The sequence below is a fragment of the Thunnus albacares genome, chromosome 7, assembly GCF_914725855.1.
Source record: "Thunnus albacares chromosome 7, fThuAlb1.1, whole genome shotgun sequence".
NCBI lineage: Eukaryota > Metazoa > Chordata > Actinopteri > Scombriformes > Scombridae > Thunnus > Thunnus albacares.
Window position 1 is genome coordinate 4292077 of NC_058112.1, and position 126761 is coordinate 4418837.

The following is a 126761-nucleotide window of genomic DNA, read 5'->3' on the forward strand; positions in this document are numbered from 1 at the left end:
CTTAATCTAGAACACTTCTTTCAAAGGCAGACTAAGTTTTTTTACACAAACTGAGCACTGAAAATGTCTTTTGGAGTCACTACAGCTACCACCTAGTGTTGCTGCCACACCCATTTCAACTGGTCTTTTTGTTTTTATTTCCAAAAAAATGTCTCAGAGTTAATTGTTAGACTGGGGACTTGTTAGTCCAGCAGCTCTGTGAGGCTGTACTGCTTTGAGCTAACGTCAGCATGCTGACATGCCAACTCTGACAGTGCTAACATGCTGATGTTCAGCAGGTATAATGTTTACCATCATTGTTTAGCATGTGTTTCTTTCTTTCTTTTTTTAAAGATTTTTTTTGGGGGGCACTTTTTGCCTTTATTGGACAGTTACTGGCAAAGTGGCCGACAGGAAACAAGGGGAGAGAGAGATGGGTATGACATGAAACAAAGGTCCCATGCTAGACTCGATCCAGGGCACCAACCATGTGCAGTAATTCTTCAGGTGCTGGAGCGCTTCCATTTGCCATGTTAACATTCAAAAATTAGCACTAAACACAAAGTACAGCTCAGGTTGATGGGGATATTAGTTTTGCAGGCAATCGATCATAAACCAAAGCATAGGAAAAACTGACATTTTGAGCTAATGGAGGCACTATGTGAAAAGTTATCAGCAAAGTGATTACAATGCATCCGAGTAGGACATAAATGTGTGAAACAGATTTCATGGCAATCCATTTAATAGTTGCTGAGACACAAAAACAAAAACTGCAAATCTCAATCTCATGTTGGCGCTGGAGGAATTTGCCAGAGTCAAAGGACACATTTTCTAGGAACCATGAATGTCTACTAAAATTTTATGGCAATTCTTTCAACAGACAGACCGTCTGACTTCTCCATCCGTAGAGTCACGCCACCAGCCTGGATAAAAACCTGCCTGGTTGTCTGCCAGCTCATACTGCTGCCTGACTGTTGCACTGTTGATGATTGGTAGCTGAGACTAGTGTTATTGTCGCCTCACCCTACTGCCAGGAATGATGCTAGTTTTAATGTAGGGGAGAACCAGGTCAAAAGTAACACAGCAATTTTCTCAGAGCCCCTACAAGTCTGACATACCTAACTGTGTCAGCACATACAACACACAACACTTAACAGAACTGCAAAAATAGCTTGAATATGTGATACTTTCACAGAGTTTTACCTGAAAAGCTGTTTTTGATCACAGTAAGTAAATTCACTCAAGAATGACAAGTTGTTTATTGTTTAATGAGTCAGAGTCATGATCATTTGACAGATTATTTAGTATTTTAACACATCCTGAACTTTGCCATGTCAGAGTTTTTCAGTATAGAAGCAAGTGAGGTTTAACACACACGTGACTTATTGATCACAACAAAAATTGGTTTCTGTCTGCAATGTTATCTTTTAAAATGATGTTTATCTGAAAAGTGTTACTTTGGTCCTGGTTCTCCCCCACACAGTCACCATGACTGTACATCAATCTGTTCAGTTAAACCTCCCGGTCTCATTGAGTCCCATTTTATTCCATGTGACTTTTGTCAAATAATCAATCATTGTAAAGGAAAATGTGATATTTACACTTTGAAAAGTAAATCAAAAAGTAAAACAATGGGCTGTATTGCCTATGATCAAGTGTCTGGAGATTAAATAGTGGACGCTGCAAAGTTACTTGGGTCATCCTGCTATATTTCAGAAACTCCACTGGGGTCCTGTCTCCTGAGGTAATTAATTTTCTCCCTCTGTGACTGCAGAAGGATCAGGTTGCCTGCTGCTGGACGCCCAGCTGTAAACAGCGAGAGCTTATTAAAATGCAATTACAAATGATCATCACCGTCTCATAAGGTGACAGCATGTACCAACAATAATCCTGAAGCTTGTTTTGTTTCAGCCATGATACCGACCTCATTTCCAATTGTTGAGAGGGTTTCTTGCTGGCAACTCGGGTGTTATTGAAATTTCGGTGCTGGCTTGCTGTCAAACGATTTCACCAGGTGTCCTCATTAAATATAGAATTTGTGACACCGTTATCAACTCAGAAAAGTCACGTTTTAGAGAACTTATCTGTTTCATTTCCTGGTTTCAACCTCAACAGCGTCTAAATGAAGAATCATTTACGATCATACTGTATTTCTCAAGAATATCTGCTCTGAAATGTTCCGAACATTCAACCTGACTGAAACCGACAGGGAGGAGTTTCCTTGAATCTGAAAGGGAAAGGAAAGCAACAGACACACGGTGATACTGAAAGACTCGGACACAAGAAAAGGTTGCTTTTTTTTTGTAGTCATGAAAACAGTGGCTTTTTAATGTAAACACTACATTCGATTGGTTTTTCCAGCACGGACATCCCACATGAAATAACAACCATTCACTAAAGAGGAGTAGAGGGGGAGAGAGAGAGAGAGAGAGAAAAAAAGCTGCACAGAAAAAAGCATTCACTGGGTAAAGAACAGAACATAGAGGAGGTAAAAAAAAGAATAATGAAGGTAACGGGAACAGAATGCCAAAAAACAGGTATATCATGTCATTATACACAGTTGTTTTCTCTTTTAAAAACTAGAAATCAAGAAGGCGAGAAAGAGAGGTCTAGATAGATAGATGATAGATAGATCAATGAGGGGTAACATAGATTAGGTATGAATAGATAACAAATTTCCAAATCTACTTATTGTGTGTGTGTGTGTGTGTGTGTGTGTGTGTGTGAGTGCGAGCAAGTGTGTGTGTGTGTGTGTGACGTGAGAACTGTGCTTTTCATTGTAGACCTGGAAGGTGTGTGTCAAACTGAAAAGAGACAGAGTAGAAGAAGAAGAAGAAGAAGAAGAAAGGAGCTTGACTTTTTACAGCGTTGATGTGTGAACATGCGGCGTCCCTAACTAGCGGACGCAGCGAGAAACGTGCTCTCCCCAAAAAAAGTGGTTTGTTTTTTTTTTCTTTCCTGAAATAATAAAAAATAGATATTGTTATAATATTATATTTAATCGTTCTGAGTCAGGCTAAAGTGAGGACACGGTTCTAATGCAGGGAAACAGGCAAAACGGTAAAAGGAGAGGGGGTGGGGGGGGGGTGGGGGGGGGGGGCGGGGCACAGTTCAGAGCATTACAACAACACGGGTCGGTCTGAGATCGTCGCGGCTCCAAATCGGCTTGCTGTCAAACTGGAACCCTTTGCAAAACATCTTTTTTTTTATTTAAAAAAGAGAGATAAAGAGAGAAAAAAAAAAAAGTTCTGTAGCTACAAAGCACAAGAAAGATTATCTTTTGAGAATATTACAGGATCGTCGTAGTTGATCATGGTTGTTGTCAATATTGTAGTAATACCCATGTTCATTTCATTGGCTTTATTATTGTAGGAACAGGTGTAGATTATTTTTTTTTGTATCCTTTTGTTTGAATTCTACATGTCACTGCGAGAATCCCGAAATCTACACTTTGTCTTTCCAAACAGCACATGACCTTTCGACCTTCAAAACTGATTCTCACGCTTCTTTAAATATGACTCCGCTCCATCCCGTTGAGGAACCAATCATCTCTCTCCTTCAAGTTGCTGTCCTCTGTCTTCCTAGCTGTTGGCTCTTTCTTTTCTTTGTTGTATTTTTTTTCCCTTTCTTTTTATTCATCTTTTTGCAATTTTTATTCAAAGTATTTTTAAATTATTATCTGAACAGTATCTATGTGAAGCTTTTTTTTTTTCAGTTTTATGAATTAACTGGTCTCTTTATACAAAGGCTTGAATATCTCATGCTATCTGTGTCTGGGCTTTAGGAGAAAGAGGAGAAGAGGGAGGGAGGGAGAGAAGGGTTGGCAAGAAAGGAGGGGCCCTTTGACCCTCTACGACAACTTCTGAACCCCCCCCATCCCCCGCCTAACTCAAGACGCCACAGCGCCATGCAAAAAGAAGGCAAAAAAAAAAGAAAAATGAGAAATGGATGGAGGTGAAAGAAGTAAAGGCATGGTGGTGGTGTGTAAATGAAGAGAGAGAAAGAGAGAGACAGGTAGGTATGCGTAGGACAGGCGATCAATCAATAAATAAATTAATAAATTAATCAACCATTATCAAACCAGGAGTGAATTTCCTTACATGGAGAACGTTAGTAGAGGTTATAAACAGTGAGGAAGGTAGAGTTATAATGTTGTGTACTTGCTTCTAAAAGCGTAGCTATCTACAGTACAGTACCTCTCTTACATGGTACTGATAGGACATTTAGCACATTTCCTATTGGCTCTCACGCTCGGCCATGACCGACGGCTGGCTAACGGCTAAGGCCAGGTTTGGGAACAGGAAGCCTGACTTCCTGTCGATGAAAAGCGGGTCTCGGTTGTAGGGACAAGTTAATTGAAAAAAAAAAAAAAAAAAAAGAAAGAAAAAAAAGAAATTGACAACAAACATCTTCAAAATGTCTTGGCTAATGTAAACAAAAGACTAATGTTAAAATCTGTGTTGTCAGTTTCAGCAGGTCTGGAGAGTTTTTTAAGGTTTTGGCCGACCTGTCTGGTGTTTTTTTAAATTTTTTTTTTTTAGTGCTATCGACATTTTCACATATTTCTGCAAAAATTGTTATTACATAAACACTACTATAGCAAAAAAAAAAAAAAAAAACCTAACAAAATAATACACAAATAAAAGGTGTCAGGTGAGGCAAAATGTGAATAAAAATCAGTGTACAGACTGATACTCATGTAATAAATATACACACAATCAACAAAAATAAAACAGAAGTCATATTCATAGTAATAACAACAACAAAAAAAACGCAAAAAAAAAAAAAGTACAGGTTTTGTTTTTGTTAACAACAGAAGACACGGCTGAGAAAGAAAAAGAGGAGATCGGGGGAATGGAAGCTTTCATCGACTTTGTTCAAGAAGTTTTCAAGGCTGCAGGGTTTTTCGTGTTTCGTACTAAAACAAATTTGTTTACTTGGCGACAGGCCAAACAGCATCGGGGTTGGGGGGGGACGTTGGAGCGAGAGGAGAAGAGACAATAACTAAAAACATTATATATATATATTTATATATACGTATGCCTATTATTTTTTAAATTATCCTCATTATTAATATGTACCTAGTTGCATTTTTCTTTTTTTCTTTAAATAATCAGCAGAATCATCATCATCGTCATCATCACCATCGTCATTTCCACAGCAGTGTCAGAGGAATAGGAAGGAGGAAGAGGGGGGTGGGGGGTTGAGGGAGGGGGGTGGGGGGTCAGGACGGGAGAGGAAGGGAACAAGGGAGAGGACATTAAGGGGCATGCTCAGTACAAGCCACACCCTCGGAGGTTGTTGGCGATGATGATGTCGGTCACGGCGTCGAACACCACCTGGATGTTTCCTGTATCTGTGGCGCAGGTCATGTGACAGTAGATTTCCTTATTTGGAGAGCGGTTCTTGCTCTCGAATTGTGCTTGGATGTAAGCTGCTGCGTCCTCGTAGGTGTTGGGTCCTAGAGAGAGGAGACACATGATGAGATGTTCATACAGCCGCTGCTCTGATTTGACACCAGCTTTCATTGATTCGACACCAGCTTTCAGGTGTCTCGTGTCTCGGTCTCACGCTGTCCAAACAGTTCATGTCACGACCACATAAGAGGAAGCGACGAGGACGCTCCTTGGTGAAAAATACAGCTGTACATGCTAAGTAATTTAAGCTACTTCCCCACACAGGACAACATCTGGACATCAGCAGAGATATTAGTCATTTCATTGACATTTTGACAAGTCATACCAGGAACAGCACAGGTGTTATTGATAACATGAGTCATGGCTGCATTTCAGTTATGTGTGCAGGTTTCGGGGCCCTTGTATTACGCATGCTGGCTCACTGACTTTGCTCACTGGGACACCTAAATGAACCAGAGCCATCCTCAATGGTATTAGCAGCACCTGTGCTTTTCCTGCTATGATGAGGCCAGAATCACAGCCGTTAGCCTCATTTTTTAAATTTTATCCGCTATTGCCAACGACCGTCTGTACAAAGATGTTCTAGTGTTAGCTGACTGCACACCTCGTTGTTCTAGATAGACAGCAGTTGAGTACCGATCTGACAGTTAACGTCATAATTCACAGAGCATCACATCAATATTTTAAGTCATCATTTTAGCGAGACCTCAGAGCGGAGCAGCAGCTTGTCCTGTCAGTCTGTGAAACTATAACGTTTGCTAACTTTATCTCAGCAACTGAAGAGACTGAGAGCTGTCAACAGGATCAATTCTATGTCCATAATCCTGGCTCCAACACTGTGTGGGTTCATATTCAGCCTGTGAAATCAGTTGTATAATGTCATCTGTGGATCTGGTGGAGAAAAGTGGGGGTGTAGAGTTTGAAGAGTTTATAGAGTTTTTCATTTACAAAAAAATCTGTAGCTCACAATTACACTAACTTTATAGAAGTGCAATAGTAAATTCCCGGAGTAGCTCTTTAGAATCCACTCCGAACTACACGTTCTTCAGTTCGTTCTGACTCATTATCTTCAATACTGCATGTTCTTTCCCTACAGTGAACGGTTTACTTCTGTGGCAAAGGAGCGTGGGTTTGAAAACATTCTGAGAGGCTTCTCACGGGAAGGTAAGAGAGGATGTGACGAGGGAAGCGGGGAGGGGAGGGGGGGGGGGGGGGGGGGGGGGGGGGGGGGGGGGATGTGGAACATGTCAGATAGACTTACTGTGATTATCAAGGCAGTTAGAGGAAAGTAAGTAAAGCATGAGAGACAGAAAAGAGCAGGATGGGCTCAGAGAGCTGCGTGTGCGTGGAGAGGGCAGGAGACAGCTCTCGCTTGCCGTCTCCTCTCTTCCCTCCTCATGGCTGACCAAGCGTGACTTTCTCCTGCTCTCTCTGACTCTCAATCCCTTCCTTTTCGCTGCCACGGCCACATCTGACTCTCACCTCCACACTCCCCCCCCCCCCCTCCCCCCCCCTCCCCTCTCTCTGTTTATCAGTATCTCCTCTCACTTCCTCTCTGCAATCCTCACAGCACGCTCAAGTAAATCTTCATGTATATAGTTCTTTTCAAACTGAGGTTACACAGTTCTTCACGTTGGACATTTGGTTATTTTGTTTCAGCTATCTCTCCTGCTAACAATGGATAATTCAAACTGACTCCACGCTGTAAACAAGGGCTGCATTTCTCAGGATGGTTTACGACTCTGTGACAGTAACATGTCACGTTAGGTCTTTGCAGCTCCAAAAGGCACGATTCAGTTCGAACCAACTAATCTACAGCATCAGGCAACGGTTAAACAGCATCCAGAAACATGGGAGCCATCGCACATCTGGGAATCACACTAAGATTAGACAGCTGGTAGTCATTCATACCTTTATTTCATCTCATTTAAGCTGGCGTTCCTCCACCTACTCCTGCGTCACACACTATCACCTCAGTATCTGCATCTTTATTTTGGCTTTCAGGTTTCAAGGTTCAGAACTTGTTTCAAGATCTTAAAAAGGACTTTTATGTATCAATTGTTCTTTTTTGCACCAGTTTGAAGATGAAGAGTCCTGTAAAACTCTTTCCTCAGTAATGTGTGTGAAGCTAAATAACAACACAGCTGTGTTTTTGTCATATTTTTCTCATTTGGTACCCTATCCAATGTGAGTCTACTTGATCAGTCAATTCATGGTATTTCAGGCTCTGTTTCCATCCTCTGTAATTGGATTTAGTTTCACCAGTTCACAGCCCCCCCCCCCTTTTTTTTCCTCAAAGAAATTGATTTTGCACACCTGTCAAGTTTTGTTGCCGCTTACATGTTTTGTGATCTCAGGAAAATCGACTATTCCTTTTTTTTTTTTTTTTTTTTTTTACCTGTGTACTCGGGGAAACAGATGCTGAGTGCAGACTTCTTGATCTTCTCTGCAAACAGATCCTTCTTGTTGAGGAAGAGGATGATAGAGGTGTCTATGAAGAACTTGTTGTTGCAGATCGAATCGAACAGCATCAGAGACTCGTGCATGCGATTCTGCGGAGGAAGGAGGAGGAAGAAGAGGGGGAGAGAGAAAGAAGAAAGGGATTGCAGAGAGTTTTACTACACTGTGAGAGAGAGTGACAGAGAGAAAGAGAATGACACGCCTCTCTCTCTCTAAACATGTTTCCTATTACAACTTTGGTAGGAGAGTGAGGAGAAGATTAAATGTATTTTGCATAATTATTGGCTGTGCACCTTTTAATTAAATTAAGTGAAGCATTCTTCATGCATATTATGCTATAACAAATACTGAGAGGAATATTTTCTCGGTCTCACACATATACCAATAAACAGCATTAGTTTAACATGTGGGCAAAATTTCCAATAAATAATATTATTTCAGGAAAACACTGAGAGAAAAAAATAGGAAGAGAGAAAGAAGGGTGAAGAAAAGTTAAGGCAGACAAAATAATAAGACCAGAGGAAATAATCACACATATGAAGTTACTCATGTGGTGCTTTATTATCATTTCTTTTATGTATAAATACAACTTTCAATAAATTATCACAGCAGTGAGGGAGATACAGCAGATACATTTTACTTACAGTGCTCAGTAAAATACAGCACTCGCACACACACGCACGCACACACACGCACACACACACACACATGAACGCGCAAATACATACACAGGTTTGTAGATTTTGCTGGTTGGTATTGACACAGGCATCTGTTTGAACAGAGTAGATAAATGATGTGGATGCTGAGGGTCTGAAGGCTAAAAAAAAAGTTGCAGCGGTAAGCAGGAAGGATAGAATGTATGATGAGCGCGAGGACGTTTACAAGTTTACACTCTGCCTCCTTCATTCTTACACAAGTTCGTTACAGTCGTGCCCTGCGGCTCTCTCAATCCTCTCCCGGTCCGGCGGTGGAGCGGGGGTTTCTCTGACTCTGCAGAGGCTTAAGTGCTAATATTCACCTGTCGGTAAGGTCGAGTAAACGAGTAAAAAAAAAAAAACTGAGCAGAATACAAGACAATCCAAAAGCAAATACAAACAACACCCTACTTCTAAATTTGAAGCATGAATAAGTCAGCAGAAAGACACAACCAGAGCTCATTTCAATCTAACATGAGACAAATGGCACTAAACATGGGGATCGAAATTCATAGTTTATCATTTGGCTGCTGCTGTGATATTTCAACAACTGTTGGCACAAGGTGCTAACATTTCTATTGTACCACCACCTGCTGCCTGTGTGAACTAAGACCTTTGTTACCTGAATGCACCACTGATTGTATTATCCACACCAGAACCAGCCACACAAAAAGTTACCCATAAGCCTCCTCTAGCGTGGCCTCAGACTATATCACCCACAAATCTCTCCTTCGCAGGAGCTTACGGGAATCCTTTATTTATGACTAGGACTGAGTCTGGACATAAACTACTTTACCCATGATCCTCTCTGCCTCGCCTGCTGATGTCATTTCCTTGCTGGTTGTTTGGGGTTTATTAGTAATTCATCAGGAGTTGGGATAGGTTTTTGAAAAGTGAGCATGCGGGCACACACACACACACACACACACACACACACACACACACACACACACACACACACACACACACACAGATCTCATCTGACCATACTTCTTCTCTGCGGAAGCATCAATCCCCTCCTCACCTTATAAACCACTAATAGCTTTAGAGCTTTAGTGATGCAGAGAGAGGCTGACAGAGATGTACACACACACACACACACACACACACACACTGAGAGAGAGAGAGAGTGAGAGAAAGAGAAGAAGTTAAGGTGTCAATAACAGAGATCCTACGTGATGTGAGACATTTTTTGGCTCGTGAAGGAGTATACCGTTCTCGTTTTATGTGTCTGTCAATGAAATGATGAAACCCAGTTCAATCCACCGAGTACGTAATACAAGTTGTGTGCTTTATCAAACTGCTCCCCTTTATTGTGTTCCAATTTGTATTTATAGGTTTTATATCACTGCAGAGTCTAACCCCTACGTTAAAGAAAAGTTTCACAGTTACTTTTAATTGCACGGCGGGCTTGTTTTGGTCAATTTATTGCACATCACATATACGACAGCAGTAAAAAGTTTGGACAGACTTTCCCTTCCCTTGAATGAGAAAGTGTGTCCAAACTTAAGACTGGTATTGTGCTTTACATTACAGTTTGTCAGAGTGTGCTGTTGTGTTTTACATTTTTAAAGGTCTGGTCACACCAGCATTTCAATTTTGCAGCTAAAATAATTTCATTTCAGTCGTTTAGCTTGCAAAGTTTAATCAATCTGCACAAATGTGTGGTGCAGAGATCAACTTCAGAGAGCTTTGATACACAAATTTGAGCTGTTGACTGATAGAGAGTAGCAGGACTGACCTTTGAGGGAATGGAGAGTCCAAAACAGAGGAAGTTATTGTAGCTTATCACTTTCATTTAACCTCCTCTGACAGTGTTCACAAACAGGAGTCAATGGTAACACGATAAACTTTCCCTTTAACTAAGCTAACTAGCTCACTAACAAATATTTAACAAGCCTGTTCGCTCGGGGAGCTTTTTTTCCCACCATGTACTTTTTTTAATACTTTTTTTTTTGTCTTAACAAAACAGAAACTGTTCATTGTATTAAATGATCCTGAGAATAAAATGCCACATGGGGACTGAACAGCACAGTAAAGAAAAAAACAGAAAGAAACTTGGAGAACTTGACTAAGTAGCATTAGCATGGTTGGCTAGCATGGTAGCTATGCTGCTACAGTAGTTTACCAAGCGGCCCTATGATTAGGCCCAATGTCACCACGCTTCTACAGCCACATATTTATTTATGCAAAGATATGAGGATGAATTTTGCTGGAGTGACCTGACCTTTAATCTTTTTTTTCCAGGCTTCCACTTGTTTTCATTCAACTGGATTTCCACACAACCGTAAACAGATGATGTTAACATGCTGGATTAGTTTCAAGTTTTCACAAGTTTATTTTAAATTCTATAAAAATGAATTGAAACCAAAGGCTGATTGAAAGGAAAGAAAAACAAAATGTAGATTGTTTTAAGTGCTGTATATGTGATTTGTGGTAAATTGATTCAAATATGCAAAAACACAGTTGGTCTTCTAAATTCAGTGAGTCTTCTCTTGTAACATAGTGGTGGGCTATAGTGAAGTGTGATGTTCCAGATAAATTCAGGGAGAGTTATTCAGCATGCCGCTGAAGAATCTGTATAGCAGAAACACGGATACATCCCGCTCTGTGCGCTGCCTGAGGTTAACACAGGCATGAAAGAAGTTGGAAGACTACAAAGCTACAACAGTATGCTGCCATGGCCACCCTCAGGGCAAATACAAATGTAGGCATTTCCTTTCATCTGAATGTGAATTAGAGCCTGCTAACTTACTGTGGATGGAAATTTTTTTACCAGCCTATTGTTCCACAGCTCATGTCTACCGCTGGCTGCTCTCGAGGCTCTCAGGCATTCAAACAGGGACGTATCAAAAATTATTTAGGCGAGAAATTTCTTTGTTTAATTATAACAGCAAAGTCTAAATGGGCGTCTCACTCCGCATGAAGCGAGCATGACGCTAAACAAAATTATTCATACAACAAATACTGAAGCAAACACGTGCAAGTGCGCTTTGACAGAGCAGAGCATACAGGCGGACAGAAAATCCTGCACGAGAGCATGATTTTAGTGCAAAAGTGAAACTATTTTGCGCAAAAAAAACAAAAAAAATCAGCCTGTTGTTGTTGTTTTCAGAATGTAAATGTAAAATATTCATTTGGCTTCTATCCGAATTACAAACAAAAGCGGACACACACATACTTTGATATGTTCTTAGTAAAGGAGGGAAATGAGAAGTGAGGTAAAGAAGTGAATTAATAGAAACAACAAAACTGCTTTCAACTTTTATGTGGACATGTTTTTTACAATGTTTAAGGACACACCTCTGATGTTAAGCGTATATCTCTAGTCACATCTCAAAAGGCGATGCATTTCCTGACAACAAGCTTACAACTAGGGCAGCAAGATACTTTCACATCATGTTAGAAATTTAATTAGTCGGAAGAGATGATTATAAACTAAAAGCCTTCAGCAGCAGGCTTCATGTTTGGCAAAAGAACCAAAAAAAAAAAACATGAGGTTCTTTGGTTGGATACGGTGGTATTATTTGGCACCGGCAAGCACGGTGTTGTGACATTTTGAAGTCCCATGGGTGTGTTTGTGTCCTCAGTGCATGTGTGTGTGTGTGTGTGTGTGTGACTGAGTGTCGAGGGCCTGTGTGTGTGGAAAGGGTAGAAAGGTGCCTTGTGGGTAATTAATCCACAGATACTGACTCCACTACAACACCCATGGGCTGACGTTGGCTCTCACACAACACATACACACGCTCATAAACACGTACGTATGCGCACACTGACCTTTCCTGTACTATCAACAGACACACATGTAGGTAAGTATATACAATCTGCAAACACACATACACACACACACACAAGATACACAGACAGAAACACACACACACACACACACACACACAAAACAGGCTGATCAACAACCTAAGGCAGCTCTCTGTCTCTAATTAGGAAAAGTTGGCACAGATGTGGTAGCTGAAGACGTCATCTACCTGTTAAAAAAAAAAAAAAAAAAAAAAAAGCTTTGAGCAGAGGGTGGAGAAACGCCTGTCCTGTTTGAGTTTGGAGGGAAGAGTGGAATAAAGCAGATGCCCTGCTCATAAATAAATAAAGAAGCTGTCTACCTCTGGGAGAGCTCATACCAGTAGAGCTGTAAACACACTCAGCTCCAGCAATTCAACTGAAGTCCCAGAGAAACAAAGCTCAGTTTGTAAGTGATGCTGTAAACTGTTCCTTATAAAGCTAATAATACAGTATTTTTCCTAGCAATAAACTCTGAACGTTAAGGCTGAAGTTTGAACTGGTCCCACGAATTTCACACATCACTTTTCATTTCAGCTAAACTGTGCAGTACATTGAAACTCAATCCTACGGCAGCTCTGGGACGTCTACCAAAAAAAACCAGGAAGTGGTACTCACTCAGCAGAAAGGAAAAACATCAGGGCTAAAACAATAGCCACAAGGTTGACATTTTAATCCCAGAGGACCGTATGTTCTCACCACCATACAATCTTTCAAAGCTCACCTCTGCCTTGTGAAGGCAGAACGGTGGACAATTGAGATATTACAATGGATGCGGCTCCAGGGCCCCATAAAAAATCAATGTTTCCATTGAAGCATTATCTGGGAATTGTCTGGTTGAGTCAGCACACTAACTCTTGTAGCTTTTTCGTGTAAAGTGATTTTATAGTGAACCCATGCGTGCTGCAACATGAGAGCCTGGAAAATCAATCCAAAAATAAGACTAGAGGTGACTTCTGCAGGGATGAAAGACGATGGCAGCGCCCTTCTAGCATTAAGAGCAAACTCCACGCTAACTATACATTTAAATTCCATCCAAAGTACAATTTCAATTACATTTTTCTATTAGAACAAAAATAACCAACGCTTCCCCGAGGCTAAAAGGTTAGGCTAACATGAATATGCACTGAGGCTTTGCAATAATGACACAAATGAAACTATTTCTATGCAACATGGAAACAAGCATATCTTAGTTCTGCTGTATGAAGGCCTGCTGGGTAGTTTCCAGAGAAACCATGAAAGGAACCATTGCGCAAACCGAGACTGATGCTGTACAGTATTAAACTAAATGACTGAACTGCTAATGACCACAACTACACTTAATGGTGTTAAATGACATCAAACATTTCTACTAATTACTTTTCCATATAAATGTATCATCTTCTTAAGTACATATCTATGGAACTATGGGTAATTAAAGCATCTTTCAATTCATTCTGAGGGCATATTTGATGAAAAATGAAACAATCCTGGTGAAAATAGACGTAACCTACGTGTTGCCTTGAGTCAATTTATTCATAGCGGCTGGTTGCTACAGCAGCTCGGTTTCCATCCAATTTAGCACAAATACTATCTGAATTTCCAGAGTATCTGCAAGAGAAATTTCCAATTAATACATTTCCATCAACTACTTATGCAAATATTTGGAGTTGGTTCATCAAAATACACAGCTGGTGGCCATTAAACCATTTCATCATCATCAGGAGAAGAGGGCGCAACAAGATGACATTATGGAAATTACGGAATTATGGAAAACATGATGGAAATATGAAATATTTGTTTGATGTATTAATTCGGGGAGCATTACAGTCTCCTTATTGCTTCACACAGATTTGATGTTTGCGTCTTTTCAGTGGAGCGGAAATGTAAGTGGAAATTTAAGTCACCCGCTTCAAGTACGTCATGATTTATTCGCTAAATCTGTTTCCATCGCACTTTTTATCGCATTTTGCTGCTTTTATTGATTCGACATCTTTTCCACTTCAACCAAGTGTAAAAACTTTTTTTGTGATATTTTGAGATTTTTTTCAGGGAGGTTATTTTTTTTTTAATGCACAAATTGAAAAAACAAAACAGGTGGATGGAAACACAGCTAGTGATACTATAACTAGGAGAGCAAAAATAATGTTCTACTCCTACACAGAGGAGCTTTAAGTTGGACTTACTGCAGATTTTAAATCTGAATTCATACAATCAAAATTCAGTAAAATGTTCAGTGAAATGTGAAACTGAAGAATATGGGACAACAGTCATGTTTCATAATTGGGATTACCAGGTTTTAAATGAGCGAGGCTTTGCTGTATTGAAGCTGACACGAGGCTGTTTTTTGTTTCTCTAACTAGTTTATTAACTGGTCCTTTTTATTAACTAGTTGTTGAATCATTATGTTTAGCAAGGCATCATGCTGTTTAACATGGGCCTCAAACCACCGATATTAAATGAATAAAGACATTATGAACTAAACAATCATGTGAATAAATACTGAAAAAATACACAAACTGATAAAATGTCAAATTACTTAAAATTACATTATGATTCTCTGCCCTCATTCATCAGCCAATCACATGATGCCCGCCTCTTAGCAAACTCACCAGCTGCTACCGTATGAATATTAACTCCCTAACTAATTCTGTTACTGAGAAAATAATACGCATTTCAAAAATAATGAGTTTATTGAATCATTTCAAAATTATTCTATTTTTTCTGTATTTATTTATGATGATTTAGTTCATAATGTCTTATCGATGAATGTATTTAATATTAGTGATTTGGAAGCCACACAGTTAAAAGGTCATGGGTAAGTGCAACAGTCACTGTGCATACATCAGAGCAGGACAGTCATCAGAAAACAAAACAAAATCAATAACAAAACATATACAAAGTAATGAAGGATGTGTGTGCAAAAGCTATTTCGCTGAAACATGGGTAGAGAGAGAGAGAAGGGTGGAGGTGGTGGGGGAGGAGGGGGATGCAATAAAGGTACTTGGCCCAAATTAAATTGGGGACGTTGCAGTTATATGGTTTGCTCATTAACTACTAGACTGCCCCATTACATGTCCTATTTAAATCACAGAAATGCTGTTCTTTTGCTTATGATTTCACATTTTCTTTCAAATTCTTCTTGGTAGTACAAGACATAATCTTGTCAACATGTTCAATGTCTCAAACATAATAAGATAATTAAATCTGAAGAAAACATCTGTTTGACCTAAACGGAGTGAATTCAACTTGACCCTGATTCAACTATTTTTAGTTATTTTTACATCAGCACTTCATGTGACTGAGGCATTCATCTACTGTAAGGCGTAAAAAGAGTGACGACTAAAATTAAATTAAAAAAAAAAAAAAAAATTAGAAACACTACCAGGTAGAAGAGTGAGTCTCCACTAGTTCTATGAATAAGGCACTACTGTATGTACATTTAAATCTTATATAGGAACCTTATATCCCTGAAGAGTTGACTTTTCAGGAGGAGAATAAAGGCAACATTGTAGATACTGTGCATAATTTCTGCAGCAACAGATTGAAGTTCAGGCACACACAAAGTACAGTGTTACCCCGACGTGCTGCTGATTCTTCTTTAGACAGGAGGAAGTGAAAAAGACAAAAAGGATTCAAAGAAGTCTCAACCAACCAACCAATCAACCAATGAATTCATTAATTACGAGTCAAGTTGGACTAACAGCCAGCCTGTATGATGACATTGCAAGTGCGGAGCCCACATTCGACTGGCTATCGTATGATGACATCACAGACATGGGCCATACCATGTCGGTAAATAAACACCTTTCATCTATTGGCTAACATTTAACAGCATTATCAGTACAGGCCACACCCCCGCAGGTTATTTGCTATGATGACATCAGTGACAGCATCGAACACAAACTGGATGTTGTTGGTGTCTGTGGCGCAGGTCGAATGGGAGTAGACTTCTTTGTTGGGGGACTTGTTCTTGCTCTCGTACTGAGACTTAATGTAGGCTATTCCCTCCAAGTAAGTGTTTGGGCCTGCGGAAAGAGACAGAGAGATGACATTAATTTGGTGTTGAGTGAAGGCTTGAAAGTGGGATGAACTTACTTTTTTTTTTGTTGTCATTGGAACCTTTTTTTTTTTTTTCTTTTATCAGTGAGCTGTCCTACATTCTGTATCAGCACTATTTTCTCATATTTTCTGAAAACATGACCTTTGACTCTCTTGCTCAGCACGCATTCTGCTGAGGTGTACTCTACTACGCTTACTGCTAGCCAAGCTGTAATAAATGTGATACATGGGCAATTTTTTTTTTTTTCAGACAAAATGAAAAGGTGATTTCAGACTGACAAATGAGATGTGATGGAAAATGTATGTCTTGTTATTGTTGGCAAAGTCTTCCTGTTTCTGAATATTGCCAATGCATCATCAGTCTTTAAACAGCAACAGTTCAAGACTTTGACAGGTAAGAGGTGTTTGAGCCAAAAGAATGGAACCATTATTCATACTGTATATTGATTAATTTTTACAAAAGTGCCAAATCTACTCTACGCCCTTTTGGTTCAAGTCCATTATTATCTGTGAGAGTTAGTTCTGCTTGTAATAAAGAGTTTGTCATGCAGTGGATTTAATCAAGAGCTTTGATTTGTTATAATGCCTTTTGGAAAGCAGATCTCGGTGATTGGAGTCACTTTTGGGCTAAGTGTCACTAACATCTCTCTGGCTCTCAGCCATTAGGAACACTGTGGTTTGTCTGTCTGCTTCAGCTGCAACTTCATCAGAACAGGCACGGAGTCCTGCCATGTAAAAAGGATGAAGAGGAGGAGGGGGGGAGAGGGGGGAGGAGAAGAGGAGAGGAAACAGGTTTGGAATTCTAATTCTCTCTTTCTCACAGTCTCGCTGTTTTGGTCTCTCTTCATCTTGCTTTCCCACAGTCTTGCTTTGATTTTTTTTTTTCTTTCTCATTTTCTCACACTTTCACACATGCTGTCTGTCTCACGTTCTGTTGTTTTCCCCCTACGTTGTCTCGTCTCTCATTTCCTCTTGTCTCGCTCTTGTTTGGACTCCCAGTGGCACTCGGGATTTTATTCACTGCTTCACCCCTTTTTTTATTTATTTGACTCTCATATTTGTTTTGTTCTGGAGTCTGAGTTGATCGTCTCTTCTCTGTTGCATACAATCATCTCTGCCCATTCTGTTCATTTGTCCCCCCCTCTCTCCGTTCATTGTATTCTTCACATTGTTTACCCCTTGTTTTTCTCCTGGGGTTTCCTCATAAGAATAAGGCATTACTGTAGCCTTGTTCACAATTAAGGAGTTTAAAAGGTGTTTATGACTAGAATTTGAAAGGGACAGCAAATTGAAACTGACATCTAGCTGGGACATGATGCATCTCAAGCAGCTGTGTTGGGAGAATTTGACAAACGCTGCTTTCAAATTTTGATGGTGCAGTTATTTAAACGTGCATTGCATCTTTAACACAAACTGCACCAGGCTGTTCAGGTTTCTATTTGGGTAAAATGTAGAACTGTTAAGACTATGTGAGTTTGAGAGAGGGCATGTAAAATTATATGTGGCGTGTAATCACAGATCACAATGAGCACAAAGACCCTATTTCATCTGAAGCAACATACAATCAGTTCTACAGTGACTGCTTGTGTCCACATAAATAAACAGAATATATTATGAACTTGTACTCTCAAGTACATGGATATGTACCGGTATATTCAGGGAAGCAGATGGACAGTGGCGACTTGCTGATCTTGCTTTCAAAGAGGTCCATCTTGTTGAGGAAGAGGATGATGGAGGTGTCCTTAAACCACTTGTTGTTACAGATGGAGTCAAAGAGCTTCAGTGACTCGTGCATGCGGTTCTGCGGAGGAGACATGAGCGCAGGTTAAAAGGGCTTCAACACTCACACTCATGATTCAAGCATACAAATATATATACAATCAAAATAATCATCCAGATAAGCATTAACGCAAGTGTGTTCAGGAAACACTTGCACACTCACTAGTGGCGCTGTTGAGTAATGTTTTGTCTGTGCGTTGACTGTGTTTTATGTTCTGGAGGACATACCTGCTGACTCTGAGCAGGGATTTATGTAATATACATTTCTGCCAGCTGCAGAGGGCAGCGACAGTTTGTGAAGGCAGTGAATTATGAATGTAGTAAAACACCAACAAAGGAGGAGAAGAAGAAACTCACATTCAAATTAAAAGCTTTGTTAATACTTTCTGAGGTAGGAAATTGAGCTAGCTTTAATCTTTAGGCTGGATACACACAATACATTTTGGTGGCAGATGTTAAATGTACTAATATATATAGTATATTAAAGAATACGTGCAATGAAAAACACTATATAATACAAAGATGTAAATTAGCAGCTAAAATGGTAACAAAAGCATGAAAACTTCAGTTGATCACTGAAAACTATGATTAACACATTAAAGATTTTAGTATTTGATCATTTTCTTCATTAGGCACCTTTGTATGTTAGTAGATCATTGGATTGTTCCCCAGTAATCATTTACTCTAGAGTGAGCTATTAGCACCAGTAGACTGCTTTGTTAGCACAAGTGTTTTATAAATGAGTCTACACTGACTAACAATCAACAGAATCCACTCTTCTGTTTGAAAATGAAATCTGTAGACGGTGAAGGGCAAACTATCTTTTGCCATTACTTTGTAATAATCGTGCAAAAAGTTTTTGTAATTCATATAATTAATCCATTACCACGTAAAGCACTCTCTAAAAAAACATTCTAAACCTAAAGCATTGTTTCAAACCTAAAACCTGAGGCTAAGACGGGCTAAGAGCGCTGACAAAAAGACAACTAAAGAAAAAAAAGCATCTCATAATGCTTTCCGCCTTCCTCATGATGCATTTCATTGGTCACATGTCTTGGAAAACGATAGCATTGTCTAAAACTCTCTTACGTCGCATTTGGCTCTAAAGGGAGAAGCATGCAAACGTCGAACCTGGTCTTAATGTGTTAAAGAAACCTGTCCACACTGAATAGAAAGTGCCTAGTGAAGAAAACAGTTTCCCTTTAAGAATAAGTTGAAAGCAGTTTCTCTCTGGTTGTGGATGATTCTTTGTTGCATAGTTCAGGACAGGGGAGGGAAGAACAGGAGATTGATGGAGTCCATCACCCAATCAGAGGAAAATACAACTGTAATATACTATTGAAGATTTAGACAAAACGGATGAGATGGAGGTCAAAATAGTTCATATTCAAGATGAATAATAAAAAAAAGACACATACACACACACACACACACACACACAGATAGATAGATGGATAGATAGATGATAGATAGATAGATATGCAATAAAACATTTGATGAACTAGACTGAAAACAAAGTTGTGAAAACACACAAACATGCAACCAAATATAAAACTTGTCAGTAAAATTCCTCGGTTCACAATCAAAAAGAGGCACTGCTTTCAACTCTTGGTGAGTCTATCAGCCTATCGGGAGGTTTCATACCTGTCTGTGGGTGGAGCATCTGTAGAAGATCTGACTGCTGATTGGTTAGAGAGGACAGTCGATGGCGAGAGTGACAGGAGGAGTGGAAGGAGCCAGAGATGCTGCAGGGCGGAGCTTAGAGCAGGAACAGAAAATGCAAGGGATACACCCTCCCACTTCCCCTCCCTCACCCCCCACCCCCTCAACACACTTAACACACATACACACCTCTCGTGCTGAAAAGAAAGTCTTTAGACAGTTTTCACACAGAGCAGCTGTTAAACCAGAGAATAGCAAGAAAGTGTGTGTGTGTGTGTGTTTGTATTTTCATGGAAACAAGAAAGAGAGGCAGAGAAAAACACAATGCAAGCGGTTCTTGAATAGCAAGAAGGGAATTACGAAGGGAAAGTAGTGTGTATTGTTCTGTATGTGCGTGTAGGGGGACTATTTCAATCGCATGACAACAATAGACCAACAAACAGAGAGAGAGCTTCTCCAGGTAATCATATCGCTGTCTGGATGGAGCAGAGTGGCATGATGTGAACGCTCAGCATCAATAATCTGTAGCCAGAGGCAGACAATGTGCTCTTTTGTTAAGTTGGTACAATGACGATAGAAACCAAAAATAAAAAATAGTACAGGGAAGCTGTTTAATCCAACACTTTTTCAATCATAATTCTACTGTATCTCACATCATAAATGGTTACATCATATACTGTATTTAGACCGTAATGCATTTCTAGAACAAACATGAAATGCCACTTCTGAAAAATACTCTTCTTCTCTGTGAAAAATGATTTGAATACCAAGTTAGAACTTCATCTGATGTATGTAGAGGAGTGAGGGTTTATTTTATAGCAGCTTGATGTCATTTGCACCTGATTTAATGACAGTACCAGTCAAGAAGGTGTGTCTAAACTTTTGATACTGTACCTATGTCCAGCAGCAGGGATTGAATGAACTGCAGGAGGTTTTCACACAGTATAAAGCAGCTGTGGATAACATATGTTGAAAAGTGTTTATTTAAATAGGTTTATTTACATTTTAAGCAGAATTCCATTACTGCTGTAGATTTCCCTCAAATATACGGTTTTGCTCTTGTTGACAAAAATAACCAGATGCACCAGACACTCAAGTTTATTTGTCTGATGTAATCATATAAGGTGCAATCACAGTGAAATGTAACCCTGCCAGTTCCTTCAATTTGTGCATTAAAAAGAGTTTACATAGAATAAGAATAGTAATAAATATATGTGTATGGTTGGAGGGGGGGTTGTCTCAAGCAGTGAGCTCATTTAGGTCAGAAAGGTGCATCCACCTGCTGGCTGCTGATGGCCTCAAAGCGAGCATAAAAGATGTTTAGCTCACTTGATAGACATGCATCAACACTTGATGGAGGGTTTAATGTGTCATAGTTCTTAAGACATTGCCACATGCTTCTGGAATTGTAGTTCCACTTTCTTCCTGTTGTCCCTTTTTGCCTCCTTTATTGCTCCTCTTACATTGTAGGCTGCTGCTTTATAATTGTCCGTGTTTCCAGACTGCAGGCCTAAGTTGAAGGCTCCAGTGTGTGTGTGTGTGTGTTTATGGCATCTCGGATGGTTCTGGTAATCCATGGTTTCTGGTTCTGGAGTGATTTAACTGTAGTTTGGGTACAGTTGCTTCTGTTGTTTCACAAATTAAATCCACCACAGACTCAGTGAATCCATTGATGTCATTAGTGACGTCTTCGGTGGTGTCCTGAGACGTGCTCCAGACTGCGTCATGTAGTGCAGATTGTAGAGTGGCTTCTGATTGACCTGACCATTTTCCGACTGATTCTGGCATCACTGGGGGCATGCTTCATAGTTTGTTTACATACTTTGACCTCAGCAAGATGGCCGTATGGTCGCTATTCCCAATCATGGGTAACGATTTTGCTCTGTAGCCGTTTTTGAACGGCGTGTAGCAGTGACCCAGAGTTCTCCTTGTGGCGCAGTCAATAAGTTGATGGAAGTCAGGCATAACTTTCTGATAATGATTTAAATTCCCTTGGTAGACAGTGCGGTCTGCATTTGATTGACTGTCACATCAATCCTTGTTCATCATCAACCACACTCCTCCGTCTTTTTTCTTGCCAGAGTCCTCTGTTCTGTCTGATTGGTATACAGAAAAAGTCACCTGGTTGAATGGCGCTGTCTGGTATTCCAGGAAGTTTTTGGTGAAACAACGGACATTACAGTTCCTGATATAGTGTTGGAAACTGATGCAGACACGGAGGTCGTCCAGTTTATTATCCAACACCTGTACATTGGCTAGCAGGATGCTTGTCAGAGAAGATCCATGTGGCCGGGATCACAGCCAGCGTTTAATCTCTCCACCTTTACCTCTGTGTTTCCTCTGATGTTGAGATGGATGGAGAGATGGTCTTGTCTATGTGGTCGGGACTGTAATTGGTGTTTATCCCCTTCACCTTTTTCCTCAATGTTTTATCTGATGTTTACATCTGAAAACCTTGTCTGGCCAGGTAGCAGAGTCAGCAGGAGGAGAGTTTACAATGCGGTGAGTTGACCATTTCCCTGTCCTGATGAGTGCCTTGTAGTCATATGTTATTATTGTCCAATATAATTCACAAAAAGTACACATACACACAAACACATTGCCACAGACATGGTTGATGTGTAGCTGTTTGGGGCAAATAAACACAAATGGTCGTACAAGTGATGTGCTGTCTGAACTCACCATAAGACACAGTTTGCACCCAAGTACCAAAATCTGGCTTTGTGTTGCCCCATTTGAATGAACCTCCCATATGTTTGCGCCTCTCCTCCCACCTGTGCGGCACCAAAATACCACACAGAAAGGCAAGGTGAATTGCGCTTACAATTATTACAATAATTACAAGTAGAACAATATAAACAATATAATATGAATTGTATATGCTTTATTTTAATGTGGAAGAGAATAATTGACTCAGCATCTAAACTACAATAGAAACAATCCACCTCTAGATTCTCTTAGGCCAGACAGGATTAGTATTATGGGATTATGTTGCCATTCTAATTAAATTTATGGTGTATCAATGATTTTAATGAACTACCCATAAGGGATATATGCATTACTATATCACTCCCATTACTGAGGGGCTGTTATGTTTGTTGGATTGTGGAATATTTTTACAATGCAAAGTACTTGTCATTTCTGAATCACATGCTATTGACGTGTACCGTAGTAGAACAGACAAATGATGTAGGAGCATGACACACACACACACACACACACACAAAACATTTGGTTATTTGCCTGGTAATTATAACTCCCACACCAGTGTTTGCTCTTTAATAATAATTACACATAATGTCTCTGAGATTTAAACAAAATAATAGCAGAGCTGCTTCTAATGCTGTCTGAACAGATCTAAATCTGTGATGTTAGATGCATTTTGCATCATGCTTTTAATCTCTTAATTTTATTTTGGTGTGCCCCTTTTTGCCACATCTTGCCCACTGCATTTCTACATCAGTTAGTAAAACATCAAACAACGGGCCTGAACTTGTATTTTACCTGTAGGCTGTGTTAGTGGTGAGGTAATAGTGGCCACAATCTCATAGTCTGATCTTTTGAGGTTTTGTCAGTGGAAAAACGTGTATATTTTACAATAGATTTCTCCCTGTGTGATTGTTTAACATCACTGGCAACGGTGAGTCTAGAGATAACGCCTTGCTCTTTGATGCTTGCAGATGGAAATTCTGTTTATAGTGAGCGTGATATGAAACATTTTCTGCTATCAAACACTATAGCTGTAATGACCTCACATCCGTCTACATTTGGACAGATATCTGCGAGAACAAAAAAACCCCCACTATGCACCGATTATATTAACTTAGATATGTAACACATAACTAGAGCCTGTTTTATGGATATTTCCTCTCTTCATCTGACGTTCTTCTGGTGCTCCCAGCTCAGAGGGAGGCTTGATGACATCTGCATAAACAGAGCAGCAACCGAACACAATTTTCCAGCCTGGAATTCTCGGAGGATATACTTCAGGCTTATAAATAGCAGTGAGTGCCGTGCATTCAAATCAGCTTATTTGTTTTAGGTTGCATGGCATCATCTTTACAGATACACGGCATGTTGCACGCAAACAATGAGATACTGCCGTCATAATGGTGTTTTACCAAAACCTTGTTTTCAATATCCATTAGATCCACATAATTCTTTACTTGCTTTTACCACTCCAAAGTTCCTAAAATACTCCTGATACTTGTTGTCGACTGCGTTTTAGAAAAAGAGCAGATTTTTTTTTTTTTTTTTAGTAAAGATTATACTGTGAATTTCCTTTTAAAAATGAGTAAGAGTAAAAAAACACTTCATGGATGCTTTCTACACCTCTTGTATATCTCAGAATCTACAGTCAGCATAATTTGCCTTTGGAGCAACCTGATATACAAAAGTTGAAGTACATGTCCTTCCCTATTATTTAAAACAGGCTACCTGCTTTGGCCAGAATGCTACTCAGTTTGCAGTGTCAGTGCAGGGGAAATTGATTTGCATAGAGAAAAATAACCTGCAAATACAGTGACCCCTTGTATTTTTGCATAGAAACCATCCAGCGGTGTGCTCACCAGAGATGGAAGATCTGCTCTGTTACGTGTTTTGTTAAACAAAAAAGTCCAACAAGTATTTTGAATGTGGCCTTTACGTGCATTCTGTTCATTTGTTAACATGGCTTGTTATGTTATGAATTGGCACTTTTTTTTTTAAAGCAGGACTGTACACTGAAAGGAGATTTAGAGGAAACACCATCCTTTTTTTTTTTTTTTTTTTTTCAGATGTGGGAAAGTATGAACGCAAACCTGTACTGATGCTTTGGTATTATAAAAACAACAACAGATAATGACATAGATGCAAAACAAGAAAGAAGAAAGCAGATGAGTCTGTGAATCTGCCATTCATAAAACATCCTTCATCCAGCCATCCATCCATTTTCTTTACTGCTTATCTTCTAGAGCAGGTTTTCAAAGTCTGAGACTGTGGGCCTCCCCTCAGACAAATCTTGGAAAAGGCGCCTCCTCATCCCCCCTTAGTTTACTTGCTTAGTTTTGCTCAATTGCTGGGTGCCTATGGGTTTATGTTATTTGATCCCATAGACACTCAACAATTGAGCCAAGATAGTGTGACAGGCAACCATTCACACCTACAGGCAATTTAGAGTTACAAATTAACCTGCATGTTTTTGGTCTGTTGGGGGGAAGCCAGAGTACAATCCAAACGCTCTTGCTGTGAGGCTACAGTGCTAACAACTACACCACCGTGCCGTCCAGTCCCTCCCTGTCTCAAGCTTTTACACACACCATATGTTTCATGTCAGCTTACATGTCCTTTCTACACACTGAACAAGCATATAGTCTATCTATATCATAGCTGTTGCAGAGTGTGTGTCAGAATGCATTAACGGACTATGTATACTACACACGTCTCACATCTTGATTGTCTAAAAGCACCCTGGATGCATTGCAGCACAACTCTGATGCTACTTGGTATACGGTTGGTATCTTTTAAAGGTGTGCTCCAATATTTATAAATGGGTCACAAGGCCGCACGGCGACAGAGAAAAAGCATCAGTGAGAAAGGGAGGCGGAGACAAGGGTGAGAGTGAGAATACGCTTGTGAACATCCGTCCTTACCGTGGTCTCGTCCTCGTGCAGCACCTGGTCATATCCGCTGAGCGCCACGCAGAAAATGATGGCTGTGACATCCTCGAAACAGTGGATCCACTTCTTCCTCTCCGACCTCTGACCTCCCACATCAAACAGCCTGACGGACAGAGAGACAGATGTGAATAAACACAAGTGCACGCACACATCACACACACAAACATTTTTTATTTTTTTCATCTTATTCTTATATTACTTCACTTTTTAATCAGTGAAGTTACATTTGAACTCAAAAAACATACTTAATCTCAGTTTATAAACTTTTTTAACCAGATTGGCATGACAGTGAGTCCCGAAGCGTTATCAGTTGTGGGATCGTTGCATTTATAAACCATCCAGTAAAGGCACATTACTTTCAAATGTGACAACTCTGGCCCGCCTCCCAGTCTATAAAGTAGTTCTCTCCCTGGCAATGATCTGATATAGCAGTGTTTCCCCTGTAATTGTACAAGCCTGGCAGGCCTCCAGCCCAACAAGAATGCCTGCCAGGCCAAAAAAAATTTTTTTTAATGCCAAATATTTATTTATTCAAAAATCATTTGCATTTGGGAACCTCTGTTCAGCACTTTCAAAATGTAAATAAACCTCTGTGTTGTTGCCTGGGAAACTCTTGGCAGCGTAGCTCGTTTTAAGGAAAAGGGCAGTGCGTAATGTGTGTGCGTAGCGAGTGAGTGGTTGAGCGAGTGTGAGTGGCAGAAAAGTGACAGTGAATGTGAGCGGAGCAGAGGAAAAGGTTAGCAGTAAGTTGTCAGTCTGGCAGTAAATGTACAGTACAGACTACAGTGTGTCAGTTAATAAATGCTGCAGCTTGTCAAGAGAAAGAAAAGTCACGTCTGTTGTTTCCCCATCTGCTGGAAAAGTGAAGGGGTTAGCTCCAAAGTTAGCAACAATGGGTCAGCCTAACCTGAGAATGCTAAACAGAGAAATGGAGAAATGTGTGGCTGCTCAGTCCCCCCCTAGGGATAACTCTGTATAGTTACCTTGAACGTTATTGATCAACCCAAGTGTGTGATCCTTTTCACTGTTTTATTTTGTCTTTTTTGTGTTTGAGAGGTATGGGATCAGTTTTCATCTCATTGTACATTTTATCTTTTGGATGTACAATCAATTGACACGCTTGATGTGCAGCATCACTGGGGTTTATGAGATGTTTTGTCATGACCATGTTGTGTCCATTTTTTTTTTTTTTTTTTTTTTTTTTAAATCATTTTCCCCTCCTTAGCTATTTTATACTGAATCTGACACTGTAATTTTTTACAGGTCTATTTCAGACATTTCAGACTCCTGTCATCAGACAATGTGACATTTTTTAGGATATAGGATGTTTGGTACTGGTCTCTGTGTGCTGTTTTCCAACAGATATTTAGTTTTATACTCCACAGAGAGGGAACGGAGTCCGCTCTCTCATGTATTTTTGTGGAGTTTAGAATAAAGTGAAAAATCCCCGACCAGAAAGCACTGAATCCAGTAAATGAACCCAGTTGTACATGTGATGGGTATAATGGTAGGTAGGTTGATGGGTTACACCCAATACAGGAACACTGAAGCCTCCCACGCAGTGCCTGACTGCCAGTAATAGCGATTGAACTGACAATATTTAGGCTTTTCAACAAAACACACCCAGAACACCGCCTACTCAACTGTAAGAAAAACAGTGGAAAGTATCATTCAGCTGAACTAACATTTCTCTGCATGTTTAAATTGACTGGATGTGTGTGTTTGTGTGTTTGTGTGTGTGTGTGTGTGTGTGTGTGTGTATATGAGAAAGATTTCAACAGAAAGCAAAAGAAAAAGTGAGATAAACATCAGTTGCCAAGTGTGATGGTGCATCCATCCAGAAAAATAATTGGTGTCTACAGTTTATTAACCTCTCCGCTCCGTGTGCCTATTAATACGTTAATGCGTGTGTATGAACACGCACACAACAGGGGCAGAAATACGGTAATTAAATTTGAGGTCAGAGCAAGACTCCTCCCATCTTTTCTCTCTTAGTTCCCTTTCCCGCTACCATCTCGACACGCCCCTCCTCCGCTATCATTCCCACAAGTCCTTGCTCTAACTGAATAAGATGTCAGATAATCATAAACATATACACTTGTGTAAATCTTTTAATTCTATTCATTATAGACTAGAGTTCCTGTTGGATGCATGGAAAGGCTTAAGTTACAAATCTCAAAATTTTATGCAGTCTCTGCATCTACTTGTTTGTGCGCTCCTCATGGTGAGTCACTGACCTGAAGTGGAGGTTTTTGAAGGTGAAGTGTGTCTCGACGATACCCGTGGTCTTCACTCGGGTCCTCAGGATGTCCTGCTCTGTCGGCTGGTAGTCTGCCGCACCAATCCGATCTAGGCTGTCTAGGTAGCTGCACACGGACACAGATAACAAAGAGCCCGACTGTAAATTAGCAGCAACTTACAAGTGTAAAATCATGCAAAACAAAACTGACATTTGACCATTTGCTATATCCCACCCCCCCTAATACTAATGAGACTTTGGATTTCTCCACATGCTGATTTGGTGTGCGTGGGGCTGCAACAAGAGCCAATCTTTCCAAAACCAAAAACACAAGAGGTAAAAGTGTAGGGAATGGATTAAGCAGTGTTTCTCTGCTCTAACATGAGCTGCAATCATTAGCATGTCTGGCTAACTAGCTTACTACCTACAGTAAATTACTTGAGGAACAAGAGTTTGAGTTTCTGTTGGGTCACATTAAAAAGTCCCTGTAACAATAACTGTGTAGTATTGTCCCATTGTTTAGCCAAATAGGGTTACAAAATAAGAGTATGATATGACTTATAATGACTTATAATACTAGGACTTACTAGTTCTACATGATGACTTTTCTGACAAATGTTACAGTTGACAGAGTAGGAGTACTATCATTTAAAATGTCTGCATTTGTGCTGCTGTACTCCACTCTGTGTTACAGTATAAACCCGCTGATGTACAGTATGTCACGGCTCAGGAGGGTGAAACAGTAAACATTACATAACGAGCAGAAAGTGACACCCACTCACTGGATTATGGTCATTAACGTGTAAATGTGCAACGCTATTGACTTCAGCGAGGTCATTTTCTTTCCTCGACCGCGCTCCCTCTACAGGGGGGGTCAGAGGTCAGGGTCAGCTGCAAAACAACTACTAGAACAAGTAGGGAATCTGTAAAAAAATAACACTAACTATACTGGTCAATTACCTTTTCACCTTTTAACATTTTGTATCATATCATACTCCAATGTGACAATTTGTTTGTTCTTTTACAGTATTTTATAGTAGTAGTATTCAAGTTGTCTGAAGCAGTGTACACATTGATGACAAGAAGTGAAAAGGGGCAGTGGTTAGGTGTTGTAATGGAATATCACAGGAAGTGGACCTTTATCTTTTAATGTAAAAGTATAAATCAAAAAACAATCGACAGAACAGCGTTTAAAAATGACAACAGTACAACTTCTGGTGTCAAAAGGATACGCCAGCAGATTAGATGGATGCCGTCGGTGCTGTAGTTGAGGAATGGTCACTCTACCTAGAAGTCTTTTAACATACAATATAACCAGACTCCTCTGATGCATGTGTTGGCTAGCTGGTTTTTTTCCCTAACTGACAGAAAGCTTCAGTTCTTAAACCAAATGCAGACTGAGTTCTCAGCATAGCATGCAAATTATTTTTCCTCACAACAACGATTGAGAAATTATTGGTATTCTGAGCCAACAGAAACAAGCTGACAGATAGTCGGGCAGAAAAACAGAAGAGCAGAGAGGACGAGCAGAATATATAACCGCATGCATCCATCTAGCGTAATGGATGTAAAGCTTTTTATTTATAGACCGATGAAAGTGTTGTTTCAGAGCTTTTAAACGTATGCCGAGTTACTTCCGAGAGAGTGAGAGGAAAAGATAAAGGATGGAGAGGGAGATGCTGGACTGATGGCAACAAGAAGTGGTTGGCACACATACCCACAAGCGCACTCGCACAGCTTCAGTGATAAGAACTATTGATTATACAGAAGCAGATAGGAAGAGCTGAAAGGGAGGAGACAAAGAGAGGGTGAGAGGGAGGAAGAAAGTGGGATCACATTGCAACAAAGCAATGTGATCTGCTCAACATTTTTTTTAAAAAAAGGAAAATTGTTACAAACATGGGCCGTATCATGTGTAAAGCACCATCTGTCCACTTATAGAGCATCAGCAGTCTCTGATTTGGATAATGTTACCAGTCTATTGCTGAAAAATGATAGTGATCTGGTGATTCTATTGTTATGATGTAGTATTATGCTTAAAAACTGAAAAAGAGGAAAAATGGGAATGGCTGCACAATCCTAAAAATCCTATTGTAACTGTGAGTTTCACACAGCTAGACGATATGTAGAATAAGAAACATTCTACAGTCATATGGCAATCAAGCCATGGATAACATCAATCAACCGGTAAAGATGTTTTTTTTTTAAAGTTCATCACCAATCAGTCTGTGTGGAAACAGAGAACGTTCGTCGTCTTCTGTTATTATTTCCAGCAGCGATAATCATGCAGGTGTTGTAGCTCTATCCTGTCCTGTTTAAACAAAATCAACAGGGCTTTAACAGACATATAAATCCAGCTGGAAAGGCCTGAGAAGCACTCTACGTGACGGAGGGAAGGTTTAAACAGCTCTGAATCTGAGTCTGTATCACCTTCTACCAGATGCACATGTTTGTTGTCTGCCAGATGTTAAATATGTCTTATTGTGTTTCAGTGTGGAGACTGGTAACTTTTTGGAAGCAAGTTACAGTTACAGATTTGTCTGCCTCAATGAGGACGTGGTCTAATGTTTAAATATCATTGTATCATGGTATTGGTCAGCACACAACAGAATATGACATTTATAAGCTGTACTGTATGCTAGAAGTCATTGAATGATATACTTATGTTTGACAATAGAGTGTCTCTGCACTAACAACACCACCAGGCTGCACTTAGATATTTGACTACCGAGTAAGAAAGGTCTCTCAAACTTATTGTTGAGGCTTATAGATTTGACTTTCATGACCTTGACCACCACAGGAGGTTGAACCGTCTCTGAATAGAAGCTGGATATAAGCTCATCCTGCTCACTGTGTCTGCCCTGCAGTCATTTTTCACTGAAACATTTCTGACCTGACCGACCACTAACACAAACGCTAACATTATTTTATGTAAAGTACTGCTGTCCCCCGAAGGTGTTTTATTAAATCATGCCTCTGCAGGCTTTTAACTACGCCCGTGTAGCCTGGTTTTTAGACAGTGTTCAGAATGTGGACCACCGCTGCATTAGTCTTTTTTTTTTTCTTCATCCTGATATTACTCTTCATGGTGCACTAAGTCGATTAACACCAGTGGCCCGGTCTAGGCTTGTCTCATTTCCCTGGTGATGTACAGTATTATAGATTATCACTGAAAGAGTATGAGGGACAAAAGAGAGACAACTGGAGAGAATGTTGTCTGTGAGGTGATAATGATGTGTGTGTTTTCAGCACAGAAAACCACGGAGTTCTCCGGACAAGTTGTGATATTCAGCCTCTCGACGTTCTGTTAAGAAACACGCTCCACTCCTCCCTCAGTCACAGACTCTTCTGTTTTCAGCAGCCTGCAGTGTTGTTAATGTGCAAAAAGAGTGACTGGTAACACTGCGGCTCGATGCTGATGCAGGACTGGAGGTCTTTATGTATTTTGGGGGGGAAACTGGAGAATGTGTGCAAGGACTGGAGAGCAGGATGAGACGGGAACATGTAACCGGCTACAGAGATGCAGACAAGTGGGTAAACTCAGGTGCAATGACCCTACATTTGCCACTTACACTGGCATATGGTTCACTACAGAAATAAAACCCATCAAACAAGAGCAACACATTATAATAGAGTAGCTGGCTCAGGCTGCATTCACAACACTGTTTAAAAAAAAAAAAAAAAGCATTTCATATTCTTCTCAAAATGTTGTCAAAAGCCCAAATTTTGCAGGATTATTAGTGATAATTGTTAAAAATAAAAGCTGCTATTGAGGCTGATAGATATTAAGGCAGAATTTGTATTGAAATACATCCAAACATGTCTATGTGTGTGTTTTTTTTTAACAGAATCAGCCAGCCAGCCAAGGAAGGTCAGCTCCACTGTCCTGCTTCATAGCTGTTGCTAGGTAACCTGCTTTTAGATGGTTAGAGACGTCTCCCCTACTGTTATGTTCTGACACATATTTACAACTGGCATTTGTCACTTCTGCAGGAGCCGCTGCAACATGATACAACCTGGGTACACCACATAAAAGCTCCCTGAATCGATCAGAGGAAAAGCTCTGTTATTATTTAGCACAGAGAAGAAGATAAAGCAGGAAATTTCACACTAGCGGTGAAGACACTTTCCGAGGCATGCTTTAAATCAACACTGACCCCATCATGACATCTATTTAGTATTTTAGGCTTTTGTGAAAAGAAGCATGCTGACCTTTAAGCAATGGGTTACTTCTGTTGTCAACAGAATATAAGATGAACAATTTTCTAAAGGCTGCGACATTCAACACCTAACAGCTCCTCGCTACCAGGATGGACGATAGCCGCTTTCACATAAGAAAAACAGACATTTTCCGGAGTTGCCCTTTCACACATATAGCACACAACAGATGACTGTCCATGTCAGATGCGCTCTCACCTACAGGAAATACTCCGTTTGGTTTAGGTGAGGAGTGTCGCCTGGGTGGAGCGTGCATGAGGCAGGACATGACGCAAAAAGTACACTGCGGTTGTAATTCGGCGTTTTTAAGCTTTTCACCTTTACAAGATAACACAGGAAGTCCTCTCTCCCATTAGCACTAGCTTCACAACGGAGTATTCAGGCCCAGTCAAAACAATGCAGCTTAGCTGGCTTGCTGCGTTCATCCAGCGCTAGCCGCTTGCTCGCTGTGGATTCTCCAGGAAATGACCTGCTTTATTCACACACGGACTCACTAGGACATTACCTGAACTTTGTGCTAAGGAGCTGGCAGGGTAAAGTCCGTTTAATGTCCGATCTGACTGATTCGGACATTTGCGTTCACACATACAGCTCCTCCGGATAATGTCCGGAAAGGTTCGGTGTTACAGTGCATGTGTGAAAGGAGCTTAAGTTTACCTATTAAAATCAATATGGCTGAAGCAGCTTTACATTATGACCTGGAAAGATGATAAATGATGTCAAATAATCAAAGATGCAAGATGCTAAAACAATATCTGCAGTAAATTATACTGACATTTCAGTTCTGTACAAGCTATTTGAGCTCTTTGCACTTGATCTATAGAAAACTGCACTTTTTTTCAATGTAATAATGAACCAAAGCATCAAAGCCATTAGCCAGCTACCTATTCCACATGGCATTTCTATGTCAGTGCATACATGTGTACAGAGGGCAGTGATTGTGTTTGTTTTTTTAATGAAGTGTGTACATGCATAGCACTGTGTGCCACAAAGGCAGGGGATGTAAATCATAGACAGAGTGTATATGTATTGTGGTAAATAGGTCAGTACATGCAGGACATTTGCACAGAGATAGAGAGGCAGAGGTGGCTTCAGGCGGTACTTGCTACTCTCAGAATAGAGCTTTCTGCTTTCTATGGAATGAAAACACACATTACATGCATGTGCGATCACACACACACACAGTACAGTATAGAGCAGGGGAGATGCTTGGATATGTGTGTGTGTGTGTGTTTATTCCTGGTCCTAACTGTCTTCAATAAACTTTAACTGAGCCTAAAATTAACAGCTGATGACAGAGAATCTTCTTGAAAACAAAGTCGTAAAATATCTTAACTTTGGGGAAATGTCATCAACTTTCTGCCGTTACAGATTTTTAAGAAGCGCGCGCACACACACACACACACACACACACACACACACACACACACACACACACACACACACACACACACACACACACACGGGGTCTGATCATGTGATATCTGTCCTATCGCTTCATTGGCTGCTCGGTCTGTTCTGCTCCACAGGCCACAACATAATAGGAAGTACGCATCAATCTTTAATGTGACATTTACGACGCGCGCACCGGCACACGCTCACAAACAGATTGGATGTTACTTGAGTCAACTGACCACATGTAAATGTTGATAGTTTAGCTGCCAAGATGTCTGTCGCAATGAGAGATTACAAAGTGCTGAACCTCGCTCCCATCTCTCTCTCTATCTGTAGTTGCTCTCTCATCATTTTTGACTTTCCTTCCTTTTTTGGTCCCTTTTGTCTTGCAGTGTGTATCGTTCAATCATTTTGATATGTTTTCTACGTCTGAGCCTCTGTTTTTAATTCCTCAGCTTTAACTTTTCCCTTTCCTTATCTCTCTAGATGTTTCCTGTCCTTTCTCTCCTCTCTTCACTCTTCTCTATCTGCTACTTATTCTGTTTTATGTTGCATTAACTTTGCTTCTAGACGCTTATTCTAGGTAAGCAATACCACCAACAAGATATCTTTACACAATAAATAATGACTGATAATGCACGAGCTGGAGGTGAAGCTTTTCTCTGCAAGGTTGATTATTTTCCTCAGGAGACCTTGGAGTGCATTACCCTGCTTCTACCACTGTGCAGCCACTTAACCAAAGAAAAACACAGCCTGTTTGTTCCTTTGTAGTCAGTTTAACCTCTGGTTAGGTTTGTTGCACCAGAAATAACGTAATAGGAAGCAGAAGTAATGTTGCTATGGTTACTCAATCTTTCAGAACGGTGGTTTAACTGCTGATGTGAATTTTTGTTTGATGTGCCCCAGTTTACAGTTCAAATGGATTCCTGTCAGCCAATCAGAAACCATTAACTTTCTTGATTGTGGTATGAATACAATTTGACATTTGTTGAGGATTTCTGACACATCCTGCCGCCTCTTATGTCAGCAAAACTGTAAGACTAAGTCACACAAGCTAGTTAAGTAAAGCCAGTAATGTTGCAGCAGAAAAAAAAAGGCAGGCAAACTTTTGAGTGACATTTTCTGGATGAATATTATGACTCACTGACATAAACATAATTAAAGGGTATTTCAAAATAAGAGTTATGTTTGTGCTTTTTCCTACGAAAGGCCCTGTTGTCATATCTTTACTTTTATAATCAGTGCATGTAAAAAAAAAAGTATATCAGCTGAAGCTACATAAGCTACATCCACTACATCCATGCTCGGAGCCTGTATAGTAGTAGTGGTGCATGATGTGTGTGTCGCTCACGGCAACATAAATGAAATGCCTCCCTCCTTCGCTCTCCTTCCATTTTTCTTCATGTCACTGTGTGTAATTTCACTGGATGTATGGTGCACAATTAAACAAGAGCTACATGCACAAACATAGCACTTGAAGGAAATGACTCCCCCTCCCCCCCCTCCTCTCTCACTCCCTCCCGCTCCCCCTCCCCCACCTCTCTCTCTCTCTCTCCCTTGCTGTCTCTCTCTCTCTCTCTCTCTCTCTCTCTCTCCCTCTTCACCCACACACAGGCACTCAGCATAAATCAGGCCTGGTACTTATAATGGTGATCGACTGCGTGTTGTAATAGCTGGTGTATGATCGCATTTAGAAGATTATAAATAAATAGCGGTGTATGTTTGTGTGGTTTTTTTGATGTGTAGGTAGAGGATTGGGTCGACTAAAGACTGATTTAGTGATCTGGACATAGAAAATCAGCTGGGCAGGTGGAATATATATATATATATATATATATATATTATATACGCACACACACACACACACAAACACACACACACTCACTGCTGTGCTGAGTCAGTGAGCTGCAGGTGCTTATGGGGGAACACACACCACTGTCATACTCTACCTCTACTATCAGTTTTCATTTCATCATCAAAACTTTGGTGAAAAGTATTAGTCACTGACCTTTTTTCACTACAAAACAAGAACTGTGATGAAATGTTTTACATTTTTCATCAACAGATAAAAAAAGAGACAATAATGTTAAATGTGAACAAATGCACAAGTTAACTATTTACTGTTTTAATGCCAGGTCTTACTCAGCGACATGCATGCATCTATAGAATCATACAGTGCAGCTGCTGTTTAGTAAAACAGTATCCTCTACCTTCTCTTCAGGAGCTGATTTAGCTGCCTGGCCTGTTGCATGAATAAGCAGCATCTTGCATTCAGTAATGTTACCTGACGTTACCACTACTTGGATGAAATAGATTTATGGGCTGAATTCATCTACAAAATAGAGAATTAGGCAAGCAGATGCAACAAAACATCTGGGACAAACTACAAAAACAAAGAGGTCAGCCTGCAGACATCTCTGAAACGCTAATGTAACATTATCAAGTTACACAGACAGTTACAGCTGCCTCAACGATCTTAGAAGACATAAAAATTCATGACATAAATGAGACTAAAGGTTCACTGACAACAATAAGACTAACACAACTGCAGTTTTTGTTGAATAAAACTAAAAAAATGAAATTACTTGACAAAATACACACCTACACATGTAAACAACCTGCGAAAACACGATAAATGAGCAGAAACTCAGTTTACTCAGCTTTTAAACTGCAGGCAAAATCAATCATTTTCTGAAAATGTAACAGATTATCCCCAGTAGGAGGTCACATCATACCTTTCATTTGTTTGTTTTTTAACTGTACTCAACAACTTGTACACACACACACACACATAAAGGACGGCCTGTACGTACTACTGCGCTGAGTCGTTGAGCTGGTACTCTCGGGCACGACTGAAGCACTCCTGGATGCCTGAGTCGGACCACAGACGCATCATGGCGGACAGCAGCTCGGCGGAGTAAGGCTCCGTGTCCTCCATGCGACTGACCACGTCACACACCATCTTGGCGTCCGCCTAAAGGAAGACAGAAGCAGGTTAAGGTCATGATAAAAGGTCTGATGTAACGCTTACATTATTAAAACATCATCACACTAATTATGAGACATTAGTACGATTATGGTAAACAAACGAGATCACAGCGAGAGCGTCACCCTGTCTGATGCGTTTTAAATTTGAAATAAAGATTGTTACGACTGTATGATGAGTACTGTGTGCAGTTTGACAGTGTGTGTGTGTGTGTGAGATATATTAAAATGTAGAACTATTACACAAAGCACAAAAGCAAGAAAATGAAAGTTATAACCTGGAACAACATGGATGAAGGATGACAAGCAGAGAGGTTAGAGGTGCAGCAACAACAATCACACAAAGCGATTACAGGGGATGACAGAAGAAAAGAACAAGATTGGCAGGAGAGGGAAAAGAATGAGAGTGTTTTTAGCTCTCTTTGAAAGCCTTCATAAAAGTGTAATTTTAAATCCACGTGTCACTCCGGACCCTGAGTCAGTAAAGAAGCAGCAACAATACCAGAGCGGTTTATGAAGAGGCCCAGAGTTCAAATTCCTTTTAAATGTTGGTCAAATTGCAATGTGGGCAAACCTTTGAGAAGACTACAGTAGCTGAGTTTTTTTTTTTAAAAAACCACAAATGCTAGCTCACGTAAAATCAAGAGGGATGGAAATAGAGTAGAAAATCTATATGAAAATTGTGCCAGCTGGACTCGTAAAAGCTTTTTTTTTTTTTTTTTTCTTCTCTCTCCCCCTTCTGTTCTCTAGCTGCGGAGAAGGAGCCACAGAGGAGGCTGTTGTCATGCAGCAGCGGCGGTCTGGCTCTGGTTCCTCTCCGCTGGCAGAGAGCTCTGGTCTGCACTGAGCTCCTGAGGAGGAGTCACTGTCTCAAATCTCAAAACTGTTTAGGTCATACAATTACAACAGTCCAGTCAATAAGCTGCCAGCTCTGCTTCACATAAGGCTTTTTCAATACTTCATAGAAGCAAATTATTAACCGTATGCTTCCTGTTGTTTTGGTGGAATTTAATCATCTACCCGAGTCTTTTCCTTCACTCGCATACGGGAGATGATTTTTAAAACTTTTCTTTTGTTTAATTTATATGTGACGTGCCACTCTGTGTTTATGGAAAATCTTTCTAGCTAAGTGTAAAGCAGTGCAGAGATCTCGCTGCCATTACCAGCATCTAGTCTGAATCAGTTCCTAGCAGTTGACCCCCCTCTCCCCTCCCCCTCCTCTCTCTCTCCTTTGCTCTTTGTTGTTATTGATTCTTTTCCCTAGCACTTACCGCCTACATGATCGTTCTTGCTCACAGTGATACTGCCAGGACACTAAGGCCCTGACCTTTGAACTCTTTACGTTTGGTGACTTTATATGGTGATTAAATGAAAATCAAAGAATTCTATTTAACAGCAAAAATCTTCTTTCAGCAGCTAAATATGTACTAACAATAACATGCAAGTTTATATAAAGTGAGTAATAATACAATAATGATAACGATCAGCTAATAACTTACAATAACTTACAACTTACAAATGTTAATCAAATAAACAAGTAAAAAGAAAATAAAAAAATATGTTTTGTTTGTGGTTAGTCTTCTATCAAAAAGACATTTATTTGTATTATGGGAAAATTTGTGACATTTAGTTGTAATTTCTATCATGTATTTGCTTTGGAAATAAAGTCCTGTGTATCTGACCAAAGCTTACTTGATGAGAGGCGTCATTAATCATAAATGTCTAATTTGTTTTATAAAATATGCATTAATCATCAATATCAGCACATTTTGAAATGATCTAAAGTAAATAGATATCATGCAAAATCTTCAAAGATAAATGATAAACATTACTTGCACCAATCTGTTATCCAAGTGTGAATAAGTGTGAGATTTGGTAGGATTTTATAATCTTATGATGTTTCTAAAGTCATTTTCTTAAATGCATGTTTGTGCATTTTGGATCTGTTGTTTTTATACCACAGACTAATAACCTCAATGACACTTCATTAACTCAGTTATACCTGTAGGAGTGACCTTAGTTACTTCAAAAGAAATGATTTGTATTTTACTGGGAAGGTTTCAGCTCTAAAAAAAACCTTTATATTCAAAAAAATATATGTATGTGGTGAAAAATTATGGTCATAACACAATTTCCAAGATCATTAAAATGTAATAGTTTTATTGGCTATTGGCAAAATACTCAAATTGCATACTGTTGGAAACTTTAAATCAAGTCATCTTTTGAATATATTATGTGGTTTATAATTTCAGAATAATCCTGGAGAGTCCAAACATTTTTAATCATATAAATCTTAAAAGCTTCAATACAGATGAATAAAATCCAAAAAAATTAAAATCCTACAAAAAAAACCCCAGGTTGCATCATTAACAAAAAGTGACGATGTAGGATAAACAAAGCTTGACGAGCCTTAAAATGCGAAACGGAGCAGCTCGACACAGCTGCATCAAACTCACTGTGGCTCAATAATCGCTGAGTCAGCGAGACTGAAATACGACTCCATGTTACATCTGCTGTAACGCGGAGGAGCTGACATACTAACAGCGGAGCGATGGACCGAAATATACTTAACTAACATATCCAGTTACATTTCTATAAATGTGATACAGTGTGTGCATCACTGTGAGAAAACAGTTTAGCATCTATACAACTGACTAACACTGATATCAAATCATCTGTGCAACACTTTACCTGGAACAATACATCATCACTTTTCTGTGTCACGAAAAAAATCAAATCATTTTTAACCTAGGAAACAGTATAATATGAGGATGATTGTTGGTATTCCTTTACTGTAATATTAGCCAGACGTTATAATTAGATTGCACAGCACTCACGATGAAAGTACAATAACTGAAATCAGGATCTGTTTGAGTTTCCACATATTCCCCAAAAATTAACAGCGTGCAAAACAATCGGGACGAGATAATAACAGATTACATGAGTTTGGAGATTTGACAGAGTACTGGTGTGCTCCTCCAGCAGCAGCAGCAGCAACCTGATTAAAATCACATGGTATCACACGTTCACACCTGGGAGGCACAGTGCAGCTGGTGCAGCCTCAGTAACGGCTCCTTTCACCAAGATGCTGCACATAAACCCACATCCTTTTAGAAAGTTTGATAAACGATCGATGTCAACAGAAACTTCTTCAGCAGATAGATGATTTCACAATCATTACTGATAAAATCTCCTTTTTGTTATGGGATGTCACAACATAATAACTGGAGGCGTATAAAGGTTGTTCCAACTTTACATTCTGGCTGTTGTTGTCCCTTAGACTTTAACTTATATTCCTTAACCCCTTGACCTTGGGCCTCTTGCTCCTTCCTGTACATCATTCTACATCTAAGCATACCAAACTCCACCTACCTCACTCATTCTGTCAGCCATTAGCCATCCCTCCATCATCCTCATCATCGTCTCTGTCAGTGTCTTTCCACCTGACCTCTATCTCCACAGTGTTCTTTTACATCCGTCCTTCATCTCTCCTTACATTAGTACTCATGTTTTCTTCTTCCCTATTTGTCCGCTCTTTGCGTCGCATTTTTGTTCTCTTATTCTTCTCACCGTCTCGATTTTGGTCTTCCTCCCCGTCTCGACCTCCCTCCCTAATCTTCCTCTCCTCTCTTTTCAATCGGTTATCTCCTGTCAGCACTCTGCATCCTCTCCCCCTCTCGCTGCCCTGCTCCTCTGCTCACCTTCTCATCTCTGTGACAGTGACACCAGCTTCACTGTCCTCTGGTGTGTTGAACCATTTTTAACTCTGTCACCAGGGTGTGTGTGTGTGTGTGTGTGGCTGTATAAGAACATGTGACAAAGTGCTTATCTACATTTGTACCATAGGTTTGCTTGGAGTAATTCATTTTTGTGTACAAGCATGTTTTTATACATTTCCTTTTAATAGATTTCACAAACCTTCGCTGTTAGCCAACTGCTAAACTTTTTAGCCTCTTTCAGCTCATTGTTTCAGTTTTATGGTACATACTTGTTTAGGTTTAGTCTTGCTGCTCTTATCAACCCTGTTTCCAGCCATTTCCAGTCATTTTTTGCAAAAATCTCTGATAAACCCACTGTCCATTTCCAAAATCAGTCAGTAGCTGGTGAAGGCATTCGCATATATATATGCCATCTAAAGAGCCAGGTATTATTCTCAGGAGTTGATGGAGATCAAAATAGAGCTAAGTGGAGAGTCAATACTTGCATTAAAATTCATTAAGTGGTCAGAACATGGCTAAATTGAATGCTAATGTTTCTCTATGTCTCCTGGACAGGTAAAAAGGAATCTGTTTGCTAACAAGTTGGCCGTAACAACTTTGTAAGGTGATAATGTGTCTGTCAGCTTGTTTTAGAGTCTATCTGCTACCTAGTGGCCAAATTGGATTCATGCAAATTTAACTTTTGAAAGTGTTGTCTTGGTGAGCTGAGGCAAGCTTAAAGCAGAAATCAGCTCAGTCATATATACGTAGGTAATCATAATCACACGTATATCATTATATCACATGTGGTAGAGTTATTTTTGCTGCCTGAGTAAGAATGATGGTTTTCCTTCAAACTGTGAAACATAGAGGAGACTGGTGGATGTGTGAGGGTTAGTGTGAGGCCCCCTGTCTCATCAGAGTGACCTTTAAAATCTCTGAACTCTGTTGGACACACACACAAACACACACATTGTGAGGGGGCGCTGATGTGCAACAGTCTCTGTGCTTGTAAAGTTCTATGCATGTATTTTTACATCAGCAGGTTTATTTTCATTTCCATTTGAGTAAATTCTGTAAACTTGCTTTTTATGTGGTACTTTCGGTTCTATTGTTCGGTTTTATGTAGTTTCAGCTGTAGCATCTTTCACTATCATTTACAGGTGAAAGGTACAGTATGATAGTATTAAAAATAATCTGTAATGATTTGAATAGATGCAATTTGTTTTGATGAAATTCATGTTTCGCTTTACCTTCAGTCGCATTTAAACAAAAAGAAGTTAGTTCCACATGTAGCTGAATATATATTTTTTCAGTTAGCTTTTGTTATAGTTTAGCTTTAAGTTGATGATGAGCGTCTTGATGAATGTGTGTGTGTGTGTGTATGTGTTCTTGTCTTACTAGTGTAATGACAGGCTCGCTATCTGCTTGCCTTTCTCTGACTGGACATTGAATAGACAATCATTACTGCGCTCATCATCGCCGTCATCATCTTCATCACCCCTCCCACATCCTCTGCATCTGCTCCTTTTTCTCCTTTCCTTACCTCTTTCCCTCCTTTCAACAGCCAATAAGAGCACTGACTGTAGGACCTTTCACATCTCTCTTATTGTCTCCGATCTATAGCCAATCATCCCTCTGCACGAGACACCAGCACGCCCACCACCTGTCCATCCACCTGACTGTACCCACTCCCAGTATACATCCATCAAACATCATCCATCCATTTGTGTGTGTATGAGTGTGTGTGTCATGTAATGTAGAAGCTGAAGTGAGCAATAACACACCAGTAATTAGACTGAACAGCATTTTAAGCGTTACACAGATACACCACAGACGTCACCTCTTCTGACCTTTACTATTTACTGAGCGCGGTACGTTTAGAAAGCCCTGCTCACCCCTCCCACCCCTCCCACCCCTCCCCGCCTTCTAACACTGACTACACTCACATCCTGTTTAATAATCTGCACAGAGGGCTTCTTTCGTGTCATTTCACAAGACCTGGAATCACACTGACTCCGCACACACTCGGCACTAGACGAGATGAGAGGAAACCTCAGGATCCCTGTCCTACTGAGGACTTGAGATATTTCACATACAGATATCAGTTCATGCTATATGAATAAAGAATTATATTTAAAATGCAGGCTGGAGGGCTCTGCTCCCTATGTAGATATAAAGGGCTCATTCTAAGGTAACGAAAACACAATGAGTCTTATTTTCATGGGATTGTACACTACTTAAAACATACTTTTATATTATTATATTCCATTTCTGTCTATATTTCTGCCCCCTAAATCTTACACACTGGTCCTTTAATCCACAGCAGGGCTAAAAGCCAAAATATGAAAGAGGAAGGTTAGATTATGAAACATGATCTGTTACACAATCACAATTGTCTTTTCTACACATCTTACAGACGCAAAAAATCTCCTAGTTCCCTTTTATGTTACATTTGAGTTTCACTTATTGGCCAGAGATCATTTTGTGGAGAGACATTGTGACAGTGTTCAGCTCAGGAGGAGCATTTTTATTCCACTTGTATATTTCAGTGAATTGGCTGCAGAAATAAATCCACTCATGTCCTGCTTTATAATGAACAACTCGGCTGAATTTTTATAGTAACAGCAACTTTCTATCAGGCCTTGTGAACATGGTGGGGGTAAACAGAGACGTACACAACAACATCTTGTAAATGGGATTAATAAAAGAAATGTGTGTGTGAGAGAGTTTGAGAAAGAGAGAGGATTACTGTAGAAAACTACAGATTAGAATTTCATTTTCATTCATTTCTTTTTTTTTGTAAACACTATATGGGAGAATCTGTTGTGCGAGATAAACTTGAACGAGGCTGATTGTGATTCATTAACACCGCGGTCAGTACTGCCATTGAAAAAAAACAAAACAGCTATGGCATCGACCAAGAGCCACATTTAAACTCAAGTCCACAGTCTGCTCTTCGGCCTGCTGAGACATCATGACACCCCAAACATGTCCTCTTTGGAACATTAAGTTGACGCTCTATCTATGTGTTGTCTTCTACTGGGCACCGATTTGATGTAAATGTGTTTCAACGAGGAGTAAAGCTCCGTCCCAGCGTCCTCTGTGCTACCGACGCTCTGTCCTCTCTGTCAGCGGCCACACAACGCCTGATATGGAATGAGAGAGAGAGAGGGAGGAGTGTGTACATCTTGGGTGTGTGAGTGTGAATGAGAAGAAAGCTTGAGAGGAAACTGAGCCTGTTTTCTGTGTGTTTCCGTGTGTTTGTCCGGACAGAATGCGTTCCGCTTCGAAGTGCTGGGCAGTCGGCCACAGACACACTTAAAACCCACGGAGCGAGCCAGAGATACTGTCTAAACAAACATACTGGAAGATGCTGGATCGCTGTGTGAGCGTGTGTGAGCGTGTGTGAGCGCGTGTGTGTGTGCATGCATGTGCGTTTGAGCCTGTGTGACGTGTGTGAAGCGCTTCTTCTTATGCTGCCGTCTTTGTATTCAATTCGAACTTCTTATTCTGTCTCTCACACACATGCACACACACAACTGCAGTTGTCAAGGAAACTGGGAAAGTAATTATCTTTTAACCTTTGCCCAATTAAATTACCCACTCTTATCTATCATAACTAGATCCATTTTTAATATGTGTATAAAACACAGTAAAGGTGTATGACTAGTGTGATATGAGAGCGCATTTTCAGTAATCACAAATGTCAACTACTACATTTACAATTTCATTTAGCAGACGCTTTAATCCAAAGCGACTTACATTTGAGAGCTGATACAACACAAGCAGGGATCTAGTCAGGAGAGAACAACATGAGTTAGTGCCGTAGAGCTAGGTTCAAGTCCAATAGGATGTAGGTGCCAACAGGTGATGCACAGGGGCAATGCATAGAGTGCACAGAATGTATAACTAGTTCCACCACAGGGGAACTACAGAAAAGTCTAGCTAGTGACTTAGGGTCCTGTTATGGTGGTGGTATCAGGCGCCTTTCATTGGCAGAGTGTAGTGAGCGGGAGGGAGTGCAGACCTGAATGCGGGAGTTCAGGTAGGCAGAAGCCGTTTTATTTGCTGTTTTGTAAGCGAGTGTCAGGGTCTTGAATTTGATGCGGGCAGCAACTGGAAGCCAGAGGACGGATATGAACAGCAGGGCTGTTTTGGGCTGGTTGAAGACCAGACGTGCCACCATGTTTTGAACGTACATGCGGGGAGGCCTGTCGGTAAGGAGTCGATTATGAGAGCCTTTACCCGCAGTTGTGCTGCATGCTCAGACAGGTAGGGACTGATCTTCCTGATGTTGTACAGGGCAAATTGACAATAAACGTAGAGTACAGCTGAGGCTGATGGGATGTCACTTTTTGCATAATTTGGTTATACACCAAATCATTGGACAAACAGAAATTTTGACCTGATGATGGTGTTGGAGATCACCAAAGTTATTACATTTCATCCTGAGGGGTACATGGATATCTGTAACGATCCGTCCAATAGTCATTGAGATATTTCACTCAAAACCACAAATGTCACCTCATGGTGGCGTCAGAGGGATAGTCAAGGGACCACAAAAGTCATGTTAGTCAATCCATCCAGCAGATGTCGAGATATTTTAACGGATAAGTAAAAACTTTGACCTGCTGGTGGTGGTGGAAGGAAAAGTCCAGGGGTGACCAAAATCTGTAGAATTCATCCTCTGGGGACCGTGAATGTTTGTACCAAATTTCTTGGCAATCCATGCAATAGTTGGTGAGATATTTCAGCCTGGACTAAAGGTCCAACAGACAGACTGATTGACAGACAAATGGACACAGCTATCCCTAGGGTAAGTGTAGATAAAAACAGTTGGTTTAAGAGTATACATGTCTAAGAAATGATGTCTCCCCAGCAGACGTGTAGCTGTGTTAACTGGATTTATTTAATCCTCTAACAGGAGGAAGAAACCCTGGTTTTTCCTTTGCATGACATTACTGCAGAAAGCTAACAATAACCAGATATGTACTGTATGCCAAATATGCACTTCCATTAATGCATGTGAATACACTAAATGGAAGCGCTTCCCATCATGCAGCCCTTTTTGTCTAACAATTTATGTAAGCAAAGCAGCCTTAAAGCAGATGCATCTTATTGTGCGTCTTGCCCCGAGGGAGCTGATTTTGCAGTCACGGTCAGCTTGCATTATCCCATTTGTTGTGCAGCCATTTATCAATGACATCATCTGACATGAAATATTGACCTTAAATCATTTGATTACAAACTTGATTACTTTAGGGTCATCTGCAGTAGAATAATGTGTTTTGGCAAAAGGTATGGCGAGCTACTTTAATCATAAATCCACAAAACGACTGCTAAGTGATGTGATTAGACATGAAACAGTTAAATAAAGTGTGTTTTCCAGAAATAACAAAGCTCAGGATGCCTTCATGAGCCAATCAATTACTATCAAGCATTCAAGAGTGTTATGTAATGCATTAACATACATTATTGCATAGACATAAAATATATCTCTGGTGTGTACGGTTTTTGGCTGCACCTCTTTGTTTTCTCTCAGTCACACACACTATTTCAACAAAGACATGCTATATCCCACTATAGTAAATAAAATAAATAAACAAAATGAAAGAAGTGTGAAAAACTGTGCAGAAGATGACTTACTGTGTGTTCTGACAGAAGACAAGGCGATGCTACCTAGCTTAGCTAACATCTATACACGTGGTACACTCGCGTTCTGTCAGAGCACACCTTTAGGAATAAAACAAGCACTGGTGTGTCTGGTGATGATCAAATGGGACAAAACTGATTAACAAACAGTAGAATTTGTATTATAATTTGACTAGAAATGACTAGTAGACTACTGTGAATGTATTCCAACGAGAAATATTCAAATATGTCTGTTTCACATCATGTAGTGTTTACTTTTGTCATGACAGAAACATCGAGGACTAAGTCATAAACAAAAGAAACTACTTAAAAAATAATATTCTCTTCATTTAATATGTGTGTAATGTGGTAACACTAATGTGTCAAAATTGGCATCTAACTGGCATACAGAATAATTATTTATTTAAAAAAAATGATAAATAAAAAAGGAAGTCTGTATTACTTATTCATTTCATGGTGAGATCTTAAGTGATGAAGCCTTAGATGTGACCAATTTATGAGTTACATGCTGTAGGCTCGGTTAAGATTGTCCAGAGATTTTCCACATGGGAAAGGATCATAAGAATAAATTCAAAAACCAATTCAAGATGCAACACAGTCTTGCACATACTGTAAACAAGCTTTGTGTGATTGTTTGTTAATATGTTTTATATTAGAACCAAAAGTTCATTTTCATCTGTTGGCTCTGGCAACTAATATTTGTTGTGAAGTTGACCTGCATGAGTGAAAACAGCCACATACAGCATGCATGAGTCAGTGCTATGTATGAATAAAACATAGGCAGGAAAAGAAAGAAATGTACATGTAAGAGTGTGTTTGTGTGTGTTTGTTCTTGACGTCACAGTGGGCATCAGCCAATCAGATATCTTGGAGAAAAAAAAAAAAAAAAACATGACTAGCATTCTCTATCAGCAATCTGTTTTCTGGCTGTTTTTCTGTCCCACCCCTCCTCTCCTCTCGTCTATTTTTGGACTTCAGCCATCCTCGTCCTTCCTGTCAATCACACCTCCTATCTCTGTCTCTTTTTCTTTCTTTCTTTCTTTCTTTACCCTCCGTCTCTCATGGTCTAACCTTTATCATTCCTCCTCTGGACGAGCCTCGCATGACGTCACTGTAATCCAGTGGCCTACAAAAGACTCCAGTCAGAAATACACACACACACACACTAGTGACTTTACATATACTCTATATCTTTCTTCCCCTCACCTCCTGCGGTCCTCCTATCTATTCCTCCACTTTATTATTTCTCCTCATTACCATCTCTTTTCTCTCCTCTCCTCCTCTGTCGTCTGCTGGCACGCCCCACCCTCTCGCTCCGACTCTTTTTTTTTTTTTTTCCGCTCTCACCTCTCTTTCTCTCTCACTCCTCCGCATCATGTGACTCTCAGCTGCAGTTGCCATGGTGACCATCCTCATTTCCCAGGAATGCAATCTTGCCTCTGATTCTCTCTCTCTCTCTCTCCTTTTCCCTCCCCATCCATTCTGCCGCACCCACCTCCTCCTCCATCAGCATCATCCTTCCCTTTGCTTCATCTATCTCTCCATCCCTTCCTCTCATTTTCTTCTCCACCTTTCCCCCCCCTCCCTTCTATTTTCCTCTCAATATAGACCTACAGTTTAAAAAGATAAATATTTAAAAACTGTAATTTTCTGCTTCGTGTCTCCATTTCAATCGATTCATTTCAACTCATCTTATTGATATAGATGTCAGAAGTACTGCTAAAGCATCTCGAGGTACACACACACACACACACACACACACACACACACACACACACACACACACACCGCCTCCTCCATCCTCCATGTCTCTCTCTCAGTCTCTCCCACTCCCTCCCTCTCTGTAGCAGTTGCTGAATAATGGAAGTGATGAAATATTTAATTGTTGTTCAGCCCTCCTGTAGCCTGCCCCGATGGAGCCCTAACACACACATATGTATATATACGCATATGTGTGTGTGGTCTGTGCCTTGCTCCAGTGGAGCTTCCGTTGCCACCCTCACAGGGCATCCTGCAACCACACCCAGTACACCACAGACACACACACACACACACACATATAGAGGAGAAAGGCAGAGGATGTGGGGCATGTACAGTATGTGCTGTTATAGGAGCGGATTGTTAAAATACACTTAGTCAATAACATCCAGAGAGCGCAGTAAAAAAATCAATCCTACTGTCCCCACCTCAACCCCAAGAGAGACAGAGAAAGAGATGGAGAACGGAGGAGAAGCGAGTACGCGTTGTGCATGTAATCACAAGCATGTGCAAAACATTATGTATGCAAAAAAAAAAATGCAGGAATAGGGCTGCAACTAATGATTATTCTATTATTATATATTTCTGTCTTGAATAATGGTTTGGTCTATAAAATAAATATGATCTTTTGTCTGACCAACATTCCAAAACCCAAAGATATTCAGTTTACAATGATATAAAAGAGAGAGGAGAAGCAGGAATGATTGAATGATTACATAAAAATGTATTGATTAATTGACTAACCGTTGTAGCTCTATGCGGGGCAGTATATTCATATGGCTATTGTTAGTTTCTACAGCAAATAGTGGAGGTACGGGGAGCTTCAGGAGCATGTCTTCACAAAACTCAGATTTTAATTTGACAGTGTTATTCTTTGCTGGGTGTGTTTTTTTCCACTGTATGTTTGACAGCTGTTTTGAAAGACTCTGAGCTCCAAGATTATTGGTTATTAAGCCAGATATTAGGTAGGGAACTAAACAAAGCATTCTAGCAATAACAGATTATAATTATCAGTCTTGACATGTCATATATTAGCTGAAAAGGTAGATTCAATCATTGTTTAATATAAAACCTGAGACCTAAACTGCCATATTAACATGTCCAAGGCATATTTTACCACCATCAAATGACCTGAACTCTCTTATATGTTTTTTGGTAAACAAAAAAAAAACAGTCTTGCGCCTACTCTTTCATACAAAGATGACAAAGTTAGTAGCTATGTAGAGTCATGTTGCTGTTGCTATGGAGATGATGTTCAGGTCTTCTCTGTCACACCTGCACCAACATACACACCGACTCCCCATATTCCTAATTTGGAAGGTTCCTTAGCAGCTGTGCTGCAGTTTAAACAAAGGTGTGCAATGGTTCATTTAATTCCAGTTTGTTTGACTGTATGTGTGTGTGTTTGTGTGTGTGTGTGTGTGTGTGTGTGTGTATGCCCATTTAAACATCTAAATCAACGAGCCAACCTACATCCTAGACACCAACTAATCACGTTACGGCAGTTGTGTGTACACGAACACACACAGTCATTAACTGAGAATATTAAATCAACCATATTCAAGTCAAATGCAATTCTCCTGACATAAACACTCCTGCCATACCCGATGCGATTACTGGACGACAGTGAAATATGGGTCACAAGTGGAAATGAAACCGCAAACACCTACACGCACATCAGGACCTCCATCTGTCTTCCTAAACAGCCGTCCTTAAAAGAGGCCATTTCTCTCTCTCTATAAGTGTCTCTGCCTACCTGCGCTGGCCTGGCACTTTTTTTTATTAAAGATGGACTCTGCTGGATGCTCAAGACTGAACCTGATTATCCGTTGGCTGGCTGGCTGGCTACCTCTCACTTATGGTCTCTTTGTTCTCCCTTTAGCCATGTTGTAGTTTCCCATTTCTGTTGTCCTGTTTCTTTACACTGCAACACATCGCTGTGCTCGTCCCTTTGAGTGAGTAAGCTTGTGAGCTTGTGTGTCGAAAAAGGAAGAGGAAGAGTCAGGCAGGATGTATCTGAGGTTTAGTATGTGTTCTTAATGCTGATGAAAATGATTTGTTTCCTATGTATACAGGATATCCTATTAAGCTTTTAATAGTGGTTCAAATGCACATATATATATATATTTGGTACAGGAAGCAATACATACAGTCACTGCAAGTTAATCAGTGCACAAACAGTAAGTGATCCATTGTTTCACATTCTTTCAAGTCTTCCTAAGATAGGTTGAAAATCCTTATAGTTAAAGACCTGATTTCCCCACAGGGATCAATACATCTTAATATTCTCTCCATATCCGTTTCTCTTTTTCTTTTTTTTCTTTTTTGCCTTCTTCAAGCCAACTCCCTCCCTTCCTCTCTCTCTCTCTCTCTCTCTGTTTAACTGTCATCCTCTGAACTCTAAGCTCCCTCTCTCAGTTTCTGTCTTGTGTCTTTGGAGTATCAGTCTCTCGTCCAATCTGTCTCTCTGTCACTCACCGTCTCTTTCTTTCTCACACTTCATCTATACTTAGATCCAGCCGTGAGCTGCCCCCCCCACCTCCACTTACCGAACATATTTCGACCTCACACAAACAAACACACAAGACATATCGACACACACACACACCAACACACGGTTAATAATACATAAATCCACATGAAACATTCAAAAGATGTTGCTTAGGAGAAACTTTGGAAAACTGGGAGGTAGCAGAGCTCAAATCAAACCCAGCACACCTCTGTGCTTCAAACGCTGTATATGCATTCTCAAATTTCTCTCTGCACATGGGCGACCATGAGAGCTGTTATATAAAGCAAAGATAAACAACTGAAGAAGAGCTGCGATATGTAGGATAACAAGTAGTTCCTGTGTTTGGGTGTTGGCTCCCTGGCAGTTCAGCAGACTAATTATACACATTATAGATGTGTGTTCTTGTGCCCTGCTGTCATCCGTGCCAACCATCAGTAGTGTAGGATCTTTAATTATAATGTTTGTTTATCACCTGTGTTGTGCCAAAATCTGGCAGTGCTGCAGGTCTTTTGGTTCGTGTATATTTAGCTCTTGAAAAAAAAAAAAAAGGATCATTTTCCATTCTTGGGTGTCTGTTTTTGATATTTATGGCCAGGATATCAAAGCCAAAGTCTCTCCAGAGAGTCTTGTTTGGTGACATAAGCCAGGCATCTCTGCTGTTTGTGGATGATGTCATTCTGGCTTCGGCGGAAAGCGATTTCCGATGTCTTGTGGGTTTTGTTCCAGCGTGAGGGAAACTTTACTGCTCGATTCTTATTCAACGACAGTGAGCGAGGTGTTAAGTGATTCAAGAGAGCTCATAGGTATCAAACCACTCCACAGTGACTGGTGCTGGATGATGTAGTTTAAGGTTAAGAATGCCCTCCAGGCTTTTCCCTTTCGAGAAGTTCCAGGCGCGAGCGACTTGGGAAGAGTCTTCGGGAAAAAATTCATGACACATTGGAAGGACTACATCTCCCAGCTGGCCTGCGACTGCTCGGGGACCATGGGGAAGTGGGAGGAAGCTGCACAGAAAGAGCATGACCAGATTTCTCTGCCTCTGCTGCTAGAATACTAACTTAATCTTAAAATAAGATTTTATTTATAACTTGCTGATAGGTAGTTTGAAGTCCTGGTCAATAAAGTACTGGGTTATATCATTACTTCTCAAGTTGAATTTAAACATGTTAAATTAAAATTTCAGACTTGTTCCACTGCTATCAAAAACAGTTGTACAATTCAGAGCTGTGGTAATCCCCTTTCACAAGTCGGTGGTTCTCAACCTGCAGGTCATGAACACCAGAGAGTCACAAGATCGTTTGTGATGGGGGTGTCAAGAGTAGCATTGCTCTGTTTAAAAGAGTTGCACAAAGTAGCTTACTCTGTCTGCAAATGTGTTGGACAGAATGTACCGAAAGGGGCGACAAGTTCAGGTCGACGATACTTGCTAATGTTTTAAAAAAAAATATAGTGGGCTACAAATAATCTAACCTGATGCGTCAGATGGTTTATTACACAGAACCGTCCGAAAGGTCGTCCATGGAGACTGTTTGGAAAAGGGCAGACACTTTCAAATAATTACTTGGCAGGTGACTGGATGAACCATCTGTCTATCACCGTCTTACCTTGCGAGGCAGCTGGATTTGTGACACTTATAGGTTCTCCAAAGGTTCTCCTACACACTTGTAACTTGGGGTGGGGGGGTGTTTCAGTTGGTTGTAATCTGCAACCTCTCTGCTGCATGCCACTAAATCCTGGTGCTGGTCCTAGTCTCATTGCCATGATTCTTCAGTATACAGTATAACTTAGATTTACTGCCAATGATCTTACTCTGGACATGTCGGATTTATTCTTCCCATCTAGTTTTTTCTTTTAAGTTAATGCCCCTTAATTAAATTGCAACGCAGCAACAAATGTGTCTTCCTCACATACAGTTCCTCATAGCACAAGTATCGAAAGTGAATCCATGCAGTGACTGTGGCCTTATGCTGATGTAATACAATCCCTGTGTTTGCTGAACGAGACAGAAGGAGAGGGGGAAGGGACCGGAGAGATGTAGAGCAGCGGAGGAGAGATGGAGAAAAAGGAGAAGAGAGAGAAAACAGGGTATGAAAATGAGAGGAGAGAGAATTTGTCGGGGCCCCCCATTCCAACCAATAGCATGTGAACAGACGTGGCCAAAACACTGCGTCCAATCGTATGAGACATAGGTGGTCAGGTGACCGCATGGCTGCATGTTCCATGGAGGTGGCCCGTTAGCCTGGTTGCTAAGGTAACTGGTTGGTATCCTAGAGACTAGCAAAGGGGCTTATAGAAAACTGAATGGTAAGACGCCCAGAGAAAAGAGATGGAAAAGAAGGAACGTCGTCCCATATCTCACACGCGGGAGAATTTAGAGGAACCAACAGAAACACACAACACACACACACACACTTGACAACGTATAACAGTTCGTTATACGTTGAGTATGTATGCATCTGGGGTGTTGTGGCCATTAGAGATACTGTAAGAGCTGTTGAATTAGATTATCTCATTTTCACAGCTACACACACACAGGGCAGAGAAAGCATAGGCAGTACCACTATAGTCCGGCCTGATGCTTCATTGAACAATAAATAATGACAGGCCACACACACAAGCACTCAGATACAGAGATGCTTGATGAGCCCAGCCTAACCCTGTGAATCATCTGTCAGGAAACAGAGGTGTGTAGATTGTGTGTGTGTGTGTGTGTCATCTCATCCTGCAGGAACACACTGTACTACACTTGATAGGAGACGATTTTGCCTTTTTTTTATTTATTTGTTTATCTATTTCACCGAGGTGTGTCTCGATTGTGGCAATGCTTCAATGTTGATCCCAAAACTCCAAGCATGAAGGTTTTCTGTGAATTTTCAGGCCACATCTCTATGTTTCAATTGTACACTCACAAGTACAGGCTTCACTATTATTTGCTTTGGACAATTTCACAGACTTGATATCGTTTTATCGTTGAATAATATTAATATTCGTGAAAAAAAAAGCAGCACAACCGCAGCTGTCTGCAAGTTCCGGCGTGGGCCTGGTCCTCTGCGCTGAATGCACCGCATGACGGACAGGAGTCACACAACTTCATTTTTCTCTGATAGAAAACGGAATGTAGGTCAAGCTGAAACAAGCGAAGGATTCAACAACAACCGAATTGTAATGATGGCAGAGTGTTTGCAACCCAACTCGGCCCCAGAGAGAGTGATTTGTACTCAGAGCGATCTAAAAAGCCCCGTTTGGAAATGCTTTTTGGTAATCAGTATGAATATTACCTAACCTGCATAAAAACTAGGCTATGGACTAACATATCAATTATGAATCATTCATCTGATCTCGCTCCAAGAGACAGCGCGTTCTCAGTTCTCGCTCTAGCACCAACCATGGAGAGAGAGAGAGAAAGATAGAGAGAGAGAGAGGTCTTTAAATGAAGTTTTACAGTATAGGACATTATTTTATTTGTTTATTTTGTAATGTGTGAGTATGTAGATCTTTTAAAATCCATGCTTATGTTGAAATAAATATACTTATACAACTAGTTATGTCTCTCATTGTATTGTATGTTTGCCTTCTTATGGACGTAATGTGCAAAAAAAAAGATGGACTGGGTCACAACAGAAAGTGGCACGGTGAAATTCCTCCTCACGTGTTGGAGGAATAGATGGTGATAGAGGCTTTGATGAGGTATTTGCAGGGCTAGCTGGTGAACTACTGTATCTGGTTAGATAATGGATAATAAACTAGCAAGCATGAAACACAATAGCTCTCTGAGCTTCTGTCTATGTTCTCTGCACTGTACTGTTTACTCCCCACTGGCGTTTTACTCTGAGGAATGTGCTTCATTTCATTCAATAAAGAGTTATTTACCAGGGGAACAAAAGCTGTCAAAGGATTTAGTCAGCAAATCAACAGATCACAGTGCTTCCATTAAAAAAAAAAAAAAAAAAAAAAAAAAAAAAAAACTGATTTCACCTAATTACATTTTAAATACTGCCGTGACCACCCATCAGGAGAGCTTTTCAGTAGCAGCATGTATAACATTATTCCTAATCCCTTCAAATAGGTTTAAGTCACAATTGAGATAACACTACTGCTGATTATGACCAATATTAAAGATGAGAAGTGTGTGTGTGTGTGTGTGTGCATTTGTGACCTATGGGATTGTGGGTTGTGCACCCCAGTGTGTTTGAGTGTGACAGCCTATGTGTGTGCACAAGTCATAAAAATGCTAGCACTTGTCTGGCTCCAGCACTCATCCTACCATGATAAAACTGTGCAATGTGTGTGTGTGTGTGTGTGTGTGTGTGTCAGCACCCTGTGGGCATGACTTTCTGCAGTACAAGACTAGAAAGCAGCAGATATGCACTAGCTGCCTGGCTGACTGGGCGCTTTAACAAGACACACACATACACACACATACATATCTTCCATCCTTTTTTTTTTTTCTCCATTTCCCTTGCTCTCTCTTCCCTCTCGCTCTCACCGCTCAGCCCATTACTCTGGTCTATTCAAGCTGTCCCCCCTCTCCCCTCTCTCTCTCTCTCTCTCTCTCTCTCTCTCTCTCTCTGTTAGAAGACTAAAGAATAGTGAAGAGAAGCAGCTATGGGCAGAGAACGGCTCCACCGTACACACAACCACACATAGAGAGAGAGAGAGAGAGAGAGGAGGAGTGGTGAGGCGTATTACTGTATGCATGACAGAGCTCATACAGGACTCACTATAGCGCTGAACTCACAAAGAACACATCAGACCATACAGACATTAAATCTTGCTTGTTCTTTCTCTATCCTGCAGCGCTTCCTATGTGTGTCAGCCTCTTCTTCCAAACAGCCTCCGGTTCGGTCTTCATCTCCCGACACCGAGGCGTTCAGCTGCGCAACGACTGTCACCGGCCCTGGGAATGTGTTGTTATACGTGTGCAGAGAGAAAACAATGCAAGCATAAAAACTGAAAAAAACTAAATTATTCACTAGACCTTATAGAGGAACATTGTTAACCAAAGCAAGAACAGAGCAAGCAATCAGCTGTCAGTTAGCAAACTCCTTAAGCACGGTTGTTCACGTGACAATAAATTCACATCGTTTTTTTCAAATGATGTAATTGACCATTAAGTCCTGTTTCATAGCACAAACTACTGTTTTGTGGAGACGTCTATGCTCCGACAGAGGAGATTAAATTAAAGTAGATGGCGGAACAAAGCTAACAAGCTATGACAGCTTCCTCCGTTTCTGATTCACCAGCATGTCAAATATCACCAAAGTTGAACTTGACATAAAAAATGTGCATGTATTCACTTTACCCCCAGTGAGCGAATGCACGTATCGCAACGTTTCCGTTGGAATGAACTGATTTTGCGGAGAAATTAGCATTTTTTTGAGACATGAAGTACAGTATCAGACAACAGTAGCCAATTAGGTTGCATTACTTTCTACAGAGCTGGTGGCATTAATCTCATTCTCTGTACCTCCCCTTATTTCCTTCTCATCTCTTTTCCTTTAGGCAGTCGTAATATAGTGCTGACGTGATTTTTCAAGAAATATTGGGAAAAATGTAGCTCGGAGAAAGCTTTATTTTAAGAAGCTGAGCTCAATAAAGATTGGATTTCACTCCGATGGATACAAGACACCATTAAAGGGGAATCAACTGCTATGTACTGTAGGCCAAATGAGGAGCGTATTGGCCAACGGTGACGAATACGACAGCAAGAAATCAATAGAACTACTCCTATACTCACGAGAAGGAGAGAGATGGGAGACATGATTATAATTAAGTCCCAAGTCTGCATTTCTGAGGAGATCTAGACACAAAATGTTTACACACCTCAAATATTCACGATACCGATGACATAACTCCATCAATGGTGGTATGTATACAGCAATGCATGTACAGTAGTGTGTGTGTGTGTGTACGTACAAAGAGGTGAATGTTAGCCTACGGGTGGGAGGGTCACTGAGCTGGTCAGCTACAAGCTGTCCTGGCACAGATTTAATTGCACTTGCTGGTTTAGACTTGAGTGTGGAGGAAGAAGTGAAGGGGAGGGAGGAAAGGTGGAGCAGGGATGGGGAGAAGGAGGAGGAGAAAAGAGAGGACAGGATACAGCAGATGAAAGGGAAGAAGAAGAGAGACGGTGAGAAAGAGAAAGGAAGGGAGGGAGGAAACCGATGAGGATGATTGAGAGGGGAAGAGAAAGGGACTCCGACTAGCTTTCCATTAAAAGTCCAGACACGTTGGGGCCCATGTTATGTCATTCGCCCAGCATGCGCACACACACAAACACACACAAACACACACATACCCTTGAGCCTTTTCCCCACTAGCTGATCAATAGAAGCAGCACTTAAGATTGCAGCACAAAAAGAACTAGAGAGGGAGAGCGAGGGAGGCTTTGAGGAAGATTTAAGAGCAATTCCACAGCCTCAGGAGTCGGACAGGTATCTCAAGGCTAAGTCCTTCTAGCCAAGATTGTAGGTTGAAACTGTAGAAAATAAAATACTGTTGTTCTAGTGAGGAGTGTTCATACGCTGTAAGGATGCTCTGACATCAGAGGAGAGAAGCCGGCATGATCAATATGGATTCAAAAATGTAATATCTCTTCCATCAAATATTTGGAAAACACATATACTGCATGTGGCCAATGATGTTCCAAACTTAAAGGTGCAGGACTTGGCGGAAATGGAGAATAATATAAGTATGTTTTAATTAGTGTAAAATCATCTGAAAATAAGAATCATTGTGTTTTTGTTACCTTAGAATGAGCTCTTTATATCTACATAGGGAGTGGGTCCTCCTCCATGGAGGCTGCCATGTTGCTACAGTAGCCCAGAACGGACAAACCAAACACTACACACACACATCACAGAACAAATGTCAGTCTGCTTTACAGCTGATCAATTTGAGGAAAATATCTAATTGTAATGTTGACCAATATTGCAATTATTGTCTATAAATTAAGATTATTATTAATTATTAGTTAAGTTATATTTGTGGTCTAAATATGATTAAAGAAGATATGATTGTACCAAAAGTCAACTTCTAAGTGCTCTTGCCTACTTTTCTATAGACAACTAATCAATTTAGCTCACACTTAATAAAATATTACATTACTGACTATTCAATTCCAACCTTGGAATTCCAAGAAGTTCCTTTATTTTTTATTGATAGCAGCTACATATTCCCCTGACTTGCAGTAATAATACAAACTGCTGCTAACTTCTGACTGACAACCCCTAATGATAAGACTGACAGGTCTACTAAATCCTGGAGGTCTTCATTCAGACCATTTAAGGTGGTAAATGTAAAACTATGATGTGAGAAATTCTGACAACTCTGTTCACCAGCTTTTATTTACACTCGACAACTACCGAGCTACCTGCTAGCTACAGAACATGAACATGTGTTCTGAACAGTAAAAATTATGCAGACCACTCCCTTTTTTTATGAGTACGTTTATTGTAAACTTTCAGTTGCTACAGCTTCAGACATTGTATTTATTATATAAATTAAATTACGGCTCTTGCAGTTTTATAAATTGTACTCTTTCAAATTGCGATTGTTCAGGCCTAGTCTGAAGCTACGTTTTAAAGGAAATGAAATGTAAACAACACATTATTTAGTTGGGTAGAACATGGACAACCACAATGCAATGTTCACTGCAACTAAAACAACCTTTTAATCTATTGTGAAATGAGTCTAAAACGTACATCCGCCAATATTACAAAGAACGCATCATCATCTATTAACAAATGTGTTGCTCACTATTTATTGCATATTCTCTTTTCTTTAATCAGAAAACATATTTACTTCTGAGATATTGTGATGAAACTACAACATTTTAATGACGTTTTAAATCATTTAAAATCTTCCATTTCCTTCTCTCCTCTAGGTCTGAATGAGGAAAAGTAGGAAAATTAATGAACAGATGGAGACAGTAGATGGACAGATGAAAGGATATGGCGAAGATAAAGATGGATTGAGAGAAGGGTTAGAGGAAAGAAAGGAATACAAGAGGAAGGAGAGAGGGTAGGACAATTGGACAGGGGCGGAGGGATGGATGGATGTTTCCCTTTCCATCTCACACGTGCACAGGGGGATGGGTCTTATGCCTCTATACAACCCCCCCCCCCCCTCCGCCGCCCCACCCCGACACACACTGGGGACACCCCATTTAAGACTAAATAATTAATGAACAGACAGATGCAGCTTTTTATGAAGTTAATAATTGAATAAAGATGAATTAGAAGGAGGCAGGGAGAAAGAGTGAGGCGAAGGATTGGAGAGAAGAGAGCGGGGGGGGGGGAGAGGGAAGAGACGAAGAAGGGGATGAAGTAGAGATGATTTTTGAAAAAAAAAAAAAAAATCCAGAATAGTTACTCAAAATGGAGGGCTGGCCTTCTCACCCTTCCCTCACTGTATCATCTCTATTTGTGTTCCACTCTATCTCTCTCTGTCACTTGACCTTCCTTTCTTCTTCTCTGCTTTTTTTTTTTTCCCAAATCAATGCTAGTCATCTTGGTTTTCTCTTCGGCTTCTATCTCTCCCTCTCTATCCCTCTTTCCTCTCTCTTTCTCTCAGGTGTCCTTGTTACCAAGGTAACAGCAGATATCAGAATTAATCACCTTGAGTGCTCCGTTCCGTCGCAGCTATACAGTGAGAACGCAAACACAACCTGTGTCAGATTGACATGACGCTGTCTGCAGCGGACTCCGCACAACTGCAACATTTGTTCAGTGTCTTCTCGGACTCGTATCACTCACTCACACACACACACACACACACACACACACACACACACACACACACATGCACACACACGCCAAACAAACACTGTTGGAGTGTGATGGTTTAGATTCCAGGAATACATTTCCTAAAGCCTGCTACTAATCTGTTATGCTTACTGGAAATACCAAGTGACAGATCGGTTTATGCAGGGTGCATGAAGAGATTGAAAGATTATGAGCACAAACAGTATTTTAAACATTTGAGGAGCAGTTATTCATCCAAAAAAATGGAATAAATGCGATTCAGTTCATATTCTCTACTTTTGCCTTACAGCTATTAGAAACAGCCCTTAGCATTAACCAGTGAAGTGTGAGATTCGGCAGGGTAAAGTTGCCATATAGTTGCATCACTCTCATGTTATGCATCATGCTGCTGTCCCCGGCGGGAAATTCAGCTGATGGAAATTTTCACGTATTAACAGATAATAAAAGTCTGCTCTATTTGCATTATCTGTGAGTAATAGTGCGACCAGCTGTGCAATGTTATTATCTGAGGATAGTGTGTGTGTGTGTGTGTGTGTGTGGCATACAGGTGTGGCATATTCAAGAAACAAAAAGCTAGAGAGACATATCTGATAAAGAGATGATGTGTTCAAGTGTGTGTGTGTGTAGAGTTGGGTAATGCTGCTGTTGAGGTGGACGAAAATACAGCTATATCGACCAAAGACAGGAAGAGAGAAGGGCAGAAAGAGAGAGAGCAAGAGAGAGAGAGAAAGAGAGAGAGAGAAAGAGAGAGAGAGAGAGACTCACGCTGATGGTATCTGCTAACCTTCAATTAGCAGCGGTAGTCAGCAGGGCATTGATTAGCCTCTAAATGCCAGAGCAGTGTGCAAACACCCACATCCAAAGACACACATGCATGCACATGCATAGGTATGAATTAATGTCACGAGTAATTTCATAGGGATTAGATGTTCATGGACACTACTGGTGACAGCGGCTTTATCCTGCGGGAAAGATGACAAAAATAGCAAAACATTTATTCTGTCAGTTGGACTGGGTCGTCATTTCCTTTCAAAATATGTCAGAGTGGTGTTGTACAGGTGTTGTTGATGTGATTCTTAATAGTAGAGGATTCTCAATCACCTGACACTGGCCCAGTTCACGCTAAAGCTACAACTGTTTTGCGTTTTCTGAATTCCTTGCTTGACCCGAGCTCTCTAAATTAAACTTTTTTCCAAGGTCACGGAAAATAAATGTTTCTGAACAACTGATGCTTTCCAGAATGATAATCTTTTGAGAAGGATTCACGGCACGTAACTGCACCAGTACTGCTCTCCATACAGTATGTCAATGATCTGCTGTTGGCTTCCCCTGGGAAATTATCTATTTTATTTATTTGTGACCTTTGCTCTGTATTTTGACACCTATGTCCACTGGCTCTCATTGGAAAATCTTAATCAATGTGTGGACATCTTTGACTTAAAATTAGTTTTTATCAAGAAACAGGATGTTTAGTGATTCAGGATGATTTAGCTTATCAGGGGTCTGTTCTTAAACCTCTTTCAATTCATATGAAGGCCCTGGTTAATATACACACTTCAGATTCATTTAATCAAAATGTTGGAATTTGTTCAGTGTCTTCTCAGACTCATATCACTCACACACACACACACACTCATTATTAAAGTTAACAACAAGCTCCATGTGGACAAAGAAGATAAGGTAGTCGTTCAGTCCTGTTTTCCCAAATTCAAAGAACAAAAAGACTATTATGATGATTATGATGATTACTCTCATCACACAAACACCTTGACTACTTTATTTCCTTCATCATCATAGTTACAATAATCTCTTTGAAATGAGTGATGCTCTGTCTGTAGCTCCACTGACTTCCTGTTAATAGATATCTAATTTGTACATATAATACATGCTGTATATATTTGGTTCTCTGGTTCTGGTTTTCTTGTGTTTATCTCAGCCTTCCTCCATCTTTTGCTCTCTTTCACTGCCATTCTCTTTAGCTCTCCATCTGTCTGGGTTTTACACTGGAGGAGCAAAAATGTGTCCTTCGACAAACATAATTAACAGCATGCTGACTGTGTTGCTGTGTGTGTGTGTGTGTGTGTGTGTGTGTGTGTGTGTGTGTGTGAGTGAGTGAGAGGTAAACTGAACGGTGTGTGAATATGGCTAGCAGGATGTGTAAACCCGTAGCAATACATCAACCTTGCGTGTCATACACAGACCTGCGCCTGTCCTTGTATACGTTGATTGTGTTATGTCTGACTGTTTGTTTCCGTGTGTGTGTGTGTGTGTGTGTGTGTGTGTGTGTGTGTGTGTGTGTGTGTGTGTAGCCATAGATCAGAATAGACAGTGCCCAGCCAGAAAACCACTGAGTCAGAGTTTCATTACCTGGTCAGAAACTCAGCACCAAGGCCAGGCACTCATTCATGATGCTGGCTGACACGCACGCACGCACACGCAAGTACACGCACGCTCACACACACACAGACCTCATTCTGTAGGTCACAGGCATGCAAAGGCACATTTGCATGCCTTGAAAACTGTCATAGATGCACTTGCTTGCATACAGAGAGGGTTTGATCATCGCCCTAATCTGACAACCGAAGAACATTTTGATGATTGAAACACCCCTCTGATTTGGAACGCCCCCCTCAGCTTTAACAGAATACTGACAGGATGGGCTAAACCATCTCCACATCACAGAGAGGAGAAGAATTACAGCAATGACATACAACTCATAACTTATGCAATGAGGAGATGAGAGAGGATTTCATCCACAGATTCTGTTTTTATACAGTTAAATCACTTTCATTCATGTCAGACATAACTGTAATGATTGGATATTCCTTGCTGATATAAGCAATTGAAATCATCTGAGTAACACAGTGAATTGGCATTTCGGGGAGTGTTTGTTTGTGCCTCAGTGCCTGCGCTTTTTCATTTTATATTATGAAGAGGCTTTGATCCAGAAACGAAAGTGTGAATGCTGCAAAAAAAACAAACTAATTTTAAACGATCATTCGTATTACAAAGCTTCTGCTTCGCTGCAGTGCTCCTCTTTTACTCTCTGCTTTGCTTTCATTTTCCTCTTTTTTTTGGTCACATTTTCCTGCTTTTTCTCACTGTAGTGCACATATTATCAGCAGTGGTTCTCCTTTTAACAACTGAATCATTGAGGTTATAGTTTTTGACTGTCCAACCCTCTATAGTAAACCGTCGTCAGTCACTTAGCCTAGTTGTGTGTAAAGACTTACTAAGTGAAGATTTATATGTCACTAACAAGTTAACACGCACAAGTTACAGTAAAGATTGATTGTTACTAAATATTTATACCAAGTGACTGTCAGGTGTAACAGTTACTGTTAGCTAACGGAACTAGCTAACAGAAGTAACGTTAGCTTAAAGGCGTAATACGGAATTCGGCTGACATATTTGACCCGACACTTCAAAAATACTGTTTATTAATCATGTAGACTTGTAAAACTTTATATTTACTTTCACAAAAACCGTAATACACCTCTACAAAATGTTATACCAGCAACAACGACCTGAATAACTTACTAGTAACTCAAATATGTATGTTCTGTGTGTGAATGAACCAAAGTCATGTCTACAGTTAAAAAGCAATGACAGTTAACAGATGTGTCACAACTGATTTTAACATTACTTAAGCCTTGTGTCATTTCTTAACTTCATATGGTGCAACCCGAAATAGTAAATCACTTGTTTGAAAGTAGTAGTAGTGGTTGTTACAAAGAATCCAGGGAGGACTTTACACACAAACTTAGCTGTTGATGAATAGCTGGTACGAACCAATCCTGAACAGTAAGTTACCCTGACTCCTGACAGCAATAAATCAAGTCACTGCACTCCTCACAACCTGTGAATCATCTAATGTTAGAAAATGTTGGAGGAGACTGCTGCGCTTCAAACGAGGATGTTAACACCGGAGACTTCTGAACTCTGTGGCAATTTTCTAGTGACTCATGCCAGCGAGTTGTTAAACAAGATTGAAAATAACTGCGAATGATTACCCTCCTCTCTACAGGGAATGTTGTCGACGTTTAAGGGCACATGGCCTCCACCTGTTCAAGAATCATCATACTACTGAAAAAGATCATTCTTGTCTGCAGCCAGGTCCTGATGACACATCCCATACCTCCGTCGTCAAGAAGACACACTCAGTGTCAGCTTGTTGATAACCAGCTCACCCCGGCTCCGCCGCGCCGTCCACCTCTGCCCCAAACTCTGCCGGTTACGCCAAACACAATCAACACCGGCAGCCTTGCTGGTAATGAAGATGACAGGAGGAGAGATCAGCTCTCTCCTGCTCGGGTGGATGAGCCTGATAAGGTCAGGGAGGTCACTGAAAGTTCAGTTATGACTGGTGAGAGCAGGATGCCTCACCACTCCTTGTTTTGATTGGTGGTTCGGTTAAGATAAAGCACTCGACCCCCACACTGTACATGTGTCACGTTTTATATATCTCAACCACCATCAGTGTTAAAGAACGTTTGAAGCACAAGAACTTAACTTAATTAAAAAAACAGTTTTAATGAATAGTTAAATCACTACATACAAACTCCATTTTACGTTTGTAATTTAAGCTCGTTTGAGCCAAAACAACAGCGCAGAAATCCTTCCTGAAGAAATGGACCACAGCGGTGCGGCCGAGCTCTTTAACATTGAAAAGAGTTCCGTTTGAGAGGCCAGTCTCTGACCATCCACTGGCTGACCTCACCACACAAAAATATACACACACACACACGGGTAACAATGGGGTAGAAATTCAATAGCCGCAACCTTTTACCCCTTCGATGCCTATAAACAGACACGTACATATACTCAAATAAACGCAGGAACACGCGCGCACACACACACACACACAGCCGCTGCAGCCACCGCACTCTGCCAAATGCCTGGTTTCTAAATAAGAGTCAGTCATCAAATATAGATTCAAATGTCCTTCATAATTTAAATCTACAAGGCACAGAAGCACGCACACACACAGACACACACACACTTTCATTGCCTTCTCTCTGTGTACATACTGTGTGTGAATATGTTGTATGTTGTATGTGTGTACATCACTGAGCAGGAAACTAGGACACTACAGAAAAAAATGGAAAGGATGGAGGGTGGGGGTGGGGGTGGGGGGGGCGGACGGAGAGAAAGGGAAGAAAAAGAAAGTAATATAAACAAAAAGCTGTGCCACTCTGTCATCAGGTGTGACCATGTCTCTGTGCAACAATTACGGTTCCATCTTTTACTCCCCTTCTTCCTCTTCTGATACTCCTCTCTCTCTCACACACACACACACACACACACACACACACACACACACACGTGAGTGTTGTTCAACAGGTCAAAACGGACCAGTGAGCTAACTGTCATCATTCTTCTCACATCAATGCGAAGCGGTGAGTCAGTTTGGATTTAATGCTGTTAGTCAGTTGCCTGGTGGTTTTGGTATTATGAGAGTGTTTTGTCAGTGAGGCTGAGGTTTAAAGACTTTGCCTTTGTGCGTGTGACGGTTGGCTCACATGCTGGTACGGAAATGTAGAGGCTAGGAGCAAAAGCCAGCTCACAAAAATAGTTAACACAGACAGAGAGATTATAAGGAACCCCCCCCCCCCCCCCCCCCCTCCGGAGACAGTTGGTGGAGCTGTACACCACACAAACCACGAGGAAAGCAACATTAATAGTTCAAGACCCTTCACATCCTTTGACTAATGAAGAAACTCCCTTCAGGAAGAGGATATAGAGTACTCACAGCAATGAGAAACATCTTTAAGAGATCTTTTATTCCATCCTCTGTCATCTAATTAAACTAATTTATTAGATATTAGTGACTGCTGCTGTTTTTATGTCTATTTAGGATATGTATTTACTTTCATTCCAACTGTTTGTTATTAGAGGCACACTAATTTATTGTCTTTATCATATATTCTATCCCATGGCAGAGGAAGTTTTAAAGTGTCTTGGAAAGACGAATTTCCGAGTGAGTGGGCAATAAAGATGTCGATTCTATTCTAACAGGGCTAAAGAGAGCGAGAGCGACAACATAATCACTGTCTGTCTTAATATTTGCAGCTGATTCACTGGCATGTAATCTTGATGGACAGGCTGATATCTACTGAAGCACTGTCCTGTCTGGATGAGCCCATCCTAATGTGTTCCATCTATATGTATATCCATTAAGTTTTCTTTTTTTAGCCAGGTGTAATTAGCAGCCACAGCAGACTCAGCCTTCCCCTGACCCAGTTCAGCACCTGTATGTGGTTCATAGTATAGTCTTCCACCAGGGCACAAAGCTCTGAGCAGCGACAGAGCCGTACTTTCATTACTTTAATGTCTATTTTAAGACAAGTATAATTAACGGGCTAACTTCGTTTTCAAAAGTAGGGTGCTATTTACAGATTTACTATATATAGAGCACACTCTAGTACATGTTAGCATCACAGTGGAAACATACTTTTTATTCAGTTAGCTAACTTAGCATGTTATAACTTACATCTATGAGAGAATGGATGTTAACACTGGTATTTTTCTCATATGATCTTGGTTACTAGAATCTTGGTGTTACGTTTGAGCCTCTGCTTTGATAAGGTTCAAAATGCTGCAGCTAGAATCTTAACTAAAACAGGAAAATTTGACCATATAAAAGCAATCCTAGCCTCTCTTCATTGGCTTCCCATCCATGTTAGATCAGACTTTAAGGTGCTTCTGCTGACTTCCTGAATGGGCCCCATCATACCTGTATGATCTTAAACATTATATTCCATCTCAAACTCTCCGCTCTCTCGCGGGGTTCCTGCGTGCACGCAAAGTTAAGAAGACATCAGCAGGCGGCAGGGCCTTTTCCTATCGGGCCCTGTTCTTATAGAATAACCTCCCTGCTGACATCAGACAATCTGCTGAGTCCTTTCAATATAAACTTAAATCTCATCTTTTTGCCTTAACCTTTAACTAGTTGCCTTTAATAGAGTACTTCCTGACCTTGTACTGCACGGTGGGTCAGTTTCTGTCTCAATGAATTTATTAAGAGCTGCCCTGCTGACAAGATTCTTGATTATTGCAACTGTTCTGATAACCGTTGCATCTCTCTATCCGTCTGTTTGTTTGTGTCACAAGCAGATGAGTGTCTAAGCTGTGTGCCCCTCTCTCTCCCTATTTTCTCCTCCTGTCCTCTCTTGTATCTCAAGCATCTCTCGTTGGACCAGCACCCGTTCTGGAACCGCTCTGTTTCCCTGGCTGTTGGTACCATTTCCTGAGGATTTGGATCTGGTTCCCCATCCTGCAGGAGTTCAGCCTCACATATATGTGATATGAGTCTCCCCTGTGTACATGTGTAGTCTGTCCTCCTGCCAGGTCTCCATGGTGACGGAGGTCGCGTGGCTCAGGTCCTATTCTATTCTGTTCTGTTGGCATCTGGAAGCTGCTTGGCGTCCTCTTCATCGCATTTTTCAAATATATTATAAATCCATTATAATTTTGTTATCCTGTTCAATGCTGTATTCTGTCATTTGTGTTCTGTTCTATTGCATGTCTTTCTGTCCTGGCAGTAATCCCTCTTCTGTTGCTTTTGCTGAGGTTTCTTCCATTTTTTCCCCATGTTAAGGGTTTTTTTTAGGGAGTTTTTCCTTATTTGAATGGGGAGTTTAAGGACAGAGGATGTTGTGTTGCTGCACAGACTGTAAATCCCCCTGAGGCAAATTTGTGATTTGTGATATTGGGTTATACAAATAAAACTGTCTTGACTTGACTTCATGGCTTATCTGTTGACTTATACATTCAAACATAATATCCTCACAGATTTTTTTAATAACTCCCTGCTTTGATTGCTCCAAATGGGTGAAAAATTCACTCTCACTAAAATGAATTATACAATACTAACTTTAAATAATCAATTCCAAAACGTGTTAATTTGCTGCATATGACCAGACAATGAAAAATACTGACCAGCTAGATGACAGGAGGAGGATGTATGACAGGGATGATATATTATACATATAGGCAGGTGTCTATTTTTAGCCTGGCCTAATTAGCTGCTCCAGCAGTTGGCTGACAGACTGAACGAGAACAGAGAAGAATTCAGGCACAACAACATAAAAGAACATCAGCGTACAAAACTCTAAACTGCTTGACATATGAGCGCTCGCTGTTGTGTTTTCCCAACAATTTGCTTTGTGACAAACTGTCAAAAGCAGGAATTTGTTCAAACCAATATTGATGTTAACACGCTGCATTCAGAGTAATAGTTACATAAGGCATCCCATAAGAGATGCAAATCCAATTAATTCAATAGTGGAAGGAGAAAGTGAAATTGTACGCACCTCAAATGGAATATGTGATTTATTATCACTCGTTGAGATTCTGTGTTTCCCAAAATACAAGCCAAATAGACACAAAAGCCTAACATTTGAAATAATGACTATCCTCTTGTCATTAAGAGCTGTTGTCATTTGTTATCTGTCTTTCCTCTGGTAATATCACACCCTTACAGAAGGTACAGTGTTCAGCTTTTATTGAAACAGTTTTCTAGAGGTGTTAATCCAGCTTTAAGGTGATTTTGTAGTTAGTGGTGCTGTCAAACTGTATTCCTTTATACTGACAGCTGTTTCTTATATTTCATCCACCACATTTATATCAATAAGTGGGAAAAACCTCTCAGTATACAACTAAATACAATTCAACAGCACCACAAACTACAGCCTCCAAAATAACTATTAAGTTGAATCAATGCCTCTTTAAAACATTCTCAATAAAAACTTGGATGAAATTGGGATTCGTACATACCTGGCAATAACAGTAAAGTTATTCCAATGATTTCATCTCATGGTTTACTGTATATCATCTCATCACTAGCGTATGTCTGTGTGTGTGTTTGCAAACAGCATATACTGTATACAGAACGGTAGTAAACTGCATCTGTGGGTCTGAATGACAGGAACTGATGACATCTGGCTGCTTTGCAGAGGCGTGAAAATGCGATGACATTAAAGCATGGTGCTTTATCAACCTCATCCATTCTACACACACACACACACACACACACACACACAGGCATGAAATGGCATAGTAATGTGCCAGTATGCTAAACCCTAAGGACCATCTTCCATGCTCCCTCCCTCTCTCTCTCTCTCTCTCTCTGTGCTCTTTTTCTCTCACTCTATTCATCATGCTTTACACCTAAGGGAGAATATTTCATCTCTCTCTCTCTTTGGGGAATATGGGCTGTGTTCTGTCTCTCACCACCTGAGAACTCAATCCCTGAGGTAACTTACACACACCCCTTGAGAAAACACTACTACTGGACACACACACACACACATAAAGGCCAGTTACCTTCATGACTGACTGCTCACGAGCCCATCTAAGTGACTCACTGACATAAAACTATTTATTTCATCACAAAACGACCCTTTTGAACTACTCTATTGTATTCTGTTGTTGAGGAGATTTTGCAGAGGAGCAGTAGTCTCACACAACATCGGAAATACTCTCTTCTTCCCCCCCCTTTCTTTCTCCACATCATTTTATTTACTGTATCAAAAGATAGAGCTGCAAATTCTAGCCAAAATATGGCTTTAAAAATTTAAAATCACACTACACTTGGATTCCCAAATACATTGAGTTTGGTCACAGTCTCAGCTGTTCTTAAAAGCCAGCTTCTAAGATTTTCAGTCATTCCATAAAGTCTGTGAATGTGAGTGTGTGTGTGTTTGATTTTTGGAAGTTTGAGGTTTTTCTCTGAAGCTAGTGCTTAGCAAACCAGCACTGATGATTGGCGGCCTTGGTAACTGGGGGCGACAAGAGCAAGGCATCATGGTCCTGTTCTTAGCGGCGCAGTGTTGTGGTCTGGCATGGCGAGACAGGTCCATGTGCCTGTCATATGATGCTGGCAGCACCAGACTGGCAAACAGTGAGGAGGTTAGTGAGAGAGAGAGAGAGAGAGAGAGGCCATGTATTAAATGTGTGTGTGTGTGTGTGTGTGAGCTCTGGTAGAGAACTAGTTGTGTGTGGTGCACAAGTGTGTGTATGTTGCCTCCCCTCAAGGCCCTAGTCTGAGCCTTTTCTGATGTTATGGAGTCTGACGTGTTGTGCGGGCTTTACTCTATCTAAAAGGCACTGCTGGTTCTCTCTCTCTCTCTCACACACACACACACACACACACACACACACAAGAGGGCGACAGAATGAGATAACAGATAACGTAGCTAAATGTAGTCAAAAAAGGAGCGTGTCGCAATTATACGCAGACGCACACACACACACACACACACTCTTCTCAGAACCAATTTAGCCCTTCGTGGCTGATAATAGCAGAAATTATTATTCTGTCTGAAACACGACTTCAATCTCTGATATTCCTTTCATTGCTCTACATGACGCTGTCCCACATAAAACCTGACTACCCTGTGACCAAACCAATAAGACTGCCTCTTCTATAGGTACAGTGTGTAGGGCTGGTTAGTACTTGATTAGTTAGAAGTAATCAACAATTTTGATGACTGAATAATCATTTCAGTTCATCCAGCTTCTCAATTTGATGCTCTTCTTTATCATATATGATACTAAACTGAATATCTTTGGGATTTGGACTGCTGGGTGGATAAATGTACTGATGTCCATCAAATGATCCATATGTATAACATTTGATGACACACACACACACACACACACACTCTTGAGGAAATGTACAAAGCTTGTTTCCACCTCAGTAAGTATCACGGAGATGTTACTGAGTCAGGCATCCGTCCATTTCCTAAACCGTTTATCCTGTTTCAAGGTCGCAGGATGCTGGAGTCTATCCCAGTATGCATTGGTTGCCAGTCTGTCACAAAGGCTGGCACACACACACACCAACACATTCGTACTCACATTCACACCTACAGGCAATTTAGAGTGGCCGGTTCAACGGACCTGCATGTCTCTGGACTGTGGGAGAGCGAGGAGAACATGCCGGCTCTACATGGAAAAGGTCCCAGCCGACCCTCGGATTCAAACCGAAGGGGTGACAGTGAAACAAGACACCGAACCAGCCAAAAGCGGAATACTTTAATTGTACTGGGCTGCTTCCAGTATCCGAGTGAAATAGAGTATTTGTAGATAGGAGCTTAGTTGATCTGGAACGGGAGACGGCCACTTCTCATCTGTGGGAAATCTCTTCTTCCATGAAAACTGACAAATACTGTACATTACAGTATAAATAATGACACTACAATATCTATAACCTGTAACCTACAACAGATGTGGAAACAAAAGACACACTCCCCAAATCTCAGGTATGGGATCGTGGTCCTTTCTGTTGCTAGGATACGGTTCATTTCTCTGCTGTGACAATCTCACTTTCATGATGCTCCCTTTCTCTCTCCCTCTCTCTGGTTTACTATATTTATCTCTCTGTCTCGCTCTTGCTGTGCATGCACTCACACATTGAGCACACACACACACACACACACACACAAACACACACACACACACACACACACACACACACACACACACACACACACACAGCTGGCCTAAAATCCAAACACAGTGTGCGCATGTGTGTGTTAATTAGCCAGCTGCAGTAACCCACAGACTAATGACCTCTCATCACCGAGAGGTGGGGTTAAAGATCGAATGTCTTGATGAATTGATGAATGCAGCCAATCAGGTGCTTTACACGGAGCTTATCTTACTGATCCGTTGGATTTGACTGGATGGACAGAATAGATCAATGAGAGTAAGAATAAAGGGAAAACTCGTGTGACAAGATTAAATGAGAGAAGGTGAAGGGAGGGAAGGAAAGATGACGAGAGGAGATAAAAGCAGTGGGAAGGAGGAGGGAGGAAGGACGGGAGAGAGAAAAGGTGAAATGATGATATGAGGAGGGAAGTGATGAGGAGAGACAGGCAGGAATAAAAGAGAAGAGGGGAGAGAAGAGGATGCGACGAGGGTAGAGACAAAGGGTGGATGCTGAAAATAACAAAAGAGGAGGAGGGGAGAGAGGAGAGAGTGAGAGGGAGGGGAAATCAAAGGGAGCTCAGCACTGCAGGAAGGTGGCAGACTGACACACACTTCAAACACATACACACACACTCACTCTCTCTCTCTCTCTCTCGACAACACCCAGACACACACAAAAACTTCAAACATATGAACGTGTGTGTGTGTTTGTAGCGGAGGTTGTGTCCATAAAATGACCTTCTTAACCTGGTTGGAAGGAATCCATACTGACACACACAAAAGCTGACTCAATAATCTCATATGGCTGTGTCACAGGCTTGGACAAACACGTGTACATGCATAAGGTGTGCGGACACACACATTAAAGCCTGACGTTGTGTCATACAGTCATGCTCTGTTATGAGGACAAATCTGTGCAGAGACCTGAGGTCACACGCAGCATCATCAATGTGCATCTTTAATGTTTTTATATATGACTCATCCAAACAGTATAAAGGAAAATAATTGCTCTTTTTCTCATCACTACGCGTTTCTCAAACTGTGTATTAGTTTACAAAAAATGGGTCAAACATTTTTCGGAACAACAAGCTCTGGAATTATTTTTAGGACTGTGAAGTTGCGTTTTAATTTTTTACTTTTGCTGTAAACAACAAGCTCACGAGCCGCTGGCCTCCTGGATCATTTAACAATACTGTGTCAATTTGTTGCTGAGAAATAATCTTCTTCCATCACACTAGTATGTTAAATGGCAGTAAATACGTCAGACTCATCAGCAGACACAGGGCAGATCCATGAAATCAGATTTGTATCATACTGTATGTCTGAAATCAGAAACATAATACAACACTATACAGTATCTACCAATTGAATCCAGAATCTAGAGATAAAACGATTAATCGATAGATTAGCTGCAAACTATTAAATTAATCGCCAGCTGTTTTGATAATAGATTAATCGTTTTGAGTCATTTTTTAAAGGTATACTATACAAGACTTCTTAGAGCGTCCGGTACAGGCGGTTACTCTTTAACCAGGTTCATCTAGTCTTTATTAAATGTACTTCACTTGCTTTCTTTAAGACTTCTGTATTTCACATTAATTACCTAATTATCTAATTTGTCCCGCCACAGTTTCATAATCAACCGAAAATATTTTTACACTTCTCATGATAACATGACATGTTTTGCGCCGTTGCTTTAGCGATATTGAAGTTTGTGGTGCTTGCGATTTTGTTGTCGGGTTTATCTGAAGGTGAGTTGTTTATGTGAAATGATTCAGGTGTGTTTTCACTCTGCTCCCAACACTGGAGCCCTGCTGTGGCTGCATGCAGGTTAAATATGGGCAGCTTTAGCTACTAGCAACTGCTACTACCCATAGGCTTGCTAAGCTAACCATCATGGCTCCAAGTTAACACAAAGCTGCAACTTCAATATGTAATATTTCACTGATAAGAAGAGGAAATACTGAAAGATAGAGCAGTTTATCTCAGTGCTGGAGTGTATTTCATTCAATCTAGAAGAAAAAAACACAGAACGGTTCAATATTGTCTGTTTTCAAGCATCAGTTTGCAACACAGGACAATAACATGACAGACTATAAATGTTAAAGTCTTGTCTTAATGTTATCTAAGAGCAAAACTAGCGATACTGGAAACAAACGGCTCATATCTGTTCCTGTGCTTTGCTATATGCTACTACTATGCTATGCTACCACTGATAATAACTTGGCTTTCAAGTGTTGTACATTACATGAACACTGTTGCTAAGCAACTAACAAAATGGACGCCACTGTGTTTCTTTTTTTCCTCTCCTGTATTTTAGTATTTGGGAATTTATTTTATTTTTTCCAATCTCACTTAATGCCAGAAAATAATTGACAGATTAATTGACAATAAAAATAATTGTTAGTTGCAGCCCTACCATCTATGCTGAATGTATTCTAATTGCTGAATCTATAGATATACATAAAAATGTAAGTTCAACATTTAAGTTTGAGCCTTTTCAAGGATAAGGCTGTTTTCCAACTTCCTCAGCCTGTCCTACTGGTTCCTACTGAAGACATATATTTATATAAGCATTTTTGGGGAGATTTCAACCCTTTATTATAGACAGTTGAGCGATGAAAGGAAATTATTTGAACTGTAGAAATTGTGCCTCATGGTCTGCGTCTTAACCCCTAAGCTATGGACGTGCTTTTATTTTTAAAAAAGGCAAAACAATAGCATGGAACAGCTGGACACTGTAGTTTTTTTTAGCAAACGTTACTCAAAACAGGAATAAATGGTGCATTTGCTGGGGACTATTTTCGGCTGCGTATTAATACACATTTCATGTTGAGTACTGGAGTATTGGATGGTGTATGTGGGATTGACTTAAAATAAACTACAGTACCCAAGCTTATTATGATAAAGGAACATGTCACCCCATGCAGCAGTGTGGCTCATTAATGTGTTTTTAATTAGGTTTTGGACAACAGGCACAGAGGAATAAGCTATATCAGGCTTTGGATACACAGGCAATACTTGTTAGTAGGATCAATTCATTGATGATTTACAGTAAGAGCTCATATAGAATATCACCAGGCTTATCCTTCAGCAATGTTCTTTGGGTCTTGTAGTTAAATTACCAGTTGCTAATTGTTTACAGTCAACAATATGCACAGATAAAGCAGCAAAGACTTTTTTTCTAAACCCTGAAGACACTTTATTAGTCAAAAACAGAAATTATATTGCGTATTGGTTTTTGGAGTTGAATGCATTTAGTTAAAACAGCAATATTAAGCTAAAATGAAAGTATTTCTTGTTTCTTGAATGCTAGCATGGCGTGCTTGTTTAAAGGTTTTGGATACGACATACATCAGAGAGCTAAAACAAGTGAAAGAAATTATAAAGGAGACCTGTTGTACTTATCTCCACTTTAAACTACACTTAAGTGTGCACATGTGCAGGTTGTTTTATTCTTTAATGAGCAGAGGGAACATTATCATCAGAGGGGCGTTGTTCATATACCCACACCTTGGAACTCACACACACACACACACACACACACACACACACACACACACACACACACACACACACACACACACACACACACACACACACACACACACACACACACACACACACAGCTTCACATGAGGATAACTCGCTGGTTTCCACAACAACAGGCAGCAACCTGTCTGCCAGCTCTCTCTATCTCTCTCTCTCTCTCTCTTGCTCCATCTATCCTTTCATCTCATCCCTCTTTTCATACTATCTCCCTCTCATCTTCCTCCCATCTCTCCCTTCAAGAGTCCATCGAGACACAAAGTGTTTTTCTAATGTCAGTTGTTGTGTATGTGCGTGCGTGTATGTGCTGCAGTCGAGTAGCAGCTGCGTCCTTAATTTCTACCTCTTCATCAGTCCTGCTATCTTACTATTGTGTCTTAAATGCCCCAATAACAACAGTGCTGATGATGCAAACGGTAATACAGTATCACTATATATAATGCAGGACCTGAGGAGGGAAATGAAAGGTATGGATCAGTACAACTAAAGTATAATACTGTTGGAAGTAATGCTGGAAAAGCTCTTCAGTCTGAGAGAAGCATGATATAGCAAGCAATGAAATACCTGACTGTTGGAAATTACCGCAAGTACAGAAAGCTGGCAATGAAAATGTGATGTGACGAGATGATGTGACTTATTCAGTAGTACTTTTTTTAAGGTTGCAACAAAAAATCAGTGTCTTGAACTAGAGCTGATCTCCATCTGAAGCTTGTGCTATTTGTTTACCACTGGCTTACATTTCTGCCCCTGACTTCATCTATTCCTACAAGCAGGTCAAGCGACAGTGAACAAATACGGTTGAGCATGCATGCATACACATAATGTAAGGCTTGGGAATTTTCACCCAAAGATTTGTGCGGATGCACTGAAGCAATTAGTGTATAGGAAATGGAGCCTAAGGCTGATGCATCAGCAACGCTTGTACTGGCGCACACTCAAAAAAAAAAAATCACTAGCTATTGCTTTAGGCTCGCTCTTAAGCTCCACTGATGCTATTCAGAGGAGTCAGTGCTCAAGATTCACTTGACATTCTGTATAACCAGCACAGTAGAGGTGGAAGAAAGCCCAGCTGTGCCTTGGCAAAGCACTCAAGTGTAAAGATAATGTATGTGTGGTAATTAATAGAAGGCCCACCAATATAAAGCACTGGTATTACTGTATATGCTGGCAGAAAAATGTCTGTACATAAATATTCAAAATGTTTAGGTATTATTGGACCCTTATCTTTCTTGATTATGTATGATAAGTACTCATCACATAGTATAATAATCACCATATACACCATTCGCTAAGCCCAGCCCCTTGGTTACTGTTGCTAAGCCTAGATGCATGTGCAGTGTACAATGACAATGGGAGCAAATTTTCTCTTAGTAATTTTCTAAGGAATGGGTAGAAAGAAGCAGGAGTGTCATTCTACCCAGCAACCATCAATTTTGTTGGCTTAATTGACAGCTGTAGCTATCAAGCTAATTAAGCTAACGTTAGCTTCATGAGTTGGTTGAAAATATAAACGGTCATTTTAAACCAATCAAAATCACTTGGAATGAGACCAAATTTTAAAAAACTAAACCAAATATTGAATTTGTTGTCCAAAAACACGTCAATGAGCTAAACCAGGTTACCGTAGTTTGTTATTATCTTATCACTATTTTTACTATTTGGAGCCATTTCTAAACCAGCTACTGTAGCCGCTGCCTTCAGGGACGAAGGAACATGTCACCCAGTGTAGCGGTGTGACTCGATGACATGTTTTTAATAGTTTTTGGACAACGATGCAGCTTTCCAGCACAGAGGAATACAATATGGATCCACGCACAATACTTGTAAGTAGGATGATTTCATTGTTGGTTTGGTTCTGTGCGTGAGATTTGTTGACAATAAGGAAAATATAGCAAATCACCAGCTATATCCTTCAACAGTTGATATTCTGAAGGAGCCTCTTCTTTGAAACCTCAGTGAAAACTGCTTGAAGATTCATACAACAGTGTCAACACGCAATCTATTTCAAGCCCGCTATCATTGTGTGTGTGTGCGTGTGTGTTTGTGTGTAGTGTATGTGTCACACCGCCCTTGGACATGGGCTTGCGGAATGTGTTGAGAGCAAGGCAAAACACTGGGTTACCACAGCAACCAGCCAAGGCCAGGGAAACAGATGGGGGGGGGTGTTATCAGAAGACAAGGTGAGAGCGAGCAAATGGTAGGACAGGTGGGGTTGAATATTGGTGACTTTAATTTACCATAAGGAGAAAGAAAGAACGGGGCAAAGGAAGAGTGAGATAAAAGTGGAGGTTATCTCAAAGAATGGATATACTGTATATTTTTAAAACACATTTTACTCTCCATTTGTTAGATTTTAATCACAACTACAAAAGATCTGGAACAGTCTGGTGACTTCTAGAAAATGCCATACGTATGGATAAGTGTCCCATTTTGGAGCTCGACTCTTCATCCTTTATTTGTATGAGTGGGACATTTACTGGTTACTTGAGGGGAAGTCAGAGGTAGAGTGTAGTTTAAACACAGCTCAGTCTGGTCTCTATCTCTGTCTCATCTACTGTCACATTCTCACCATTCTCTCGTAAATAATCTCCTTTCCTTCCTCTTTCCCTCTTAGGCTTTTTGGCTTTCATATTAGATACAATGTGTCTCTCTTTGTTCGCGTTCTGTTTTATTTTTCTCTGACATCCTTCTGTCGTCCGATTACTCTTACACTTTGTCTTCAAACAGATTCATTCCATTAACTTCCATAAATTATAACAAGTAATTTCACTAAACAAGTCTTTATTTTAGTTTCTTAAAGTGACTCAACAGAATATTGTTAACCTTACCCACATCACAAACCAAAACATTGGGTTAAATATAACAATATGGAAGTATGTGTTGGGTTCTTCTAACGATAGATCTCTTTGGGAGAAAAGAAATAGAAATCTCTCCCTTTAAAACTATTATTATATTATATTATGTTGGACCCTTTCCTGGGACAGATGTCAGGTTTGCTTTCTAGGTGGTGTGATTTCAAGGCTTTAATAATATCTTTCTCGAAAGAGAAGTCATTGAACTCAAGAGAAAGCAAGCAACCACAAGACAGGAGCACTTCCCTATTAATAATTTGTTTATTAATGTGGCTGGGTATACTTCAGCTGAATCACAAGATTTCTCCAATTGCTCCGTTACCATGGTACCGACTTTATGACGGTTTTTTTTCTCCACATTTTTGAATTATTCACAATGTTCATTACTGTGATGTGAAGGTAAAAACACATCCTGAACAGGATACAAGTTTTTCATGTAAAACCTCCACATCAGCTAGCTTACCGGGTTCAGGGCCAAGTCTTAATGCCCATGAGAGGAACTAACAAGTTGTTTATTTGCAACTGCTGCACAGCTCAGCACCTCTGCTCAGGGTGACGGTGTACCCTAGAGGGGCAACGGGTGTGCCTTTCATTTTTGAAAAATTTTGTAAATGGAAACTCCTCCACCTGCCCATTCATACATTATCTATACTTGTGTATCATGTGTAGGGTGTATCCAGGCCATCATTAAGAGCTGAGCCTTACTCTGGAAGGGTCTTCAGTCTATCACATAGTTAACATATACGGACAGACAACATGCACTAAAATTCACACAAGTAATGCAGAGTCAATGTAGATGTGTAACATGTCTTTAGACTGGAGCACCAACCAGCCAAGAAACACGGAGGACATGCAAACTCCTATTTTTCCCTTCCAACTCTAAATTCCTATCTTCATCATTTGTTTTCATTTTGCAACACTTCAATTCAATTTCTCTTTCTGAAACACAAAGCTATGGCTTGCATTCTTTTTTTTTTCTCACTTTATTTCTGTCTTCTTCTCAGTCCGTCCATTCTCAGTAATCCTGTTTACAAGATCCACACTCTCAGTATGAGCCACTCCCATCAGCTGTTTTCCTCCTCCTGTTTACGCAGCTCTCCATCAGAACACAGAGAAACATGCATGGAGGAGGGGGAGGGAGGGAAGGAGCGATGGAGGAGGAGATTTTCTTAAGGCACATAACCTCTGACACATCACTGATGACCACCTAACCAACACACACACACACACACACACACGCCGAGTGCCTTATTTTCCTTAAATGACTCTATGGCAACGATAACCCATCTTGCGTTAGGCCCTTCCCTTCACCTCTGACTATATTACAGTAAGCACACAAGCACACATGCACACACACACACAGATATCATATCCTAATCAATAGGTGTATTGTTATTTCAGCCCTGTACTCTGAGTATCAATAGCTTCATTGTGATTAAAAATATACTGTGCCTTTGGGTAAGGTTAAGGCCAATGACACGTGTTTGTTAGTGTGTGTGTGTGTGTGTGTGTGTGTGTGTGTGTGTGAGAGAGAGAGAGAGAGCTACAGAGAGAGGGAGCAAGAGACAGAAAGAGAAAAATCTGGAGGCTCATTTACTCTAATATTTAAGAAAACGTATTGACAAAGACAACTGTGCCTGCTCACAGGGTCGCTTACGGTATGGACTTTAATTTGATTAAAGGAGTCAGGAGTCAACATGATATAAAAGGTATATCATATTCTAATCTTGACAACTTTAATCTCCTGAATTACGTGAATTTGGGACCTAAAAAGGCGCAGGCCAGGAGAGGTTGGTGTAATGCAACGCTGCGTCTTTATGGCCGTTACATCTCTAATTAACCTCCTCCCATTGCTCCCATCGCTCTGTACTGAGATAGAACTGATGCTCTTCTGTGGATTAGACTCATAATCCTCAGTTAGCCTATCATACAGTGAAATTGTATGCTTTAGGATTTAGAGGACTTAGAAGCAGGACTAACTTAGATTGGCATGAAGGAATTTCGGTTCAAGCTTGACAGGGGTAGGTGGCAGCCATTCCCATTAGACCCCGAATCGGCGCGGGCAGAGACGGTTTAATAAATAAAAGACCCAGGGTGATGAACAGCTGTCACTCAATAACTAAGTCAAAGTCAAAGTTGTTCCGTAAGCCCAAGAAGAAAGAAAAACATTTTTAACACCATAAAGAGCTTTAAAATATGACTTAAACATTCGGTGTCAGCTCTTCAAATAACTACAAAAGGAAAACAAATGAGAAAAACAAAATCCTTTCTACAGAAGGCCTCTGCAAACAATCAATATGTTGCTGTTGCTATAGTGGATTGTAGTTTCTGCTTGAAAAATGATAATGAGCACTTGTTAAGGTTGATATCCAAACAAAGAAACACAGATGAGCCCAGATTTCACCTCTGCTCATCCACCTCCAGCTGAAATCATAGTGCTGCTACGGTCTGCTGCATGTACATATGTTTAAGTCAGTCTGGGAAAATGGTAAACGCACATGCTCACCGCTCACACTGTAACTGCACGATGCTGCAAGGTGTTCATTAACCAGTGACACTGATGAAAAGGTTTATTCTAGTGGCGAGAGTCTTTGAATCATGTGATGCCTGTGAGCCTGTGGCGACTGAACAGGAAGTGTGTCATCCCTTCGCAAAAAAAAAAAAAAAAAAAGAGTCCTACTTGCGCTAAGCGGGAATATTTCACTTTAACAGTCTGTACATTTCTTCATCAGTGTGGGTGGAAAACGCTAATGTTGTCTAATCTCTCACCTTCCTTCAGCTCTCCACAACAAAGTACTGTGACACCAACAACACCTCCCACCGATATTAGATGTACACATTTTTCATACACAGCAATAAGCTAATGTTAACTACAGTATTCTCCAGCACTGCTTGTGACAGATTCACTGCAATTATAGTGACGCTGTCCTAATAATGTGATATGCTGTTGGTCCCCATACAGAGATGTATTTTTTTTATTTTCCAGGAGGTCAGAACAAGGACCTGAAGCTGGTATACATCAGTGTCTCGCCCAGAGATACTTTATCAGGTCCGATACAAGAGCCGGAGACCTGGTGCTCTGGTTGAAAGACAGTAACTCAGTGTACGGCACACGGTGCCCTCTCCCTGAACTTCATCAGTTCTCATGGCATTCATCCAGTGGCTACTTGCTGCATTCAGGACTGGAAGCTCCACATTTGGAGCACTGGCTCGGTTATTCACGTTGGTTGACATCTTCATTTAGCCTTATTCAGTTCAGTTTTGGATTTGAGAATATAAACAGTCTTAAGACATTATCTGTGACAGCTTGTTTCTGTGTAATGTGACATCATACACTTATCATTCGGTGAGAGCACCTGGCTAAGTTAAGTGTATATATGTCTGTCTGTGTGTGTATGCGATTTCATGTGTCTGGTGGTGAAAGTGTTTGGAAAGTGTGAGCGTATGAGTGCTGACCTTCCGTTCTTTGTCTCCGTACTCCAGGCCCAGTGTATCCATGGCACGGACGATGGCAGCCAGGGACTGGATGGTGTTGCTGTAAACGACGGGCTTGTACTGCTTTACGTCGTCGCCAGAGAAACCGTCCTCGTGGATGATCCTGAAGACACACAAACGCACACACATTAGTCAGTGGGTCAAATAGTTTGGACCCTGATTTTTGTCCGTAGACACAGTAATGACCGCCTCTTATGTACTGTCATACAGACAGATTAGCATAGAGAAAACACAGGGAGAGTAAAAGACAATGGAGGATTAGACGAGTGTGTGTGTTCCTGCAACTGACAAATATATACATACATTACATGGAGGTCAATTAAAAGTTATTAAAATGAACGAAGTGGAAGATGCGTCAATGTGTTGCTGGTTAGAAGGGTTAGGTAAATAAAGGAGGGGGAAGGTTTGGAAGAATTGGGGTGATGGGTTAGAGAGAAATACAGGTGGTTGAAGGAGAGTTACAACAAAAACACACAAAAACGGAGGAGGGGGGGAGAAATAACCAGTAGGCTAAGCTGACATTTAGGCACACGGTGCTAGCAGCAGCCTATCCCGCTGTTTTAAATGTCACGCAGTCTTTCACTGCTACTAACACAAGGGCACACCGACAGACAGACAGACAGACAGACAAGACAGTTAGCCAGGCAGACAGACTGGCAGGAAGAAATACTGTACAGATCAGACCAATCAGACAAAGTCACAGAGGCAGAGAGATGACACACGTAGATGAGCAGCTAAGAACAGACAGGACACCAGAAAACAATTGCATAATAGATACAGACAGACAGACAGACAGACAGACACAGGTTGGGGCAACATTGTAAAGTAATTCTGATTGGACAATCTCCCCAGGCATTAATTAGCAGGGGTGAACATGCCCTCCCTACAGCCAAGGCTGAGGATCGAATACGGCTCCCTCATGAACTCACAGTGCTAACCTTTCTCTAAACAACTACATTCCTTCTAGCCCTGTATCTATTACTATCCACCAGTATAAATCCCTATTATTGAGGCTCTGCCCTCCTGACACCACCTGACACACCATAGAGATTAGCCGAAGGGTGCCCCACCCATTAATCTCTATGGTGTAGTAAATACTGTTTGATGTGCCTGCTGACTATATGGATGCCAGAGAGCCAATCACTAGAGATTGTGAAGCGAGGACACTTACTAACTTGATGCTAATGTCAAAGCTCTTCAGTCAGTACAATAAAAATACCACATTTTGACACCCAGCTTTACTTTTGAACAGATTAATCAAATCAGCCAAAGTGACATTCAAAATAAACCATCAGAATCAAAGAGGTTTTTGGTGCGAAAGGAAGAACTCGGAAAAAGCAAAAGGCTCATTCACAGAGAGTATACAGTAATCATGCACCATGAAATCTGACTAAAATTACACCAACACCACTGAGAGAACTGAAGAACAAATGTAGCCATTGTAACAAGCCCATATGTGCAGCACTGCTGAACCAAAACGCAGCTGTTTGGAAGATCTAAATTTGCCGTCCTTAGTTACAAGTTACAGAGAACAATTCTTACAACTTGAATAAGAAGCATGGGGTCTTAATTGGTTCTGCCAAAAAACATTCAAAAGTACTTTAGGTGTATGAATGGTTTGACATTTTAGGAAAAATGGTATGTATGTATGTATGTATGTATGTATGCATGTAGGGTACATGTAGGTTTAGGTGGATGAATGTTAGCTTAGCATAAAGACTGGAAAGAGAGGGAAACAGCTAGCCTGGCTCTGTCCAAAGGTGACAAAATCCACACCTTTAAAGTTCACTAACAAATATATCTCGTTGTTTAATCAATTAAAAAAGAAATGTAAAAAAAGCAATTCTAGGCTGTGAGAGGTAACCAGGTAACCAGCAGAGACTCTAGGAGGTTACTTCCCCTTCATAAATGAGATAATAGTGAACAGTGAACTCAGCAGCCACACATTTCTCTGTTCTCTATTTCTCTGTTTAGCATCTTCAGGTTAGGCTAACCCATTATTGCTAACTTTGGAGCTAACCCCCTTCACTTTTCCAGCAACAAACAACAAACAACAGACGTGACTTTTTAGCATTTATTAACTGACACACTGTAGTCTGTACTGTACCTTTACTGCCAGACTGACAGCTCGCATCCACCGTCACTTCTCTGCTGCTCACTCTTTCCCACTCGCTACACAAACATACTACGCAATGCCCTATTTCTTTACGCTACCAATAGTTTCAGTTAGTACAGTTAGTTTCCATTAGTCTGGGTGAGTTCAAAGTTGTGAAAACAACGGGGGTGTTTTGAATACACAGGTAATATGTTAGTCTGTCCCTCCTGCCGCAGGAAATAATGGATTAATCCTGGAAAGCTACTGATGTAGCACTTTTCTCCTTATGAAAGTAACACAGAGATTATTCTACCAATGAGAATTTAGTCAGACGAGAGCATATGGACCAACTAATCGTCCAGTTGACCAGCAGACTACAGCCCTGCTCAAATGTGAATATTTTATGATTTATTTAGTCTTCTATGACAGTAAAATGAATATCGTTGGGTTTGGGTCGGAACAAGGGAAGAATTTTGGGGACATCACTTTTGGCTTTGGCAAACATTTTCCACCATTTTCTGACATTTTACAGACCGAATGACTAATCAATTAATCAAGACAATAATCAACAGTTTATTCCGTATTGAAAACATTGGTTAGTTGCAGCCCTGATCTTGTTGATCAAAGGGGAAAAATGATGTGCACGTAATTATCACAGACTGTGAGACCAAACCCCTTCTTGATGATGCCTTCAAGGAACTACATAAGACATTGAAAAAGACCACAGACGACAGAGGCTGCACCAAACAGTTAATTAATATCCCGCATCTTTATAATCTCACTCAGATTACAGTTGAAACTGCAGAGCAACAACATGGCATTCTCAAATAGTTTAGTGGGATTTTGTCTTAGACGTTTTAATTCGTTTCTTTGCCTCTCACACATGCACAGGCGAACACACACTCACACACACACTTCTCTCTGTCTCAAATACACGTCAGCAGCTGTATGCAGTGTCGTTTGTGTGCATCATATGAAAAACACGTGCCACTATACATCATCTGTATGCAAGTTTATGTGTGTTCATGTTTATGTTATGTGTATGTGTGTGTGTTTGCGGTCTCGAGGACAGCATGGTCCCAGGCAGTGTAATGTTTCAGATCAATCAGGCAGCCTGCCAGTCCTACATAAATACACCAGGCTTCTATTTACATCTGTGACTTTTACATAGTGGGCCAAAGCACTGATCTATACACTGTAACTAGCATGGATATTGTGCTAATTCTTATCTGTGTGATGTCCACATCAGCTTACATGTCCAATAAAATTGCATACAGAGCAGAAAACAAATATCTTTTTCTGTAGCTTCTGTACGCTAGCGTCATCTTTACTCTGTCCTCTCTTCTCTCACTCTCTTAATTACGTACCACCCTGACACTTCTTCTGAAGTTCTTTCTTCCATCTTTCCTTGCATCAGAAAGGTGAAACAAGGACATACTCTTAATTGGATGCTGCAGTCTCTGTGGAAACGGACCGCAGAGCTGAAGATGCAAAGAAAAGGGTGACGCGTGTTTCACAGTAACATGAAACACCAGTCAGAGACCCTAAAGAGTAGAGCTAGGCACCCCTGAGAGAGCAGAGATCCAAGAAGATCAGGAGTCCATCTTCCTGCTACATTAACATTTACATGTGTGCTGTTAACACACACCTGTTTAAAACATAGGTGATGTACTTTTCATGTCATTTAATAGTGCCGATACCCCCCCCCATCACACAACAAAAAGAAAACATTCCTTTTGACCCTGGATTGGATAGTAACTCTTCCATATGATCTTTAACCAGCTCAAGTAGAAATCAATGTGGGTTGAAAGTTAATACTATTATACCTTTATTAACTCCAGTAGAGAGAGAGAGAGAGAGAGAGAGATCAAGAAAGGAGAGTCAAAAACAGAGAATTGATGAAAAAAGAAGAGAAATTAGATGAAGCAAAAGTTTAAGATTCATGTTGTAGCAAGTGTTATTAAAGGTGTATCACGCGCCTGTCTGTGTCTGTGTGTGTGTGTGTGTGTGGCTTTCTGACCTGCTGACGTGAGCTTTCATGCATGAGGACCTTATCTCATTACCCACTCTCCAAGCCCTTCTGTCAGCAAAGAGAGAGGCTCTATGTGTGTGTGTGTGTGTGTGTGTGTGTGTGTGTGTGTGTGTGTGTGTGTGTGTGTGTGTGTGTGTGCAATTTTCCCTTAGCTTTGGCACAATCTGCACAGTGACCTGAAACATAGTTTAGTTTGACACTGAGCCAGACAGATGGACAGAGAGACTGACATATGGGCAATTTGAGCAAGATATTACATGATATCATCATGTGGCTGCCATTTTGGAATCCTCATAGCCCGTGTTGAGTGTAATGACAGATGTCAGTTATCAATCAATAATCATTAAGTAATCAGGATTTGTGTTGCTCGGCCGTAATGCCCAGTGAAATGTGATCATTGCTACACTTTAAATAACAAAATTCACTTTTTTCTATGTGGAGCGTGTGGGTGAAACTGTCAAGCAGCAACCAGTAAAACTGAATGTCAAAACCAGTGCAGAAGTAGAAACAGTTCCTTAAATGCAAAAATGTACATTTTTTAGTTAGTGTGACAATTGTCCACGTCACTGTTAACGTGGTTTGAACATTGACATTATTGCTCAATAAGGCTTCAACAGGAGTACGTCTGGAGTTCAGTGGCTTGATTGCTGCATGATAGGCAACATCAGTCATGCATGTCCCAACATACTTAACCAAGTTCAATTTAGAAATTCTAAAAATTACATCCTTCTCCCTCACTGAAAAGTCCAGAATTTAGGAATATGTAAATATTTGTAGTTGCACATAGGACGACGATTCGCTCAACTAGTTGTGATGTCACAAATCATATTTGTAGCTAAACTCCTTAATCTCAGATTTAAAGTGAGCACAAACAAACTTTCCCCCTTTCATCAAGTGGATATGAAAACAGCCTTCCAGTGTCAAACTCACACTGCACATCATTCTGCACAGTGAAAGTCAAACATCCAAGTGAAGCAACAAGAATAAAAACACATCTGTGACTGGAAGGTGACTTTAAAGTCCCCCTCCGTGACACAAAAATGTGCTTAGCTCATCGTTGCTCCACTATTCAGACACTGAGAATGGACTTCATTACTTTATTGATCATAGATATTGTTTTTCTCCTTGGATGGATGGTGAGGAGGACCACCCTTATGAGCAGCTCACTCCTTTTAGTCACGCCCGTGTGGCTCCACCTGCCATTAGCGAGCTAGCCATAACTGCCCTTTAGGGTTTTTTTTTTAATAATGTACTTGTAAATTTAAGTAAAAGACATCAGGCTGTTCTCTTGAAGTTGTTTGTTCAGCAATGCAGCTGCCTTTAAGGGGTGCACTGTAGAGGAAAATGATGTCAATCTCAGCAGATATTAGCATCAGCTTGTGAGCTAAACCAGCCGCGTCGATTGGCCGGCTTATAGGCAATTAAGTAATGACAACCACTCTTCAGCATCATCACCCCGAGGGACCTGGTGTGAATGGAACCGACGTTCAAAACTTCCCCTCGGGGATGTCAGCAAAGTATACTGTGATATGAGAAAAACCCAATGAAATCAAGTGTCCCCTAAAACCTGGAACCAGTGCCTTTTGTGTGAAGGTGACTCTATGACTCCTGCCAACAGACTGACAGACAGAAAGACAGATGCTTAAAACTGTGTTCAATTTTTAGATTAGATCAAATGTATATTGTATATTTATTGAATTATAATGCACAGCAGTTCATAAGGTCAGCATCTCTGACTACCATAAGCCGCAATAACACTAAAAGAGAGGACCTTGTTGGTCCATGTAAGTCTTCTCTTCACTTATCTGCTGCACACACACATTGTATCAAACCCAACATGCCTGCCTCTCTCCTCTCTGTCTCCCATTATCCCCCACACTCGTATTTTTATCCTCACACCTACTCATGTGAACACACACAAACACAAAGCCTACACATCGCACTATGCAATTAGGTCTTTATCTCTGTTCTGCATTGTTGCTAACCACCACTGTTTGTCCTGACACGCACGCACGCACACACACACACACACACACACACACACACACACACACACACACACACACACACACAAGACCCTGTGAGATTGGTTCTTTATCGCTATGCTGTGCATCCACTCACTCTGTGGTCTTTGTCGACAGAGCTCTTAGTCGTGACAAAGTGCACGCTGACCGACTCCTGTCAACACTTTTGGACAGTTACTTGCTTACGTATGTGTGTGTACATGCGTGTGCGTCTGTGAGTGTTTAGATGAGCGTTAGAGCGAGTGCAAAGAGTGTAAGAGAAAGAGGGGATAAAAATGTGATGGGTGATAATGGGTATGAGAGAGAGAATGAAAGAAGGGGGAGATAATCAGAAAAGAAGAATCTATATATAACCAAAGGTGTCGGTAATACAGCTCTAACACTGACACACACACACGCACACAAACAGTGAAATGGAGGCATCAGCTGCTTTGTCATTTGGCTCCACTCACTTGCCATCGCACCTTGAGGTCAAGCAGCAACATCCTGAGCACACATACTTTCACACAAACCTCTCTGCCCTAGCCCTGGGATCTGTCTGTTTTTCTTTGAAACACTCATAACCCACTTTTTAACTTGCAGCATGGCTCCGGGAATGGCAATGTCCGTCTGTCAGTCAGACCCCCACTTTGCTCCTGAATGAAACATCTGAACTGTGATGGATTGTGATGAAATTTGGTACGAATACTGATGGTTTCCAGACGATGTACCCTACTGATTTTGGTAATCTAACCTTTCCTCTTGCACCACCATGATGATGACATTTGTGGTTTTGAGTAAATGTCTCTTGCCATGAAATTCGGACACTGTTGGATGAATTGTAGTAATTTTGGTGATGCCCTGACTCTTTCTCCAGCACCATCATCATCATGTCAAACTGCAATTCTAATGCCGTTCCTTTCAGCCTCGGTTGTACCTTGTGTTTTGTGCTAATTAGCACAAATATGTTAGCATGCTAACACACTAAACTAAGATGGTGAACATGGTAAATGTTACACTTGCAATAACAAATTTTTGGGGTCACCAAAAACAACAAAACACTGACATATCACCATATCTCCACCTGGGGAATGTAAGTCCAATATTCATTCAGACTACTGTATATTCAGACACTTAAGCTGTTAAATGCTCCACTATGTTCACCAGCTAGTCGCTAACTGTCTGAAACTTGCTATAACACTCAGAGTGGAGCAGCAGAGTCGGCTGATAATTGCCTCTGACATTACACATTGTCTTTTTATACATTGTTATAATAAAAATATTAATATTATAGCTCGTTTAACATGTGTAGCATGTCAGCATGCTACCATTAAATAGTGTCAAAGCTCATGCTAATGTTAACATTTAGCTTAAAGCACTGCTGTGTCAGCCTCACAGAGCCGACTGTTATCATTAGCTAATACTCTATGCATGGTGGCACGTGTAGAGGTTTAGATTTCATTTGGGACACATAATGAGAAAATGGGACAATTAACAGAATTGATTAACAAACCAAACACATGGACACACAAGATGATACACTACAATATTGATCTCACAGTTAAATAAAGACAACAAAATATAAAACCCCTCTTACTGTCTTCTATTACACTGGATCAATGATCGCATGTGAAGCATTTACAGGTTTAATAAAAGTCTATTAAGAAAAACTCATTGATTTTCCTCCTCATTTGTGTCTATTTGCATATTCAGTTACAAGTGAAATCCTCCCAGGGAAGTCATAATACAACATTTCAACGGTGATTTCCAGATAGATTGGGATTTTCCACCCTAGTTCATTATTTTTGGTCTAACGATATAATATCTCCTGCTGGGGAGGAGTCCTCCTGGCTCCAGGTTTTGGTCATGTGCTGATGGAGAGTTCTTTGTGCCAAGGGACGCTGTCTGCTTCACACTAGTTCAGCAGGGATGTTAAGAGCTGCACACACATGCGTGTAAACCCGGGCAGACAGGAGAGCAGAATAATTACAGCTCAGTATTACATCTGGGAAGACCTCATTAAATCTGTCTGCCATTATCTCTCTGTTTCACTGTCACATGTTATCTCTATCTGCCCCTCTACTCTGCCAAGTCCCCTTTCATCCCTCATTCTGTATCCCCTCTCCCTCTCGCTCCTTCTCTCTGTATATTTTTCAAACATCCAACTCGTTCTCTCTGTCAGTCTCTCCCACTCACTGCCACGCTCTCCTTCTCACTCCCCATTCCTAATTATTTCTTCTTCTTCATTTACTCCTCTCCTCCTGCTTCCTTTCCTTTTCCATTTGCAATTAACTATTAATTAAAAAACACACTGTTGATGCACAACACACCTTGTCTCCCTCCCCAGTGGGCTGATATCTACAGGGAAAAACACACATGCACATACACACATGCACCTGCGCATGCACACACATGTGCTCACCTGGCGAAGCTAATTGTGACAGTTGAAGAGGTTGTGGTGTCATAACCGTTGCCTAACTAACAGCTAGGTAATAGCAGGTGCACGTAGAGTCACACCCTGTGATTCAGACATCATTTGTGATATTTGTCCGTTATCATTTTCAAATACAGTCAAAACCTTTCTTATTGGCTGGAAAAGAGGATGCCAGTGTTAGCCTCCACATGGTGCCTATGAAGCTTGTTAAATGTCCATCTCGTCTGCAGATACTCCCATCAGAAAATCAGTAGTGAATAAAATGTTAACGTCATATTGGCTCACTGTCTCATCCAATGACACTACTATGCTTTAACTATCAGGTGTGTGCATTTTGGGGTGGTGTCTTTGACTCCCAACTTGCAAATGATCTCAGTTATAACTGGACATAAAAAACCTTTATGTCCATTTGCAAGTAGAGGCCACTCACACTCCACTCCACAATGGTACCACAAAGTGCAACAGTGTGGTGCTGGAGACTATTGAACAATATAACTATACACGTCAATGAATCAGTATTAATGATAATGACAATATGATAAATGTTGATGATAAATATAACACTAATTGGGACCATTTAGCTCAATGAATACTTTACTTTTGATACTTTTAGTACATTTTGCTGCTAATACTTTAAAGTACTTTCACTTAAGTAAGACTTTGAATCAGTACTTTACTCGCAACAAAGTATTTTTTCATTGTGGTATTCCTACTTTTACTTAAGTAAAAGATCTCATTACTTGCTAAAAATCATTTACTGCTCATATTGCAAATATTGTCATTTACTGCCCATATTAGCTCATATTAGGTGGTACTCACAGATTCTGTCATTTGTAAAATCTTGGCTGCAGCCATATTTTGCAGTCTGTGTTGTCAGTAGACCTAAAGATGCCTCTTGTGAAATGTAGAAAACGCAACTCGCAACTTTTAACCATCAAAAAAAGTACAAAGCGACAGGAATTATACTTCTTTTTACAATTACAAAAAGGTACGCCTGCATAAAACGGTGTGAAAGAAATAGTGACTCTTTTGGAGCAGTTGATAACGTAGATATTATAGCCTGTATAAGACAACGTGTGCTCTGTTACAGGTAATTGGTAGACTGATGGAACCTCCAGAGAGGTTGCTGGAAGGAATGAGACAGACAGGGAGAGAGAGAGAGAGACAGAGAGAAGTAGGGCCACAGGTTTAATCAGGTCGTCCCAGATGCAAGGTCGAAATGTAATTATTCCTTTCTCCTGTCTGCCTTTGTGTCAATATTAATTACTTACTTTAAGGGATTCAAAATGGCAACCAAGGAAAGCCCAGTCATCTGATGAAAACAGAGGCATCCCGACGCCTGCGGACAGATCGCTCCGGCTCTGGCTGAGGCACGACCAAACACAACTATTTGTATTACTAGTGAGAAGACCATCTCGTGGTTTGTTCTGTTCTGTTCTGTTCGTTTGCTAGAAGCGAGCATTAAACTGTCAGTGATGAAAAAGGATACAGACAGTCATCTACCAATCTACTTCCTGCACTGACAAAACACACACAAACTGAATCTGTAGAGTCATAATCAAGGCTCAAAAAAGGTTTTCTGGATTCACACTGACTGACCATAAAAATAGAGACACTGTATGATGTAATGCTGTGCAATTTCATACAAGAGCCCAGCAATAAATATTTAAAATGTTCCGTTTTTTTTTTAGACTACAGCTTCAGTTTTTGACTAGTGTACTGTTTGATCTGAGGCTGCTGGACTGCATCATGCTGCAAAGTGTTTCTAATATTTTGTCCACATGACTTACATACCATATGAGAGGGGGATAAATGAAACACTTAAATAAAACACCTCTCTGACAAGGCATCAAAGAACAATTAGTTTCACAAAAAAAAAGCTTAGTAATACCTAACAACATGTACAGGATCCTATTTTCTGCACATTTCTGTCCTCATTGAGGTGTGATACAAGCACAGAAATACACACTCAGACATACACTCTCCCAGCTACGAACCCAGCCACAGCCACCATCAGCTGACTTTATATCAGCTGAGCGTGGTCACTGTAACAAGACTCCATTGTTTGGCGGTGCACTGAACTGACATAAAATCGGCCAAATAACTCCAACACAACAACAAAAACACACATACACACACAACTGCAACGACATATGCACACAAACAAAAAGCACAGACAGAAAAAATAAAAAACCAAAAAAAACCACTCTCAATTGTGTATAAGTGTACGAGCACGAGCACAAACACACACACACACACACACACACACACACACACAATTTCCACCCACAAAAGACCTTTGTTTTTTGTAAGAAGCCCTGATTAGTGCGCCGACCACACACACAGTCATACTGACCGAGTCTCATAGCAGCAGCTGAGAGTTGTCTGGAAAAAAAAGAAGCTTTTAATATGATAAAAAAAAAAAACTGGAGGAAGAGAACAAGGATATAAACGAATGTAGAGAGACAGAAAGATATGCTGTAGTAAGAAACTTAAAGACTAATGTGTTCTGACAGGACACACTGTACGATTATTGAAGGATAGGCTCGAATTAGGCTGTCAGTATCTGATCTTGGAAACCTAAGATCAGAAACAACACTAACTGTACGAGTGAGGGCCTCTGTCTCCAGAATGAAAAAAAAAACCTGGACCGAGCGAGGATGATCTGAGCTGCGGTCAACGGGTTCGAGAGTTAGGATGGGTTATCAAATCAATCTGCTTTCTTTTTTACGAGAGGCTCCGTTTGTTCAGAGCACGATCGAGATAAAACAAATAATCACAGGACGGGCGCAGCCAAAACCAGAGCAATTAATCACTGTCTGCTACATAAAGATGAGATATTAAACGCTGAGGAGGGAGTTTATTTTATGAGCGATACCTATCACCGATATAAACGTTATGAGGATCAGCTGATCTGATGCTAATCTACGAATGGTTCCTGTTCTGAGACATTTTTGCAGAAAGCTCCTGCGTACTGTAGAGACATCCAGAAACACAGGGGCAACCACTTCTGACTCAAACCGGGGCTGCAACTCACGATTATTTACATTATCGATTAATGTCGATTATTTTCTCAATTGATTTGATCAGTTTTTTAGGTCTATAAAATGACAGAAAATGATGAAAAATGTCAATCATTTGTTTCCCAGAGCCCAAGATGAGATCCTCAATGTCTTGTTTTGTCCTCATCAACCCAAAGATATTCACTTTATTGTAATAGAAGATGAAAGAAAACAGAAGATTTTCACATTTGAGAAGCTGGAATCAGGGAATTTGGAGTCATTTTTGGTGATTAATTTAATAGTTGAAAACTAATGGAATAATGGACTGATCATTGCAGCTATAGTAAGTACACTTTTGAAAGTTGTGTATTAGTGCACAGAGATAAATAAAGACTGACAAACACACTGTAGAGATGTGAATCATGGAAATGAGTTCAAGGGATTTTGACAAAATAGGAAATAGGAAAGTGTTTGTGCTTTGATAAAGATTTCTTACTTGGCATTACATTTAGCTGCTTATTTTCAACATGCAAATGGCATTCAAACACACACACACACACGCTGTGTTTGGACGTGCTAGCCGGCACATGCACACACACACACACACGCAAAACACGGCTATCATGAGACGTTGCCTTACTGTTATTTCACAGCTCACTGAGGCAGCCAATCAAATCATTCCGCTGATGAGCACGCCCACGGCTATATTTAACCAATGAAGGATGACTATTTGGCTGACGGACTGTTTCAGATGACCAGTTACAGACCGTCTTTTCATGCAAGACTTGAGTTGGTGCCAACACGAATCCCCACCACCACCACCACCACCACCACCACCACCACCACCATAACCAGCACCCTCCTCTCCTTCTCTCTTTTTTCTGCTGCTCTCTATATTCTCTCCCTGTGTCTAACCATCCCACGGACAAGGAGGCTAATCATTATCGAGGAGAGCAGAGTCCAAGAGAGGAGTGCCCTTTGCGAGCTGTCCTTGACAACCCTGTGCTCCTCTCCCTTTGTCACTTCCCCCTCGCTTGCTTAATAAGTGAGAATATGTTCTTTCACTTGCCAGTCTTTCTGCTCTTGCTCAAAATGGCTTCGCTTCCCTTTTCTTACCTCCCTGAACCTCGCTCACACTCATTTTCCCCTCCTCATATCCTCTCTCCTGTTTCTTTTCACACTCCCACATCACTTTACCCTCCTATGAAAAAGAAATAGATTTTTTTTTTCTCCCTGGTTGCTTCTGCTGAGTGTTCATGTAATTCCCCTCCTCCTTTTTTTATTCTCTCTCTCTCTCAATTCTTCATCACTTCTCTTTCTTCATCTTTACTTACCACTACCAAAAACTTCCTATTTTCCTCCTCTAAGTTCGGGCCTTTCTGTCTCTCTCTTTATGCGCTGGAGACGTATTTCCCTTCATTAAAACAGCCCCCCCGCCCCCCACCTCTCACTCTCCTTTTTGTATTCTATCTGTTCTTCTCCCTCCTCTCCCTTTCTGCACAAAACACCGCCAACTTTTTTTTCTCCTCCATCTTCCTCCCCCCGACCCCCCTTCCCCCTTTTATTCTCCTCTTCTGAGGCTTAAACCTAATTATCTCCTGTTCTAGAGAAACCACACACACCCGCTCACAGACACACAGTGGGAACAGCCTGTGGGAAGCAGTGCAGCCGTGAGGGACGGACAGCGTTTGTTCTCCCTTCGGCCGGTCGCCTCCGATCATGTCAGCCAGGCACAAACAGACACATACATTGTACGAGAAAGCCAGAAATGAAGAAAAGACGGAGAGAAAGAGTGAGAAGTATTGTATATTACACACACAGTGACTGACTGATGTGCTTATATCTTAATGGAATGATAGAGCAGCGCTACCAAACTTGAAATAATTAGACAAAAATATACCGCTGAATACAAGGGTTGTTCGTTTTCTGTATATAGTCAGTCACACGGATGGCTGCTTTTAATAGATTTAGAAAAGTGTCAGATCTCCTGAGCTTAGGAAAACCATTTAAAACCTATGAGCGTAAACAAAAATGCACTGTCATCAGCATCTGACAGCACTGATAACTATGCAGCATCATTGCCAACTGTTGGTGAAATAATAATTTCTAGTAAATATCACGTGTTAAATACCTCAGACAACTGATTAAGCCTTATCACTAAAAGCTTAAAGCCTCCATGGTGACTGCAGGTGAGCGAATATACAAAAAAAAACAGATTTGTGCTTTATTCAAGCAAAAATTATGAGTTGAATTTATCTTACATGATAGTGACCACCAGTACTTTTAGCGAGGTGTTTTAGCCTTGTTATAAGGGTTAACGTGTATAAAGAGGAGTGCTTGTGTTTAAAGGGCAGAACCGTCCACGTGTCCTGACACTCTTGATATTGTAAACGTCTATAAACAAAGATGATGAAATCATGGTAGAAAATTGGTTCTCCCCTGTTTGGGTGTAAATTAGTAAGTCTGTTATTCAGTCTCATGAACTACAAATCAACACTGGTGTGTGAGCAATAGAGGCCGTCTCTATTGCTGCTATTAAGCACCTGTGAACTGCATTTTCCTATCATGTCTTATGTTCACAGTTTATATAGTTTTATACGGGTTGTTGACTGTTAATGATTGGAAGAGAAATTAAATTTAATCAGGTATGAAAAGATGTTATGATGCAACTCCTCTGGCTACCAGGTGGCTCTATGTGCTCACTTTTTAAAAGGTACCTAAACTTCTCTGCAGCAAGAAATATATTCATATAAAAAACTAACTGTAATCATATTAAATTCCAACATACATCAACCACTAAAATGTAAAGAGAGGGCATCAATTCCATACTTGCAGTTTTTTTAACGCAGTATCTAATATATATAAATATTTTTGTTATTATTTCGTACAATGTGATTTAGAGGAATATTCTGGACTACAAATTATTGCATGGAGCTCACTGAGGGAAAACATGAAGTAAATAAATGTCTGAATAGCTCTGGCTAAATGTCTTCAATTGGCTAAGGTGCATACTGTGTTATACATTAAGTTCAAAGCTTTTAGATTGATGAGTTTAATTCATCTCTCTCCCAGTCAGCCACACAAATGTCAAATTTTAACCTCTGATCTTTACTATCTGCCTAATCTATGAGTCATTTGCAGCTGCTGCTGCCATCATTTACGCTAATTACAGTGTTTTATTGTCCTTGGTTTCTCACAGAAAATAGTTTTTGCTCTCTTGTAATCTCTAAACAAATTACTAAAGAAAATAAATAACTAATCATTTAGATAGCAAACAAAAAAAATAAGGGAACTTCAATGTCCAGTTTTAAAGATCTTATTTTTTGCTAGGCTCTTTCCCAGAGCGTGCATTACTAAAGGCAGTGCAAGTCAAAAACTAGCTAGGTTAGCCTATGTTAGCTACATTTACTGATAACTCTGTCAACAACATGCCATATTTTGCAAATATTCTAAACCTACAAAGTGTATCTACTATACTTGGACATTGTTTGAAAGGCCAAGTATTTTGTAATAGCATTTTGTAATATGTATTTTCATTTTTGGGTATTTAAGTGCTTGTTTGGTAACATATCATACTAGCTTTTGCTTGCTAATGAGCTAAGCCTCTAAAAAAAAGCCTTAGATCTGGCCATGTTAACCGGGAATCATTAATTTCTTTCCTGGCACAATTACTTCCTGTCTGACTCCTCTACCAGACCCACCCCCCAAGGCAGAGCATTTAAGGGCCGGTCTTTAAACCCAAACAACTCACACATTTGAAAAGTAAAAAGGCAAAGGGGGGGCCGCACTTAAAGCCACCGCTCTTTTTAGTGGCTGTCCCTAGCTGTGGCTTCCTTGGTCATTCCTTTCTCAATATGTATGATGATATTACTACATTAAATTATTTTTCACACACACAGTACGCACTGCTGGAGAGGTCAGTTTGCCAGCTGGGCAGCAAGAGAACCTTTGCACACGTCTAAACACACATGGGCTCCATAAACAGATGGTGTCTCCTGCACGCACGCACACACACACACACACACACACACACACACACACACACACACACACACACACACACAGTAGTATGCACAAGATAGAGATATGTTGTTCACACATGACCAAGCCCTTGGGTTGCTGGCCCAAATATCACACTCACAGATAGGCAATCACATGATATACTTTATTGTATATACATATATATGTGCATAAACAAACACACACAATCCAGTCATTCACATGTTTCTCCAGAAAATCCTTTTTTCCCTTAAGTCCTCTTTCTCAGCACAGTCCTTTTCCTTCTTCGCTTCGTCATTCCTTCCCTCTCTTTCCTGCCGCCTTGATAACTCACTCTTCCATACAGAACTACATCCCACTCTCAGTCCTATATCTCTCTCTCTCTCTTTCTCTCTTTCTCTCTGTCACACAGACACACACACACACACACACCAAACTGCACCTGTGCTCCCCACAGAGATGTTATCAGCACTTTGTCATGAGTTATTGTCACTCATCACTCACACAGTGACTGCGTCATCTCAAAAACCAATAATCTATGTTTCAAAGGAGAATAAGCAGAGTTTTGGCAGATACAACACGCACCAACTGATAAATGCTTTGAGCCAAAGCACATTGAACAACTTATTTCATTTAAGAAACCCTTACAAAGACTCAGAAACACTGCAGCAGCACTCTTTTTGGCAGGTACAGTTCCAGTATTTTTTCACTATAATAGACTCCTCATTTCCTCTCGCTGAGATCACATGCACATCTGTGACACACACTGCAGCTCAATATACACACATTAAATCTAAACCTAAATCTAATCCACTCATCTCTGTCTCTCTCTTTCTCTGAAGAAAAGAACCCGCACATATACACACACCCACACAATTGGTCACTTGAGCACGCCCCAGATGTTCAAAGCACTGTGAAAAGAAAATGCAGTGAGGGCTTTCCACTCCTCTGATGCGGTTCCGGAAATAGCCGAGCGTCTCTGAACAGGAACGTAAAAGGCTTCCCCAGCAGGGCGCTGTCCACCACTTGAAAAAGCAGTTTTCCTCTCTATAATGTCAGATGCCCATTATAAAGAAATAGAAAACACTAACATGTACTGTGAAAAATTTGGGCTTGAAATAGAGCAACTCGAGCAATTATTCTATTCTGGGGGACGTTTTATCCAAATAGAAAGGTGGCTCTCTTGGCAGTATTGACAGTATTTGGCTACGTCGGGGCACGCTGCATCATGTTGCTCTCTAGCCTTGAATAAAGTGGCCCCTGAGATGCGTGCAAACTGTATTACATATAAACGTATCAACAATTAACAGACAACGTTGTCTGTAACCAATAGCTTGTACGTTATAATCAGACAACAGAGACGTGGGGTTGGCATGGCACTGACGATTGAAGAAAGTGAGCGTGGTGTGAATCAGTTGAAAGGAAAACTGGCTTCCTCTCTGTAAAGACAATACTACAACATTAATTGAATAGAATGGATCTTTTACTGCCATAATGTGTGTCCTTGGTATGTAACAATAAGTGTAAAGTGACAATAATGGCCTTTAATAGCTGTAATATTACCATAAAAGACTTTCACGTCTATGAACTAACACTGCAACCTATTAACATTCATTTGTGTCACTCTGAGCCACATAAACGTGTGATTTACTACAGTCCAGTGGAATCAATGCATCCAGTTGCTCCAAAGGTTGGCCTGTATGACCGACTATATATATTCAATGAACCCACTGGGAATTCAGTCAGGGTGCAGAATGTGCTGTGCTGCTGGAGTGACCATAAACAGCTGAGAAACAGGCTCATCTGGATCCACTGAATCATGGCCTCATGTGATATGTCACTATATGACCACGACCAAAGCCTATTATCAGCTAAAACGCGCTCGGCTGTCTGTAAAATGACGAGGCAGAGGAGATTGAAGAAAAACCATATGTCATGACTGGATTACAGATAAAATGACAGAGCGGAAGAAAGAGCGGCTGAGTATGTTGTTAATAAACCAGCCTATGTGCAGCTGACCTTAAAAAAATGAATGATAGTAAATCCTGTAAGTATATTATAGGATCATTGCAGTGATATAGTAAACACCTAAATATTATCATGTGGTTCATAGATACTTTGCACTAAGCAGCAAAGTCCCTATATGAGTATTATAAGAATATTATTATGATACTACAGAAGAAAAAAAAATCTGACAGCTTCAATTAAGTAACTAAACTCAAAAGTATGTACACGTTAAGTCCCTACAGGAGTAAAACAGGGGTGCTATGGTGGAATTTTATCTGAGCTGGCCTTTACAGACACAGATATAGCTAAGGTTGGGCTGCAGGGTATTTACATGATGGTTCAGGCTACAGCAGTGAATCAGAATTCATGATAATTCATATTTTAGTGATGTAGTCGCTATTAGCAACATGCAGCTGCTGGTTTAAAAAAATATGACAATACATAGTAATACCCAGAGGAGTATTTTGTCGAGTTCTGGAGAAAAAGTAGTGATTAATGTGGGAAATTGTAGTGATTTTTTGTTAGGGTGGGTGGGAGAAATTCCCTGCTGTCTACACAAACTGTAACTGTAATTGAAGTTTAAAAAAAACAAACAAAACACTACAGTTCAAACTGTCCCATTTCAACAGAATCATGGTGGACAGCAGATGCACATGTGACATGAATATAAAAGTAGATCTTCAGCTGTCTTAGCCTTGGGGATTCATATCTGATAACTATGCAATATCGATTACAGAATCTGCCTGTCCAAAACCCCCTATACTGAGAATGACAAAATGTTATGTAAGAGCAAATGAAAGTGAGTTTAATTTGATGTGAAAATGCTCATGTTTGCTCCAGGATTACTATTTTTATGGAGGTCTGGTGGCACGGTCACACCTCTAATGTTAAAAATCTAACTGTGGCAAGCTTGTAATATGCTTATATGAAAAGTAAAAAAAAAAAGCTCAGTATATGCTACAGTACTGGAGAAAGTATTTGACTTCAGTGACGTGTGTAGACAGTGACAGAGCAGACAGCTATATTCAACAGTATAAACACAGCAGTACAGCAAATCACTGCACCTGCATTATTTTTTTTTTCCACACCCAATATGGCACATGTTCCCACCCACTTAGAGCAACATCAGATGTTTGACATGGTAGCCGCAGTTATCTCTGTCTGATGTCTGACAAGTACAGTCACTGTTACGGTGATCGTCAGGGGTATAGTAGGGTCAACAGCCATGTTGGTTTTAATATATAAAAAAAAATCTATTTCGCTATAAACTACAGACTCAATTTTAGATCAGGCTGCATGTATGTGCATGTGTGTGCGATGTGTGTGAAACAGAAAGAAAAGAGTGAGAGAGGGACACACATTCACACTATAGGGTTATTAGACCGTGCTTATTGGAGACTTACTTCATCTGTTTGACGATGGTGCTTTTCCCTGACTCTCCAGCCCCTGAGGGATAAGAGACAAGAAAACAATGTAAACAGGGTGTATGGGTGTATGGGTGTGTGTGTGTGTGTGTGAGAGAGAGAGAGAGAGAGAGAGTGAGAGAGACACAGCAAGATGGAGACAGAGTGAGGAAGAGGAGGGGGTGGAAGAAAGAGAGAGAGAGAATCATCCTCTTAAAAACCTAAGTGAATAAGGGCAGCAGGCGGGGTGGAGGAGATGAAAAAGATGGAGAAAGTGGCTGCACCCATTCTTCCTCAACATCCTTTTTTTTTTTTTTATATCCCCTCCTTCCTCCCAGCCCCCACCCTGTAACTTACACAGTCAAATAGATTAAATACTTACAGGCTAATTTCCCACAAGGAATCAAAGAATCAATCTCCCACCCCAAACCAATGAACCAACACTGCCTTGACTGTGCTTGGCCCTCCATTGCTGCATACTGCCATTTTTTCCCTGGTATCCATCTGCAGTTATCATCTCTGATGTAGTCCCCACCTTATACCTATAAATTGCCTCATTTTCACTGAACATTGCACTCACCTTTATGTTTAATGCATAAATTCATATTATATAGCAGGATGAAGTGATGGGATATAAAGGTAGGGTGTGTTAAGAAGGCAAATCAAGCAAATAAATGCCTCTTGGCCTGTATAAAGGATATTTTTCCATATCGTTGCTTGCTTGATATGATAGACGTCATGTTTTTGCTTAAATTTCCACCGTGATGATCATCTCTTACCGAACGCCCACCCCCACACCACACCTTTCATCCCCCAAAGCGTTTCATTTCTCAGCCGTGGCTCGACAGGCCCTACAGTAGGAAATTCAACCGGAGTCTCTTACCGAGCAGCAGCAGTTTAACATCTTTGGCCGCGGTGAGACCGTCCTCCTTGAGGTTTTTCTCGATGGCTTTGCTCCGGTCCAGAGCCGCCCTCTCCTCTGCGCTCAGAGTACATCCCATGGTTAGAGAACACAGCTTGATGGCGTTACCGGTACCGGATCCACGGAAGAAATAGCAATAAAAAACAAAGATGGTTGCAAATCCTTATTTTTTTTCTTTCTTGGTTTATTTCCTCCTTGTCTGTGCTATCTATGCCTTCGATCCCTCTATGATCCCTCTGTCTTTCTTTCGCTCTCGGGGCAGCTCCCTCTCTCTCTCGCTCTCAAGCCGGGGACACGGCACCGTTAACGCATTTAAAATCGAGGATCCACTCGGTTTGATCCACAGCGCGAAAACAACACTGTAGCCTCCGCGGTTGTTTGTTTCTCAGGCGTGATCTCGCTGGTGGTGCGTCCGTCCTCCGTGTCTCTTCTGTTTTTCTGTCGGTAAATCACGGTAACGGTTCTCTTCTTCTCCACTCGTCGGTCGTGTACGTTACTGGGCGGCGGTGAGCAGCGCTCGCATCGTTTGGTTCCAGCACGTTGTTCTCACGGCGGCTCACAGTGCACCTTCTTCCGTTTAGCTCCTCCGGAGTGGGCGGCGGGGACTCGCTCTGTAACTCTACTGCCTCCCGGTATCTCCGGTAGGGGCTCGGTCCTTCGTTAGTTCATTCGTTCAATTGCAGGTTGCTGACGTCAGAACTGTAAAAAACACAGAAGTGGGGAAAGAGGGGGGGAGCACATTCCCAATGGCGCGACCTGGTGGTGCACTGTTGTAGACCTGCTAATAAGGCCGAGATACACAAACGGTGAATCTGGAGGGTTTAGCTAACAGGCGTCAGAGTGGTAATTTTTTCAGTAGACGAATATTTGATTAAAAGTTAATTATATATTGATACTCAATCACCTAATATTAAAGGGCACCCAATAGGTTCTTTCAGCTGATTGTTTTGGTTTTTTTCAGCCTATAATTTTACTGTTTTGGTTCAATTTAGCAGCTCTCAAAATGTCGTTTTCGGTCGCTGCAAGTTAGCAAAAAAGCTTTAAAAACCCACTGAATGCTACTAACCGCAGACAGACAAAACCACGCAACTACTGAATATTGTGCAGCATTTAACAGCTCCAGAGCCAGATAATTTTCTCAGGAGTTAGTGGAGACTGAAAACAGAGCTAAAAGCGTTGTCAGTGTTGGACTAAATTCAACAGGTGGACAGTAGCGACTAATGTGGGAATATTGTAGTGAGCCTCCAAATTAATGTGAATATTGCTTTGCAAAAATAGTTTGCAACTTACCAACAAATTTGGTGTATCAATTTAGGAGGTGATAATATGTTGTCTTCACAGCATTTCCACTGCCCCCAAATGGCCAAAAAACAAACACCTGCCTGTTGCAAGTTTAAAGATATTGTTAGCTACCAAGAGAGAGAGCTGCAGCGCTGCCAGTTTCCCCCAGTGGTCACTGGCGGTATTGCATCGAAAAAATCCCCTGTGGCCTAAAAAGCATTTAATTTTCATGTATTTTTTTTAACATTGTTATTTTGTTGTGACCTTGTTTATATGATATTATTATATTTATACAGCCCTAAAACCCTTCCCATGGCGATTCTGTCTTTAATTTTGTTTAGTTTTCATTTTGGTAGCCTGATGTCTTAATATTCTTATTATTCCTAAGCAACGTTCTCTTTTAAGTTACACTGAGTTCAACTGGCCAGGTTGTCAATAGGTATTATGGACCTTCTGTCTGAAGCTGATAGATCATCTTTGTCCTCCTTTTTTTCTCAAAAGGTATTAGCTTGGCTTGTAAGTGGAGCAATAAGATGTTTTAAGACTAATTTAAGGCAATGCTTTCAGTATATTCAGGAAAATTGTCGTTATATAATGTCACAAATGTATGAACATAATCTCATTCAATTAGAGATGCTGGGGGAGACAGCTTTTTTATAATGTCCTTTGATTGAATTGTCATCTCTCTACAGTTATTCTATTTATTTGACTCCTCATATGTACAAAGGGCACAGCGGTTGGCCCTGTAATGAGGTATCAATCATCATCAATACCAATAACATCACTATAATGACATTAAAAATATATATTACATACACGCCACAGTGGATTTTTTTCTCAAGGGTGGTGGAAGTGGTAAAATATAATCAAAAAGAATTAAAAATGAATGCAATCAAAAGTGGAGATATAAATTTCAGGTAATACATTTTCAAGTTATCTGTTTCTTGCTCCTTCTCATATACAGCATCTAATTTTCTGCCATACATGGCTGATCCAGGGATAGACTAATATATGTCTGTCTTTGGGTTATGACATAGGTTTGTTTTAAACAACAAGAAAATAAACCCCCTCCGGCATTATGTGGTTGGTAAATTTTATGATAACAAAGGCCAAGTGTCAAGCTGTGTCTTAGCCATCCCCAGGTGACTATGTAAACATAACCATAGCCAAAGGATACTTCTTTGTGAATAATTTCAAACATGAAAGAAGTGGGGAAAGAATTCATTTGACTAATCTACTTCTTTGTCTTTCAACATAAACTTTTCTATCTGTCTATTTAGCATTAAATCAGCAACCATACCCAAGTCCACCCAAAAGACCTCAGATTTTTTTGTTTGAAGAAAGCTGTTCATTTTCACAGATATGTTTGAATGGACTTTTCCAAACTAAATTAATAGATTATTTGAACTGAATTCCCTAATCACACCAAACTGACTGAATTCTATTATATACTACTACATATTCAATGTTCTGCATTCTTAAAGCTATAGCTAAGAAACCACAATTTCCTGTTTAAAAAGCGTCACCAGATTTCTAAAAAATACCATGCCAGATTTGGCTGAGCTTTTGGTGGTTGACATCTTGTTAAAGAGTCAAGGGTTACACTTGATTTAATGAAAAAAAACAAAAACAAAACATTTCAAACAAACAATTTATTGGTTGAGCCCAAATAATGCAAAATTATTCACACATTCAACTACAAAAACGGGCATTTATTGTTGTTGAGCATCCAACTCTGCAGGTCTGTGCAGCTTTTAGCTCATTATTTTGATTTTCTGACTGATATACAAGTCAGGATTGAGTGTCAGGGCTCTCATCTGCCCCCACACATGAAACCATAGGCAGCTGTTTCCTGCAAACACTGAGACAGGCTGTGTATGCTGCCCTGCCCAGCAGGAAACAGCACTGAGCCAAAGTGAACAAGTAACTGGTGCAGGAAGTGGAACATTTGCTAACTGGTACAGTGGCCACATCCTGGTATGTTTTAAAGAAATATTTTTTTCACAGCAGTGATAGAACCCCAGGGAGAAACACGCACAGACTGCACACACAGACAGTGTTTTCTTTCTGTCTGTTGTTGATGTTGACTATAGGTCTGTGTGGGGCTGCTGTAGTATTACACATGCAGTTTAGACATTGTCACACACATTTAAAATGTCATTGCTAAACCTGTACAGATACTCTGGACAGATTTGGGATGGGATATCATTTTAAAAACCTCATACAGTGTTTCCCCTAGAATTTATTTCAGGCCTGGCGGGACACACCGCAAAAATCCCAAAGCATGTTTGCATGGTCAGCATCCGTCAGGTGGCGCAGCAGGTGGTTTGCAATTTAGATTTGCATTCAAATTTTTGTTTGCTCGGTATTCTCAAGCCTTAAAACAAAGTGGTCACAAGGAGAGGATGACTTAATAAGCTGCATTTATTGCATAAAAATAAGCTGCCCCTCTCCCTTCTCCCACTTCTGCCCCTCTCCCCTCTTCCCCATCTGTATTTTTGTTTGGCTCCAGAGTTTTGGAAGAAAATGTTGATATATTAGTTTGTCCATCATCTGCGTTAGAGCTTTTTCTCTATTTAGGCGGTGCCGTGCTCATGTTAGCTAACCTGCAACCCATACGCTCCCACTCTGCAGTATTTTAAAGGGATAGCAGTGGCACTTGCATCACATCAAGAGTTTCCCAGGCAACGACACAGAGGTCGACTCACGTTTCGGAACAGTGTTGCACAGAGACTCTCAAACACATATGATTATTGATTTCCAAATGAATGGATATTTGGCATATTTTTGGCATTCAAAAAAGGATTTTTTGGGGCTGGTGGGGGTTCTTGTTGGCCCGGTGGCCCACCAGGCCTGTACAATTATAGGGAAAACACTGCTCACAGAAACAGAAGCTGTCAACAATTCCACACGTGTGTCACAGCTGTGTATTCAGAGTCAGCATTGTAAGCATAACCTCAGTGGAATAGATATCAGCTGCTAGGAGTTGACAACCTATTTTGAACATAGGTTGTTTGTCTCCAGGAACTTATCCATGTTCAAGACATGTTGCACTTCACACTTGTCAGACAGACTTTAAGATATTGTTGACATTAAGCATTCTTAAATTAATATTTTTTTGTTTGTTTTGGTTTTTTTTTTTTTTTTTTTTTTAGAAATACACTTATTAGTTTTTTCCCCAAGAATTAGATGAGAAGATCAATACAACTCTCATATCTGGCCTCAGTATGAAGCTGGAGCCGGGGATGGAGACTGTTAGCATAGCTTAGCATACAGACTGAAAAGGGTAAATAAACAGCTTAACTGACTCTATCCCAAGTCCTTTAAGACATTGCCATGGGTCAGTTACGTTACGTTCAATTATAGTGCGGTAAAGAACCTCCTCAAATGTTACATTATCACAATTTTGCAACAGAATTTGTTACTGTTAATTCTGCATCTGTAGCATTTGTGACCTCAATCACCAGCTATTTAGGAAGCATCCTGTATCTGCACTATGTAATTTACATAGTGCACACTCTGTGAGTGGCTTTTATCTACAGTATGCAGCATGCTCCATATAATGATACTAAAATAATGAGTAACACTGTTGCAGTCACAGCACCTCCTTACTCCCTTTCCCTCCTTTGTCACATCTGGTCAGCCGGTTAACAAAGACAGGCTGTGGTTACTGTTACACAAGCAGCACACACACACACACACACACACACGCACACATGCACGCACACACGCACACACGCACACACGCACACACACACATACAGTATCAACAGTGATGCAAGTCTTTCTAGTAGAGTGTAAGAACTACACTGTTGCTTCAGACATAGGGTGGGATCCACTGATTGAGGACAGGAAAACTGAAGAAACTAAAACAGTATTTTGCAACACATTAAATAAAAAATGTGTGCTGGCAGTAGTTAGTATTTTACCCTGTTTTACCCTTGTTTATCAAGGGAAACTAAAAATAGCATAGTATAGCATATTACTGCATTAACCACACCGATTTACATTCAGTACAGTCATGTTGTTAGAAAGAAATAGTTACATATTACATCACTGATGTTTATCCCTTCATGGACAGATGCTTTTACCAGTATAAACCACGCAGCTACTGATGAAGACTAGTCTTGACCTGACTGTTTGTTAAACCCCTTGTCCTAGAATTTAGCAACTGTAACTAGCATTGGCCGGCCTGTCAAGCATATCATGTCATATGTGCATATGACTGTAGCGGCTGAAGTACTAGAAGTGCAATACTCTATTTCAAAGAGTTATGAGTGGTGGTGTCTTTTTTTGTTTGTATGTTTTTTGCCTTCTCACAACCCCAAAAAAATTGGGAAAGAGGACAAGGAATGTATTAAACAGTATTTATCTGCTTTGACTTAAATTGCAATTGTTAGCAGATCTGGCTAACTAGCTTGCTACCTACTCTTGTAACCATTACTTTCAAAGCCAAAGAGCACATCATTAATAATATTAGTGTGTGGGGTTACAGGTTAAAGCCCCATTCTTGACTAACGTATCTGCAGTCCTCTCCTTCCCTTTATTGGATTGTGGAGGTTTACGCTCCAGCAACCCTCAGCCAACAAGAATAATACAGTTTCTTTATTTCCATGTCTTCTACATGGATCATGAACTGGTGAGGATGCTGACTTACCTGGGACCTGTTAACTTTTGACTCAGTATTGTATGTAACCATTTTGTGCACATTCAAGACCCCTTTTAAAAGCTTAGCCAGAGCATCAAGGAAGGTAATAGAAGGCAGACTCAGAGACTTGTTCAGTGACTTCAAAAAGTGATTTATTCAGACCAATGTAACCAAAAAAAGTGTCTCCAAAAATGCACTGAAAAACAAACATGTCAAACATAGCTTGATCAGGTTTAACACGCAAACTCAAGTGAACAAACTTAGACATGATCACATGCACACAGTTGCACAGACATCCTCTTTGTTTTCTGCTCTGCCCTCAAACCAACAACTCTACCCTTAAATAAGCCCTCCAATATGTCTAGGCAGAACCATATTTTGGGTGTCATTATTGTCAGAAAGTCATTAGGTGACTCCCCCTTTGTCAATGGTAAATAACAAAACAACAGGGCTGCCAAGTCTCACGCCTTATTTTATTTATTGTTTTATTTTATTTGATAGGGATGATGAAATTCAACATAGTTCCAATACAGGGCATGAAACTGACGTGCTGCACAGAGAGTATATAGCTATTGCTAATTTTCAACTCTTGTTCCTAGTTGGGCTTTTGCATATACAGTGTAACTAAAATATACAGCTTGACCATGAGATGCAAATGACACTTGTCACCCATTCTCACACCACACATCCATTTTCTCACGCAGTAAAAACATTCATAACTGATAATGTTGTTCCTATGCGTGCTGCTCAAGGTAATCTTAGTCAGAACTTGGCAGCCCTGAAACAAGCAAATGTATAGCTCAATAAACTCAGGACCATAAATGCAGATGTAACTGTAAAAAAAACAGTGCTAAACACAAAAAACTGGGATGTGTGAAAGCAATGCTACAATAACAACATTATACTGGTAAAACAAACAAATGAAAAGCATGTCAAGAAATACAGCAAAGTGTAACAGGTACAAATGGTGTGGTCTCACCTACTTTGTCACACAGGATTCTTGTTTTAAAAGGACTAAAAGCTGTAAACATTTAAGAGTCATCCGGAGACACAGTTCAGCCTTTTCAACCAACTCATGGGGCTTAATTGGCTCTTTTTTTCTGCTTCTGTCTGAAATCAAGGAACTATTGTTTCAAAAATCACCAAGACTTTTGAATGGTAACTCTGCCCCCATTAGCATTGTAAATTGCATAGGTGCCATGCGAGAAAGGAGTTTGACAAGAGTAGCAACAGTAACTAAGGGGTTAGCTAAGCAGGGCTTAGTGAATAGTCAATTATGTAGGTACTTATTCTGTATTTATAATATGCAATACTACATTACAGCCCAATCAAACAAAGCATAGAAGGTAATCTCTAATAACCTACATCACCTACATCTTCTTTTATAAGACAGAGCACAGACGTTGGGGCCTGATGTAGCCAGTGAAAAGCAGACTGTGGGAAGAGGGCTAACTGGAGGTGTCAGGATGTAATTTGTACTCCTCACTCTGTGGCTTTCAAAGGAACTCTGTTAAAGATGGAAAGAGGGAGATTAAATAAGGGCAAAGTGACGTGAGGGAGAGAGAGAGAGAGAGACAGGCCTAAAGACAAGGTGGTGAGTGGAAAAAGGGGAATGACGTGGAGCCATGGAGATGGAGGAAGAGACATCCTAATGTTCTAAAAGATGACATCTTTTCTACATACAGTGGCTACAGTAACAGAGGACAGTGCAGAGTGAGAGACATGAAAATTTACTGAAATATTTCCCGCAACATAAAACAATGTTGTATTTATTATGTATAAAGAAGAGAGCCAAGGTGAGACAGACAGAAATAATCATAATCATATATACCCATATGTATTTGTTTAATCAGTACAAAAATCGAACGTCAATTTGTGGTTCAGCCTCTGTCTCTAACAGGCAGTCTTAGCTCCTGTCTCTTTAGGGCCCCCCTCCTGATGAGCCCACTCTGTTCTGATTGGCCAGCTTTCCAGGAGCCTGCTGAGGGGCAGCCATATAATGCAAAATAATGCAGGGAGCAATAGTACAAGCAGAAACAGCCACAGTGATGATGATTTTTGATGAAGAGCTGCAGAACACCAGCACACCTCCAACAGGTAAACACCCGCTGTGTAATGGAAAAACATTCACAGCATGCCAGCTGGATTTGAGTCATAGCTAGGTGTTACTACTCCCAAAACAGTGGAAAAACACTGTAATGTTAGCGGAGCAGAGTAGTGAACTTGTGTATTGTGTGTTGAGTAGATGAAAAAATCTGTTAGCTAATGTCAGCTCGGTTTGAAAGTAGAAAAAACTGTTTGAAACCGAGCGTTCAGAGTAGTCCAAAGTTATTGCTCTCTGCTCACAGTGATTACTTCTACACGTTAACTTCACTATTTGAGACGTTGGCCACTTTTAAAATGAACATTCAACATTGTAACATTGTATATATATGACTGAAAATAAGGAAAAGCATAATAGAGCCCCTTTAAATAAACAAGATAGAATATGTTAATTGGTGAGCTTTAGAGGTGCTGGTAGGTGGATTTTGCTACCTTCAAACAGAGCCAGGCTCCCTGTTTCCAGCCTTTATGCTAAACTAAGCTAACCGGCTGCTGGATGTAGCCTTATAATGCTTTGAACGGACAGATTGGAGAGTAGTATCAATCTTCTCATCTAACTCTTGGCAAGAAAGTAAATATTTTCCAAAAAACGATTCCATTAAAGTCCACGTATTTCTCTGTCACTATGCTGCACACTGCAGTTCTCAGGATGAGCTGAATGGACGTCTAGCTAATGTCTAGCTCATTACATAAAAAGGTTCAGCATTGGTAGTATGAGGTGCTGTGAATTGATTTGATTGAACTTAAAAAACACTCCCATAAACCTAATCCACTGGCTATACATCTGCTGATTGCGCGTATGTGTGTGTTGCTATGTTGTTCTGGCAGAGAGGGGGGCAAAATATGGTAAATTTGTTTCTAATGCCCCAACATAAAAATAATCTTTATAGTTAAAGTAATAACTGGCATGAGGATTATCATTTCATATCTGAGCTATATTCAACATTTGTAAAATTTAATACCACGTTTAAATAAATGAAATGATGCCATTGAGGGATGTTCCCTGTTGCAGGACAAAGCCATTTGCATTAAAGTAAATTAAATAACAAAAGTAAAATAAATGAAAAAAATGATCAATTGTGACAAAAATATCCACAGTAAAAGAAAAGTCTTTTCACATAGATCACTACCATTAGTGATTTCAAAAATTTCAGAATTTTGTTGTGTTTAATACAATATGACCAAATTCACCCTTTCATGAAAGCTTGAACAATGTTTACTTGACTGTATATCTGGTTATCAGAGCAATACATTTTACAGAGTGTTCAAGAGATATGAAGAGATATACAGTAATTGCCTTCTGATGGCAGTGGCAGCAAGAAAAATGGCCACGTTGTTTAGCTACAGTGGCTCAGGTCTGTAAATGTGCCGGTGATCAAATAAACCATGCTGATAGATTTAAATTATTTGAACTATGTTTCACGTAAGAGAGATTCACTGAAAGAAGGGCTTAAAGAGTTATTATCAAATGATTTTATTTGATACATTGTGCACAATAGGAAACATTAAAGAGCTATGTGAGGAGTCTTCGGGGATTGTGATGTCTGTAGTCACGGCATGAGTCATACAAGAATATCCTCCCGACGGAGTCTAGACACTGGCGGTAAGGAAGGCGTGAAGAACAGGTCTGTAGCTGAAGACCTGGGTGGATGAAACGTAAAGCGGGACTTCTGATGATCTCACTAGGAGGAACCGAGGACAGCCAGTTCTGCTGAAAGTGGAGTTGAAGGGGCTGGAGGTGGGTCACATTGATCTTAGGGTTTGAAATTTCTGATTCCTCTCATCCAAAAGGTTTTTTTCATTTTAGAGTAGCAGTTATTACACCTGTAAACAATCAAACAAAGCACCAAAGCCCTGACTGATCTGGGGCCAGTGCACTGTGTGGGCCTTCAAAAACAACACACCTACTCCTGCTTCCTGAGTAAATCCTGGACAGTTTGGAAAGTTGTAGGGCTATTACAAACATTTTTTTTAAGTAATATTAAATCTGTCAGACATGAAAATGTGATGTACTTGTCTTTGCCTACCACACAACCACCAGCACTGCCTTCTGGTTTTGTCAAGGGTTACATAAGAAATACAACACTACTGGTTATGTAATATTTATTTCTTCTGCAGCTGGTAATGAGGTGCGTTATTTCCTATTATTGTTAACTTTATGTAGTTAATCCATTTTGTGTGGGGGGTATTTTGCGTGTGGGTTTGGAAATGATTGTTTACTTTGTGCCTACCTGTGCTGCTTGTCAAAACAAACACCCCTGCGCAATTAAGGTTTTGTGAAAAAGCAGCAAGATATTTTTCCTCTGTAACTAGTAAAAGAGCCACAACAGTTTCCTATTAAACAGATAGTGTGTTTAGATTTTACTGGAATTACAACATAATAAATTCACTTGAAATTTTTTCCCCTATGAATGAGTTGTTCATGTTCAGAAAAAGTTTTCTCATCCTACCTTAACTCTAACCTTGTTCTTACCCTGAGATGGTTTATGTAACACATCTAAACTAAACAGTGACCAAACTGTATTTTGTACGATGACAATATAAAAATACCATTTTGATATACTGTTCTTCAATCTGCACTGGATAGAAGCTTCACTAGTTGATTAAAAAAATGTATAAACTTACAGTTATCAAGTGAACTGTCCACCTGCCGCAGAATGTTCATAGTGAAAACTTAATGTGGACAGAGCATCATCATTAATGTGATGGCTGCAGCCCATGTGGTATATTAGCATTAACTACCATTTAAAAGACAACTAGAATTGTTTGTGTTTGAGGAATATGAAGCTATAGGAATGATGAACTTTTTACATAAAATGCTGCCATGTTGCTTACTTGAATATCAGCGTATTTACTTCAAGGCCAATACCGTTATGTAAAGTCATTTCAAACCTTCACAGTATAAGCAATAATTTAGAAAACATGCATACAATTTTTTTCTACTGTATAGTGGTGTCAACTATTGAAACTGTATATAATGAAACAGTAACTGTTTGAAAATGACATTCGTAGAAATTCATTCAATTTGATGTTGACATACGGTAAATGTTTTAAATTTCTCTAAATCAAAAGCAATCTTTACAATCAGATACAGAACAATCCAACTATAGCAAATCAATCATTTCTTTTGAGTCATTTTAACATAGTATTCTTTTAAATTATTGTAATTATTTTTTTTGTATTTCTAATGGAAGACAGATAATCTGTCCTCCAGTAAACAGATGCAAGAAGATGAATGAAATGAACAAGGACATGGAGACATGCAAAGCAGCAGCATGAGACACAGAACACTTTCACCAATGATGTCGACTATCTACACGTTGAGGAGGACACGTTCAGAATAAAAGGACAGACAGCTCAGACACATACAGAGCATGTGGTTTTAGTAAGTGCCACACTCCTAACACTTCCTTTCAAGCTGGCTTACCTCACGAAATTGTCTTTTGCCCTAAAACAAGAGAGAAAGATCATCATATCTCCAGCAGAAGATTACCAGGGAGTATAGCCCGACACTCTGTATCAGATCCATATTAGAGAGAGATGAGCAGCCCTTGATGAAGGAAAGCATCATGCCCCCCAGGGAATAGCTGGTGGAAAAAAGATGATGAAGGCAAGTGATGGAAAAGATATACTCCTCTGAAAGAGAAGACTGATCTCAATGAAACAAGAAAAGCCCTGTAGACTGAAAGGAACAGAATTGCATAACGCTGTTTGTGCATGCAAGGACTTGATAACTCCTGTATTGACAGCCTCAAGTCATCACAACATGCTGCAAAAACAGCATATTTGGATGCACAGATGCTGTAAGGACATGATGCATGAGAGGAGCCCTAGACCATCCAACACGGCGTGAATGCAGCATTACTCAGACTGAAGGCTGAAGCTTCAACATAAGCCAAACAGGAAAGGAAAACTGAGGCCACACAGACTAAATTAAGAAACAACTGAGTTATCCTGCAGAAGATATTCTAGCAAGAAAGAGACACAAACCATAAAATCCTATAAAATGTGGTGGAGAAAATCCAGAACACACACATTTATTGCCCAAAGGTTTTGAAGATGGATCTGTCCACAAATTGGACTGCAGCAGACCTACTATGAGCCTAGATTGCCTAACATGGACTTATACCTCTAGCAAACTCTATAAAAATGTTTCCCTATTTTGTCTGAACTTTTATCAGTTTTAGATGTGTATTGTGATAACTGGATCAAAGGGGAGAGTACATGTCCCAGTAAGCTTTGGCAGTGTTACAGTGAGCCAGCATGAACAACAAGCAGTTACATGTAAATGGTGTAAATAATAGAAATGAATTCTGCCACCATTCATTTTATTATTTATGCTTGTCCTTTTCTTATTGTGACATGTTAATATGTGCTTCGTGAAAAAAGGTGTATTTAAGGTAAATCAGTCTGCTGTCATTTTAATCCACCATGTGTTAAAACTTGATCTCAGAGAAACTGGTACATAAAAGTGAAAAGTATTGTAGAAGCTAAAGGAGAAACACTAAGTGGCTTCAAAGTGCATTGCTATTCCACCAGAACAAGGCATTTTTTTTCTTAAATGTTGAAGATATTAGTAGGGATGGGAATCAAGCACCAGTTCCAGTTGAGAACCGGTCCCAAATTGTCCGATCCATTGGAATTGTATGCCTCCAAGCTTATCAATTCCTCTTATCGATGCCCAGGAATGTGATGTTGACGGAATGGAAAAGGCGGAACTCAACTGTGAGGGCAGTGCAGCCTCCAGATTGTCTACAGCGTACACACCCTAAAGTTATCTTCAGTTATCTTGTAATTCATCTTCAAAAAGGCAGCGGTTGCAAACATATTTTGTATATTGTGAACTTTCTACACCGTCACTCAGAGACTAACGTTAACGGAGCAGCAATCAGCACTAACAAACGAGACCTGCTGACCAACACACACTGCAGTTCTGAACAACTTAAGCCAATTCTGAGGTGAAGAAAAGAACTCGGTGCTCAGTCTGTTTCACCTCAAAAACCCTGCACCCGCTCAGCATGATGGACAGCGATGTCTTTCCCCGGAGCTGAACAGTGCAGCAGAGAGGCTGCTCTTCACTGCTGGAGACATGACGTTAATAACAACACAGCGGAGCACTCCTCCTCCCCCTCAGTTTGTTATTCTCATACGGACAGGACACTGTAAGATACTTTCAAATTAATTAATTCATTAATTAATGCAGTTAACTTTTGGCTGCGGACCATTTATCTTATCTACCAGTTTTGTTTCATATATTCATCAGCATGCAATGTCATTGATAAACAATGGAGATAATGAAACAGTTGCATTGACACTGAAAACTTGTGTAGGCCTACTTTTTTCCACACAAAAAATTGATTGGGAATCGATAAAGAATCACACCAATGAGCAGAATCTATAATGGCATTAGTATCAATAAAATCTTATCAATTCCCATCCCTAGATATTAGAAGATTTTTTATATCACAATAGTGATATGATCACACACACATAAGTTGTTGTTGTTGTTGTCATAGGTCACTTTTGGGGACATTACATAGACTTACAGTAATTTCCTGGAGACTTCCCCTAACCCTAACCATAACGTCTACTTGCCTAACCCTAACCCTTACACTAACCTTAACCACTGACCTAAAAATCAGCTTTTCCTCAATTGGGGACACGCCTTTGTCCCCAATTGGACAAGCCGTCCCCAATAAACTGGTCTTCAGTCTGATATTTGTCCCTGAAAGTAGCCTGACAGACAACACACAGTTGTGTTTCCAGATGTGTCATGTTACACAGACTTACATTCTTTTCCTGGAGACTTTCCCTGACTCTCACCACTGCTTGCCTAACCCTAACCTTAAACCAAGTCTTCACACTAAAATTTAATGATTTACACTATGGAGACTCCCTTTTTGCCCCCACAAAGTGACTGTTTAAACAGATGTCTCCACAACATTAGTGCTACCTGGCACACACACACACACACAGACAAAAACACCCATAAAGAAAATAAAGTCCCAGTCATCTGCAGACCGCCCCCCACCAACCTATAGACAACATAAACACAGTCTGCAGTCATATACAAGCTGTGAGGCAGCGACAGCTAAAGGCCGGGACTCACAATAACACAGAATACAAACACACATACACAAACCCCTAAAAAGGCACTGAAGCATGTGTCCGTGGCGTGTAATCCCTGTTAATCCATACAAACAGCAAACAGGCAATGTGAGATGAGTATGTGTACGAGTGAGTGTGTGTGTGTACTTTCTGTGTTACTGTGAGGACCATCTTAAGGATAAAAGAGTTGAAGATATTACATGCTTCTTAGATAAGTTCTTGTTTAACTGTATAGCTCAAGGTCAAAGAAATGCAATTCAAAGTGCTTTACATAGTATTTATGTGATAAGAAAAGTAGGAGCGTATACACACAGAGGAAGAGGAAAAGTTTATATAAGAAAATATAAGAAATCAGAACACAGTATGATACAGCATACAGATGTGGCTGAAAATATTGGTACCCTTCCACCTTTTTTTTAAAAAAACTAAATTTTCTCTGTATTAAGTTGAAACTGACAGAGGTATATGGTATCCATCATTCTTTATTTCACACTGAATATAGCTGCAACGTTGCTTTTGATTAAAAACTTAACATATTATTTAATACAATAAAACAAATGAAAATGGCATGACCAAAAATATCGGTACCCTTAACTTAATATTTTGTAGCACAGCCTTTGGAGGCAGTAACTGCAGTCAAGCACTTTCTGTAACTCTGAGTAAGGTTTCTACACTTCTCCACTGGTAGTTCAGCCCACTCTTCTCGAGCAAACTGCTCCAGTTCTCTCAGGTTTGATGGGTGCTGTCTCCCAACTTCAAGTTTCAGCTCTTTTCAAACATGTTCAATGGGATTCAGATCAGGACTCATAGCAGGCTTCTTCAGAACAGTCCAACATCCCCAACACACTACACTACAAATCAATTATTTCTCACAACTTCTAAAGGGTACCAATAATTTTATCCAGGCTCATTTAGAATATCTTTGTAGAATAAGCATGAATTCAGTTATTTTCACAACTTTTTTTGTTTTGTTCTACTGATAATAAAATATCTTTTCATTTGAAGACTGTTCAGGGCGAATGGTGCATTATTATTTCAATAAAATGCAAGAGTACCAATAATTTCAGCCACATCTGTATGATGCATTTTGGCCATCTATGATACAATATCCAAGTATCTGAAAGGAAATGTATTGCTAATTAATTTTTCAAAAAGCAGAACTGTCTGTACTGAGCTTTTCAGTTTCACAGTTTTAAAGACAGCTGTGATTTGTACCACAGTGCATAGAGTCAGAGCCTTTTGAGCATCATTTCATGTCATAAATTAAATGTTAATTAATTAAAATATCAAAAAAATGAATGGAAAATGGATTTCATGAACTTCTGGACAAGTTTGACTTACTCTCCAAATATGGTCAAGGTACAGTTCCCATTCTGTCTATGGGGCGAGGCAGTATAAGGTGTAGTCTAGATATCTACAGACCTACGACACGCTTGCATCACAAATGCTTACTCCCGCCCATGCTCCGTGATCCACGTTCCTCAGCAACATACCGCTTACGACTAGATCCAGCAGTACCAACGTGATATCTCCTTCACCACCACATCCACATGGAACCTATCTCTTCCAGATGCCGCGCTTCTGATCAGCTGGGATCCAGACGCTCCACATGCATCCACGCAATGACCCACTCAGACGCAGCTCTTTTCCAAGCGATTAACATCTTCAACCGGATGTTAGCTCACCTCCGACTAGCTCTCAAGGAGACAGTCGTCCCACTCCTACGAAACTATGATAAAGACAAACATTACAACTCTATGCAGACTCTACTTACATCAACCCTCTCACCAGCAGCTCAAATCCTCCCGCTCTTCCGGGTTCATTGTCCGCCGCCAGGCCAGCGCACGTTGCACACCGATGACGTCACAATGCCACCTACTACAACGGAGTCCAGACTTCTTCAGCCCCGGCTGAAGGCCAGGCTGAACTCCAGGTACAACTCCCATTTCACCAAACCGACAACAAAGCCAGGTTCTTCCTGCTCCTCTCTGCCTCCACCTCCACCACCACTCCGGATGCATTTTTACACGCACAAAGACTAAAGTTGTGAAACTTTAAGTGTGCAATATGCAACAAGGACATGCTATCCTGAACAAAAAACATGGGATTTACTAAGAATACATTGTTTATTGTCAAAGATGTCCCAGTTATGGTTTATCTGTGTTTGTTTTGGAATGGATAAATAATTTTGGCTTCATAAGAGTACTAATTATAATAAGTGACATTTTAAAGTTTTGAAACTGTTTATCCTGTTATCACAATAATAGCTTTTGCTCAGTCATATGAATTTATGCTGGTAAAGTTTCAACTACTGCTGCCACTTTGCTGCCAACAGTGGGAAGCATTTGGAAACATTATGTATCTTGTTCATTGTTTCATTTTCTCAAGCAAGTTATTGAGGCCTCAAATTAAAATTAAGGCTGATAAACAGAGAACAAGCAGCCTTAAGTGCTTTATCTCTAATGCATTATGAAAAAAGTGGCCTAATTTCTAGTCTGTATGGAATGAGAGTTTACAAAATGAGGGCTTGTGTGTGATTGTCATTTGTTGCCTCTGTATGGGCATGTGTTCATTTAAATAATTGTCTTTGTCATTTTATTTGTGATTTGCATTGACAATGACTGTGCAAGCTCTCTTCAAAGTCATAAAGCCGAAGCTTTTATTGTTCCCACTTTATTATTCAAATACCCAAATAGCAAAGATGCCTGTCTCCTTCTACATCGGAACGATATATCTTATTGCTTAAATTCAGGGACTGTGCCCCTTAATGTCTTGATCTTTTGTAAGGGAATATAAAACATCACTGATTCAGTGTCCCAGTCTTGTTTGACGTCAATAACCATTTCATTACCAGCCAGCATGTATCCTCACAACTCCAGGATGGCTATAAATATATTTTGCATGAAAAATGCAGAAGAGTTTCAACCTTGATGCCCCCGTCACATCATCATAGCTACCACAACCGCTAAACCACTGACTTTTTCCAAGAACATTCATAGCTCATATCTTTCAGTTGCGTTCCCTGCAGCGGTTCATTTTCACAGCTGTTGGGCAAAAAAAGCAAAAGCTGTCAGAACAGAAAGATAGTGCTAGATAGAAGGTGCTATGGGGGCCACTTTGCTTTAACTGAATAAAGGAGACAGCTACCAAAACACTCTGAGAGCTGCAAACAATTTAGGAAAAGCAGCACAAAATGTTTTCTGTTTTTGTTTAATGTGATTTCGCACTTATATGACCATCATATAAACTTCATCACCATCTATGTTTCAGTGAAAACAGGTTTCTGCACTTGATATTATGCATCCTTAGAAAAGAATGCAGAACACAACGATGTAGCAGCATGATGTCAGCAACATCTCTCATCCTCTCCATCCCTCATGTTGTCTCTTTCTTTGTATCTCTTTGTATTTCCACTCAGTCCTCTCTGCTTTTTTAAGCAATTAAATATGCAGAGATGTTTCTTCTCTCCCCTCTTTTTTTTTTTGTCGGTGCAGAACCTTTTCCCTGCTCTGTGTTGTAAGGCGGTGGTGGCCTGCAATTGAAGTGCTCCAGCTCTGTACTGCTGGTAGTTATAAATAAAAGACGCCTTGTTCCGTTGTAGTCTAGCCCTGCATCTGCCGGCAGCTGCTGCTTAAGTGATCTCTGAGGACCCCTGGCTGGTATTTAGGGAAAAAAGAGGAAGAAGGAGCATGTGTGACTTTACAATGGAGAGCACTTCTTTACATGCAGCTCAGTACGTAGAGTGTATGTGTGTAAATTCATGGATTTGACAGATGTGTGTGCACTGGTCTGACCTGACGTCTGTGTGTGTGTGTGTGTGTGTGTGTGTGTGTGTGTGTGTGTGTGGTTGCTGCTGTCGGTGGTTTTGCAGGGATGCTCCATGGAGCGCGATGAGAGAAGAGGTACTCAGGGACAACACAAGCCATTCCAAATAGCACTCAGTCTGAATAATGCAGCAGTATGGAGGAGGGAGGAAGGGTGAAAGGAAGGAGGAGGAGGTGAAGAAGAAGAGGAAGAATTAGAGTAGAGGGTGTAAAAGAGATTGTGTTGTGAGTGGGGTGCAAAAGAGTTGCAGAATGAAGGGAGCACAGTGAAAGGTGGAGGAGATAAGAGAGGAAATAAAGTACAGGATGAGGGAAGAAATGGAGGGAGAAGCTCAAATCGGGAGGACGGCTTATTCATGATGGTAAAGAAGAGGTGGAGGAGGAGGAGGAGAAGCTTGAGAAGGAAAACAGAGTGGAGAGGGATGTGGAGGCAAGAAGAATAGCAAGAGCACTCTATGAAGAATAGAGGAGGGCGGACGAAAGCAAGAGGAACGGATGAGGGAGGGATGAACAGCACAAAAGGGAGGAAAGACAAAGGGGGTCGGGAGGGAGAGACACTGTTGTGTCGAATTGTTGCAGAAAAATGTATCAGAGCAAAAAGAAACTCTCTCTTAATAAAAAGGGAGTCAGAGGTCCAAGTAGCAAAGTGTTCTTTAATGCCGGCAAAAAAGGGGAACGAGTAGCACTTTTTACAAAGTATCAAATCGCTCCAAAGGTTTTTCTCTGGGGCATTGTTTTTATGTCCTTGGGTCAGCTTAGGCCACACCTTATCATCCAGCCTCCCTAATTTTTGACCAATTATTATGTTACTTTTTCCTCGTCACTCGTTGCTGGCAAAAACTCTTCAAACCATGTTTTGAGCTGTTTGTGGGCATATCTCGGCCCACATAATTCTTCCTGATTGTGTCCAATTTTTTATATATAAGTATTGGGAATCATTTTATACCATTATTGTCCAGTTGTCTTCTGGCCTCTTATTTTATTCTAGTTATTCTTAGTCATTTTACACCCTTATTTCTTGATCTCTTCCAGAGGGTATTTTTCTAAAAGGTGAAGACTTTAATGCAGACCCAAGCAACATGACATGTAATACAAACACACTCAAATTTCTCCAGTGTATGATTATGATTCTTCTACTGTGCCTCTATATGTACAGTGTGATTAAATATGGTTCGTGAGATTATAACTACACCAATACAAATTGTATCCCACTAGCCCTTATTGCTTATAAACTTGTAAAATCAATCTGCATAGCTTAATATAGTCTTTAAGCACACCAATGACTTTTAATGAAACTACACCACATTTCCCCCCTTTGGGACTAAAAGTCCCATCGATAATGCTTGGGGATGATAAGGTCCCATTGCCAATCGATATTTATGTACACTGTATTTAGGTTCACAAACCATGTCATCTCTTAATAACAAGGATCCTGCAATATGGGGAATGGGTGACAAATACATCTAAGTCATAGGGGTTCAGGCACATTCATTTTGTTTCAGTATCATAAGTATTAGTAGTAGTCTTAGGTAGCAAGAAAACAAATCAAAAACAATCATTGGACAATACAGTAGTTAGCTGATTGTAGGACTAGATTTCGGTCCTTCCCATAATGAGGGTGGAGCGGGCAGCAGGTCAGTCTCCACGGAGTTGTCGTCAATTTCTCGTTTAGTAGTGGAGCTGGCGCCCTTCCCCCCTTTGATGCCTTCTGATTCTGTGTATAAGTACTACATGGGTTACGGCGGTTATGGTTGCTGTTCCTGGCGGGTCCTGCTCCTCAAGAGCTATGGAGTTGATGGTGGCTTGTGGGGTGGTGGTGGTCTGCTCTCAGTCCAGGTGGGTCCTGTCGAAGGTGGCTCGTATGATGTGGTGGGTTGAGGTGGCCGGCCCTCGGTCCAGGTGGGTTCTGCTGATGATGGCTGGAATGTCCAGGTATACACACCGGCCCAACCTGGAGCTGCATTTCCCCCTGGTGTTGGTCCTGTTGGCATGTGTAGGCCATCCTGGTAATCTGCATTGGATTGCCCATCCATGCCGTAATAGTACAGCCACTGTTCAGCCATGTCTACCTAGGGTGGAACATCACATAATGAGGACTGACACAGACTTCTGCCAGCTATTACTCCCTTTCCTCCTCTGCTTCAGCATCCATCTCCCTGCCAAGCTGCCATAACTCAAGCATTCTTTTATACTTCTGCTCGTATCTAGTTGATAGTCGTTCTAGTCCTGCCTTACCATATCTTTGTAGGAACATGTGAGTGCTAAACAATATATCTTCTCCATAGAATATAGTAATCATGTTGACTGTATATTTAGTGGTAAGGGGAAAGTAGGGAAAATCAGGATAGTCGTAATATCTTGCTGTTGCCTGATTATATCCTGCTGTTACTAAATCATATTCATATGTTAATGAGATTTTAGCACAGTCCTCCCCTACCACCTGATGGTCTTTTTGGTACTCCAATGGGCTCCTGGTTCCATGCTATATATATGTTATCATCCAATTTCCATGGAGTCTGAGCCGTTCGCCTAATTCTTTTGGTTGTTCTATTTTTTTTTACTACCTGCTCACTAATTACAGTACCTTGTCCCGTTACCATAACTGGTGCGCATATCCCTGTCCACTTCCATTACATTCCATTAACGTTACTTTTACTTGTTGGTTGTCGTCACACGGCCAAAATATATCTGCTAGTGGTCTTGTGCCGTTGTCTAAGGATGGTAAGATGAACTGACTGCAGTACCTATTATTGTTCATAACAATCAGTGGTAGCCCTTGATCTATTATAACTTGTTCACATTGTATTGCTGCAGTGTTTGTAGTACTATATATAAAGTAAGGCATGCTGCTTGGTAGGTGTTTAACTCTCCCCTGTTCTGGCATACGCAGCCACCTATAATCTAGCCGTAGACCATCTTCTGATTCTACACTTAGCACTATTCCCAAGTCGCTAACATTATTCATCGTTGTCCCCTTTTGTTTCAATGCTACCTTTTCAGTTTGTTGCTGCAGCTTACCATTGAGCGCTACCATTTTCTTTTTCATTTCTTGTCCCCTTGTTATACCGAAGGGATGTTTTATCTTTTTAGTTATTTTAGTTAAGGATGGTGTCCAGGTGTTTAGTTCATTATCTACTCGTTGAGGGCATATAGATGTATTTTTAGTCCAATTCATATTTGTTATACTCTCCCAACTTGCCATTACCGTTGCACAGTAAGCAAAGCAAGTGGATTTATTTGAACATGTTTCTTCTTTTATCCCTGGAATTGGTTTTATTTCTGGCAGTCTTTTTGAGTTATAGCATGTAATACAAGCGCGTTGGCTGACCTGTCTAGCAGAATATTTTACCACTTGATAAAACAAATTGCTCTCCCATCCTAATACCTCCTCTTCATCACTTTGGTGCACTGTTTCCTGCAGGCTTCTAACTTTACTATCGTTCACATACACCCGAGTCAATTTGATCGCTTCTTTGGCATTCATTATGCGTTTGGACCTTATGTTCGTACACTGATTGTAAGAGCATTGCACCCGTATTTGTACTATCCCCTCTGCCAGGCATTGTTGGTGGACTGCATATGTGTCTATTTTCACGTCTCCAGGTCCTAATGTTAGGGTTTGATTGTACTGGGCTGATCTTATGTATGTGAGTGCAATTACCTCTTCCTTCCATATCTTTCCCTCTAATGCTGCTACTAGACCTGTGGCTAGGGCGCATTCTTCCAACTGCTCTTCTTCTGACTTTGCTCTGTCTTTCTGTGCTACTATACCTAGTGAGTATTAAACCCATCCCCAAAATTACTAGTAGCAACGCTTTCCGTCTGTCACTCCCTGGACTTCTCTCATGCTTTTGTCTTCCGATTATAGTAACTCTGTGGGTTACATTCAATGGGAATGGCTCCGGCTGATACTTTCTCTCCTGATGAGACACCTGAAGTTTCCCTGACTTCTGTTGGATCCTCATGACTCTGTCTGACTGGGGTTGAGCTACTACTCTGTGGCTCACCACTCGTTGACCCTCTAACTGTCTCTCCTCCCCCTGCTTACTGACTCTCTACATCTAGCAGCTAATCTTTGTGATCTTCTTTCTCCTTGAGCCCCGCACTGCTGTCTCTCCTCTTGTCAGGAGGCGTTGCCGTCCCGTTCTGGTTCTTGTCGGCTTCGTGCTCTGCAGCAATGGTTGAGATGAAACCAAAATCTCTTACCCTCTACTTTTAGTGCAGTTGGGGTGGCTAGGGTCACCTTAAAAGGTCCTTCTCGCCTTGGCTGATCCCACTTTCGTTTGAATACTTTTACGTAGACCCAATCACCAGGCTCGACTGTCCTCAGTTGTTCTGGGATTTCCACGTCCTTGCTCTCAGCCACAGTTTTTATCTGTTGAAACACAACCTTGTGTATTTGGGTTAGATGTTGCAGATAACATGTTAGTTCTCTTTCACATTGTTCAAGGGGTGGCCCTTCATATGGCCCCCTACGATAGGGAACCGGCATCGGTCTCCCTGTAAGCGCTTCATGCGGTGTTAGATGCGTTAGTCGGTTAGCTTGTGTTCGCATAGACATCAATGTCAACGGCAAAGCATCCACCCAGTTAACCTTGTACTGGCTATCTGCCATAATTTTCCTAAGCTTCGTCTTTAAGGTACCATTTGCCCTTTCCACAGCCCCCTGAGACTGTGGATGGTACACACACCCAAACTTTTGTTTGATCCCTAACATCTTTAAGGCTATTTTGAGTGTCTCCGCTACAAATGACGGCCCATTATCAGAACTGATAGTGTCTGGTATTCCAAATCTCGGAAAAACCTCTTTGCACAAGAACTTAGCTACAGATCTACAGTCTGGACCTTTCGTTGGGATCGCTTCTATCCATCTGCTGAATCTGTCGATTACCACCCGGATGTATCTGAACCCTTTTACTCGTTCTGTCATATCTATGAAATCTAACATTAAGTGGCGAAACGGTCCTTCTGGTGGCGGGATGTGTGCTATTGGTGCTGAAAATGCTTTCCTTACATTATGCTGTGCACACACCTCACATTCATGCAATGTTCTATCCACCATAGCCGCTAAATATGGCGACCACCATACCTTCTGAAGCCTTCTCAATACTTCTCCCCTTGCACAATGGTCCCGGCCGTGAGCATCACGAATTGCAATTTGTATCAGTGATGTGGGGAGAACAAAGTGGCCTTGTGCACTGCGCCATAGCCCCTGTGAGGGACCCTCATCTGTTATTTTAACCGCCCCCCTTTGAAGCCATGCAGAGTGTGCATATGGACCTGACTGCTGTTGTGCTGCAATAAGGGATGCTAAGTTTGTTAAGGGTTCACAATCTTCTGCCACTAGCTGTGGTCCCATACATGTGGATGTAGCTATACGTTTTGCAGCCTCGTCTGCCAAGTTGTTACCCTTGGCAATCAATGAGTTTGTTTTTTGGTGTGCTGCACATTTGATGATGGCTAGTGCCTTAGGGTGATGTATAGCTTCCAGCAGAGCTGATATAGCCTCCCCATGGGTTACTGGGGAGCCATCTGCTCTCAAAAAACCTCTTTGTTTCCAAATAACTCCATGAACATGGCATACTGCGTATGCATACTGCGAGTCTGTATAAACATTCAGCGTTTTGTCTGCAGCCAAATGACATGCCGCAGTCAAAGCCTTAATTTCTGCCAATTGTGCTGAACAAGGCTGAGGCAATTTCAATGTTTGTACTTCCGTAAAGGTATCATCGGGATGCAACTGTATTATAGCATATCCAGCGTGGTTTCCTGTAGCATCCCTGAAACAAGAACCATCTACAAAAAGTGTAAGTTCTGCAATTATAGGCTGGTTATGCAGGTCCCGACGAGGACGTAGGAACACATCTGTAGACCGGACGCAATCATGTGGTGTGCCCTCTATAGGCAGCATCATGCGTGTGGCTGGGTTAACTATAGTGCATCGTTGAACTGTGAGTTCAGGGGCTGAGAGGATTACCTCATAGCCTGTTCGTCTTGCTTGTGTTAACACAAATCTGGGGCTCGTGATCAAAGCGTGCAGCTGATGAGATGTGTACAAAATGGTTGGATGGCCCATTGTGATTGCTGATGCCTTCTGAAAGGCAAAGGCAGCTGCTGCTAGCCCCTGATAGCAGGGTGGTAGACCTGTTTCAATGTTGTCCAATTTGGTACTATAGTATGCTAGTGGTTGCTTACCTGTTGGGGTATCCTGCATTAACACCGCACATGCATAGCCTGCTTTTTCTGCAACATATAAATGAAAAACATTAGCATAGTTAGGATTACCTAACACTGGTGCTTGTTGCAGGTCATGTTTTAAAGCCAAAAATGCGCCCTCAGCTTCAGCAGTCCATTGCAACTCAGCTGAGCCATTTGTTTGTCCTGCAGCACGGATTAGGCCACGTAGTGGGGCTGTTTTTATAGCATAATCACAGATCCATGGTCGACTAAATCCAGTCATTCCCAGGAATGACAGCATGTGGCCCACTGTCTGAGGTTTTGGAGCTTTTGATACTGCCTCGATTTGTGAGGGAGCGATTGCTCGTTTATTGCCACATAACTGTCTTCCTAAATACTCTACCTGTGTTTGGCAAAACTGCAATTTGTCTTTGCTTACCTTATGTCCCCCTCTTGCTAGAGCCTGTAGAACTGAGAGTGAGTCCTGTGCACATTGCTCTTTTGTTAGACTACAAACCAGCAGATCATCTACATACTGTAGCACTGTGCTAGTGACGTTTAGATGTTGCAAATCATTGGCTAGAACTCTGTTAAAAATTGATGGGCTGTCCACGTAGCCTTGCGCAAGACGTGTATAAGTGTACTGCTGGTTTTTATATGTAAAGGCAAACAAGTATTGTGAGTCTAGATGCAATGGTACACTAAAGAATGCTGAACATAGATCAATGACTGTGTACCAGCAGGCATCATGAGGAATATTAGATAACAGAGTGTGTGGGTCTGGGACCACTGGCGTTTCTGCATCTACAATAGCGTTAATGGCACGCAAATCATGTACCAATCGATAATCATTTGAGTGTGGTTTCTTGATAGGAAAAATTGGTGTGTTACATGGACTTTTTGTTGGTTTTAGCACGCCTGCTGCTACCAAGCCCTTGATGGTGGGTTCTATACCTGCTATTTGATGGGGCTTTAACGGGTATTGTTTCTTATATGGCAGTATGATGCCCTGTTTTATTTTAATTTGGACCGGCTGCGCTGACCTAACCAGCCCTACATCTGTCTTATGTTGTGACCACAGCTCCTGGGGTATCTGTAGTAATAGCACACTGTGTTCTTCTGAGAGTGGCGCTTGAGTAGGAGATCTCTGGCTGAGCAACACTTGGATCCCAGTGCCTTCATCATACGTTCGTATGGATATTTTCAGATATTGTCCACAGGCAGAGGACCGCACATGGTTTTTTTGAGTTGGTTTCCATGTTGTTATTTGTAAGGCTTTCTTCACCATAGGTCCCATGTCCTTAGCCTTTTTTCCAACTGCAACCATGAGAGTGACATGTGGGGTGGAGTTGGCCACTTGGAACCAATGGCGCAATTCTGGTGGCAGGATGACTGCTGCTGCAGCTCCTTGTGATCCTACATAGAGGTCCTGACACACCATGGAGAATATTTTTCCACCCACCAGCTCTTTCCAACATTCTCTGTAATCCGTGTGTTGTTGGGTTTCATCATACAGCATAGTAAAGTGCAGTGGCGGTTGTGGTTCAGATGCAGAGGGCAGCTCTCTTTGTACCCATGCTTTCCAGGTGTTCCACTGGTGTATTAGCTCTGAGTTGGGCGGCCATTGTATCCAATATACTGCAGGCTGAACATGAGTGGTTAGTTTTTCAAATTCTTTTAGCCCTTGGACTGTCATCATGCTTGAAACACTGTCTTTTAAGTCCAATTTGAGACCTGTATGGGTGCAGGTAATAGTTGCCTTTAGTGGGCACAGGATGTCTCGTCCCAATAGGTTGATAGGGGTGTTTTCTGAATAGAGTAGGGGTGCCGTTATTGATTTTCCTGATATTATCATATGCACCGGTCGTGTTAGGGGAATTATTTGGGTTGTCCCAGAGAAGCCTACAGTCTGGATGGATTGTCCTGAGAGGGGAAATGAGGAACCTTCGCTGCCTATACAGGAGTATGTGGCTCCTGTGTCCACCATAAAGGTGTATTTTCGACTCTGTATTTCAACGGCAATAGTGGGTTCTTCTTGTGGTTGTGTTGAGATGACCGGTGTCATGTGTGTCCCCTCTGGCTTCTCTAGGCGCCCCTATTGCCAATCTTTGGCTGGCCCCACCCATGGATTGGTGGGGCAGTCCCTTCGGCGGTGTCCTTTCTGGTCGCACCCCCAACACAACATTTCTTCATCTTGGTTTGAGTTGGACTGGTTTTTGGACTGTGTCTGTCTGTTCATCTGTGGATTTTGTCCTCTTCCTCTCCCAGGGCGATAGTTTCCTCCCCTTGACCTCGGCTGTCCTCTATAGGGGGGCCCTTGATTTACCTGAGGCTGGTTAACATGCACATGAATAGGTGGTAGGGAAGCAGGTGGCGTCACGGGTGTGACTTCAGGCTGTGCTTGGGGCTGTTTGGGTGTCTGGGGTGTTGCAGACTGTGGAGCTAGAGGTTGCTCCACTGCCACTACTGGAGCCTATATTTTTGTTTTTTCCTTTTTTTGTTTGGAGTGTAGATCATTCAATTGGAGCTGGGTGAGCTTACTAGCCAGGTTTTTATTTACCTCCGCTTCTTTCTGTTTTTCTTTTCTCACATTTTCCACATGATGTACAAGATGTTCAGAAAACAGAGGCCAGTCCATTTTCATCAGCCCCACTACATTATCCAAGCGCTTTTGCACTTCTTGA

The 126761-nt window shown here is 40.7% G+C and overlaps 1 protein-coding gene and 1 long non-coding RNA gene across 4 annotated transcripts; one reads left to right on the top strand and one right to left on the bottom strand.

Moving 5' to 3' along the window:
- Positions 1-364: 364 nt before the first annotated feature.
- Positions 365-7901, top strand: LOC122985075. The gene is made up of 3 exons (XR_006404014.1): positions 365-3993; positions 6493-6560; positions 7815-7901. It is a non-coding gene; the product is annotated as an uncharacterized LOC122985075 (long non-coding RNA).
- Positions 4796-101366, bottom strand: LOC122985074 (guanine nucleotide-binding protein G(o) subunit alpha). 3 transcript variants are annotated; one of them, XM_044355460.1, is made up of 9 exons: positions 101227-101366; positions 99898-100635; positions 99015-99057; positions 80001-80142; positions 36148-36308; positions 27720-27848; positions 25456-25585; positions 7795-7948; positions 4796-5440 (listed from the first exon to the last, which is right to left on the bottom strand). In XM_044355460.1, the coding sequence occupies exons 2-9, from the start codon at positions 100013-100015 to the stop codon at positions 5253-5255; spliced, it is 1065 nt and encodes a 354-aa protein (XP_044211395.1). In that variant the 5' UTR covers positions 100016-100635; positions 101227-101366; the 3' UTR covers positions 4796-5252. The 3 variants fall into 3 exon arrangements, with proteins under 3 accessions (XP_044211395.1, XP_044211393.1, XP_044211396.1); XM_044355458.1 differs by lacking the exons at positions 4796-5440; positions 7795-7948 and adding exons at positions 13787-16350; positions 18032-18185; XM_044355461.1 differs by lacking the exons at positions 4796-5440; positions 7795-7948; positions 99898-100635 and adding exons at positions 13787-16350; positions 18032-18185.
- Between the last annotated feature and the right edge of the window lie 25395 nt (positions 101367-126761).

Excerpts from the sequence above, each read along its gene's own strand:
- LOC122985074 (XM_044355460.1), bottom strand. The coding sequence starts at position 100,015 with ATGGGATGTACTCTGAGCGCAGAGGAGAGGGCGGCTCTGGACCGGAGC. Across the intron at positions 80,143-99,014 it reads ACCATCGTCAAACAGATGAA|GATCATCCACGAGGACGGTT; the intron begins GTAAGTCTCCAA and ends GTGTGTCTTCAG. Across the intron at positions 25,586-27,719 it reads TTCAAAAACCTCCACTTCAG|GCTGTTTGATGTGGGAGGTC; the intron begins GTCAGTGACTCA and ends TCTGTCCGTCAG.